The sequence below is a fragment of the Embiotoca jacksoni genome, unplaced genomic scaffold (genome assembly GCF_022577435.1).
Source record: "Embiotoca jacksoni isolate LCO1_2020_lvr unplaced genomic scaffold, fEmbJac1.0.p SCAF_64, whole genome shotgun sequence".
In the NCBI taxonomy this organism is placed as follows: Eukaryota; Metazoa; Chordata; class Actinopteri; family Embiotocidae; genus Embiotoca; species Embiotoca jacksoni.
This window is the reverse complement of record NW_027185419.1, coordinates 862,908-1,004,028: the sequence shown is the minus strand read 5'-3', so window position 1 is coordinate 1,004,028 and position 141,121 is coordinate 862,908. Positions and strand designations below refer to the sequence as shown.

Below are 141,121 nucleotides of genomic sequence, written 5' to 3'. Positions count from 1 at the left end.
CCACATCATCGGAGAACGTCTGATCGTCCCAAATTCATTCTGCAGCCGGAGTCATAAAAAACAAGGAAACCAGCAAAAGATGGTCTGACCCCACAGAGTCGTGATTTTAGCATAATGGAGTCAGTCTGGGTTACACGAGGAGACAGAAAACACTGGGACTGAAGATATGTGCCAAGTTCTGCAAGAAGTTCCAAAACCCAAGTCCAAAACCAGCTTCAAACCAAGTTTAAAACAAAGACTAAACTACATAAAAAAACAAGTCTAAAACAAGTTTAAATCCAGTGCAAAATAAAGTCTAAAACCAGTTCAAGACCAGTTTCTAACCAACCTCCAAACCAGTTCAAAAGCTATTCAAAACCATGTCTAAAACCAGTTCGAAATCCATCTAAAAACAAGTCCAAAACCAGTCTAAGACTACATTTAAAACCAAGTCAATAATCCATCTAAAAGTAGTCCAGAACCAGTATGAAATCAGGTCCAAAACCAGTTTAAAACAAAGTCTAAAACCAAGTCCCAAATCCAGTCCAAAAGCAATCCAAAAGCAGTTTAAACCCAGTGTAAAACTAACTCCAAAACCCAGTCCAAACCACTCCAACACCAGTTCCAAACCATGTCTAAAAACCAAGTCTAAAAATATTTCATTGTTCTGTGGAGTAATGAGAGACTATAATGAGGATGTTTCCAGGCAGCGGTAGGTGGTTAATGTGAGCAGCTGATCTTGGTTATACTTTGTACTTTTTAGAAGCTCAGCGTAGAAACGATGCATCACATTTCACAAGCTGGTCGTGTTATTTATAACAAGGCAGTAAATAAAGCTGTAATATGGTAGTGAAGTGCATTTATCTGTGGAAAGCAGAGGAAATAAAACCTCAGATAATAACACAGGTGAAACTTTACACCCTGCAGCCGCTTGGCAGAGGTCACATGAGGCTTTCTGCACCTACAAATTACTGAGTGCTCAGTGAAGAATAGACCCGTTAATCTCAAGGGCTTCGACTTCTGCAGAAAAACAAATGGGAGTCTGGAACAGAAACCGTTTGACTCCTTATTTGAGGCGAAACGTGCAGCCAGCTGGTCCACAGGTTCGGCTGAAAGTATGGCTCACGTGGCCCGACGCAGTCTCGCTGGATATATAACATGAGGTTTTGGACACTCGCAGCTGTGGCAGGCGTCCAGCTCGTCCCCAGGAAACCCCACATCCTGCTGTTGACATAAGGCCATTTATCGTTGTGGGCCGCGCAGACATTGAGGGTGAGGCAAGTGCAGATAAACTGAAATGAATGAAAAACGATCAGACGGAGATGATGACTTTTACAGCCCTGCACCGTGTATATGTGTTCAATTCTCACATGTAACACGGTGAACCAACGAAACACCACAAAACTTCACAGATCCCTGTTTTTATAAGCTGCACATTTGAAGTTGTTGTTTTGGATTATAAAAACAAAGTTTGTTAAAAGGGAATAACACTTAAATTTGTGTTATTCAAGATGCTTTGTCCAAAACCAGTCCAAAGCCAGTCTAAAACCAGCCTAAAACCAGTCTAAAACCAGTCCAAAACTATTCCAAAACCACTCTAAAACCAGCCTAAAACCACTTTAAAACAAGCCTAAAACCAGCCTAAAACCAGTCCAAAACTACTCTAAAACCACTCTAAAACAAGCCTAAAGCCAGTCTAAAACAAGCCTAAAACCAGCCTAAAACCAGTCCAAAACCACTCTAAAACCAGCCTAAAACCACTCTAAAACAAGCCTAAAACCAGCCTAAAACCAGTCCAAAACTACTCTAAAACCAGCCTAAAACCAGTCCAAAACTACTCTAAAACCACTCTAAAACAAGCCTAAAACCAGTCTAAAACCAGTCCAATACTCTAAAACCACTTTAAAACAAGCCTAAAACCAGTCTAAAACCAGCCTAAAACCAGTCCAAAACCAGTCCAAATCCACTCTAAAACCAGCCTAAAACCAGTCCAAAACTACTCTAAAACCAGTCTAAAACCAGCCTAAAACTAGTCTCAAACCAGCTAAAACCAGTTCAGAACCAGCCTAAAGCCAGTCCAAAACTACTCTAAAACCAGCCTAAAACTAGTCTAAAACCAGCCTAAAACCAGTCTAAAATCAGCTTAAAGCCAGTCCAAAACTAGTCTAAAACTGAGTCTAAAACAGTTTTATATTTTACACATGAACCCAGTGGTGGAAAACTGATATTTTCTCTTTCTGCTGCTGATTTTCCTTTAAAGGCGAACAGGATCGAAGCTGCAACTTTTTAAAAGTGAAATATTGCCACTAAACATCTACACGTCCAGAACTGCACTCGAATCCACACAAACGCTGCATCATCTCCTTCCTCAGGCTCACTGAAGCTGTCGGAGCTGTCGGTCGGGAGAATATCGCCACCAAGTGGAAGATGTTGGTATTACAGCCTGAAAACTAATATAAGCGTTTAGAATGTTTTCAAACAATGAATAAAACTGGAAAGAACATTTTTAACTGTTATTCTGTGGTGGAAATTGAAAATTAAATTTGTTATATTGTTTATTGCTCGTTGTTATAACTTTGCATTCCTTTCTAATTGTTTTGCATCTCTGTCGTCTGTTCATTTCTTGACATTTCTTGATGATCACTTGCTGTAAAATAAAGTTATTATCTAAAGTCTTTTACTTGTTCTGCTTTGAAATGAGTGAAAGGTCACAGTCTCCACTGAAAATACACAACACAACACAACACACACACACACACACACACACACACACACACACACACACACACACACACACACACACACAAACACAAATCGTCAGCAGACGTCCGTCACCACGGCAGCTTTTATTCTGACGGACAGTTTATCAGGTGTAACTGAAGTGTGTCTCTTTATGTGTGTAAATACTGTGTTTACTATCCTACAAATAAACAAACAAACAAGCCAACATGTGAAGAACAACGAGTCTCCAGGAGAAACCTGAAAAGACAAAAGAACACAATAACTGTCTTTGTTGACATTATTCATCAGAACAAAAGCTTTTTGAGTGAAAGATGGCATATTTGTTTTGTACTTTATCTTTTTATTAACAGAATATAATAATGTTTTCAAACTGTAGAATAAAGTGTCATTTTTTGATGTTTTGTACGTTTATACATATACATATATATATATACACATTTTTACTTGTTATTTCAATTGAATTTGAAGTCAAAATGGTGGAAATGATGAAATACAAACTCTTCTGTGGTGGAATTTCCCTTTAACACGAGCACGTTGGGGGAAACTGGCGGCTGCTTCATGCCAACATACCTGACTGACTCACTGCGCCCGTCGGTGCTGAAGTGGCGGACTCTAGAGGACAACAAACATTACTGTCAGCATCGCAGCCGTTAGCTTCTTAGCTTTCTAGCCTCTGAAAGGCTAACAGCTCTTAATGCAGACTAGAAGCCCCGCCCCCCACCCGTCACCCGTCACCCGTCACACTCACCCGACATCCTGGCCAGCTCCACGCTGTAGTCGGAGAACTCGTGCCGTTTGGTCACGGAGCACACGTGAGTCCCGAAGTCCTCCGGCCGGACCCGCTGGACGGTGAGCGCGATGCTGCCGGGCCGGTAGCCGATGGCGTAGCCAGCGCTGCAGTTCTGGAAGTTCTTATGTTTGATGTAGTGACACAGCAGCTGGTGGCGAGGACTCCGCCACTGCACGGACAGCTGGGACACGTTCGTCCCGTCCTCATAGTGGTACGAACATGGCAGAGTGATGCGCTCACCGGGCCGGCAGAGCACCGTCACGGTGGCGCCTGGAGGCACAAGAGTTCAAAACGCAGAGCTTTTTTTTTTTAGCCCCTTTTAGCTCATTGTTTTTGCTCCAGTCTCAAACACCTGGTTTCTACCAAACAGCTTCAGACTCGAGGCGATAGACGAGCTTTTATTCAAACTACGCTACCTCACCGTTCTACTTTTAAAGCACTAACATCCTCCTTTATGCAGACGATACTCTGATATACGTACGGCTGAAACCCGACACCGACTCTTCTTGAAAATCTCTTTTTTTCGAAGTATTAACGATATAAACAGCACAGCATCGTCCTTGTAACGAGCCAAACACGGGCTAAGTTTACGCCCACAATATCACTAATGCACAGTTATACTCAGCATCATAACATAAATACTGTATTCATGTTATTTAATCGATTTATGAGCACGTTTGTTTGTTTTTTCAGCTCAGTTTGAGAGTCTCTGCTGTGTTTCTGTCCTCTGATCTCTGTGTGTTTAATAAAAGGGGGCGGAGCTCTTGACTACAAGCCTTGCTGGTTTCATTGTTATATAAATGGAGCTCTGTGGGAAAGAGGGACTGGTCGCCATAAACAGTAGAGAATTTCAATAAAATGACTAATTGGGAGAGAAGATCAGAGCTGAGCAGGATTAAAAAAAGACCTCGTTGGCAGTTTAAAGTTTGAAGTTCAAATTTACAGCCTGAATTTCATTTTATAGTTTATAGTTTGAACCTGGACAACTCAAAATCTTCCTCCTCTACATCCGAGATATTTCACAACAACCATATGCAGGACTTTCAGGGAAATATTGTGTAATTTACAGCTAAATAGCAGCTAATGAGGACAGTTTTTTTGGGGGGGGGGAATTAGCTGCTGAATACCAAACAGCTACATGTTGATTCATTAAATAACATCCGTGTTGTTCAACTTACCGTCTCCGACCAAGTGTGACAGAACCAGTCCGAGGTAGAGAGCAGCCGTCGAGTGTTCGAGAGGTGTCGTCCACATTTGGCGACGGATCGACGCGACAGGTTTCGGATACTTTTAAGAAATCTTTTCTGAAAACATGGAAGAAGCCGAAGCTCGGAGATCAGAAGCGACACCCGGCTGCTATCGCTTCTGTTTTCACGGTCGGGTCGAGTTACAAGCCTCCAGAGGGACTGAATCTGAGGTCCAGAACAGCTGCCTGTAATGTGAAACTGCTGAATCAGACAGAAAAAAGCCTGTTGATGTTTCTACAAGAATAAAAATCTGTTATTAACAGACTTGGAGGAAAAGTCGGCTCTTTGTTCATCCAGTGAGTTATAGCAGGAAGAAAAAAAACGGACTTTATATACACCACAAGATGGCCGACACAATTCCAATTATCCAATGAGAAGAGGACAAAGGCGGAGCTCAGTTGCACCTGAAACTTTCAGAATAAAAGTGCACAACACATGAACATTAAAAAACAGCACGAAGTCTCCAAAATACTATGAAGCTATTTTTTTTTATTTGTCTTTTAAATGCAGTTTAAGGAGCAACTTTCTCAACTACAATGAAAAATTAAGTTTGTGAGTAAAAATATGTGAACTTATTTAAATCTTTTTCTGCCAGCGCAGTCTTTTTTTAAGATGCCATAACGACAGAATTTGCTCAAAGTGGAATTAAAAAAATATTTTGGGATTTCTATGAAGCAGGCTTTAGTTTTGTTTTTACATGGAAACAAACTGTAGGTGCAGCCATCCACACACCAGGGGGCGCTGCAGGGAAAAGTTACACCTGAAGGGTTAAAGATGTGTTTCTTTTTTTTCTGCCTTATCTTATTATATTCTGAATTTCGAGGATTTTCTCGTAAACATGAGATAAAATTTGGAGAAACATTTGAATATAATCCGACTTTTCATTTGCATAATTTCATCAGTGATTGAATTATTTATTTATACATTTTTTTTGCAGTATTCATGCATGAATGACAAATAAAAACCAGTAAAACCACAGACATCAGTTTTAATGACCATCAGAGTCAGAGTTTAGACAAACAGAAAAAAAAGGTTGTTTTAAGCTAAATTTCATAATTACTGACAAAATGAATCACATCACACTGTGCACAAAAAGAAGAACACACGCTGTACACTGTCACAGTCCTGAGGATTATTTACACACACACACACACACACACACACACACACACACACACACACACACACACACACACACACACACACCTTAAATACTGAACACTCTTGTACTTATAATACTTTACACAGAACCCTGCATTCATGTACAAACTCTTATAAACAAACTAAGATTTAAAATCCAAACTGACCGAGAAAATAATTAAATTTAGTGTTTTAATGATTTGTGTTGAAGACAGTCGACCTCCTGTAACAAACACTCCAACAAACACCGTGATTTTCACATTAAGATTTTTTTCTCTTAGATGATAGTCTTCCTTTCTCCACCAGGGGGAGCCACTAAAGAATTTAAAGTTTAATGTGAATGAATCAGTGATCACAAACTGAAGGCGAATATTGATTAATATAATAAGTGTATTGCTGCACAAACGTACAACAATGAAAGTATTAAGGCAACATGAAGGAAAAAAAAGAGGATTCATGAAAAAAAAGATTCACTTTTAAAAATATAGTAAAAATGTTGCGAAAAAAGTCGAAACATTGAGAAAAAAGTTAAAATGTTGCAAAATAATTTTAAATCATATTTACAGAATAAAATTACATTTCAAGATTAAATCAAATTATGATTTGAGCAATCGTACTTCAGAAACGGTTTTAGCAACGAGGAAACGATGTCTCTTTTAGCACATAAACACAGTTCGGTAATACGTTTTCAGGACTTTGAAGAGATTGTGCAGAAAGTTGCGTCTGTTCAGAAGGAGAAAACCACGTGAACTCGGAGGGAAGTGGCCAGATTCGTTCAGACCAAAATAGCCGGAAATGGACAGATGGAAGCGTAACCATGGTAACACCCGCATCTGGTTAACACTTGTGTCTAAAGACACAATAAGGCGACTGATCGAGTTGTTTGATCGTGAAGGTGTGAAGCTCAGAGATCCAAACGCGCTTTCCTTTGCTTTTCAACATTTTGACTTTATTCTCGTAATTTTTTACTTCTTTGTTGAAATGCAAAATAATAAAAAAAAAAAAAAAACCCGTCTTCCTCTAATTGTTTTGTCTCGATGTGGTCCGAATCCTCCATCGTACAAACTGGTGGCATCAAAGTTCAAACGAGACATTTAGTCAAAGTTAAAGGACGATTCTGCTTTATTTCCCCTTTAAACGTTTCTATTGTGTCTCTGTGGGTCAGGCTGAGTTTGACCTTTGACCTCGTAGAGATTCGTGGGGAATACACGAGGCTGAAATGAAATAATGAAAAAATTACGAGCAGACCTCAAGTAAAAAATAAGTTAAGAAGACATTTGGAATAAGATTAAGATAACTGTTCCTTCACGAGGCTGAAAGTTTTCATATTTCCACATCTATAAAAATAAAATGAACGTTTGTACTTTAATCGTGACGACTGATGCGTGTCGACTCTCGGGGTGAAATAAAGGTTATACATCTTTACGTTGTGCCGCGTGTCGGCGTGTTTCCGGCGTTAAGGCCTGTCGGTCCCGGACCGAAGCCGCCGGCGTGTCCGTCTACGTCTCGGCTCACTTCCTGTTTGTGTTTTTTGTGCCCAAAAGCAGAACCTGAAATCCTGCAGCTGTGAAGTACAAAAATGATGTCGAGCACACAACCAACGAGACACATTAACTACCACTGTGCAAATACGTGTCATATTTTACAGTTTGTCAGTTCTTCCTTCCTGATGTGGGCCATCGTGATGTTGATGATGATGATGATGATGATGGAGGTGACGAAGGCCGTGGTTACTGGATTCCTCTGAACAAACACATCGCAAACACCATGGCGAAGAGCTGGAGGGAGAGCGAGACACACGGAGGTCAGGCAGGTGTTGAAGACTCACAAATACATCACAACCTTTTTATGAATAAATCATTTCCTTTTCCAAAAGTATTTTTATAAAGCATCTGCTCACAGTTTCTATCAAACAAATGGGAGGACATTTGTCGGATGATTTTCAGCAGTGAATTAATTAACCATTGGTGCTCGAGTGGCCTGTCAATCAAACAGACACGCCCCCAAAAACAGGTCTTCTTGAATCTTCTTTTCTAATGAATGAGGGATTATTTTCAGATGGACCTCCAGAAAACTAATAAGAAGGAGTGACTTTAGCTAACAACACCGAGATAACTGATGGACACATTTTATTCACTTTGGATTTGATGAGAGAAGTTGAATGGGAGTCTATGGAGCCGGAGGCTTTTTGGAGCCGACCTCTAGTGGCACTCGCTGGTATTGCAGCTTAAGACACTTCTGGATCAGAACCATTTTACAGACCTGAAGCTACGAACTCTTTAATATTCAGTCTATTTTCTAACCCAAAACAACACCAAAGCATGTAATACGACGATCAGTCTGTGACAAACAAACAGTACGTACTTCGATGGTGAGCACCACGATAGCCAGAGCGCCTGCTGTATAGATGTAAGTCTCAAAGTACTCCACCATCGCTGAGTAACAGCCCTGCAGACACAACACACACACACAAAGAGTTTTTAAGTCCTTTAACACAGTACTGTTAAGGAAGTCTTTAATTAAGAGAATCACTACTATGACTCATCAGTTATTGATATCATAACTATTAATTAACTAAATAAAAGAAATGCTGTTCAGCACAATAGGATCCTTGTTTATTATTGTCTCATTTATTATTTCTTTGTTTTTAGACACTTTTACTTGTTATTTTTAATCTACTTTAGAAATGTCGCTGTACTTCTGACCTGCAGTGATTTTGAAGTTGCATGTTAAGAATGTCCTACAAATAAAAACCGTGAGAGACTTTTAATTATTACAGATGGGTAAAAATATATGAATATTCATTTAAATATAAACAAAAGTCTATCAGTCTATGCGTATATTAAGGCCTAATATCTGGTATATGTTGATCGTTAGTCTTTATTTCCCCTGTTTTTATCGGCGCCTGGTCGTAACGCGTCACTCCCGCCAGAAGGTGAAAGAAGGCCGAAAAACACTTTGGATAATAGTCGAATAGGTCCAGGAGATTATCGAAGAATATTTTTGCTTGAAATCTCTGTTTATTCTTTAGTTTTTATCCAGTAGATGAAACTATAAGCAACACTTTGTTTACTTCTGTTTTCTGTTGGAGTAAAGCTGAACCTGTGTGTGTTTTGTGAATGTTTCTTTATGACGGTGAAAACGCTGCCTACATGTCAACATCCAACACTTTTCATTCTGTTTTCACGTCGTCACGCTGAAACTTTCCCTCAAAGCTTTTCTGTGTCTCGTCTTTCAGTCGTTGAACCTGAAGGGCAGTAAACTGTGTTTCCTCTGTTGACCTTGTTGTGTCGGAAGGCCACGCTGCCGCTCACGCACTGCTCCACGCCGACGTCTCCGGGGTAACTGTTCCTCTGGCAACAGGCCTCGGGGACCATCTTACTGGGGCTGAGGAGCCTGAACAGGCTCTCCTCGAAGTCCTCGGGCCCGCTCACGCCGCAGCAGTCGAACTGCAGGAGCAGAGTGGCGGTTAATGATGTTTATAAGGTGGCAAAGAAAGCGAGAGGAGGAGCGGTGATTGGAGAATGGACGCCTCACCGTGGTCATGATGGCGTTCCACGTGGAGGTAAAGACGTCGGTGTTATTGCGACCTTGGTAGTGACGTTTCAGCTCCCTGGTGAAGTACTCTCTGGTTAACTGAACGGAGACACAAACACAGTCCAGGTCAGAAGTCCAGGAACTGTTAGCTGCCAAATCTGCCTCTTTAACCCAAAGTCCAAAACTAGTCTAAAACCAACTGTGAAACCAGTCCAAAACCAGATTAAAACCAAGTCCAAATTCAGTCCCAAACCAAGTTCAAAACCAGTTCTCAACCAAGTCCGAAACTAGTACAAAACCAACTGCAAAACCAGTCTAAAAACAACTGCAAATACAGTCTAAAACCAGTTTAAAACCAAGTCCAAATTCAGTCCTAAACCAAGTTTAAAACCAGTCTAAAATCACATCCAAAACCAGTTGTCCACCAAGTGCAAATTAAGTCCTAAACCAAGTTCAAATCCAATTCAAAACAAGACCAAAACCAACTGCAACACTATTCAAAATCAAATCCAAAAACCAGGACAGCAAAATCTAAAGAAAACTGTGACAAGTTCTCCTGCAAAGTAAATGGAAGAACTGTTCAGGTGCACTGAGGCGGACTGAAGCTGTTCTAACAATAAAATGTGCTCACAACAAATATTAATCTGGTTTGTCTTTGTTTCCTGTTTACTGCACGTTGGATTAACTGATGATTGAAAACTATTCATGGCTGAAGAAGGAGATGTTATATAAAGAAATTCAACAAGTTAATATGTGGAAATAAGACATCAGAGACAAACTACCATTAAAGCAGAGTATTTCTGTCTGTAGTGGACTTCTTACAGAGGGAAACGGTTAGAAATGAAACTGAAAATAGAGACTGAACACATTAATTGGCAGCTTTTGCGCTGACTAACTCTTTGCTTCGTTACCTCACTTGTCTGAACTGATCCGGGGACGGTACTCACATGCTCCCTGAAGAGGAAAGCCAGGATGGCAGCTGCCAGCTCCGCCAGGAAGATGAAGAGGATGAGCATGAAGAACTGAGACAAAAGCAGATGTGACGTCGTTACGCGGCGAGCCGAGACTCCGCACGGGAACATCGCTCTGCAGCGACTCTGAACAAACGAGTCTGCACGTACGACGTGTTCAGGGCATCAGATTTGGTCGAGTTCAATAACATCAGTCTAAAATTTCACATAATTATTATTCTCCAAGTCTGAGTTTCTGAGTCTCAAAGTTGCTCAATCGGCCTCACAGCTGTGGAGCTTTTACTGATTTGTATTCTCAAGAAATCGCTTAAGGCTAAAAGGTTTGATTCATTTTCAAATGTCAAACATACATAAAAGCAAAAAAATAAACCAAAATATCACGTTTATGTCTGCTTAGCAGCAGTGAAACCTGCACATCAGCCCGAGTGTGATTTGTTTCTGTTACATTCATCTCCTCTAGATGGCGCACTCGTATTGTTTCACCCTGGTCTTATATAACATACAAACAAGAGGTCAGTTTCTCCTCCAAACTGGAGTTTCATCACTTTCACTGGCTGATTTACAAATCTTAACACATAAATATATTCAACTGTTTTCATTTAAAACTTTTTTTTTTTTTTTTTTTTTTTAACAATAATTAAATAATATTTTCTGTTTCTGGTCAATTTCTAAAATGAAATTTTTTAAAACTTCAGATTCAACTGTGGAACTCAATATAACACGCATACTGTCACATATACAGTATATGTACAGTAGATAAAGGAAAATATGTTCTTTTTTGCATCAATCTGCATTAAATAGTCCATAAATTTAAAGGGAAAATATGCTCAAATGTATTAAAAACCCCAAAACTGAAATTGCTCAGTAAGAAAAGTATTCAAACTCTCTAATGTGGCACGAGACGGTATAATAACAAACAAGCCCAGTGTTTTTAGCCTGTATGTTTACATTTTGGAAATAAAAAGAAAGTACTGAGCACAAGTGGCAATCAGTGATGAAGACACTTTGAACTACCATCACCGTCTTCATATTTTGGAGCCAGAAGTGACCATATTTGGGCGAGCTGGGGGAGGAGTGAGCGGTGGATCTGACTGGATCTGATTGGGAATCTGAGGACATGACGTCCCTCCCATCTATAGAGGAACCTGACTGTCAATCAAACAGAAACCCCACCCTCAACAAACCACTTTTTGAGGCCTAACATCTAACTAATGATGGGATCATATGGAATTTTTAATTGGAGCCTTTTTTGGAGCCAGCCCCTAGTGTCCCTTAGTGGTATTGCAGTTTAAGGCACCTCTGCATTGGCTTCACTTTTTAGACCCGGAAGCTACGTCCACTTTTGTGTACAGGCTGTGACTGAGTAGGAAGAAAGTTAACCACGTGCAACTTAAAAAGAAGTGGAGTGAGCATAGAGCCCTGCGGTACACCGTTTCTGACGGGCACCATCAGAAAAGTAACTTTTACTATGAAACGAAGGAGTAATTACAGCAACAACAAAAAAAATCGGTTCTTTGTGTCCTGACTTGATTGGACTCACAAAGAGCAGCAGACATTTGTTCTCCCGGATCGCTCCGCAGCAGCCCAGGAAGCCGAGCAGGAACAACATGCCTCCCAAGGCCAGGATGACGTAGACCCCGGTGAACAGCAGGGGGTTGACCGCCACGATCTCCCTGAAGCCCATCGGGTCCACCAGCACCCAAACGCCGACACCCAGCAGAAGGGAGCCACCCAGCTGTGAATAATGTAAAATTTCACCAGATTGTTTTCTGCTCTCCTTTAATTTCAGAGAAAAGTGCCAAAACTCACAAAGATGAAGAAGTTGAAGATGAACATCAGGTACTTCATGCAGCTGAGGCAGTCGCCCTCCATGGCTGAGCCTCTCGCTGAAACCTCCCCCTGCCCCTGAACACACACACACACACACACACACACACACACACACACACACAAACAAACACATGTTGATTAAAAACAGAAAAACACTTGTTTAAAGTCATATTTTAAGAGCTGTGACATCCAAAAGACTCAAAACAAGGACCTAAGTTACAATAACAAGTTATTTATTTTGATAACAGTTTCTATTGTTCCATTTTTATATGTTAGGAGGGAGCCGTCTTTACAAATCCTACAAATAATTTAGGGTTACGAGACTTCTTCCCTTTTAAAATAGACATCGATTAAAGTCACTCTTTGCTTGTTATAATGATCATTTCTCTGCTGACACCACCGCCTCCTCCGGCACCGCACTTGATCTGAAGTACGACTGAAGGAGCGAAGCAACTTTAATTAGCACATTTGTGATGTATTTTTGTTGCACGTCTCGATATTAACACCCTAAATCCTAAAAAACATCAGTCACTAACAGCTCCACAACTGTGAGGTCCAACTGAAACACCTCGGGCTCGATGTGGTTGTTTCAGTGGACGTCTCTTTGTTTACACCTGATATTATCACGTGTTCACGTGAGTCTTGAGTGACAGCTGGTAATCGGAGCTGTCTTCCTCTCTTTATATGCAAACGAACATGTAACATATCGTAAATATACAAATATACAGCGACGTGCACAGAGAACCAATAACCTTCACAGGTAAGTATTGCAAGTTGGATTTGTCAATCAACATCAGCAGCAGCAGCTGGCACTGCTTGAAGAGTGGCCATGATTCTGTAGTGGAAATCAATGCATCGGCTCAGGAACACTCGGCTGTAAAGTGTTGAAATCACAAATGTTCTTGTACCAGCGGTCACGTTAACGTTTGGAACTCAGTGATGATGTTGATCAAGGGACGACATTTTGGAATACTTTCTCACGAAGGTTTTAGCTTTTCTGGACTGTGCGGGTCACAGTGCTGTGCACTGTTCCCGCGCAACAGGGACAGTCTCTGAATCTCTGAAAAATTCAAGATTTTTACATCAAAACTGTAAAAACAGCCTTAATAAGAATGACTGTTGTCATTAAACCTGATCTAAAAACTCTCAGCTGCAACTTCAGTTCAGTCACAGAAGAAACATCAGCAGGTTGCATTTTAATAACAGTTCCAGGACTATGAATCATAATTTCATTCAACAAATGAACCGTGCATTGTTCGTTTAAAGCGTGCCCAGATATTTAAAAAACGCAGACTGTCCTTTTGGCAGCTCGTTTGCATTCAGACACTGAAGACTCGGTTCACGGCGCTCCGACTGGAATCGCGCTGATACGAGCAAACACGACGAGCTGGACGGAGGAAACGCACGATGACACATCGGGCAGCCGCGACACCGACAGCGTGTCCCTGCAGGACAGCATGACACGCGGAGGAGACGCTAGCTGGTGGCGAGGACATGTTGATGTAAGTGAGGCCGTCGGTGGGGGTGTGAAGAGGACCAACTGTGCACTTATGGTCCCTGATGGTGTTTACCAGTCGAAGCTGACGTATCGCCACCTGTCACATCGGAGGGGACGGCGAGCAGCTCCGTCTAATAACTCCATCAAATCATCACATTGGTGCGCGTTCCTGGTTAGACAACAACAACAACAACAACAACAACAACTGTGTTCATGCGTGTTGGAGATCATCCAAAGTGTTTATCAGCGCTCGTCTCTACCACAGTTTTCTGTTTTCATTCAAGAAGACAGATTTCAGACGGGAAAAAGTGTTTTAACTTTACAAACCAATAAAAGTTTGTCTGATGTGTTTTTGTGCGTTGACGTGTAGCTGAGTCGGGACTTTCACACTTTAATGGCACCAACCGAACTTCTTCGATACAAACTGATATTGAAAAATGTAATTTGGTACCAAATTGTTGTTTTTTTACACTTTTTGTTTGAAAATGCAGAACTTTTTCTCTGTTTACACGGTAATAAATCTCAGTTTAAATGAGCCACAGCATTCATCATTCGTGGGATTTATTTGGAAGGACCGCCCACAGATAAAATCACCGTCTCAGCTTGAATAAATCTGACATTAAAACACCTTATTTGTCTTTTTTTTAAACAAATTTTTGTCTGAAGCGGATCATCTGAACACAGTTGTTCTAAAGAGCACGAACAAAACGTATTCTGTTTGATGTATTTTGTTCTTTTATTCACTTTAATTGGTCTTTTTACATAATAAATCAAATTAGATTTTACATTTCAGACTTTGAATGTTTTTATTCCAAACGCACAATTTAAACAAATAAAGTGTGAGGTAAATGTAATGTCAACAAAAAAAAAGGAAAAGAAATGTGTGGAAGCTGAGGTTTAATTGACAGATTTGCTGAATGCCAGTAATTCCTGCTTATTTACGGTCCCGCTCATCGACAGACTCTCGGCTGTGTAAATGTGTTTTTACGGCTAATTCAACGTCTCCGTGTGGAGCTTTTGCTTTAATGAAGCCAATTAAACCCGGGGGTTTGTCACTGCTGGTGCACTCTGGGTAATTGCGGGCTCTTTGGTTGAGGTCAGGGTTAATAAAATAAGGCAAATTGTCTGTCATGTGACGTCCGTACAATTACAGACGAATTCCAATTCCAGACAGGTGTGTGATTATGAAATGAACAAAAAGAAAAACACATTTACAGACGGCGGTTTTAGGAACGAAGAAAAAAATGTAACAGTGAGCTTTGTGGCGACGTTAGAGGAAACATAATTGTACGCCGCAATCAAATAAACTGCAGCCGTAATTACAAAGATGGAAAGTCAGAAAACAGATGTCTTGAATAAAAAACAGTCATGAATCCTAAATAGCAAAAACAGCTGCTGTGATTACAAGTAATCATGAATTAATCAAGTTAGTATTATTACATGATTACGATTGCATTTCCAATACAGAAATCAGCTGTAAATAAATTACCAGCAGCTGCTGTTTAAATGAGAAAAGTGCTTTTTCGCACTTCAACCGCTAACCTGTGAAAACACGTGAAGAGCCGAGTGCTCTTAACGGGGATCAAAACCAAAAAGGGGAAACATTTTCGTTTGATGGAAACAGTCTGGATGAATCAAAATGTAATGATGTTGTTTTGGATTCAAACTGAAAACATAACAGTCTTTCCAGAAAAAAAAAAAAATGCAAAAATTAACGCAAATTTAAGCAATTTTCTCAACATTTGCGGAAGTTTGCAATCTTGCAAAACATGCTTCCCAACAACAAACGTAGAAACTGTCCCTTTTAACTCAGGTTGAAGTGTTTGGACACCTGGACGGCGAATAAACGGCCACCTTAATTGGCTAGTCAAAGGATTTTGTTTTTGGCATCTGGCTGGTTATGACACAAAGCCGCTGGTCCTTTTGTCCCTGTGCCTTGAAATTTGTGGGTGTACCAGACACAAACGCACAAACGCAGTCCCACTGAGCAGCTGAGCTCCTTTTCAAAAATAGGTCTGGGGACAGCTGGCTGATTTCACGCAGCTCCACAGAGAATGGCCACAAATGATTCCCTCTCTGCTCTGCAGTCATGGAGAATCACTCCGCTCAGATTCAGTAATCCTGCAGCCTGCTTCTCCCAGCGGGACGACGCGGCAGGTGCTTCAGGTGTTTGATCAACTCGCACTTGGACTGCAAAAGCAAAAAAAAAAAAAAGGCTCAATGCTGGTTCAGAGACTGGAGAGTGACAGGAGAGCAAAGAGGAAGTATTTAAAGCATTTACTCAGCTACAGAGAAAAGCATCGATGTAAAAATAAATTGTAAAAGTAGTTTAAGTATCTAATGCCAGACAATTAAAAGACTATTTCTGTATAGGAGTTGTGAGGTTAGACAGTGCCGCGCTGAAGCTTTCAGGTACTTTGATGTTCAGATTTTTCTGCATCGTCATCATGACGAGTTTGATCGTCTCAGATTTATTCTGGAGTGGCTTTACATGAAGACGAAGAAGATGCTGAGACGGCCTAAATCCAAAGATCGGTGACAGGTTCCTAAAGATGCTAAAAACCAGACTATAGCTGGGCTAAACCAAGTCAGAAACCGAGTCAGAAACCGAGTCAGAAACCGAGTCTGAAACCGAGTCTGAAACCGAGTCAGAAACCAAATCTGAAACCAAGTCTGAAACCGAGTCTGAAACCGAGTCAGAAACCGAGTCTGAAACCAAGTCAGAAACCGAGTCAGAAACCGAGTCAGAAACCGAGTCTGAAACCGAGTCAGAAACCAAGTCTGAAACCAAGTCTGAAACCAAATCTGAAACCAAGTCTGAAACCAAGTCTGAAACCAAGTCCAAATCCAAACCCAAAACTAGTCAAAAACCAGTTGTAATTGAAATCTGTCACTGGTGGTTTTACTCCCAGTTTGGTTCTTCTTTATTGAAAAAGGAACCAGGGACTAAACTTCCACTTTGGGTTGGACTTTTTCCTAAAAGTTTAGTGAGGCGACAAAAAACATTTAATAATATAAAGTCTGCTAAAATTCCTCAGATTTACTTTTGTAAAATCTGATGTTTGCCTGGGCCCACTATAAAAACAGCCATGATTCTTGAATGGAAATCACTGCATGGGCTCAGGAACACTCGGCTGTAAGCCAGCGTGTTGAAGATTTTCTGTTCTCCAAAATCTGCTGACGTTTCAGGTGAAATCACAAATGTTCTTGTACCAGCGGTCACGTCAACGTCGTGGAACTCTGATGATGTCGATGAAGAGACGACACTTTAAATATTTCCTCACGAAGGTCGTTGCTTTTCTGTTGCTGCGCTCCTTTCGTTACAGAACAGGAACCTCTGAACCTTTTGATCGCACTTCATACACAAAAAGGCATCAATAAATAATTGAATAGAGAATATTCAGGGCTCGACTTTCATCTCCGTCTACACTGACTGAATCATTTATCCTCCAAGTTGGTTCACGAGGTACTTCAGCAAAACGAATTAACAGGTCTTATTGCGAAGTAATTTGCTGAAGACGTGTGAGAAATACTCGTCGGAGACAAGAGAGACGTCTCAGACGAAGAAAGCTTCAGGCGAGTGTTTTAAAAGAGGAATTTATAACCACTCAACACACTGAGTCGTTCTCTCATGACGACCGGTCACATGAACAGCTTCTGCCTTTGAGGGACTCATAACAGTAAATGGCGCCTGGCAGAGGAGACATCGGATGATCTGCTTTCACACGCTTTGACTCTGGAAAAGGCCGCGAGATGCATCGCAAGTCAAGTATGTGTGAAGAATACATAGAAGTGAGTCCAGATTGGCTCTGAATGCTAAACAGACGTGGAAGTACGGAGGCGGCGAAGCACGACGCAACGAAGCTCTCGCAGGGTCACCGGCAGGTTTTCTTTTTGGTTTGATTAGCCCCAAAAAAATCATCAAGCCGCTTCCAGCGAGGAGCTCAAAGCGTCTGGGTTCATTTAGCTTCGCTTCTTCACTCGTTATCAGAGAGACGTAGACGTCATCGCCACGGTAGCAACTTTTTACAGTCAGTGTTGAAAACCATGGAGAGTGAAAAAAACAAACGATACTACAGACTACTGCTCTGAAAGTGAATCATAACAAATGTGGAGAATCTGATGAAAATGTACTTTCTCTCGAAATTGTAAAAATTAGGGGTCGTTTTATTGTAGCCCGAGAAAACTTTGTCTATTTTTTAGAGAGAACCGGCTCCAACAGAGATCTTGTTCGTAGCCCGACTTGTCGTCTAGTTGAACCTGCAGGAGTTCATGAAGCGTCTTGTAAGAGCTTTTTGAATTATTGGTATTAACAAATGTCGTGGCTCTGAGAAGCTTCTGTGTTTGGTTATATTTTCTGTGTTTGGTTCTCAGTTTGCTTGTGTTTTGTCTGTTTTCATGTCTCCTCTGGGCCCCTTGATGGCCTTATAATCATATTTTATTTGGACCGATATGGGTTTCTGGTTGAGTTTTGACCTGGTTTCAGCACCAGGAGCTGTCCACTATCTGACCTGTTTAAACAGTGTCGGTTCGTAGCCTCTCTCCGAGGGAGGTATTGATTATTGGAGGCTAAAATTGAGGTCATGTTTCTACTGTTACACCATCAGTAACAAAGCTTTGATGTAACCTAAACATTACGATCCATACTCCGTTGGGTTTTCATGAAATATTTGGACAAAAGTTAATCAATCATGTGTTGTGTAAAATAAAAAAATTATTAATGTTTAAATTGTTCCGTAGCATCCTGATTTATTTCGTCATAGTTGAACTGAGTTGAAAGTGATGTAATGGCGCCGACCAGCCCCACAAGGACAAGTTGTACCCTGAAATAGAGAGCAAAATGTAGAGAATTGAATAATTCATCTCATTCCTAAAATACTGCCGGAGTCAGTATCGGCAAACATGTCGTGTTTTAGTCGGCGCTGTGGGTTCGGCTTTTCCAGCCCGTCGGTTCGGAGCCGTGATGAACGGTGACGTGAGGAGGGAAAAGGCGAGGGAGGCTTTAAAAGAATAATGTCGCTTTAATTGTTGTTGATTTAGAATAATAAAAAAAAGAGGCGGGTCGTGACAGCGAGGGAATATTTGGGTTTAAATATTTATCGAGCGTTAATGAAGGGCGGGAACGATGACGGGGAGCGAGCGGAGCTGCAGCGTGAAGACGACTGAACAGTCCAGCTCACCATCTGCTGCCGACCGCAACACGCTCGTGTGTGTGTGTGTGTGTGTGTGTGTGTGTGTGTGTGTGTGTGTGTGTGTGTGTGTGTGTGTGTGTGAACGCCGACGTCGTAAAACTCAATGAAACTTTTTTCTTCGTCGATTATTGTAAAACTGCACAAACGAACACGTTTCTGTTGAAGTGAAAGAAGCTGAAAAACCATCCGACGGGTGTAAATAAGCTGAATCAGCGTGACCTCTGAGAGGATTTACATTCATCACTCCGTCTGGTCCGTCTGAACGATGTAAAGCAGACCGAAGCAATTATCTGCACAATGAAGAAAGAAGCACTAAAAAAAACCCACGTATATCACACAGAAGTCTTCAGTAGAGAAAGTAGACGTCCCCAAAAAGCTACAAAGAATTCATGTTCAACAATAGAAAATGTCAAAAGTACGTCGACCGGACTGTTCAGGTGACGTCTGATGATCTTTGCAGAAGTTCACCAGTTGGTACGACTGAATTAATGTCGCTCATGAACTCAGATTCTTAAATGAATCCTTAAAATGTTCAGTTTGACTGAAAGAAAACAGAAAATAGACGTAATTCTTACAGTAACAGTTAAGAAATAATCTCTTCTTTTATTCCTGCCTGCTGTGTTTCCCATTAACACGTCTGTTGTGTCTCTTTTGGGTCGGGCGACCTTTGCACTCCGTCGTGGAGATCGAGGAAACGAGGAGTCGCGCAAATCAACATATATTGGGACAAAAAGCTCAAGAGTTTTACATGAATCGTTAAACAATTTTCAGTCTGACTGAAAGGAAACACAGAAACACAGAAATTCGCCACCTAGAACCGACATCATGGATCCAACAACCGGAGTTTCCTGCCAGCTGACCGAATTAATTGCACGTTCATGGAAGCAGGTTTTTTTGGGCGAATTGTGAAATCACCGATTCACCGAACGCGTCTTTGGACTCCGGAGTACCCGAAGGGTCCCAGCCGAGGTTCCAACCACTGCACCAGCGTTTCCAATATTTACCAATTGCGGCCGTAGTTTTACAAACATGATTATCGTTGTTGGTGAATACCCGAGTATCCTGAACTTTACATCCTGGTTTCCGGGTTAAAGACGAGGTGCGAGGCAGCACCGTCCAACAGCAGCTGTTCTTTGGCCAACGACCACGACCCGACCGCCCGGATGGACAAAAAACTGAAACTGAAAGTTGAGCCAAAAAAAGGACAGAAAGCATCGTACCATCTGTACCTGTTTAATGGCTCCTGGTTCGGACGTAGCGGCGGGACGACGGCAGCCTTCAGCTTTCAGCCTCTGAACTCCTGCTGCTTCACATCCGCTGTAGACGAGAGGAGCAAGTACGTTGTTATCATCAAATATCAGAGGAACAGACGGAGCAGGATGAAGCAGAAACCTTCATGAGATGGATAGGTTGCGGGATTAATAAAGTTAATTTTATTAGTTATTTTAACTTATCTCATTAACTGGATACTAACAGTCCTGGGCAAATTAGTGAATGCTAATATGCTAACATTAGCATTTAGCTCAAAGCAAAAGCTGTTTCTTTTTTCTTTTTTTTTCTGTTCTGTTAGTCTCGTTAAACTAAAAATATCCTTTTCAAACTCAAGTTACACAAAAGAAAACGATGCCTTCTGCACATCAATCGACACGATTGATGTTCCTCCGGTTTATTCGGTGACTTCAACGAGGAGACTGACTCATGTGTTGTCGTGATTCACGCTTTCATGAGTCACATTGTCGGGTTTTTTGTTGTTTTTGAATACGTGATTCAAAACTATAAAAAAAACAAAAAAACAACACAACTTGTAATGAAGTTAACACATAAAAGCATGACGGAGCAGCCGAGTGAACTATTACTCAGCGGATGACTTCTGACACCATCTGTATCAGCTGCCGTCACTGGACAGGATTTCAAAATAAAAGCCTCGTGAGAGAACGCGCAATAATTTATTAGTTAGTCGAACGACTGAAAACTAATCTGCATCAGTTTTGCAGGACTTTTCAAATATTGTTTCTATACATTTAATATTTTTCAGAGGTTTTTGGACAAAATAAGACATTTTGAGACGTCATCTTGGACGTGTTTTTTTTTTTTACCATTTTCTAATGTTTTATTGACCAAATTGACTAATTATAAAAATAATCAGCAGGTTCATTAAAAAAAATCAAAAATAATCATTAGTTTAAACCCGGCACCACAAAATCAAATCCGTCTTCTGCTCCTCAGCTCTGACACACTTGTTTTTTTAAATTTTCACCGTGAGATCTTCAATATGCAGAAAGTCCCCGAGGAGCAGAAACACCGGAAAATCAGAGCACGAAGAGCATGAAAGTGTGATCGCGGTGAAATGTCTCTGCGGTATGTTTTGAGCAGGATATCACGTTCCCGTCCTTCGACCGGCCGCAGGTCTTCTGCCGGCAGCTGCGCCGGTGATGCGGACCTTTAATGAAAGAAACGGAGGACACATGACTCACGGATGTGGGGGACGATTCAGACGTGTTGACAGCAGCGCTGCCCACACAGCGACGAGCCTCCGCCGCTCACTTCTTATCTCCTCCGAGTGGAAATCACATGTACGTTCAAGATGAGAGGCGCACGGAGGCGAATCCTTCGGGAGCTCCTCGTTTCAGGGAAAAGAAGTGTTCTGGAGTGTTTAGTGATGCAGAGTTCAGGTTCGTTTAAAGCACTTAAACTCTCTAAAGTCAACTTGATTTCAATTGGAAAGAGACGAATTGATCCGTCCGGTGTTTCACTGAAATATTTACTCCTTTCAAAGCAGATTTTGTGTTGAACAAATGACAGAAATCCTCTTCCTGGATTCCTCCAGTTTTCCTCTGTGACGGTTCAGTCTCGATATTTTGGGACGTGGAGGAAACTTTACGGATCAGAAGCTGCAGCGTGACGTTCACGGCATCAGGATTCATCCTCCGGGGACCAAGAACGCATCATATTTCATAGTACTCCATTCAATAGATGTGCTGATATTGTTGCCATCTCTTAAAACTGAAAAATATATGATTGATTTGTCATGTTTAAAAAGATAAGAGGTCCAGACTCCATATATATTCACGCTGTGAAATGAAGTCCGGTTATGAACTTCTAGAAACAACCTACCAGTGTAGTTTTTCTCACTTTGCTTCAACCTGCTTCGTCTGCAGCAACTCAACAATTGAACAACTTTTCTAAACTCCCAGAATATCTCGAACGTCATCAGCAAACACGCCTGAAACTTTCAACTGTTTGAACATTGTTTGTGAGGAAGAAGAAGTAGAAGAAGGAAAAAGAAAGAGGAACTCCACCACTAGAAGCTTTTATCAGACCGCTTTAAAACCCTGAAGAGATTTCCTCCCAACAGTTCTGAGCTGTCAGCCGGTAAAATAAATAAAAAAACTTTAAGAGATGAAAGTAAAAGCGTCGTGCACTGGAGGTAGACATGTAATCCTCCAGAGACCCAATTACACCCCCACCCCCACCCCCACCACCGAGAGGTTGGACGGGTGCGGTGGGCGGGTAGATAGCGAGGCGTCCGCTCGCTTCTCTGTTTATAAAGTGAAATCAATACAGCAGGTGTGACCAGAAGACCGTCTTTTTTTTAAGACCTTTAACGTCGAACCCCTCCATGCAGATTAATCGGCTCCACACGGGACCACACAGGCAGCAGATTCCTCTCGCTGTAATTGCCTCGCTCCGTGAAAGTAACCGTGGTTACAGCCGAGGCCATCTGGTTCAGGTTTGGGAGGATAAACTCGTCCGCTGGTTTCTCTCAGACTCTGAATTATCGGCTCCCGTGTTGCTTTGCTCTGGTGATTCAACCACTGTGTTGCAGCTGCACTTCTCTTTTTTTTTTTTTACTTTATAAACCGCAGTGACTGAATTGCCGAAGCATCCGACTGTGGCAGACCGACCTGAACGCCACCACTTAAAAGTAAAAAATGTCTGATTACGCAGCAATTTTTTTTTTATTCGGACTTAAATCGGCCTCCAAGTTTTACAGATTCACATCTGAACCTTGTCAAGTCTGTTTTTATATCCTGTGATTGCCAATTATGAAACTTAACAGTCTAACGACGGCAAATATACAGCTTCATATTTGTTGGGAACTGTTTGATTATTATTTAAAGGTAAGAATTGTACATGATTTTAGAACATTTGAATAGTCTTTAAGATATATAAAAAAAAAAAAATCGGTTAGTATACGTGACTCGTTCTTCCCAAGCGGCAACCAACAGTGACGTCACCCGTTGGTTTGGGAACGGCGGTTCCGAAGCTTCAGTTTGGATTTTGGCCGTTGCCATCTTGTTATTTTGGAGCAGGAAGTGACCATATTTGGACGAGCTGGGGGAGGAGCCAATAGTGGGTCTGACTGATCTGATTGGAAACCCGGTGACACTACGCCGGGCCCACCGATAGCTGTAACCTGACTGCACCATAGGCCTGTCAATCAAACAGACACGCCCCCAAAAACTGCTGGAGACATTTTATTCACTGTATTTGATGAGAGAAGTTGAATGGGAGTCTATGGAGCCGGAGGCTTTTTGGAGCCGACCTCTTGTGGCACTCGCTGGTATTGCAGCTTAACACACTTCTGCATCGGCTTCATTTTTCAGACCCAGAAGCTACGAACACTTTTATAAACAATCAATGGTTCTTCATTATTTCCCCAGTTTTTACCGGCGCCTGGTTGTAATGCGTTACTCCCGTCAGAAGCTGGCGGTAATGCACCTTTAAGCTGTTTGCTAGCCGTTATTAAATAACATAAAGAGAAGAAGAACACCTTTGCAGGTAAAACTGTGTGTCGCTGTGAGATTAGACTTCACGGTGTGCAAAGCAGAAACGTGCAACGACAACTGAGACCGTGAAAAAGTTCTGTGTGAAGTTCATTCAAAACAAAAAGTCTGCAGGTGAAGCGAGCAGATCATCAGTCTACCACAGCTGCGCACCGCCTGCAGAGTGAAGCACCGAGCACAGTCCGTTGATCCCAACGTTTATAGTCGAATAGTTCTGAGCGGTTATCAAGTAGTGTTTTTGCTTGAAATGCCCATCTCTAATCGCAACATTTCATCTTCTCCTTTTCTTATTAAATATTCATCATCTTCTGACTTTGAAAATTCAAAAACTCTTGACCCGTCCCGATAACATTTGGTCCCTTTTTTGCTAAAATAAGTCTAAAAGCTTGGAAGTGATCCAACAAGTACCAACAAGTGTGTGTGTGTGTGTGTGTGTGTGTGTGTGTAGGGGGGGTGGGGTGGGGGGGTTCAGGGAAGAGTCTGCCTGGTGCTACTGGGATGAAAGTTTCTGTTGCATCAGATTTGTCAGAGTTGCTGTTCAGAGTTTTTAGAGCCGGTTATTTACTCTTCAATATCAGCTTTTATTCGTTGTTCATTTTTAACCTCGCAGCTTTAAAAGAGAGTTGAGACGCTTTCAAATAGTTTACGTAGTGATTTCGTTTGGGATTGAAGTTCTGTTTTGATTCTTGCTTCCCAATCGCTCTCCTGGAAGTTCAGCTCGTCTCTGGGGGGCCGTCGAGGCGAACCACGTCTCCATCTGTCCCCTCCTTTCATGTGTGACACCGAGGCTCCGGGTCTATTTGTGGATGACAGCAGGAGCCACGGCGGCCCGACAAAAGGACCGCCGAGCCTCGGGGCGTCTCGTGGGGGGAGTAAACCGAAGGAAGACCGCCGCTGGTCGGACTGAGGTCGACCGCCGACGAATAGAGACCTGCGGTCCTTTGGACCCGAGACATCTGGTGTCCTCTGGAGGAAATCAGGCTGTCTGGACTCCAGTGGTGGCGATTTATTCTTTCTTTAACAAACTGGGTCAAAGCAGAAGGAACTGAAGGAGTTTGTTTTGTTTTAGTGGTGAAATTATGAGTCAGTTATTCAATTAGTCGACTTAAAGTGCTTTAACTGGTGATTATTTTCTTACCAGTTAATCTACTGGTTGTTTTCTTCATCTGTAAAATGTCAAATATTGTGGAAAATGTCAGTCAGAAACTCTGACGTTAGATAACGGGGAAACAGTTCAAGTTTTTGGGCCTTTTGATCGTCCTAATTGTAGCTAATTAGTATTCTGATGATCAACTGGTTGATTAATTGACAGAAAATAATCTAACAACAATTATTAAGATAATATTGAAAGAAATAAGTCAAAACAAAAACATGTTCTGGGTGCAGCTTTTTCTAAATGTGTGGATTTGCTGGTTTTCTCCGCTTCATGTCATTAAAAATTTTATATTTTTAGGTTTTTGACTGTTGAAAAAAATAAGAATTAAAAAACGACTATTTTCTGACGTTTTTTGGTCCAAATGATTTATGGACTCAATAAATTATTTTTAATGTGAAATTTTAGTACAAAATATTTGTTGCCCAATTTATCTTATCATGCTAATGGTGCTAAAATAATTGGTTGATTTTCCCTTTAAAGATTAATTTTCAATTAATCTACTGATTTTCAAAATAAATGATGAAGGTCGGTCCAGAAGAGGCAATAAAATTGTTGTTTTCACAATTTATACAGTTTTATTTCTCCCTTTCAGTTTTTTTTTTAATCTCATCTTAATCTCTTTTTAATAAATCATGTTTTTGAGCATTTTCCGTTTTCCACAGATAAAAACACATGAACATGAAGCTGCTTGTGACCCGTCGTCACAGCTTCCGTCGAAGGTGTTAAGTATGTTAAAGTAAGAGTTACGGGAGCTTTTCGTGCGCTAATGAGACACGCAAACGACCGAGTGATAACGATTCAATCTGACAAAGAGGGAAGAGGGTCACATCCGTGTTATCTGCCAAATTAAATTAACAGCTCTTAACGCAACCTGTTCTCCCCCAACACACATAATGCTAATAATGCTAATGCCCGGCTGCTCCTTCAAAGGACTCCAGTTTTAACTAGATTGAATTCAGTCAAACTGAATTAAATAGCAGATGGTTGAGCGCCGCCCTCCGGAGAGCGACCCCATTCATGAACTCTGCTCTTTACCAACTGGGGGGAGAGGAGGGAGAACCTTTCTTTCATTAGAAATCAACATTTTTGAGTTGTTGACGTCACTTTAATGGATTAAAATCTAAATTTGTTAAATATAAAAATATAAATAATTGTCAAAACCACAAATGGACCTCAAAGAGGGGACGGTTGGGACGTTTCTTTATGGCAACTCTGATTCGGAGCCCAGATTTGTTCAGGTGGTAAATATGATGCCAGTCTGACCTTTTTCTTCGTGCACATGGTGCGATGTAACATGCGAAACCGACGTGTAGAAAATGCAAAGCAAACTTCGCCGGTCTGGCAGCTGAAACTCGTGGACGGAGAAACAGAACGATGGAATGGTCGCTTCATGAGTCGCACAGTTTCACCAGGTGTGAAAAGTTGCACCACAACCAGCAGCCAAATGTTCGTCTGGCTACGAAACTGGCCGCCATAGCAGGTTATCAACTCTTATTTGATTTTACTCTAAAAATATAGCTGGACAATAAATTTGTCTCTGACACATGGAAAAGGAAAACACTCTGAAATGTCTCTAAACTTTAAAGTTAAAAGTTGTAACTTGATTGATGACATGATAAACGCTTCAATATTTAAAATATGTGCAATTTTAATATTTTGTATATCATTTAGAACACTTGTACTTGTAGCTCGTGAGAATTTGCAGGGATTTTTTTTTTTTGTCATAAAAGACAATGAAATGATGTTCTTAGAGTTTGGGACAAAGGAGTCTGAAGAACGGGTGGGAACATTTAATCTCAGATTTGAAATGTGTACATGTTTGTTTTGTTGTTTTGCATATTATATTAACAGAAGCTGGATGTTAAGACTGGGAAAAAATTCAGATAAATGCAAAAAAAACAACAGATGGAATATACAGCTAAAAATGAAAGAAAAATAAAATGAAAAACATCGCAGTTGAACGAAACCTGAAAAAAAACAAAATCACGTAATTTATTTTTCTCTTTGAGGTTATACGTGTACTTCCCGATCTCGTGAACGTAATATGTCAAGAACGCCATGAAGACATTTCTTCAAACTTCGCACAAACATTTACTTGGTTCCAAGGATGAACTGAATACAATTTTGGTGGTCAAAAGCTAAAGGTCAAGGTCACTGTGATCTTTACTCAAATCATTCTCGTGAACATGATATACTCAGGAACGCCTCGAGGGAATTCCTTCAAATTTGGCACAAATGTTCACTTGGACTCTACGATGAACTGATTTGGTGGTAAAAGGTCAAAGTTCAAGGTCACTGTGACCTCACGTCTTTCCCATTCTTGTGAAGGCAATATCTCTGGAACGCACTGAGGGACTTTCTTCTAATTTGGCACAAACGTTCACTTGGACTGAAAGATGAACTGACTGGAATTTGCTGATCAAAGGTCAAAGGTCACTATGACCTAACAAAAACTCAAATAATTCGCCAGCTAATTATGGCAACATTTCACAAAGGTTTCTAATCCGTTCAAATGATGAAGTGATGACATTCAATATCCAAAAGGTCAAAGGTCAACCACCCAGAGACATCACAACGTTCTGTAAATTCGTTCCGTTTATTAATTTAACACAATATCTCAGGACCAGAAGGGCAGACAGTGACTATAGTTCACATGTGGTCAGATACTGAATTGGTGACACGAATCTTTGGTCTCCACCTTGAAACTGTGCCGGTTGTTTAGATCTTCTGTGCAGTTGGATTAAAGATGGTGTGAAGCATCAATGTTTTAAAATCTGTAGCTTCGATATTTGAAGCATCGTCTACTGTCAGTCAGATCTTGATGTTAATTAAAATGTCAGTGGTTTGTGGAGGGATAAAACCACCAGGCGATAATTATAGTTCATGTTGTTTTGTGTCCCTTTAAGGGTCCTTTAGTGTCTTAATTTAGTCAAACTGTATTTATCAGAGAATCATTTTGTCATATTCACATACTCAGACTTCTGTTAAGCATTCACTGGTTTAAAAATTAAACTATAGTGGTAGTAAGAGTGGTAGTACGGTTACCAAGCAACATGCTATGGCTTGGTCTCTGATTTTCTGCTGGTGCCTTTTTCTTGGTTGTGCACTCTGGTTGCGTTTAATATATCCAATCCAGTCAGTCCTGCTAAATCCTCGCAGCTTTGTTCTGTTCTCCATCATGTTCACTGAAGACAAAGCATCCACGTGTCTTTTTTTCTCTCTGCACCAGCTCTTTACATGTGACTGCTTCTGTTTTTATCCAACAGAAGGACGACTTTTTGTCCTTCACACTTGAGTTACATCGATTAAAACTACGTAGGAGTGAGCATGCTAACCACATCTGTGTCAACATAAACAAAGATTGCAAAGTTACAGAGAAGCCGCAGCAGCAGCAGCAGCAGAGCATTATGGGCCGGCTCATCCCCCCGTGAAACATATCGACGTGAGGAGAACTTGTCGGTTAGAAAGACACGATGCTGATAAATCATTTTATTTAATTAACTATCCCCCCGTGGGGCCGCTCAGTAATTTGGACCATCCTCCTATACATTTTATAAAACCAGCACAGACGGTTCGATATCTACCACCCTGCAGTGATGCTGCATCCTGCTCTGATTTAAAGCACTATCAAACTGAATGTTGTCTTTTCAAAATAAATGTTGTTTTGCGTCTAGAAATATTAGAAATCCTTGTGAGAAAAACCTTTACGTAAAGCAAATCTGCTGAATATACTCAGTAATCAGCAGGTTTGGATGCTAATGACATCGACCAACTAGCATCCCAACAGGTTTTAAAAAGATTTTCGTGATTAAAAGTTGTGTTACCATGTTTCTTTTACATATATACAGTATAAATCTAAATTTAAAGTCTAAATTACTTGAAATGAATCTTGCCACACAACGTTGACACAGATATCAATACATGTGTGAAGAACTTATATTGGTTGATAAAAATCAATATAATCCATTTAAAAATCCGATGAAATATGATCAGATGAATCCCACAGCATCTCCTCTTACATAAAACTACATCCAATAACAGCAGATTAATTGTGTTTCTGCTCAAACACATTAAATCATACCTTAAATGATTTTATATTAACAAAAACACAATTAAACCGAACAATTTAAAAACAAATAGAGGGTTGATATGAGTACTTTAAAAAAATTAAATCAGCATTTTTTTTTTTGTTAATTTTTTTTAAGTACTCATATCAACGAGGTTGTTTTAATATTATATTTTCCCAGATTTTGTCAATAATTGAACAAATGTGTCCAAAAGTCAGCACTAAACTAAGTTAAATAGGATCTACAATCGTGGCTGAAATCAATAAATTAATCTTCACACAGCTTTAATAACACACCTTCTGCAGGCTAATATTAAAGGCTGCTGCGGGGACAAACGGCTCACTTACCGAGCTCGTGCGTCCAAAAAAAACGTGTCTTCAAAACGTTGGACTCCGGAAAAACGTAAAACATCCGACTAACTCCTGGAAGCCGCATTAAGGCGTCCTCCTGCTCAGGCAGCGGGCGGACGGTGCTCCCTGCGCGGCGTGGACAGCCGTTAATGACCCGCTGTCAAGACACACACACACACACACACACACACACACACACACACACACACACACACACACACACACAGAGGAGGATATACAACCACTTCCGTCTGACGATTTCAGAATAAGAGCACAACCGGAAACGGCGTCCCGCCCAAAAATATGTCAGCTGGCAGATTCTGGGAGAGGAGAACAAACAAAAAAACGGCATATTCACTGTAATTTTTTTATAAAGAGGACTGTATTTCATGAGTTTAAACATTTAACAGTTAACTATATATAAAAAAAAAAATAAGCAGCTTCCAGTAATACACACTCGAAACCAAAAGGGAAATGTGGTTTAAAACCATAAAATACATATAAACATGGACGTTGACTCTGGGTCTGAAATATGAAAACCAATGCAGAAGTGCCTTAAAGATTAATACCACTGAGGGCCACTAGGGGCTGGCTAAAAAAAACAACAACATCTGGCTCCAATAGACTACCATTCAAAAAGTCAAGTCAACTTTATTTATAAAGCACCTTTTGTGCAAAGTTACAGTGCATCAAGGAGCATCACAATACAACATTCAACAATTTTTAGAGCAGATAAAAGAAGGAAAAAAAAGTGACATAGAATAAGTGACATGGCAGAGAAGGCAATATTTAAAATAATATAAAATATCTATCAAATAAAATCCGAATATGTCTTCGTCTTCACCCGAAACAAAAAGAACATCGACTTTTTTCATTGAAAATACAAAAACAATAAATGTAATGATGGTGTCGTTGGGTAAATTCCCTCTTTGAGCCCGTTAATCGTGGTTCTGTGATGTTTACAGAATCAGGTGGAAACAGGTGCTGCAGGAGGAGGTTTTATGGACCGAACTGTTTCAGAGCTGCTTCATGAGAGCCTCTAATGATGAAGTCGGAGGAGGTCACCTTGCCCGGAGGCAGCGGCCTGTCAGCTTCATGTGCAGCAGTCAATTAAAGCGCAGCGGAGTGGAGAGGAGAGGCTCTTTCTTATCTCTGGCCTCATTTTGTATTCTGTTGTTTCCCTCGTGCAGCGCGTGAGTGACGGCTTCCCACATTCAGCTCGCTGCCGACGAGCAGCGGAAAAACTGGGAAGAAATTCTTGAGAGTTTACTTTGTGGTTTCAGAGTTTCTGGTATTAAATGATCATCTCAGGGTTTTTATTTAATTAATTTTTTTAAAGGTGTTTCCACTTGTTTTGAAATAGACCTTTTTTCTTTGCCGTGACAGTTGAACCAGCTTCATTCAGTTACATGAACCTTTGAAAGGTTTGGAAACTGTTTCTCTTCACAGACCTTTTTAATAAGACACAAAAGACATGTTTTTTTTTATTATTGCTGCTGTGGTGTCGGTATCTTAAACGGTTTCAACTATTTGACCCGTGATTTAAAATCATCCAGCAGCAGCGGCGTGTTGACTCTTGTTCGGAGGTTAACTGGCTGATGACCTCGTGCTCTGATTTATCCTCCCGTCCCACACAGGAACCAAAGAAGAAACTGTGACTGATCCACCTCCAGTGTTTCATGCTCAGATTCTCGTGTTCATCTCTGCAGACTGCTGTTTTTCTTTTTCTTTGTGTGGACGATCCAACCCACGTCGTCGTCCTCGGTGAACACCTTCGTCGCCCTCCGCTGAGCTCGACGAATGCTGATGAAGACCTCGGCGCTCGCCGCCCTCTCCGTGGGTGGTCGCTCACGTTTAGAGTTTTTCCTGAAAGCCTCTCTTCACTCCTGCCTGGCTGCAGATTAACAGCAGAGGCACCGTGCAGCGAGGCTGGGAGGGGGATTTTTTTTGTTGTTTTAATAATGCAGCGGGCTTCCTGCTCTCACGGTGGGTGAGAAAGCCGGTCATAGGAGGAGGGGAGCCACAAAAACATCACGGGGATTCATCACAGCTCAGAGTGATGGCCCTTTCAGCTTCTGAATTGTCTGCAAAAAAAAAAAAAACTCCCGCAAATTAATCGCTATAATTAACGCAAATTCAAGCAAACTCTGCAGTATTTGCGGAAACTTGCAATTTTTTTTTTTTATTCCCGCGATTTTTCCGCAAAAAATATCATCAACTGAAGCTGTGCTGAAACTATTGATGGCGTAAAGTAAGTCTTTTCAATTAAAACTCACTTTATTAGCAAGAATAACCCGGTCCATAATAGTTTTGTAAATCTCACCACGGACAAGCCCCCAATAAAACTTCCATCCTGCAAAGCAACCTTTGATCGTTATGGCCTTTTAATATTAGCGCTAATCTAACAGCTCTCCTTGGACTCAAACCACCACAGGCCTCTTAAACTATCAAACTAAGTGATGTTTTCTTAATGTTTCCCCTTAAATGTCGAATTGGAAGCCAACTTCAGCGTCCCGGAGGTCGAGGGTGAAGGAAAAACCGGAGCCACGATGGGCGTCCTCTTCACGTTAAACTTCACATCTGAACAGCATTTGGCTGTTAAAGGTGTAAGTTTGATTTACAGAAGAAGCACGAAGCTTCTCCTCGGACATCTGCCTGCATGCAGACGACTTCCACCCCACTGGCATCACCTGACGTCCCGTTTGACAGCTTGTCTGTCTCCGGTCCAATTGAGATTCTCGCCGTGCCTCGTCCTCCCTGAAGAAAGACGTTGCGGAGACACGAATAATAAAAAGGCCTCCCTCTTGTGTCGTGGGTTGGAGCGGAGAGAGGAGCAGCGAGCTGTGAGTGAAGTCGGAGCGTCCCCGTCCATTACCCCGGCTCGTTCCCCCTGTCACTCGTGATGGGCACAGCGATGCTCGCCGCGGGCGTCTGATGTACGAACCCCGACAGGCCTCCAGAGGAGCTTGCGAGCGTGAAGGACTCAGGGAGATAGCGAGGTCGTCTTGCGGAGCCTCTGCTCAGGCAGGGGGTAGATTTATGTCTCGGCGTGTTGCGACGGACGGCTGGAAACATCGCACTCGATTTGATATGAAAAAAAGGCTGTTTACAGGCCGAACTCGTCAGTGTTGTGCTGCAGAAAAGAACTTTTTTTTTTTTTTAAAGGATCATTCCGGTTTATTTCAGCCTGCTGTGTGTCTGCTTCCAAAAAACAGATTTTTACATAAGTCATTTTAAACATTTGTTTTGAGACTGACTGAGAAAAAAACATTTAAAAAGTGTTCGTAGCTTCCAGCTAATGAGGCCGATGCAGAAGTGTCTTAAGCTGCAATACCAGCGAGTGCCACTAGAGGTCGGCTCCAAAAAGCCTCCGGCTCCATAGACTCCCATTCAACTTCTCTCATCAAATCCAAAGTGAATAAAATGTGTCCATCAGTTATCTCGGTGTTGTTAGCTAAAGTCACTCCTTCTTATTAGTTTCCTGGAGGTCCATCTGAAAATAATCCCTCATTCATTAGAAAAGAAGATTCAAGAAGACCTGTTTTTGGGGGCGTGTCTGTTTGATTGACAGATCTGTGGTGCAGTCAGGTTACAGCTATCGGTGGGCAGGACGTAGTATCGTCAGGTTTCCAATCAGATCGGTCAGATCGATCGCTGGCTCCTCCCCCAGCTCGTCCAAATATGGTCACTTCCTGTGTATATAGCAGAGTGTGCTACACACACACACACACACACACACACACACACACACACACACACACACATACACACATATAGGCAACTGAATATACACACAGACTTAAAACAACTGCCAGCTGTGGCATAAAGTATAGAATAAGCAACATAAACCCTCCTCAATGATTATTATGTTCAATAATTCACTTTATTCAATTTGATTGAGAGCTAAAACTCTAGTTAACTAACAGATAACAATGCTAACAACCCTCAGACGCTTCAGAAGGTCCCAGGAGAACTCGGTGTTGACAGTCTGACTCTAGGGACAAATTCACGGTGACACAATCACCGCCGACACAAAACACAAAAATCAGATGTTTCTCGGAGCCCCCGCTGCTTTAAAAACAGATGCGATTCTGTGGCGGAAATCACTGCATGGCCTCAGGAACACTATAAGCAGGTGTGTTAATTTAAACGGTCATTTTGAAGTAAAAACAAAAAGCACAATTAAAACACAAACATTAGCCTCTGAATTGTTGATCAAATGAGGTTTTATGGTTGTTCGACATCAACAACTCTCCAGCAGAGTGAACCGTGATACTGAGGAGGAGGAGGAGGAAGAGGAAGAGGAGGAGGAGGAGGAGGAGGAGAAGGAAGACTCCTGGGTTAGAATAACAAACCCGCTGCCTGCTGTTGGTTCGGACACCAGGGAGACGCTGCGGGCATCTACAGCTTCGTCCATAACTCCAGGTGAAGGAGCTCCGCTGCTCCGCGGTTCAGGCAGGAGGAACCAGGAGCCGCTGGTTCAGTGTCGAGCTGAAAAAACCCAACGGACTCACACAAAAAAAAAAAAAAAATGACTCATGCAGCATTTCAAGGAGCACTCTATCCAAACACAGCCTACATCAGCAGCAGCCTCGGGTCGCTGAGTGTTTCTCTAAAGCCTGCATCAACCTCTTCACAAATTTCCATCCAAAATACTCAAACTATTCTTCTGCAGGTGAAGAGAGACGAAATCATATCCTAAAGTCACAGCAAGTCTCTGATTATTTACACAATCATACACGTTTCTTTTTATGTTTTCAGTTTTATTTTTTACTGAGAGAAGAAGGTTAAATAAGCCTTAAATATTGAAGCAGATCATTTGTAAAACAAGAATTCACACCCTGGTGTTGCTTCAGATCTGCATGTTGCTGCAAAGAAGCTACAGATTAAAAGGTGGAAGTTGACACACAGAGAAGATCTCAACAATCAGCATAAGGTGGACGCCTGAGATTAGTGTCACACATTCAGGATCTGACCACAAAATATGGTCACAATCTGCCCCTCTGTTCTTATGGTGCTCACTAAAGGACAGAAAAAGGTTTTCTGCAGATCATTATGATGTCACAGTGACCTTTAACCTTTTGTAAATAAAATGTAGCCAGTTCATCGCTTGCCAGATATTTGTATGAATTTTTTATAATATGAAGTAAATTAACTCTGATTTATGGCCACAAAAGTGTTTTGATAAGTTCATAGTGATCCTTTAACCTATGGCTATCAAAATAGAAGCACTTCCTCATTGAGTCTAAGTGAATATTTGTACCAAATTTAAGGAAATTCCCTCGAGGCGTTCCTGAGATATTGCGTTCAAAAGAATGGGATGGACTGAAGATCTAATAACTAATGGGAATGAGCGGCGACCCGTTATGAACCGGTGTTTTAAAAGCCTCCAGTCGGGCATTTTTCCCCGAGGCCATCTTGGTTTGTTTTGGAGCAGGAAGTGACCATATTTGGATGAGCTGGAGCAGTAACAAGGGGGGGATCCGACCGAGAACCTGAGGACGCTATGCCCCGCCCACCTCAGCATTTGTTTCTCTGCAGAACGAGGCCATTTTCAGAAAACTGATGTGTACAGAAGCCCATTAGTACCACAATTCACTTAATTTTTGTACGATTCGCTTTAAAAAACACTACTTTTACAGAAAACCCAAAACCACTGCTCTCTATGGCAAATCTAGTGAGGTACAGCAAAATCCCCCTTTTTACGGCATGAGAGCGTAAAAAGTAGTGTTGTAATGTAAAAAGCGGCATTATTGACAAGACAAAGCATCATAATTAGCGGTGTTTAACTGTATTCAATAGAATGGTATTTTATGGCTTTTTAACAACATTAAAAAGGAATGTTTTGACTATATTTTTTAAAACAAAAGCGTTATGTTTCATTTGAATTGTGGCACTAATGGCCTTCCATACTTGTGAGACTTCCGTCTTACTTAGGAGGAAATAAATGGCGGGTTTTGGGACTTATGGGATGTATTCAAGATAACATGACATGAGATTCATCAGAGGGAGTCTTGACCTCTTTCACACCCCCCACGCCTCCCCCCCCCCACACACACACACACACATACACACACATCAGTAATGACTTCCTCTCTGTGCGTTCAACGCCCCTCATTGTGAGGTGAAATTACATTATGCTTTACATGGCAGCTGATGACCTCACAGGTCTGGATTGTGTACGTCTTGCCTGTTTCCTGTCAGCTGCCATTTTCTCACATGTCTGTGGTGTGTTTTTCGGACCGTGAGCTGCACACACTCATCTCACTTTATTCAATCGTTTCCTGTTGATGTATATGAACGTTGATGCAGAGACCGGAGGACGGGATACTAAAGGAGAGTCTGCTTCTCCTTCGATGTGGCCAGACACACATTTATTCAAGTTTTAAAATGGTGCCCTGTCAGCATCTTTCCAAATCCAACCCGTACCAGAATTTACCCTCAGTTTGACCCTGACAGAGGTTTCACTGATCCAGATGTTCTGGAAGAGTTCTGGAGAGGTAATCTTTGAAATGCTCTCCACAGCATCAGGTGTCTTTCAAAATAAATGAAAAAAACACCTCTACCTGTAGTAGGTTGTAATATTAATACCTGCACGACTCTTGTGGTGGCTCCGCCCACAATCTCCAAGCTGCAATCTCTCAGGCTCGAAAACAATCAGATGAAAACTTCAGAGCAGAAAATACATTTTATCATTTATTTTATTCATTTACATGTGGAGCTCCTTTCCTTGGTACAACTTCTGATGGTTTTTGTTGTTGTTGTTTATTGATATTTATTGTTGGCTGTTCTTAAGTGTTGTTTACTGTTGTCAAAGGATGTTTGCTGTTGTTTTTGTTTGTTGGTATTATGGCTGTTGATGATGGTTGTTTGTTGTTGTTTGTTGTTATTCTTGTTTTATGTTGTTAGTTGCTGTTTTTGATCTTTTTTGCACTTGTTGTTTGCTGGTGTTTGTTGACAAAATGAATTTCACTTATGTGTTTATAACTACATTATAATGTGTTAAAAAAAAAAACGTGTTAATACTCAGATCATTAATGCTTAAAGTCTGTGAAATCACACAGAAGCACTAAATAAGGTTTCTGAGCACAGCGACGTCGCCCTCTGGTGGTCAGAGCAGAAACTACAGGATGTGTGTAGCTGCAGCTTTGTGTTATTGTTCTGCTTCTATTCATGTATTTATTTATCAATCTGACAAAATAATCAACACCTCGAGATTAATTTTGTAAAAGTCACATGAACTTCATCTTTTGTTTAAAAGTGTATTATCACGTTATTTCTTCATTAAGTCAAATACAAATACTTTACATGGTCTGTAGGTTGATTTAGTGGAGGTCTTTTAACATTACGTTTTTATCCACTTTTTCACTAACTAATTTATTATTTCCACATACAGTCATGCATGGCCATAGATTTCACAACTAGAACAAACTCTCTCTGCTGTAACGGGATGGAGATGCATCCACTCTTATCCCTCCTCAAATAGTCTGCTGCTTCTCATCCAGTCTCATGCTTGAAAAGATCTGCCAGGACCAACGGGATAAACTAAAGTCTGGTCCGACTTATCCGAGAGGACGGGAAGCTGCAACTGCTGCCAAGATTTCAGTGTTTGAGATTATAACAAAAGTAAAACAACTTTTTTTTTAAATTTCTAAATCTAATAGACGGTATGAGTGTGTGTGAAAGACAGGAGGGCTCTTATTTTGAGACCAGAACTTTTAAATTGAAACAGATACATGAAGTTGTGGCACTCAGTCAACCAACGGTGACTTCAGCCATTTATTTCCCATTAACTCAAGTTTGTAGAAAGAGACAATTCGGTTGTATTAAGTGATTGAATATTTGATGTAGGCATGTTTGGGAGGACGAATCACTCAGTTATTTACTTAAATGAGCTGCCGATAGAGAAAAGCAGCTGGTGGAAACGGGAACCCGGTTGGTGTTAGATTAGATCAACCAGACGGAAGCACACGCTGAACTCTGATTGGTTGTTTCACTGTCAATCAACTGGTCCGTAACCTTAATCCTCCCACAGCGTAATAACCAATAACAACAGATCTCGCCCGCTGATCCAATCTAGCACCAACTAAAAAAAAACAACTGCTTGTGAGAATTGCATGTGCACAAAAAAAAATTAAAAAAAAATCACAGTATACCAAGAGATAAAATGTAGAAGTGCCGATAGAGCATGGCGGTGAGTACCGGCCGAGTTCGAAAGCTGGATTTTATTGTGTTTACGTGGCACAACAAATTCAGTTAGTAAGATATCGGTGAAACAGGGGGGAAAAAAAAGAACAGTAAACTAGCTTTGTCTTATTTGCTTGTTTGCTAAATGATCATTTTTATTGAATACTTTATAAGTGGTTTTGAAAATCAGATATACATTTTAATTCAGTTTTGACCAAATGTGTTTTTGACTTCATGAGCTACAAATCTGGGCTTCAAGCTGGCTCAACCACAAAAAACAATGTGTGATGTCATACCTCGCCAAGTCCATCAGCGTGAGCAAAAACCGAAACAATTGAGCTCAAAGATGCTAAAACGCTCATCGAAAAACAAAAACGTTTGTACTGGAATTTTCTTAAAGGTTGAAATGTTCGAAGCAGTAATTGATGAGACGCACACAAACTACTGTAATCAGTTTATTGGCCAAATGAAACAGAATGAATGTTGTGAGTACACGCGTACGTACGACTCCAGCTAGCTGCAACACCAGAAGTCCATCTAGTTCTAAACAGATGAACCCTTCTTCTCTAAGACACCATTATGGGGTTAATGGAATGGTTTTCATACAGACTGTATATAAAAAGAAAACAGGACGCTATAAAAACCACATCTTGGCTCAAAGTTAAAATTGTACAGAAATGAGTTTTTCCCAAGATGCAACTCCCCAAAATATATTTATTTTTCTTGCTCCAAAATACTCTGTCGCGTAAATTTTTTACCTTTTCACACAATCCAACAATGTTAAAAAGAAACAACTCACTCCTCAAACTCTTCTGGGTTAAACTGGGTTGTATGCTTAAAGCTGAAAAAAAAAAAAAAAAGTCTTATATTTGCTTGTCAAAAGACAATTGTAAACTGGGAGCGATACTTTTAGAAAACAAGTATCTCTTTAGTACCTCATTATTTCTTATTATTTCCAGAATGATGAACAGAAATTAAGAAAACATAAAAAAAAAAATACGACATTTAATAATTCAAGGAGAGACCAGCTGCTTAAAGAAAACACTGGCAATAATATTTTTTGGATTCACACAAATAATCACTAAAATTATATACAAAGTACTTTAAGACATTTCACAATTACTTGAAACACTGGTGTATAAAAATCAAAAAATCAAACATTATCCACCAGGTGGACTTTCCAGTTTCCAGATCTGTTGTCTTGCAGAATCTCCCAAACTTAGCTTTGCTTTATGTCTTTATAGACAAATAGGATTTATTTTCAGATTTTAAAGGGAAAATAAAAGCATGCAGTGGTAATTTGACGTTATGGATACCAGCGATAATGAGAGCTCACCCGTCATTTTGTTTTGTACCAACACATTTCTCCGCGAGATTCCTTTTAAATTCAATTCGTTTTCAGCATTGCTGTCTGATCCGAAGTTCAAAAGTAAAAAAGTTTCTAAAGTGCTCAAAGGAAACTGGGTCGAGAAAGAAAGAATAAAAAAGCTTCAGAGGAAACAAAAATACAAAGATAAAAAAATGCACATTAATTTTTTTGAACACAATTTCACCAAATATAGGCTGGAAAAAAACGCTTTAACTTTCTGTGTTTCTTCAATTCAACAACATTAACCTCCTGTGAGCTTCAGTACTTTGGCACTTTGGTGTAATCCTCCGTGTGGATGTTCCTGCACAGGCAGATGGACAGGATCATCCCCAGGAGCTGCCGAACACGCACAAAAAAAACACAACTGATCAATTATTTTATATCCTTAAAAACATCTTTTTAAAATGACACTGATGCTAAATGTGGTGTTCCTCAGGGAAGTGTTCTCGGTCCTGTTCTCTTGTCGTCATACATGCTGGGCAACGTCGTCAATCACCAAATTGTTTGCAAGTTTGCAGACGACACACCTTTATATCCTCCTTCTTTAAGTCTTTACTAATCCGCTGCTATACACCGGCTACCTTTATTACTAATCATTTATTTCAACATCCTTTTACTTATCTTTACATAACCTGCACTTTCCAATATCAACTCGTGCTTTTCATTTTGCGTTCGATGTCAGATCTTCTACGGCCTCTCTTTTAAGACATTTCGAACGTTTGCTTTTCTTTCTTTCTTTTTTTTTTAATTACATCAAATTGCAGCGTCGTCTTCTACGATTCAAAAAGTTTGTGCCACCAACTGTTTATCTCAATGAACCAACTCTTTGTATAACGATAGTGGACTGAGACCGGCGTTAATTTGGGTTTTCATTTGCAGGTTCTCTTAAAATTTTAAATCTTTGGACGGACGCCCACCGCGTGACGTGTTTACGAGCGTTGATTGCTGCCGTACCTCAATCAGAGCCACTCCGAGGCAGATTCCCAGGACGACCCAGATGTTGGAGAGGAGCCAGCTCTCCACGCTAGCAGAACATCCCTGATTAAACAAAAAAAAACACACACAAGTAGATCAATCACAGAAAAAAGAACCCAGCCGAGAGACAGAAAGCAGGCGAGACGAGCTAGAAAAAACAAACGGCGATTACCACGTCGTATACGGGCCAGTCGGGCGTCTGAGCCTCGCAGAAGCCGCTGTCGGAGACGTTTTCGGCGCTGAGCGAGATGTTCTGGCAGGAGCAGGGAAACAGCAGCTGGGAGCTGTTGACGATGACCATGTTACCGCTCCAGTCCAGACGGCCGGTCCAGCCGCAACACTCCATCTGCAGACGGACGGAGATTCAGAGATTTAGTCGCTGGCAGCCGGAGAATGTTTGACAAGGAATGAACACGCCTTGACAAACCTTACGGGTTCGGTCCTGAAATATTGGACGTCTACAGCAACACAAACAATCGGCTTTTTTTGGCTTCAAAATGAGCAACTTTCACCGGCTAAAGGAACATTTAGTCTCGTTTCTAGTTGGGGAGTTTTGGCAGTTTTGTAGTACTGAAGAAGATTTTGATGGATGGGTTTTGTATTTGTGCTGATAAGATAAAGACAGTGTGCATTTTGACCCAATAAGAGGAGCTTTAAAGGAGCTCCAACCCACCTTCCTCTGGGTGAAGTCCCAGGCCTGCTCCGTGGTCGAGTTGTTCCCGGGGTAGTTGTCCAGCACCTTGGAGACGATCTTGGACGTCTCTTCATTTAACTGAAACACAGCAGGTTTTTTGGGGGGTTGATGAAAACACGTGTTGTGATGCACGTAGCGACTCAACAAGGTGAATGAAATATTTCAGGGACTAACGATTAAATAAAGATTTATATTCGTTTGAGTGTCATAATTTAATCTAATTTATCTGATCTTATTTTAGTATAGATAGATACACGGCTAAAACGTCGCTGAGAAAAAGTCTTCTAAGATGTTGTTGAGGAAAACCGGACTAAAATTTGGCTAAAATGTCGTCAACGAAAACTCGGCTATAATGACGTTAACAAAAACTCGGCTAAAATGTCGTAAACTGAAACTCGGCTAAAATGTCGATAACGAAAACTCCGCTATAATGTCGTTAATAAAAACTCAACTAAAATGTCACATTTTTCTTGATTAAAATGGACAAAAATAAAACGACAAACATTTGACGAAAATCTAAAACATTTTCATAAGAAAATGAAAGTAAATCTACATCTGGGGCCAAAATAAACAAAAGGTTTCAGATCCATGTTTACCTCACATTCCTGAATAATCACGAGACACGAGTGCATAAAGTTTGGGAGGCAGATCCATGAAATCTTTTTGGTTTATTCAGGAGCATCAAGTCGACTCCATCAGAAGCCAAAAACAACACCTGGATAGGCTGAATTGATCCAAACCACGGCAGACCAGATGCTGGATATCTTTCCCTCCAAGAGGCTTTAGACCTGAGTGTTGAACCGAAGTTTGGCAGAAAGCACAGTGGCTGCAAAGAGCTTCCAACAAATGTTCACATCCAATAAACAGAGATCTGTTACTCAGAAGTACCGGCTTCCTCTTCGTAGCATTTTTCTTTTCAACCGAGATACTTCACGCAAAGACGTGCAGCTGAATCAGCAAGGACACGTGAACTCAAACTCTCGGTTGTCCAAGTCTGAGACGGTCGAAACACTCGAAGCGCTGTCTGTTTTTTTTCTTTCTTTTTACCGACCAAATCAGGATTTGCAGCAACGACTTACACGAATGGCAAGAAACAGGCAGCCTTTGAAAGGAATCGGTTTTCTGCATTTAATGGTTGTAAATGTGACCTGATCAGAACAAAAATGAGATTCATTTTTTCTTCAAATTTTAACACCAATATTTTGACTTTTTCATGCATTTTTACTGGAAAAAAAACAAACTGCTTGCAACTTTGCTTTGGACCCCGATCAGTGCGGCCTTACTTAACATTTATTTGTTGTTGTTGTTGTTGTTGTGAAGCACTTTGTTTGGGGAAAAGTTCTGTATTAAATAAACTTTCATCAAACCTTTTTTGACAACAACAACAACCGCAAACAGGTTTTCCCAGTAGTTTCAGAGTTTTGGGCCGTTCTTCGTCTCCGAGTTCATTCCTCAGCATCTTATTAAGGTTCAGGCATGAAAAACTACAATTTTAAACTGAAAGTTCAAGATTTGATCTTAATCAATGTATTTAAACTAGAAAAACTTGTGAGAAAAGTTTTTTTCAACTTGAATATAATTTTGATTCAATTCTGAAAATATTTTGTATAAAAAAAAAATTTAGTTTCAATTTTCATTTTCTTGTGAATTTTGAAATTGTAGCACTTATTTTTTCAGCTGTAGATTTTATGCTTTTAGATCCAGATCTTATTTCTTTACAGTTTCAGATCTTTTTTTCACTTTCAAATCTGTTTTTGACCTTCAGATCGCAGCAAAACAAGACTTTTGGCCGATCTGGTTTCCAAGTGTTTTAGCCAAACGGATAGTTTTCAACTTTTGTTTCTTGGCTGCATGGAAAGGTAAACGTTAAAGGAACATATGAACTCAAATTAGGGTCAATAAGATTTGTATTCGTAAAAAAAAATGGCATCTTTTAAAATATGTGAAATATGATATTATTTAGAACAGAATTTGAGAAAAATGAAATCTTTTGTGTGCATAAAAGAGGTCGTCGATTATTTCAAATTGGAGCAAAAACAAAAGTGTTTATATTTTTGTTGGATGTAATTTTAGTTTTTATTTCCAAAAATATTAACAAAATGACAAAGGAAATATTTTTACAGCAGAAAACAGAATATTTAATTAAGCAGTGTAAGTGTTTTTATTGTTTTATTTAAGCCTTCTTAAATTATTATAACTTATTACTTGAATTTAGCATTTTAGTCGCTCCGACTGTTTTTATGGGTTTTAAATTGTGTTAAATTCTTTTCACCCTCATCCTGAGATTCGTATATTTTTTAACTGAACCATGAAAAATTATTGTTTCAATGGAAGAGTATCCCGTTTCATACATATCTGACATTTTATAAAACAGAGATGGAAAATTGGGGGAGAATTAAGTGTGCGCTGACGGTATACGTTTATTGACAAACTTAGAGAGGTTTAACTTTTCGAAATAAACTTTAAAAAAAACCACAACATTCACCAACTGAAAAAAATAAAACATACAGTGAAAAGTATTCTTTAAAAAAGAAGCTGCTTCAGTCAGTTTTCTGCAAATTGTTTTTTGTTTTTAAAAAAGCTCGGCCTGAACACCAGAGGGCGCCGCAACACAAAACGCCTTCATGTTCCTCTTCAGTTTGTTGGTATTAAACTCACCTCATCAGACATCGAGCTCTCAGTTAAAGTGCTATTCAGCAAGTGTTGTGATGCATTGTGGGTCTGAACACCAACCAATCACAAGATGACGGTTTATTGTACGAATAATTCAGAATAAAATCACGTCCTGTCAACGTTTGACTTCTGGGTAAGAAAAGGAGAAACTCACCATGTCCTTCTGGAAGTAGATCAGGGCGCCAGCCACGATCTGAGCGATGAGGATCAGCAGGAGGCAGGTGAAGTACTGAGGAAGAGGAGGCGGAGGGAGGAAGGAGTAAGACACAAACTCAAAAACACCTGCAGATCCAGATGTGGCTGCAGCCGTGACTGTTAAATCTGTTAAGATATTTTAAACCCTCTGCAGGTTTTTCACTTTTGTTTGTTGACTCAAACCAAAAGACATCAAACGCGGCCGCACAGCTTGTTGATGATGGAAAATGTTGTAAATCCAAAGCCAGTTTTATTTTCTGTTTATAATATCTCATGGTAGAACACATATTCAAACCACGCCAGGCATTGCATCATTTAAGTGGAATTTAAATATTTATTTTATACAGTATTCAGTGGTTTCCAATGCATTGTTAAAACATGGAAACCTCTCGTAGCAGCAAATTCAACAAATCCAGATCTTTTCAAACCTTGTTGGTCCGTCGCTGATCTGATCTGGACTTTAAAAAGTCGCCTGAAAAACCTTCATCGTCACGTGTAACACGCAGACCGTCACTCACCAGGCCGAGCAGACAGCGGATCTCGTAAATGGCCCCCAAGCAGCCGAGGAAGCCCATGAGCATGGAGAAAGCTCCGACGCCGATCAGGATGTAGCAGGCTGCCTTCACGGCCGTGGAGTTACCTGAGGAGACGCAGCGAAGAGCCGAAGGTTAGAAACAACACGGCAGCGATTACTGTCGGTGTGCAGAGTACATGTTACCGTCCCAAACCATAAAACTGTTTATAAAAGAGTTCGTAGCTTCAGGTCTGTAAAATGGTTCTGATCCAGAAGTGTCTTCAGCTGCAATACCAGCGAGTGCCACTAGAGGTCGGCTCCAAAAAGCCTCCGGCTCCATAGACTCCCATTCAACTTCTCTCATCAAATCCAAAGTGAATAAAATGTGTCCATCAGTTATCTCGGTGTTGTTAGCTAAAGTCACTCCTTCTTATTAGTTTTCTGGAGGTCCATCTGAAAATAATCCCTCATTCATTAGAAAAGAAGATTCAAGAAGACCTGTTTTTGGGGGCGTGTCTGTTTGATTGACAGGCCTGTGGTGCAGTCAGGTTACAGCTATCGGTGGGCGGGACGTTGTATCGTCAGGTTTCCAATCAGATCAATCAGATCCACTGCTGGCTCCTCCCCCAGCTCGTCCAAATATGGTCACTTCCTGCTTCAAACCGCTCTGAACTATCAAGATGGTGACGGACAGAATCTGAACTGGAGGATTCGTAACGTTCGTAACATCCCGTCCAAAAGTCTCGAGAGCACCAGTGACATAAACAGAAATCTACTTTTTAACATATTAAGTGTTAATTATGTGCTAAAGTCTACGTTTGGCTCGCTGCTGTGATTTCATCTCAACTTTAATCCCTTTAAAATGTTTTTTTTAGTCTGAAAAAACAAACGAGAGAATCTGAACCATCAGTTTTATGTTTTACTGTCACAGTCCGGTGAAACACAGAAATGTACACAGAGCAGGAAATGAAAACTGGTTTTACACATGTAGACGTGTGCAGTAACAAGCAGCTGAAACACCAGCTGGTGAATCATAACAGACGATGTTCATTGTGTGTAAACTTCAGACTCAGATTTATTTTTAGTTTCCAAATGTCCGGATTTGTCAGGTCTGTTTAAAACCACAGCGCCCCCTGCTGGGTGGACGCCGCCGTCTACGGCTCGTTAACGTGAAATAAAGTTGCTCTTCGACCAAAACTAAAAGTCCATGTCACTCAAATTCAGTTGTCAGAATAATTAACAGCTTATAAGCTACTAATGTGGTAAAAATAGAAGTTTGTGAGACTTGCTGTTGTTTCGTAATCAATAAAAGTATCTTTCAAAACTGCCTTTTGTTTTTATTACTACAGAGTATATAATGTCCTGCTTTTTACAAGAGATTAATTAAGTAATTTATGTCCACAAATGTATTAGTACAAGTGTTCAGTGAGTTTAAACGAGTTATTAGGCATTAAATAAAATCAGGTCCCAGACAGCGAACGTGAGAGGAGGAAGGTTAAAGGTGAGTTTTATCTGAGAGGGACGACATCAGACCACTAAAAGCAAAAAGATAAAAACCCCGAGGTCTTGTTTTTGCTCTCGTTGTGACTCGACGCTCTCTTTGTGAAAAAGCCCCGATGGCAGCAGTGTGATTTCATCTCTCGCATGTTTGCACCAGGCAGCTCATTGATTCGGTCGTCCACATCATCAGCCCGGTTCAGAGAAAAAAAAAACGTTCCACCGAGCATCAATACGTCTCATTTATGTCGCGGACACAAAGCTAAACTGTCCCGCTGCGCTTCGACCCGCCGCCGTGCGGTCTGGCGTCGCATGACCGCATCCTCCCGTCCGAGCCCGATGAAGTCCACTGGAAGCCACGCTGTCCGTCCTCGGGCCGGGCCGGGCCGCCGACGCATCGCGGCGCTCGGCGAGTGTGAGTGTGTGTGTGTGTGTGTGTGTGTGTGTGTGTGTGATGAGTAAGGCGGTGAGCGCACTGGGCTGATGTGATGCATGCTGATGCCGGACGGAGCAGAAAGAGCCCAGTGTCTGACGGGAGGACACCTGCCGGGCGGACAAACGTCCTCAGTGACGCTCTCGCTGCTCCGTTACAACTCGCTCAGTGTCCGTCTCTATAAGTCTGCAGTCGAGCCTTCTGCAGACGTCTTCTGAGCCTTTTCTGTCTCGCGGACACTTCGTCCTTTCTTACCCTCGCCGGGATCAACTGCGTCTACGAGGCCTCTTCCAGTTAAACTCGTGACCTTTAAAGAGCCTTTTTTTTTTAACGCCTGAATGAACTTCACGACGAGCTCGGTCCGACGCTTAGCCTCCAAACAGACCTTTTAGTCTCATTTTTGGTATTATGATTTTTATACCCAACCTAAGATGTCTAAAAAGAAATCACCTCTCAGTTTTGATCAAATAGTTGGTGTGACTGTAGAACCTATAAACTTTTAGACCTTTTATAGAATTATGAAACACATAAAACCAGAAAGCAAACTTTAAAAACAGATTCAGCTTTTTGTTATAAAGCTGATTAAACACAGTTAAGTTATCTTTTAGCAGGACTACTTTATTTGATGCTACTTTTTCCTCCACTAGGATTAACTATAATGCTACTTTCTTAGTTATTTGCGTTTAAAAAAGTAAATAAGGCGACGGAGCATCAAAATTTAGTTTTCATACTTCAGAAACAGAGAAGTAATGGCTAAATTAGCTTTCACTAAAGCTAACCAGACTGATTACGAGTGTTTTTTTAACCACAAGATGTCAAAAAAGTCTGATTGTACTCAACAAAAGTGTTTTACTTGTGTTTGTAGGTCAGTAAATGGACAAACTCCGTCCTGCTGGGGATGAGTCATCATATTCAAACAGTCATTAAAATTTTTTTATCTAATAGCATATACGAATATCGTTCTTCCCTATTTTCCCTGTTTTTACCACCAGCTAGCTGTAATGTGTTACTCCCATCAGAAGGTGGCGGTAATGCAGATAAATGGCAGTTAATAATCCAATAATAGTTGAATAGTTCTCAGCGATTAAAGGGTGTTTCCACTTGAAATGCCCATCCTTAATCTCCACTTGACTTTTGCCAACAACCCTGACTCATCTACAAGTTTATCATATTTCAACACGTCAAACGAAAGAGTAATAAAATCTTGGAGAGGTGCCACCTGTTTCTTCTTCTTCTGAGAACATACATACATACATATACTTGGGGGGAAAAAGGAGGTTTTTATCCCATCTTCAATGAAAGCAACACACGCACAGAAAACTGACTTCATCCCACTCACAGCTGCATTTTTAAAAAAAAACAAATATAATTCAGTCCCCTCCAGGATTTTGCTGAGTTTTGTCGTGATGATTGTGTCAAATAATGTTTGATTTGGGGGCGGATCTTCTCCAAAAACTTGGTGAAATCGTGGGAATTTGAAAAATATCACAGGTCAAGGTTTTTCAAAACACTACCCGATGAAGGAATAAATATGGAATCACTTCTTTTGATACTTAATCACGCTGCACATCACAGAAATATTCTAGTTCTAATCTTGAATTTATTTCATTTATTCAACTGAAAGGAAAAACGACATTAAAGGCGATCGGCGAACTCACTCAGGACGACGATGAAGCTCTGATTGTCCAGGAGGAGCCACAGTCCAAAGCCCATGATGACGCCCCCCAACAGCTGGAGGATCAGCAAACAAGACAAATCAGAAAAGAAACGTGGGCTTTAAAACATAATACGATTGCTCAGAGATGTGGCAGCTGCTAAAACACCACTGAAATTTCAAGATTTTTTTAATACCAAAATAACGAATTGATCATATAAATGTAATTAAATACAAACTAATTTATTTGAGAAAAAAAAAAAAAACCTGCAGAAATCTCATAAAAAGCTGCGGCATCGTTTTTAATAACATGGCTCAACAAAGAATTTTCTAATTTTGACTTGAAAGCCTGGAAAAGATGGAACCAGGACGACGTATGTTTATTTATTTATTTTCCAGTAATTTATGATTCGTGTTGTCGACATTAACGGTCTGAAGATTTGACCGACACACAGTTACACACACAACATAATAAAATAATGTGTTCGATTTGAGGCACAATCACAGAGGTTGTAAGAAGCTCTTAACCTCAGATTATAGATTTTTCATTTTCGCAGACGGAGAGAGAGGAAAACGAGAAAGTGAGTATCGCCGTGGTAACTAGGCCACAAACACTTCATCTGCACTGTAATTAAGACTCACAGAGACAAGAACCAGAACATGAATGAACAGTTGAAATCGTCTTCTGCCAAGCTGTCGGCCGACTGCAGCAGCAAAAGCAATTACAGGGAGAAAAAATTTAAAAAAATAATTTGTGGTAGTTTCGGAGAATTAAAACGCATCAGTGAAGCTCCAATTTCCAATAATAATAACAGAGAGATGAAGAGAATGTGTTCTAGAAGTAAGAAAACCTCATTCAGAAAAATGTTTTATATGTTTTGATAGGAAAACTACTTCCTCGTTGCTTTTTTCGAGATTTCTTTTTTTAGCTGCCTCGATAAACAGCATATATAATAATCCCTGGACATTTTGGGGGTTAATACCATGTGGACATAACAGCAGAGGTAATATCAGTTGTAATTCCGACTGAGAAAGACCTTTTTTTTTTTTTTTTTTTCCTGAAAGCTCTGATTCAGACGACGTAAAAACTACGGAAGTTTAAAGACAGCTAAAGTCTGTCGTTAAAGCTGATAAACATTGAGATGTTAAAGGTATAAAGCTGTAACGAAGAAGCACACATTCAAGTGATAGATGTATAAAGATGTCCGACATGACAGCCCACCACAAGTAGCGCCAAAAATGTCTTGAATACCCCCTGGTGGCTGGTTGCAGTATAGGCGCAGGTTTAAGTGCTGCTGGAACGACGCTACGACACTTTTTCTTTCCAAGTGACAAAACAAAATGTTCGCAGTTGTGTTGATACACTCCCATTTACACTGTTGATACAAACACTTCCTGTATGCACTTCAAATTAAAAGCCCTCTAACATTCTGGCAGACAGAAACTCTTCATTTTCTAACCGGGCTTTTATTCTGAAACATTTACAGGAACGTGTTGCGACTGAAATCCGACAATAACAGTTTAAATGAGTGATCCAGAGCAACTGTTGAAAACAACAGGATTATATTGTTTACTTTGAGTGAAAGCGATATTGATTCACTCATCTAAAGTGTTCCTGTCTGATATTAGTCAAAACACCTTCCTTTGAATGTTTCACAATAAAAGCCTCTTTCAGAAATAAAGCATTTCTCTCTTGCCAAAATGCTCAAGGGGCTTTTAATTTGAAGTGGCTACAGGAAGTGGTTGTATCAACAGTCTAATATTGTAACCTTAACAGGGCAAACAGGAGCGGATCAAAAGAAAATTGCGAACACTTTATTTCCTCACTTGGAGAGAAAAAAGGGGGCGGAGCTTCATGCCGATGCTCCGGTAGCTATACACTGATGGTTACGCCAAAAAAAGATCAAGAATCACCAGTGAAGGTAAAATACTCACAAAGAAGATGAGGTTGAAGAGGAACAGGAAGTACTTGCTCGCGGTCAGGCAGCCTTTCCCCATGATGCTTTATATCTGCAAACAGGAAGGAGACACACGAGGAAGTTAAATAAACGAGCGGCCCAGCGGACGTTCAGGTTGGAAAACAGTTGCAGTTATCTTTTTTTCACGGCTTTTGGTTTAATTGTAACAGATCTGCTCGGAGGGAAACGAAGTTGATGTGAACAAGTGGCGACAGATGCTGGAAGAACCCTCAGACCTCCGTCGCTAAGCTGATGATCACCATCAGGAACGGCGGGGGGGGGGGGGGGATCTCCAGGATTACACCCGCAAAACCAGTACGGCCGCAATCTGTGAGCTGGAGGACGGGGGGGACAAACTCCTGCTGTCTTCAAACCACCATCTCCAACAGTCAGACGATTTCTCGCGTCCAACATCACGCATTTATCCGATATCCGTCACCGATATCTCCGGCTTCACAAGCAAACCAGGATTTTCTGCATCTTGTCGAAACAACATGCCGTTTTTCAAAGATCTGAGATGTTCATGTAGTTTTGAAGATTATCTGCAGATTGTAAGATATTTATTTTAGACGTAGAAAAGCCACATTTACTGTTTAAAATTACATAATTGTGGAAAGATCTCAGGTCTCTACAGAAAATAAAAGGATTATATGATATTAAAACAGTCATGGCATCAGATTATAAATTTTGCATTACGTATATTTTCATTTTTATTGTCACTTTATCTGATTATGTTGTCGGAAATGGCTGTGCTTTGCTGCGAGTGTCTTGCTTTCATAAGCAAGTGATAAATAAACAATGTTAACACATTGCAGGAATATACTCTGTTATATTGAATTCAAATGTTCATACATTTTATGGTCAGAGGTGTTAAAAAGAAATAAAGTTGACCTTAATATCTCTAAACATCCTTATAATGGTTTTATATTCATGCTTTTTTTAATATGTATTTGAGTTATATTCTTATTTTGTCAAAAACTATTGTTTTATTTTATTAATTCATGGACCCTGTTCGGTACGTGTTTTGGTGTTTATTCCCCTATTTATTTGTTTTTAATCAATCACTACCAGATAAAGAACCTCGTATCGATCAGGCATTTTGTATGCTCTTTAAAATATTTTGAAATTTTCAAACAATACAGGAACTTTTTCCAACTCAGCCAAGCAGAAAAACTTTCCGTGCATATTTTTGAGCATTTCCACACAAAACAAAAAATCATCCAAAAAAAGTTGGATGGAAACGCACCTGATGGGGAAAATCATTTTAAAAGATAATCTATGTGGATCCCTTTCACAGTTTTGTTTTTGTACTTCCTGTTTTAGGATACGAATGGATATGAAATTACTTATGCTCGTATTTTGTTACATACTACGTTGAAGTACGCATTTGGACATTTCTCTTTCTCTTTTTTTAAAAAGCTACAAAATTTGCCCCCAAAAATATACACAAGTGAAACAACCCAACCAGCTATTTTTCTTAGTTTATATCACAAATAATTATCTTAAGAATATGAATTATTAAAATCGATAAACAACTGATTAAAAATGTGGTCTCTCTTTATATCTTCAGTTCATGGCGTGTTTATTTATAATCACAAGAAGTGAAAATAGGAATTTAACACACTTTAAAAAAAAAAATGATTCCCAGACATCTCAGCTCCATCTTCTTTTGATTTAAATCGTCTCTTTGAAAACGGAACTGACTGGATGACTCTACCCACAAATAACTAATAACTCCTGTGTGATGGCTTACAGTATGTTTATGGAAAGTCCAAATCGGCCTCAATGCACAACTCCTCCTCCTCCTCCTTCTCCTCCTCCTTCTCCTCCTTCTCCTCCTCCTCTTCCTCCTCTTCCTCCTCACATTAATGGCCCTGACTATGAAAATCTGGGTGAAATATGGGAGTTCAGCTCGATGTTCCCTCCTGGCAGTGAAGCCCCGTAGCCGACCCACTTTTCCCATGACTGTAAAATGGGTTACTGTTACTCGGCGGCCTGTGCCAGTTTTTGTAGGGGGGGCGGGGGGGGGGCACCTGCAGGGATGGCACAGGGAGGAGAAATGTGCAATGGGAAAGACATTTTTGGCAAGCCGGCGCAAGCAAAGCCAGATGGGAGGTATTATGAGCTTTAACGAAGACCAGGTCGAAGTTTTACAAAGACGTGTTTCTGCAAAGACTCTAAAAACGTCCCGTTTTGCAAAGACGTTGGGGGACGAATTTTGCCGTGACACTTCCAGGAAACACTCTGGAATAACATCTATCATGTTTTAAATACACATAATTCGTATTTATAAGACATTTTCTTTTCAAGATCACCCGACTGGTCCCTTAAATGACACAACGGTGCCTTCAAGGCTTCACTGTGGCTCTAAATTCTGCGACTGAAGCTCGTAAAACATGACAAAGCATTTATGTACTTGTGGTTGACGCAAAAAAATAAAAGACGGTCCCTGAAACAAAGGCCTTTTTAAATTTAGAAGTGCCACGGAGCCACTCTGTGCTGCAGCTGCTGGACGAAAAGCAGAAGAAGAAGAAGAAGAAGTCCTTGTTGGGAATTTACTCTACATGAGATTTAAATGTAATTATTAGCCAGAAGTTGGTGAAAAAAAATTCTGAAAATAAAACCAGAAACCAGAAGATGCTATTCAAAGCAGCTGCTGTTTACACACACACACACACACACACACACACACACACACACACACACACACACAAACAAACTGATGTCTTTGCAAAAACTGTGCAACCAGAACCGACAGAAACACGCGATCTCCCCGTTTGTTCCCAGAGTTCCTACGTCGTCTGCAGCTCGTTACGAAGGCAGTAAACATCATGAAATGTGATTTAAAACCATCTTGGAAGCGCTGCAGGTCGAGCTGAAGTCCCGGCAGTTTTAGTTATTTAGTCCGTCTGTTAGAGTCAAGAGTTATTTTATTAGTAACTTCTAACCAGTTGTAGTTCGGTTGGTACAGTTATGGCACTTCGTCAGTTATTTGGTAATTTAGGTAAAGCTGCAGTAAGTTATAGTCAGAGTTAGTTTGTTCGTAATTTAAGCGAGTCAGCTATAGCTAGTTGTAGATGCTTTGTGAATCATAGTTATAGTCAGAACAGTAAAATGTATTGTTAGTTATTGCAACAGTTAGTGTGTTTGTTAGTCGTTTAGTTACGAAGTAAGTTATAGTAAATTAATAAAGTAACTACCTAACCTAACCTAACCTAGTCCGAGTTAGTTTGGTAGTTATTTAGCCAATCAGTTAGTTATAGTCAGAGTTGTTGTTAGTTATAAGTAGCTAAAAGTAAGTAATAGTTTCTTAGTTATGGCGAGTTAGCCTTTGTTTATTCAGGAATGTTTGTCTGAAATCGGGGTCTTGTCTGGGATGCATCCTGATCACAAACTAAACCTTCTCAACGGGCTCTTTTAGTTGTTAAGGAGCTGCTTATTCTCTCTCTCCATGTACTCCTTCACTCGGTGCAGGAGCTCGCTGACCTCAGGTTCGCTTTAAAACCATCCACCTGTTTGTGTACTGTAGTTACATATTAGCGAGCTAAACTGTTATTGTAAGAAAGCTGCTGAAGGTGGAGTGAGACGAGTCCAAAGGAAACCCAGATGGATTACTATCAGCCCAGCAGAGAGGACATGCTACATGTGGCTGAGTGGAAACGAGGGCATCTTAAACGGGACCAAAGTGTTGCTCTGATGACACCAAACACGAGAGTAAATTACCACTTTGACGACAAGCTGCAGGAAGTTGGAGGCCGGGCCGCCGACCGGGCCGAGACGAGCCCATAACAACCACCCGGAGTGCTTCACCCTGTCGTTTCACCGTGTACGCTGACAGATCCGTCACATAACTACTGTTTAGGAGGAATTTATGGCACGACTTCGACAGAGCTGCACAGAGACGAGGAGAGAAGTCGCTTATATGAACAGAAACAACGAATATCAGTCTTCATATAACTGTCCGATGGGTTTTAAAAATTCCTTCCCGAGTTCGGTCACGAGATTCTTCGGCACAGCGTTGATGCCGACGTGCGTCAGAATCGTGTTAGCGTTTCAGTCGATGACCAGGGACGACTTTCTAGATGATCAAAAGATAGAATTCAAACGTTGTCGCTGAGTGGCGACTAGCAGTGATGTCACCCGTCGGTTTGTGAACGTTATGAAGCCTCCAGTTCACATCTTTGCTAGTTTGGAGCAGGAAGTGACCATATTTGGACAAGCTGGGGGAGGAGCCAGCGGTGGATCAGACTGATCTGATTGGAAACCTGACGATACTATGTCCCGCCCACCGATAGCTGTAACCTGACTGCACCACAGGCCTGTCAATCAAACAGACACGCCCCCAAAAACAGGTCTTCTTGAATCTTCTTTTCTAATGAATGAGGGATTATTTTCAGATGGACCTCCAGAAAACTAATAAGAAGGAGTGACTTTAGCTAACAACACCGAGAGAACTGATGGACACATTTTATTCACTTTGGATTTGATGAGAGAAGTTGAATGGGAGTCTATGGAGCCGGAGGCTTTTTGGAGCCGACCTCTAGTGGCACTCGCTGGTATTGCAGCTGAAGACACTTCTTTAAAGGAGGAAACACCTCAAACTGAACTCAAAAGACGGAGATCCAAAATCTGTACACAGAATTCAAAGTAAGGGCGTTTTCGTTTTTCCAAGTTCAAATAAAAGGATATACTTGGATTTACATTCGTTTGATTGAGTTATTACTGTTGGTTTAGCCACACCAGAAACACAATCCACAAACTGGGGATATAAAAAAAAGAAAGTCTTCTTCGGTTTCATTCTGAGCTGTAACTCATAAATAAGTGTGCTGGTTCCTCCTTGATTTTATTACTCCTCCTCCTCCTCCTCCTTCTGAAGCCTCTGGTTGTACCAGGCACAACAACACAGCTGAGCGTCGCTGAATGACGCAACGACACTCAGTGAAAATGATAAGAGCAGGTTTCTGTTTTGAGCTCACGGATCAGTTTGTATTTAAAGAGTCTGACATGACGGCGATGTGGAAACAGGTCCAAACTTTCATTTTAATTCCAGCTCCTTATACAGAGAAATAAGATTTGAATAGAGCGTCACAGTCACCAAATGAAAACGGAAACTCAAAAACTCAGTATTTACTTTCTAGAGCCTCGAATCTGATGACTGAGCGTTTTTTAATGACAAAGTCCCGGCAGTTCTTCAGAAAGGACATTTTAGAGTCTCCAAGTGGAAACCAAAAGACGGCCAGTTTTGTCTTTGAGATTCTTCCAAACTGTGAAAAGCGCTTCCTCACACTGAAGCTGAAAACAACAGTTTGTCTTTGCTGGCAGTTGTTGGTTTTTTTTCCTCTGACAGCGTCCATCATTCAGTGTTTGGCAGCAGAACTTCAACTCCACGTTGCTTTTTTTCTTCTTCTTTTCTCTCCATCAGAAACGAGCACGACGACGACAACAACAACAACAACAATCAGCTCTGTTGTTTCACTCCTCCCTCGCTGTTCTTTCCATAAACAGCTCGAAAATCTATTTGTAGCCGGAAATTTAAATCTCATATTAGGACGACGAGGGGACGAACAAAGACGCCATTTGTTTTATCGTTTAAAGCCTCATGTCAACCGAACGCCGTCGTCCTGAAGAGACACTTCAACTTCTGGGGAAGTTTACAGTTTTACTTTCTTGGCAAAAGTGAGATGGAAATATCGATACTATCTTCAACTGAACATTTTTTATAAGTAAAGTATTTCTGATAACGACGCGTTAAGTGTCCTGAGATGACTTAAATTGGTATTTGCTGCTATTTAAATAAAATTGAATTGAAATCATTAGCCTTAGAAGGCTAGTTGCTCACCAAAGAATGCTAATGGATAACCTGAACATGGTGGCGACTGGCCTCCGACTACCAGCCTCCGACTACCAGCCTCCGACTACCAGCCTCCGACTACCAGCCTCCGACTACTAGCCTCCGACTACTAGCCTCCGACTACCAGCCTCCGACTACTAGCCTCCGACTACTAGCCTAGAATTGCTAGTGACTACACGAGGGGATGCAAGACTAAACTTACAGCTGGTTCTCGTCCTCTTCCCACCTGACTTCAACCCCACCAACACTTCTTTCACTAACCCCCCCCCGCCCCCCACCTCCTCAGGGTCCCACCGAAACAATGGCAGCTTTCAGACACAATTTTCCCCTCGACAACAAAAGGGGGGAAACTCGACACACGGCGTTCAGCTCAGTTCTGACATTTCCTCACCACAATAATAAAAACCAGCCGTTGAGGACGCCCTCTTCTCACCGTGACACCTTGTTTTTCAGAGACACTCGACACCTGCCGACGTAAAGCCGATCCCGGGAGTCAGGAGCAGCTCCACCCCAAAAAACACCACCCGCTGCTAAATCAACGCCATTTTCTCAATTTGACAAATAAATCTTTCTGTGAAACGTTGGAAAATAGTTTAATTTCATTTTCTTGGTTTTTGTGACTCAGTTTCTGATCATAAAAAGCAACAAATTCTCCAATCTGAGAGGCTGGAAGCTGAAAATTCATGTCATTTTTTGCTTAAAACGTGATTTAAACTACTAATTTGTTATCAAAATAATAGCATTTTATAACAATGAATTCATCAATTAATCATGTAATTGTTTCAGTCCTCAGTCTAGATATTGATGACACAGATGTTGTACTTAACCTCAGCAATATTTTGAGGTACTTTTCTCGTGTATTTCTATTTGCTGCTTCTAGTTTTCACGGCATTTATTTGACACCTTAAATTACTTTATTTTCTAAAAACTAAGAATCATTTATGTAATAAGGCCGATGCTCTTACAAAAGAACAGTAAAATAATCAAATGTTTCAGAAATACATTTTTCACTTTTCGTTGAAGTCCACCAGTTTTGATTTATCCTTTGATTAATTGATCCATTGATTTATATTTTGATCAAAATAATTTTAAAATACCATGAAATTTCTTGTTTTTGTCCCACGGTTTAAAACCAAAACAGCTTCCTGTGAAGTGAAACAATGACTTTGCACAACTCATTGTCCACCAGAACAAAAAGAGGTGCCGCCCCAACCTGTCGCCCCCGGTTACTGAATCCCACCCTCCATCTTTAATCCGCCGTCAGGTAAAAAAAACAGTCCGGGCCTCCCAGAACAACTTGATTCCCATTCAGCCTGAAGAGGAGTGGGTTTCCATGGCGACGCTGCAGCGGTGGAGGTGTGGTGTGGGAAAACCGAGCCGCTCGGATATCTTGCTTGTTTAGACTCGGACGCTGTAAACAGAGGAAAAAAAAAAAAGAAGAAGAGGGATCTCTGCTTTGTTTCCGTTGTTCCTCCGACATTCAAATGCATCGCTGAGGTTTCCCAGAATTCACCTGTTCATGCCGTTTTCTGCCGAGTCATGACGACTCTGCTGCTGTTCACAGTTCAGTTGGTGAAACCAGTGTTTTACTCACAAACATATGTACATAAAGTAACTGGTTCTGTTTATGGTCCGGACTTTCGATTTAGACTTGTTCTGTTTCTTTAAATAATCAGAGGCCGAGTCCATGATGTTGAGATCAGGACTCTGGTTTTGGACTTGGCTCCACACCTGTTGGTGGACTTGGCTCCACACCTGGTGGTGGACTTGGTTCCACACCTGGTGGTGGACTTGGCTCCACACTTGGTGGTGGACTTGGTTCCACACCTGGTGGTGGACTTGGTTCCACACCTGGTGGTGGACTTGGCTCCACACCTGGTGGTGGACTTGGTTCCACACCTGGTGGTGGACTTGGTTCCGGACAGTTAGAAAAAAAATATCGCAAACTTATCTTAAAAAATTGAAAAAATCAGCAAGTTCATCAGATTTTATATTTTAAATTTGCCAGAAATAAAGAAAAGCAGCGACCTGTCTCGTTCGTCAGTTGAGGAACAGAAAAATGTGATTGAGTGTTTCAAACCTAGATCCAGCCCATAATTACCCTCCGGGCTAAATTCCAGCAAATAGGGCGAACCGGTTGTGGGCGTCGGCTTCGAACTCGGCTCGACAGCGAAGGCGTCCAGAATGCAGCCCAACCGGTCGAGAGCTCCTGTGTGAGGGTCGTCCAGACGTTTACCGGCGTCTCGGGTCCGACCCTCCGGTACTCGGCTACCGGGCGTAAGGAAACGTAATTAAGGTCACGGATGGAGTGCAGCTCAACTGATTTACAGCCTCGCGTCGAGGAAACGATGTGAGGCTGAAATATCGGCCGAGCATCGACGCTCAACGCTGACCCGCATTTATCATCCATAGTGCAGAACCGGTAAACTCGTAAACACCGACGACGTCGATGTTAAAAGGACGTTATGTAAGTTGGACTAAACAGTTTTGACATTTCAGACGTGGGTCAGCTCTGGATTCAGTTTAGACCCCCGATTGATTGATCGACTCATCCGTCAGGAAAAGAAATATGGTCAGCTCTTTATTTCAAGCTCCACCGACCGGAGGATCTGCAGCTTTTTTGTTTTTGTTTATTCTCACTAACTCTGAATAAAACGAGACATTTATGAAACTGTTTTTCTATGTTTTCTAACTTGTTATAAAGACAGAAGCAGAGCTGCATTAATAAAAATTTGAAATTCAATTAGGTCATTTTTGAATAAAAACAGATCATAAAAATGCTGAAAAAAAAGACCCCAAAAGTTCTGAAGGAAACTTTTATTTTCTCCTGAGTTTGACCTTTCAAAATGATTACAAAACTACCTGATCGCAAATATTTGAGCTGGCTGACATAATTAATTTTTTTACAACATAATTCAGAGAAACCCCAAAACTCAAATATTGCCACAGAAGCCAGGAGGAAAAAACTCCTTTAACCTCCAACAGAAGGAAAAACTCTCTTTTAACAGAAGAAACCTCCAACAGAAGGAAAAACTCTCTTTTAACAGAAGAAACCTCCAACAAACGGAAAAACTCTCTTTTAACAGAAGAAACCTCCAACAGAAGGAAAAACTCTCTTTTAACATGAAGAATCCTCCAACAGAAGGAAAAACTCTCTTTTAACAGAAGAAACCTCCAACAGAAGGAAAAGCTCTCTTTTAACATGAAGAAACCTCCAACAGATGGAAAAACTCTCTTTTAACAGAAGAAACCTCCAACAGAAGGAAAAACTCTCTTTTAACAGAAGAAACCTCCAACAGAAGGAAAAACTCTCTTTTAACATGAAGAAACCTCCAACAGACGATAAAACTCTCTTTTAACAGAAGAAACCTCCAACAGAAGGAAAAACTCTCTTTTAACATGAAGAAACCTCCAACAGATGGAAAAACTCTCTTTTAACAGAATAAACCTCCAACAGAAGGAAAAACTCTCTTTTAACAGAAGAAACCTCCAACAGAAGGAAAAACTCTCTTTTAACAGGAAGGTACAGGAACACTGTCTCTCTGAAAATGACGACATCATCGAGTGTCGTGTTTACAAGTGACGCCAGAAATCCGATCTGAGCGTCCAGACTGAGCATCTGTAGAAATCTGACTGGAGTCACATTTCAAACTTCCTCCAGATGCACAAAAAAAAAAATAAAAAAAAAAAATCACAATTCATGTTTTGTTATTTTACCATCCAGACTTTCAAATAAATCCTCAGGATCCAATCTGGATACGACAACAGAGAAGAAATGTGTTCAAATCTAAATTAAACTAAAACAAAGCAAATGTTACAAAATTTTAGCCAACGGAAAAAAAGTTTGGAAATAACAACAATAAACACAAAAAAACAAACCATGTGACGAAGTTTAAAATGTTATAAACACAGAAAACAAGTAAAACATTGACCAAAACAGAAAGTCAATAAAATCTTGTGAAACACAACAAAACAACGAGGTGACGAACCGAAGCTCGCTGGAATCAACAGGTGATATTCAATAATTCAACCAAAACACATCTCAGTGAGAATCTACCGACACCAGCATCACGGGTTTAGTTTCAAAGCCAAAACGCCGGCAAATAAACATCTCATCTCGATCATAAGGTGTCTTATCAAACTATATTAAACAAATATGTGAAATTAGAAATTTAGAACAGAAGAAAATACAACTGGAGATCTGAACAAAATAAATAAATTGCAATCCAAACTGAAACTTCTTTTGTAGTGTGTCAGCTGCAAGACAATATTTATAAAAAAATAAATTAAAAAAAATCAGATTTCAACCCTGTTGGATCAGCCTGGCTCGTTAAAGGACACCTCCTCACTAATTACCTCGATTGCTTCTGAATTGTTTTGTACAAGTGTGGACAAGAAACGCGACAACCAGGATATCCAAAACTGTAGACATTTACAATTTAACTTTTAGTAGATTTAATTGTGCATTCAACACCCATTTACGTCACTGCGTTTAATGGTAAATGTGCCTTTTTTGTGTGTGTCTTACTTAAGTCATTAAATAGTTTGAAAAAAAAAAAAAAAAAAAAAGCAGAAATGTATTTGTCTAAAAGTAGTTTCACACTCCTGAAGCTTTAAATAGGTTGAGCAGGAAACAAATACTGACTATGACAAAGCTGAGACAAAGTCCAGCAGTTTTTAAATCAAATTTGCCTCCAGTTTCTGTTCGAACCAAAGTCCATTCAGTAAACCAGCTGTTTTAACCAGATCTCTGATAATTGTTCAATAACGTTTACAGCAGGTGAAGTTATCAGTTATTCACGTTTTTATTACCTTATATTTCGCTTCTGGGAGTTTTTTGAATCTATAAAACACGACTGAGGTGTCAGTTCTTCAGTTTTCAGCTCAGTTGTAACAGCAACGTGTATGTTCAGTAACAAGTGGTCCGATAAATAAATCCTCCACACAGGCGCCACATCAGCGGCTCCTTCACGTCAACTGCGGCCAAAAAAAACGTGCAGAAACGCGGCCGATTTCACAAAAGACGACGAACCCGGAGTCTGATCAGAGATCAATCTGAACCCGATCACCCGGCAAGCCGCGCACGCCTCGTGCTCACAAAACCCAGAGTTAGAGAACCAGCTTCGGTTCAGAGGCATTGATTTTCCCCTCAGCGCGAGCTGCGGGTTTTTTTTACTCACGTGTTGTTCTGCGTTCAAACTGCGGAGAAATAGTGCGGGGGTTCCCGTGCGGGGCTCCTGTGCTGCTCGGTGAGCTCTGCTGCTGCTGCGCGGACTGACTGACCTCCTCGACGGGGACAACAAAGCGGCAGCAGCGGGGCAGCAGACTGAAGGGGAAGGACCGAGCGGCGGCGGGGAATCCTCCGGTCCCCACCGTGTGGCGGAGCGGGGAATGAACCGCCTCGGTTAACCCCTCCATCCCCGCTGCGCTGTTTACACACAGACGGAGGAGGAGGAGGAGGAGGAGGATTAATGAATTAATTTGTCGTCATCGTTTATACTTAATGCTTTATTTATATTTGGGGTTTTGTATTAAGACTACTTTTATATTCGTTCAATCTTTTTAAAGTGAAGAATTCTTAACTTTATTTTGAAAGGTACCCTACTATATAAACAAAGATTTTATATTTAGCCTACATTTTATTATTTGTAGTAGTATTAATTGGATAACTAATAGTATTTTTTAGTTTTGATTAAATTAATTCACCTTCTTTATTATTTTGACTTTCAGATTGTATTTCTATTTTCAATGCAAAACACGTTGTAACTTTATTTTGAAAGGCACTATATTAAAAAAAAATATTATAAGATTTATAGTGTAGTCTTATTAACAGGATAACTGGTCTGATAGTATTTGTTGTATGAATGAAATTATTTTACTTGGTTTCATCTTTAATGTTTTGGATTGTATTTAATGTAGGCCATTTTATTACAGTACATTTAATGTAAAGCAACTTGTAACTTTATTTTGAAAGGTATGCTACTAAGCACTAAACAAAGATTTTATTTTGACATTTAATCATTATTATTAGTAGTAGTAGTTTATTTTAGCTTGTTTTTACTTTTTAATGTAAAGAACTTTGTAACTTTATTTTGAAAAAGTATTATAGTAATCAAAGATTTTATATTTACATTTTATTTGTAGAAATAGTAGTAGGATAGTTGACAGTATTTGTATTGATGAAGTTATTTTACTTTGGTTAATATTTAGTGTTTTGGATTATATTTGTATTTTTTAGATCAACGCACTATAATATTTTGGCTTTATTGTAAAAGTTTGCCTTTTATCTCACTGACATTTTTATTATTTTGACCTTTCAGTCTTATAATTTTGATTTAAAATCATGACTTCTTTTATTTTGTATTGTTTTGTTTATTGGCGCAAACAGGCTTCCATACATACTTTTTTTAAATCTAAAAATGTTCCTTTTTTTTATCAAAAAAATGTTTTCAGTTTTAATAATGACTAACTTTTTATCTAAAAAAAATACTACTTTTTATTTCAAATGATTGAATTTCCAACTTATATCTTTAATTTTATGTAAAAATGTTCCGGGCAGAAATGACCTCCATATATACAGAATATATATATATGTATATATATATACATATATATATATATATATATATATATTTATTTATTTTTTACATTGAATATATTCAGTTATGTGCTTACAGTGTTGATATTCCGGCTCCAGCTGGGTGCTGACGGGCCACTCCGGGTGGTGGTGGTGGTGGTGGTGGTGGAGGGTGAGGTGGGGGTGGGGGTGAGGTCAGGGCCAGTCTGAAAGGAGGTACAATGCTCCTCCTCAGACCGCAGCACATGCAGTCCGTCAGCTCTGAACATGAAGCTGCGTTCACGGGCTGTAAATAAAGAGTGTCATTCTGCAGCCTGACGTCATCGCCGTGGAGACGCGGCGTCCAACAGAGCGTCCTGTCAGCCTGTTGGACGTCAGCGTCACACCCGGAGAGTGACGTCCGTCCCCGGACTTCTCTCACCTGGTTCCGAGGAGCAGCCGAGGGACGCCGAGGAGCTGAAGGCTGACCTCACGGCGGGCCGCGGGCCGCGGGCGGGTCACGTCCCACCGGAGAGGCTGAGTCATCGTTTTACCGACACGAGACAAGACCTTCATTAATGTGACTTTTTAGTTTCAACTTTCTATCTCATAATGTTGAACTTTTATCTAAATGTTTTGATCTTTTATCTCAAAAATTCAACTTTTTATGTCATTAATGAAATTTGTATCGTAGTTTCAACTTTATCTCAGTTCAGAGCTTTTATCTAAAAATGTCAGTTTTCTCTCAAAATTCAGACCTTTCATAACATAATTTAAACTTTTAATATCATTAATGAACTTTTTATCTCCTCATAGGAAGACGTTACTGTCTGAGGAATAAGAAAGTTTAATCAGATTAAATCTACTTTTCAGTGACGCATCAGAACCTAAAAAAAAAATAAAAAAGCGACATGTTGGTTTCAACATTGATTGGTATTTTACCTTTTTATTATCTTATAAAGTAAATCCATGAAATGATTGTCAAAAACAAACACACAAGCTGCAGCTGTAAAGAAGTGTTCACGTCTTGTGTCCGGGAGGAGAAACACACATTTCAACAAACATCCATCAGACCGAAGAAAATCAAGGCACTTTTTTTTTTTTACCCCGTATTTAAATAGGTTTATGATTCAGACCGAACTCCTTCTTAAAGAGTTTAATGTTCAGTTTGTGTTGATTTCTACAAAGTGCTTCCATTATTTCAGAGGTTTTAATCTGGATGTTTCTGATAAACTGACAACTTAGTTGTTGAAATTAAACTCCACGATTGGTTTAAAATCGACTCCGACAAGAAACAAAACAAGTTTAGTGCGAAATAAAAAAAATAATAAAAGATTTGAACTTGAAAAAATGCAAAAAACGATTACAGGCACAGGAAACGAAGCTCGGGATGCAGCCCGCAGTATCCATGGCAACATCTCAATCCCTCGATTCTTGTAACCGGTCGGCGGGTGCTAGATCGGATCAGCGGGAGGGATTTCAACTGAACTTCCGCTGAAGTCGGATTTCAGACTTCAGTCGACTTCTGTCCAAAAATAAAAGAACAAATTAAAACTCCGAACAAACCACGAAGCCCCGATGAAAAAATAAATCATAAAACCATTTTATTAAAAAAAAAAAATCGAGTGAGCGTTCTTTCGCAGGTTCGCGATCGACCTCAAAAATAAAGTGCGAGATGTGTGAAAAGTCCTGATGGCAGCGTGAAGGTGGAGCTCAGGGCTCGTTGAGCGGAGCGGACGCCATCTTCTTCAGGACGCAGGACTGGAGCTGAGGGAGGAGGCTGATCTTCATCAGCCTGCTGCTGGAGTACTTGGTCTTCACGGCCTGTGGAGAAGAATAACAATAAGAATAATAACGATAATTATAATAATAATAATGATAATAATAATAATAACGATGATAATAATAATAATAATAATAATGATGATAATAATAATGATGATAATAATAATAATAATAATGATGATAATAATAATGATGATAATAATAATTATAATAATAATGATGATAATAATAATAAATGATAATTATAATAATAATAATGATAATAATAATGATGATAATAATAATTATAATAATGATGATAATAATAATGATGATAATAATAACGATGATAATAATAATAATGATGATAATAATAATAATAATAATGATGATAATAATGATGATAATAATAATAATGATGATAATTATAATGATGATAATAATAATAACGATGATAATAATAATAATGATGATAATAATAATGATGATAATAATAATAATAATAATGATGATAATAATAATGATGATAATAATAATAATGATGATAATAATTATAATAATAATAATAATAATGATAATAATAATGATGATGATGATAATAATAATAATGATGATGATAATAATGATAATAATGATGATAATAATAATAATAATAATAATGATGATAATAATAATGATGATAATAATAATAATGATGATGATAATAATTATAATAATAATAATAATAATAATGATAATAATAATGATAATAATGATAATAATGATGATAATAATAATAATAATAATAATAATAATAATAATAATGATGATAATAATAATAATACTTCAGGTTTAGTTTGAGCCGATACGCTGCGAGGATTGTTTTTCTAAATGACGCCTCACCAGGAACTTGCTCGTCCCCTCGTTCACCGCCACCACGTTCTTGGCGATGCGCTGCATGACGGGCTTCAGGCGGTCCTCGTCGTACGTGGAGTAGTGACGCTGCGCCGCCGACTGACGGGCGAAAGGAGATCGGTGAGAAGAGCGAGCGGCGGATCGACTCGTCGGAATAAATAAATGCGAGGCGTTAACGAACGGACCCACGGCAGCCCGTCCAGCAGCAGCTGGGAGAGACACAGCGAGGCGGCGGCCAGCTCGGAGGGCCGGTAGTGGACCAGCTGGTAGTCCAGCAGGGTCAGCTCCAGCAGGTACTTGGCCAGCGTGTGGCGCTCTACGTCAGACTGACACCACAACAAACACGTCAACAAACACGTCAACGCACCGACGGAGGAGAACTTCCCGCTGCCGGCGCCGAAGGAACGAAACCAGGAAACTAAAACGCTCCTTTAAAACGACTCGACGTCGTCGTTTCATCTCGTTCGTTCTGATTTCAGTATTTTGACTTCAGCTCGTAACTTTTACTTCGTATCTCGGTTTCAACCTCGCGTCCTCATTTGGACCTTTTTACTCACGGAGCGACATCGTCACGGCGATACTCACGTCGGCCACCTTGGAGCAGCGCCGCAGGAAGTGGAGCGGCAGCGGACGTCCCAGCTGGAAGTTGAGGCGCTTCAGAACCAGCTGCTCCATCTCCAGGATCTGCGGCTTGGTGAAGGCGTTGTCGGTGACGTAGGCGAAGTCTCCGACCTCGGGGGCGAACATCTCCTCGTACTTACAGGCCACCATCATGGCCGTCACGCCGACCAGCTGCAGCTTCCTGCGGGACACCGGCTGGACCTGCGACGGGCGGGAAGCCGTTTAGGGAGGTCGTTACTTCATTCATCCCCGAGGAGACATTTTTTCACTACAGCAGCATACAGAAGTCATACGATAATAATAGAACAATAGAAAAGCAATAACATGGCAGTAAAAGATATCAAATACAAATATTAAATGCACAGTATATACTGTGTATATATACACACAGTATACACAGTATATACTGTGTATATATACACAGTACGTTCGGCTCCACGTTTAGAAAACCGCCGGATAAACGGGACGTTTCTCCTCCGACGTTTCTAACTGGAGACGTTTGGACGAATAAAAGGATTTAAACCTTTTTTGGTGTTTTAGTTTCTCACACGAGGAAAATGTCGCTTTTGAGAAAACTGGAAGGAAAAGTGCCGATTTGGCTTCAATGTTTTTAAACCGCGTCACCGATCGATCCGTCGGGACCCGTTCCGACCGCTCCGTGTCGAATACGATCCGAGAGCGGAGCGGTCGCCGCGGTTACCTGCAGGAAGCGGTCCAGGACGGCCACGGTGAGGTACAGAGTCTCCTGCAGCAGCTGGAACCGGGAGTGGACCTGAACCAGCCAGTCCACCAGCAGAGAACGCATGCGCTCCGTGATCTCGTAGCCCTGCATGTAGTCGGCTCGCACCTCCTGCTGCACCTGAGGAGACGCAGGGGAGGTGATGGTGACACGGGGGGAGGGGGAGGAGGAAAACAAGGAGGAGAAGAAAGGAGGAGGAGAACGAGAAGGAGAAGGAGGAGGAAAAGGAAGGAGGAGAAGAAAGAGGAGGAGAAGGAGAAGAAGAAGAAGGAGGAGGAGGAAGAGAAGAAGGAGGAGGAGAAGAAGAAGGAGGAAGAGGAGGAGGAGGAGAACCTGCGACGACTGACCTCCAGGACGTGAAGATATTTGTAGATATCTTTGACGTATTGGGAGCAGAGCTGCGGCTGGTCGGCGTCCTGCTCGTCCACGTCCAGCACGTCCAGCAGCGTCTCGGAGAACGCCCGGCACAGCTCCTTCTCCTCCTCCTGCTCCTCCTTCACAGACGGCTCCTCTGAGACCGGAGGCGGAGCTTCTGCCGCCTGGACCGGGACGACCTCAGTCATAGGTTTAACTTTCTGGACACGCGACGGTTTGGACGTCGTTTTGGTCTTCTGAGGAAACACGTTCAGAAAAAAAGAAAATATCAGAAACAAAATGTTTCAAAATAAAAGTCCTGGTTTGGTCCCTCTGACCGATTTATTATTGTTGTTATTGTTGTTAGTATTATTGTCATTATTATTGTTATTATTATTAGTTAATAATAACAGCAATAACAATAATGATAACAATAACTATTATTAATTATTATTATTGTTATTATCATTATTATTGTTGTCATTATTATTATTATAGCTGCTTTCAACTACTTTATATCCAGTTCTTATTTTCCAGATATTTGGATGATTTATTGAAATGAAACAACGTGAGAAGTTTTGAGGGAAAAAATAAAATAAATCTCCGTTTCAGTAAATCTAGAATTTGACCTGAAGTCAGAAGACAAACAGGTCGGAAACCAGAGAGTCATTTATGAATCCCCCCCCCCCCTCCTCCTCCTCCTCCTCCTCCTCCTACCTTCGTGGTGCCTCCTGCTCCGGGACAGTTGTTGGTGATCTCTCCTCTCCTCCTCTCCTCCCCCCCCCCCTCCTCCTCCTCCTCCTCCTCCTCCTACCTTCGTGGTGCCTCCTGCTCCGGGACAGTTGTTGGTGATCTCTCCTCCTCTCCTCTCCCCCTCTCCTCCTCCCTCTCCTCCCTCCTCCTCTCCCCCTCCTCCTCCTCCTTTTACCTTCGTGGTGCCTCCTGCTCCGGGACAGTTGTTGGTGATCTCTCCTCCTCTCCTCTCCTCCCTCCACCTCCCCCCCCTCCTCCTCCCCCTCCTCCTCCTCCTCCTCCTCCTACCTTCGTGGTGCCTCCTGCTCCGGGACAGTTGTTGGTGATCTCTCCTCCTCTCCTCCCCCCCTCCTCCTCCTCCTCCTCCTCCTACCTTCGTGGTGCCTCCTGCTCCGGGACAGTTGTTGGTGATCTCTCCTCCTCTCCTCCCTCTCCTCCCCCCCTCCTCCTCCTCCTCCTCCTCCTACCTTCGTGGTGCCTCCTGCTCCGGGACAGTTGTTGGTGATCTCTCCTCCTCTCCTCCCTCCCCCCCTCCTCCTCCTCCTCCTACCTTCGTGGTGCCTCCTGCTCCGGGACAGTTGTTGGTGATCTCTCCTCCTCTCCTCCCTCCCCCCCTCCTCCTCCTCCTCCTCCTACCTTCGTGGTGCCTCCTGCTCCGGGACAGTTGTTGGTGATCTCTCCGAGAGCAGCTCTCCTCCTCTCCTCTCCTCTCCTCGGAGGCGCTGCGGCGGGTTTCCTCATCTTCAGCGGGTTCTCTGCGGCTGGAAGCTGCTCCATAAAAGAGGAGGACCCAGAATTTAAAACTCGGAGGAGAAGCTGGACAAACACGCTGCAGGTTTCTGACGTCATAAACCCACAAACTGCTAACGTAGAGCTAATGCTAGCTAACGGTGCTAACAGCGTCACTAAACGCAGCTAAAATAAAAGTTCACTCACCGCAGCACGAACTTCCAGCGACGACATGTTTAACTTCGACAGCAACGGAGACAAACCGACTTCAAACCAACTCAACGGGGTTCCGGTTCAGCACCGACCAGATTCCGTGAACACCGACTGTTAGCATCTAAACAAGGACACGAGCGGCTTTCAAATAGCGCTCCGCCCGATCTGATTGGATGGCACCTTGGGGCACGGACGCTTCTGATTGGCTGATATTCTGAGGGTCAAAGGTTGACGTCCAGTTACAGTTACATATGAAACCAACGTGTTTTCATTCGTTACCATGGCAACGCGAACTTAAACACGAAAAGGTCGTTTAAAGAACATTAAACGGATTAACCTGCACTTTAAACCCACATTTAGACTTCATAACAAGCTTCAGATCATTTTAGAAAGACGGGACTCTTAAAAATACCATTTATAAACACTTACATCAACTTTCCCTGAGATAACGTGTGAGAAATGCCCTTTAAATGTCTTTCTAATAAATACATCACAACTATTAAAGAGTGTTTTGTTTGATTCTCATTTGTAAAAGTAAATTTTATAAACTATTTTATAAAATTACTGAATGGGATTGGACATTTCGCCTTGAATATTACCAACCTGAGACGTTTTTTATTCCATGAATAAAGGTGATTTACACTTTTTAACGTGGACATTGTGTCCCACATCAGGAAGATTTGGCTTTTCTGAGATTTGGCACTAAAAGTCCTGATTTGCCTTGAATCTGTCTGATTATATACACTGTACATTTTTACATTTTATCCTATATTTTTATTGCTTTTATCCCATATCTTTCCACGCTGCTGTAATAAAAAAAAACATCCCCCTGTAAAGTCTGAAATGTAAAATAATGAACAGAAAACAATAAATGGTATCGTCCGCGTCTCCACGGCGATGATAACAATTTTTTTTTTTTTTTTTTTTTAAAGCAGCGCAGAACTTTGAAACAAGCTCAGGAAAACAAGAGTCACAAAGAAACTTTATATAGTTTTCAAGTATTCAAAACTGTTAAATAAGTACAAGATGTGTTCACATGATTTACATATCGGACAATATATGCACTGCCCATTTTTAATTCTCTTTACACGTTTTTCCCCACTACCCACGCAACACGCTAAAATGTCCGCAAAACTATTCACATTTGTTTAGATTTTTTTTTCACTTTTTTCACTTTTTTTTTTTTTCTGTTTTGAATCGACTGGAAATTGTGACAGCTGTCTATTTTTGGGACAAAGACCACACAGACGGTAACACCTGGAAGAGTTTACAAGTGTGGGATGGAGACGTCGGACGGGAGGAGGAGGAGGGGGGGGAGGGCGAGGAAGGCGGGGGGTCACAAGGGTGATTAGCTGCTGGTGATGTGAACAGTACGAATTAAACACAAGAAAAAAACAACAAAACAAAGAAAACGGGTTAAACATTCAGTCTGGAGAAGTGAAAGTAACGTACGGGAGGACCTGACGGGACTCCTCGGTGCGGTAAAATTTGGTCGGGAGGGTCTTTTAAGGCACCTGGTGCTGTCGGAAAATTTTACATAATCATAAAAATAAATTGGGGAGTGTGTGTGTGTGTGTGTGGGGTGTGTGTGTGTGTGTGTGTGTGTGTGTGGGGGGGGTGGGGGGGGGGGGGGGGGGCTGTTTGGGTCCAAACAAATAAAAGCAGATTCTGATTGTACTCGTTAGAAAAGGTTGAATTTTGACTTTATTGCTTCCAAAAATAAAATAAAAATTGGATTAATAAAGTGACGAAAAGAAAAAGAGCGTCATGAAGTCTCTCCGTACGTTACTTTACCGATAAAAAGAAAAAGAAAAGACAAGTCACACAGGTCGCCTTGTAAATATGCATCTGATTAAACCTCCATGTGCCATGTTGTCATTACGGAGTAGCTCCAGAAATGTAGACGAGGAAAAAAAACACGATTTGTTTTTAATTCGCTGACTGATTATAAAAAAAACAACTTGTGTGTTTTTTTTTTTTTTTAATTTTCCAGCAGTTAATGAAGCTTAATCAATGTATTTACAGACGTGAGGATTGAGTGCAGGGGGGGGGTTCCTGTTAAATAAAACTTGTGAACGTGTGAATAGCGTGAGAACCTCTGTGTAGTTTGTAGTGTCAACATAAAAAACCTCATGATCGGACAGGTCCAAAACCTCGCGGATGGACTCCACAGACACGACATGATTTTAAATAACGGTGAAGGTGACTCGCGTTAATGAGAACATGGCACCCGAACGCGACGTCGTCATAATGCCTCTGGACCGAACTGCTGCTCGACAAAACGTACAAAACTATGAGACGAGAAACAAAAAACAAAGATAAACAAAAACAAACAAATAAAAAAGTTCCGGTAAAAACCTGCCTATGAGACAGAGGGGATAAGTCACCATTACTGTACACTTTCTACAATATCCACGCCCGTTATGAACGTAACAAAGTGGATTCACCTAAAAAAAATAAAAAATAAAAAGGAATAGTTCAACTTAAAACAAATCCTCCGGTTTTTCACGACGTCGAAAAAAGGGAAACGAGAGGAGACTTCCTGCCGGGCGAGTAAACTTTTCATGATCGATGGAATTTCGTCTCAACGTGAACGACATTTAAAAAAGAAATAAAAAAATGATACGTTATTGATGAAGACAACTTGAAGTGAAGAACAGAGATTTGTTTTAGGTTAACAGCACCCTTTTTAGTAACGTTCATTCAGATTCTTTTTTTTTTTTTTTTCTTTTCTTTTTTTCATTTTTAAATTACTGTACTTCTTTTACATCAACACAACAGTTGATTGGTGGCTTGTCTTTTATTTACAAAGGAGGGGGGAGGGAGTGTTGTGGGGGAGGTGGTGGTGGGGAGGTCCACAGCTTATGCGTTGAGCCTCAGAGACTGATCCTCTCTCCTCCTGGAGGAGATATCGATGTCTATGGAGTCTTTGCCCACGATGAGTCGGAGCCGCTTCGCCGGAGGAAGTGGAATGAAATCGTCTTCGAACTCATTGTCGAAATAGTCGTCGTCGTCCTCGTCCTCGTCCTCGTCGTCCTCCCCTTCCTCATCGTCCTCGTCGTCCTCGTCGTCGTCCTCGTCGGACGAAGGCTCGGCCAGCACCTTTTGGGTCCGATGTCCGCCGTTCCGGGCCTCCAGACTCGGCCCCGTGTCCCCGTTGTAGGACATCTGGTCCCCCTTGGTCTGCGACGTCCTCCGCGCGTCGTCCTCCCTCTTCAGCTGGATCTTCAGCTTGGTGGCGTTGCCGTGGACGACGGGCGCGAAGCCATTGTTCAGCTTGGCGATGTAGGAGCCGCCCTTGTCCTTGTCGTGGTCCTTGCTGAACTTAATGCTGATCTTGCTGGAGGAGGCGGAGCTGACGGCGGCGGCGGCGAGGCTGGACGAGCCGACGGCGTCATTGCCGTCGTTGGTCTTGCTGCTGCTGCTGTCCCTCCGCCGGCGGAGCGTCAGCTTGGGGATGCCGGTGTTGTTCTCCAGGATGAGCTGCGCGTCGTACCGCGTGATCCGCCGCTTCTTCTTCACCTTGTCCTGCGACCGGCAGCCGCTCTTGCTTTTGTCCCGGCGCAGCGACTCGCCGCCGCCGTTGTAGTCCCGGTGCCGGTCGGTGAAGCTCAGCAGCATGTTGCCGCAGTCCGAGAAGCCGGCGGCGCGGCCGCCCGGCGTGAACGGCTCGCCGTACGAGTCCTCGCATTTAATCGTCCGCTCGGTCCGGAGCCGCGTCGGCCGTTTCCGCCGCGTGCGCGAGCTCCGCCGGCCGTAGCCGGCGTCCGGTGCCGGCGGCTCCAGCCCGACGCCGTGGTGGAGGTACTCCTCCATGTCGGCCGGCTCCGTCTTAATGACCACGCCGCCGGGCACCGGGCTCAGGCCGTCCATGGCGCTGGGCTCCAGCTTGACGCCGGCCGCCGTTTCCTGGGCTTTAACGAGGGTCCTCGTGGACCTGCGAGTTCTGTACGTCGAACACCGGCTGCCGTCGTCGCCGCTCTGCGCGGACGGCGGGTTGCCGTTCTCCTTGGCGGCGTGCCGGGTGAGGCAGCCCCGCTGGCCCGGGCCCGGCGGCGCCGCCTCCTGCCCGTCCTTCTCCTTCTTGACGGTGACGCCTTTACACAGCGACACCTTCGAGTCCCTGAGACCCAGCTGGCAAGTCTCTCCTTTGGCCAACGCCTTGGGCTCCGCCGCCCGCCGCCGACTCCGCAACTGGACTTTACTTAGTGAAGGCTTGGATTGGGTTCTTAGTCTCTTTGGTACCCTGTTATTGTTTACGCGACCTTGCTTCGAACATGAGGTAGTGAGGGCTCGCGACAAAGTCTGTCTGGTTTGAGTCCTGTTTTTATACTTCAGGCCAGATGATGATGATGATGATGATGATGTTCTTTTTCTGGCAGCTGGAGGTGAAAACGGGAAAAAAACAACAACAACAAAAAACACATTTTCAGGGAAGAAGACATTAAAGGTTTAAAGGTATCGAAATATTGCCGTGCTACGATATTTGTGTATCGATCTACAAACTGCAACAGTAAAACGTGGGATGGTTTTTTTTTTTCTTCCGGGGAACCTGAACCCGTCGGCGAACTCTTACATTGATGTGTTTTTGGCATTTCCTGAGAGTCTACGTCGGTGTGGGAGCCGACCGAGTGACTGTCCGAGCTCCGGTTTCCTTCCCCGAGCTTCTTCAGCCGGTTCAGACGCTTGTCCGTCTCCCGCAACCCGTACTTGCTGTTGATTACCGGCACCTCGACTGGCAGTCCAGCTTTTGATTTGAAAGCACCAGTACCCCGTCTGCGTCAACAACAACAACAAAAAGAAAGACATCAAATATGTTAATGACTCCTTCCTCTGTTTATTCGAGAGAGGAAATGAAAAGAACTATTTGTTATTGTTTGTAAAGAAAAAAAAAAAAAAAAAAAAGTTTTTTGGTGTAAACAGGAAGTTATCCACTTCTTCGTGTGTTAATCAGCATCAGTTTTTATTAAAGCAGACCACTTTGATTTCAACATTCAACCCTAGTTTATTTAAAATAACCACGTGGTCACGTGAGCTTCCTTTAAAATCACCGTTTGGTTCCTCGGGACGAGATGAAACCGAATCAAACCAACAAATTTTATTCAAGTTATTATTTCTGTCTTGAGCATAAAATCAATAATGGGGGAAAAACAAACATTTATTTTGTGTTGTCTTAATAATTAATATATATATATATATATTTTTTTTCATTTTTCGGATTCTCAATTCAAGCACACTAAAACGTTTCGTTTGTGGTTATCGAACACGTCTCGGGACAGCTAGCACGCTGATCGCATTTCGAACACCTTCCGCGTGTATTCGCAGCTTCCTCGTTAGCGTCTCGTGTCTTTTATCAACCAACCTTTCGCACGTATAGCATTCACAAAACTCATTGTTTTCCCCGAAAAATCCGTCCCCGTAGTAGCAGGAGATTTCCTCTCCGGGTTCGATGTCCCGCAGCACCTTCACGCAGGCGGTGTCGCGTCCCGTCGACACGAACTGGACACGCGAAATTTAAGAAAAAGTGTCAATTAGTTCAGAGGTTTTTTTTGTTTTGTTTTTTAAACATTTCTGAGTAACGGGGTCTTTTGAAGCGGTCCTACCTTGCAGTTTGGTCGACAATCTGGGGAAAAAAAGAAGAAGAAGAAGAAGAAAAATAAAGGACATTTTGAATTTGTATCGTTTTGAATAATAACAAATGTGAGATTGAGGCGTTTTATTATACGTGTTGCCAATGAGGATCAATACCGTGGTTGATGAATGCAGCTGGCCCGAGCCACAGCTGCGCACAGTTCTTGCGGGTGGAGTACATAACACTGAAGTCATTCTCCCCGTGCCGCAGCAGCAGGTTCTCCTCGCTCTCCGAGAGCTCGGCGATGCATCCCACCAAGTACTCGATCTTGTCGTTTCTTTTCCTGCAACATTAAAAAAAAAAAAAAAAAAAAAAGTCACATTTTTTGGTGTTTTTTTTTTTTTACTGCCGAAGTTAAACAGGATTTGATGCGACTTTATTTATTTTTCCTCGAGAGTGTACGAGAAGGTTTTTGTTACTTTGGGTTTCGTTGGTTGATAAATTCCCACCGAGATGAGACTTTAACGACAACTCACAACTCACCTCTGGCCAAACCCACCACACAACAACACCGTCGCACTGCTGCTTGTTTGTTTGATTCATTGCATTGTTTTATTTAATATTAGTCTATTTTCACTTGTATATAATGTGCTTTGCTTAAAAAAAAAAAGTTTTATATTTAATATTTTTTACTCCCTCTATTTTTTATTTGTCATTTCTACGTCTTTGCCCTCTACATGCTGCTGTAACGTCAAAATGTCCCTTTGAGGGATTAATAAAGTATCTATCTATCGATCTCTATCTAAATTGGGAGAAGTTTAAAAGCGTATCGAGTGATTTCAGGATGTTTTCTCACCATTCCTTCGTTGCCACGATTTTCGCTCCGTTCTGCTCCGACGAATATCGGTTACAAGGAAGGATCTCGAAGCCGCTGTCCGTGGCGAACATCCGCAGATAAACAAACACCTGCGTGAAAAACACACCGGAGTTAAGTGGCGTGATCGGCCGGTTCGCTGCGGCGAGAGAAACAACATGGCCGATCTACGTCAGCGTGTTTTACATGCTGCTTGAAGAGCTTCTCCTGAGCCTTCGTCTTGTGGAGGAAAAGGTTGCGGGCCCAGTCGCCCGTCGTCAGCGCTCGGAAAGCTTTCTCCAGGTTGTCGTGTTTCTTGAAGCGCTCGATGATCTCCTTCAGCTCCTCCTGCCTTCCCTTGATTGGTCGAAACCTGTCGGGGACGAATTCAGCAACGCAAAATGTGAAAAAAAATCAGAGCGCCGACGCGGCGTAATCTTTTGTCTGCTGGACTTCGTCTGCCGACCTGGTGTTCATTTTGTGAGTTTGAAAGCCCAGATACGGATCCAGGATGAGGCTCGTGGTCAGATCGTCGTTCTCGCACAGCTCCTTCGCAGTCATCCCCGAGGACGGCACGTAGCGCCTCTCGGCCTCCAGGGTGGCCGCGGTGAACCCTGTAAAACCCACACAGAGGAGAGAGAGGAGAACCGGTGTTAGTACCCGCCGACCGGAGGAGAGGGAGGGGGGGGGGACGTTCCCGGCGGCGGCGACCGCGTCGAACTCACTGCGGCTACATCGTCGGTTTCCGGCGTGGCTCTTGTTGTGGCGCAGGGAGGCGCGTTGAGGGTGCTGAGAGCGCGTCTGGCTCACAGGCTGCTCGCCGGTCAACTTGTTTCCGTGTCGTCTGCCATTTAATACCATGTTCTTGGATTCGCCCAGCCACTTCATGCCCACAAGCCCCCTGGTCCAGTTGCATTTAGTCTCCGAGATGAAGGAACACTCTCGAGTGGGGAAGACCTGGGGGTCCAGAGTTTGAAACCTGGAGGAGGCGGAGCAGAAGAACAACAACACATGTGTTAAAACTTCTGGGGCGATTAATCAAATAACTGATGAATATAATAATGATTTTAATGAGCAAACGGGGGGGAAAAAAGGCTGTTTTTAACTTCTGTAATGTAAATATTTCACTTTAAGGTAGAGGAACATCTTTCTATAAAACTTTTCTCATTGAATTTGGACCATTTGTTCACTCTTTCTATGACTCTTTGGCTGGGATCAACCACATGACACCTCCCCAGCATCAATACGTAACTGGCACAGTTACACAAACGTGTCTCTGCAGGACTCTTTTAATTATATTTGTACAGCATTTAGGAATCTAGAGCTGCTGTTATTAATCAATTAGCCAATCAAAACCCAAAATGTACAGCCAGCTATTTTAATTTCAAGTGAAAAATGTCAAACAAGTTGCTGGTTTTAGCTTCTCAAACGGGACTGCTTTTCTTTAGGGTCGTTTTCACAACTTCATATATATACAACAGACTAAACGAATAATCGAAAATAACAGAGGAGATAGAGAACTAGGACGAAGCTGTGAGGTCCTATTTGGTACCGATCGGACCCATTGATCCACCCGGTGGATTCATATTTAGAACCAACTACCGGCAGCAGCATCAGTGAGTTCAACCCAGCGGTGACAGGTGTTGTTTACAACTGAGGTCGGCTCAAGATGTATAAAAAGGTGCTCAGCCAGCAAAATGCTCCTGCAGCGCCGCTTAGTGGTAACCCCGGGTACTGCACCGGCTTTTAACTGTCAAGCAGGCAACACGGGGACGTCTTCGGCTGCTCTTGTCAACACCGGGTCTCGCTATAAAAAGAGCCGTTTTCTTTCCCCCCATTTATTGATCCTGTAAACAGACGTGGAAAAAGGCGTTCGTGCGTAAACGTCGTGACGTCACCGCGGCTCACACGAATAACTTTTTGCACGAACACACATCAAATTGCACTGTTTACATTGTCTGTCAGCTTCAAACAGATGCACACGAGAGAAGAGGGAAAATAATCAAAGAAAAAGAAAAAGAAAGCGTCGCATCGTGTCCGCTGGTGAGCCCGATGCGTTCAAAGACAGAAAGATGTCTTTCCGCTGAGAAGCTCAACAACATATACTTATATAAATATATGTCAAATAAATAAAACGCACACAGCAATCCCGCACGGGGGAGAGCAAAACTAAGTAAATAAAAAGGGGCTGTGAACCCCGGAAGGCCGAGACGTGCAGCCGAGGTTTTGTTTGCTAACAATCTCGCCACCCGGTTCGCGTCGTTAGCATCGTTAGCTCCCTGCGCTAACGATGCTAACGACGCGAACCGGGGCGACGAGTTGAGCTTCAGAAACACTCAAATCAACACAAAAGACCGACTGGAGAGTGTTACAGGGATGATGGAGGAGGTGGAGGAGGTGAAGGAGGTGGAGGAGGAGGTGGAGGAGGTGGAGGGTATTTAACGAACACCATAATATGACCGAGCCTCCACGACGCTTCTTTCTTTTCTTCTTTCCTTTTTTTTTTTTTTTGTCCTCCACATTGTGTAAACACACACAAGCTGCTAAACGTTCACCAAAACAACAAACAAACAAACAAACAAACAAACAAACAAACAACCAAACAAACAAACAACCTTCCGCTGTGAGCGAGTCCGACGGGACGTTTCACGACGTTTCAGTTCGGTGTGAAGCTAGCTAGCATCGAGCTTCCCTTACAGCTAACGTTAGCTTCGGGCTCAGCAGACATTATTGATGTTGATGTTTATATTGATGTTGATGTTGATGTTTATATTGATGTTTATTTAAACACATCCATCCAGCCCTGTCCTGCTCACTGAACGTTAACACCCATGAAAACAAAGTGCTCGTTGTAGCCGCTAACGCTTACCAGTAACCCGACAGCGGCTAACGCAGGCTAACGTCCGCTGCTCCGGCGGCTCGACGTGAAGCTCGCTGCCTTTTACGGGATAAAACGACCCGTCGTCTCCGAGGCGGGTTAAGAAGCTCCGTCCGTAATGTGACCGTCGGTACGTTTACGGTGACCCGCTACCGGAGCCGGTGAACGAGAAGGAGCGGCCCGCGGCGGGCGCGTGTTGTCATCCCGACGGCTAACGGCTGAACGAGCTGGACGTCTCGCGCTGCTTCGCTCGCGACGCGTCAGATGTCCTCGAGCCGGACACGAGCACCGGGACACTCACCGGGGACAACCAGCACCGGGACACCGGAGGATCACGTTTGGCCACCGAGCACCGAAAACGACAATAATCACAGGAAACACATTTTTTTTTTTTTTTTTTTTTTTTTTTTTTTTTTTTTTTTTTAGACCTCAACATTAAAATTCAAGATGGCGGCGTCGGCAGCACGGAGCGAGCCGGACAGAGGAAGGCGCAGCACGGCCTCATCCGAGAGAAAGTAGACCCTCCGACACAGAAAGACAAGAAACACCGGCTCACACAGCCTCGAGGAAGTGGACACAAGTCAAAGCTTTCTTTCAACAAATAAATAATTATATAGCATGTTAGTTTTGTGGCAGTAATTGTCGGATGTACATAAAACAAAGTAGTGCTGCATAAACAAACCTCTTTATGCTTCCCTAAAGGACTCCAGCTGGGCGGTGGGCAGACCCGACCCGGTTCCTGCTGTGAAGAACTCCGTACCAGAACCAGGAAGAACCTTCTTTTACTGCTCTTAATGGCGTTTTAATCACACGCCACCTGATAACGGGCCGGTGAAGGGTTCTCTAAATAGGCGTTTCCTCATTTGTTTTCCATCACGAACAGACCACCTTTTACTTGGAAAGCTGTTTTCCAATTGTTATTATTATTATTATTATTATTGTTATTATTTACCCTTGAATATGAACTCAACCGCATTCACTAGTTGTAGTTTTCAAGAATGAGTGCCTCGGTTTATGATTTATTGAAGTGAGATAACACGAAATATGATGTCATACCATATACCATGTTAACATTAAAAACAAATACAGCAAATAATGTACTGTACTGATAACGCTCTAAACCGTTTGACGTCAGATGGCCTCTAAACCTCATTGCTGGTGCCTGTTGAAGGTTTTCTTCCTGTTAAAAGTGAGGTGGGTTTTTTTCTGCTGGCTGTTTGGAGGTTTTCAACCTGTTAAAAGTTCAATTTTGTCCTGCCCGTTGTTGAAGGTTGTTGTCCTTCCTGCTGTCAAAGGTTTTGTCCCTGTTAAAAGGAAGTTTTCTTTCCACATGTCACTTGTTTTCTTCCTGTTAAAAGTTATTTTTTTTCTGCTTGCTGTTGGAAGTTTTCTACCCATTTCAAGGTTTTCTTCCTGCTCGCTGTCAAAGAGTTTTCTATCTGTTAAAAGGGAGTTTTTCCTGCCCACTGTTGTAGGTTTCCTACTGTTGAAAGAGGGGTTTTTTTCTGCCCTTTTTTGGAGGTTTTACCCTTTAAAAGGGTGTTTGTCCTTCCTGCTGTCAAAGGTATTACACATGACAGAGGTTCTCTTCCTGTTAAAAGGGAGTTTTTCCTGCCCGCTGTTGGAGGTTCTCTTCCTGTTAAAAGGGAGTTTTTCCTCCCTCGTCTTGAAGGTTTTTTGTTCCTTTTAAACGTTTTTTTCTTCCTGCCCTCTTGGAGGTTTTTCTTCCTTCCTTTCAGTTTATAAGATGTAATCAGAGATGCATTTCTGAAAGCACTCTGAAAATCAGGAAATGGCCCAGAGTTGCCCTGATCTGCCTGATCCCCTAGGAAGATAAAATAATAAACTAATTATATAAATGACGGAAGGAAAAATAAATAAATAGACAGCCTCTCTACTGAACAGAACATTATTGATATATCTTCCTCTTTTGGGCATTTCCACTTGCTCTGTGTTTTACAATGAAAGACTATTTTACAGTTTCAAAATAAAAGCGGTTCAATGGATGAGCCAGTGATTATATCAGTGAGGATCTCTGTTTTTACTTCACTGGTGTTTGTTTTTTAAACTGTTTGTTTGATTAGAAATGTTATTTGATTATAATTATGAATTACAAATTTCTGTTTTGAGTTTATTTTGCCCTTTTATGTACTTTCAAACCTCATTTTGCATAATAATTTAGATGTTTTTTTTAAAACTCGGTTGTATTAATATCCACGTTGTAATATAATAATATATAAACCTGCATAATAATTTGGATTACATTGTGTAGTATTGCAGGGGATCTTCTGATTTCTGTGTCTGTGCTTACAAAGACACCGATGACCCAGACAGCTCTATACAGCATTAGTATTAATATTTCAGTATATTTCAGTATTCATTATTCAATATTGCTGACTTCCCTGCAGGAAACATTATTGTTTTCTTTACAGGGAGGTTCGTGACTCCTGTGGTAAGCAAATGTTGGTTGTTCCTATAGTAACAGAGTGCGGTACAGCGCATATTATGAATATGATTATGGTCATATTCCTCCCTGAAGGCAACAGCAGCAGAGAGAGGCCTCAATGCCGCTTACAGCTGCACTAATCAATATTTATATATTGTCACTGGGGGGAAAAAGCTACGTGAAATGTATTAAGTGCTGTAAGAATACAGTCTGGCTTTTTAGGTTATTAACACACCATTATAAATATTATACAAATAAACAGTGCAGTGATTCCAGCTGGTTAATGCTGAAGATAAATTAGATATAAACATATAGAAAGTTTGTGAAGCCCTAAAAATTTTTACATCCAGTGAATTAGATAATTATTTGATCTCTTGCCGATTTTGTAAGTTTGCCCACTGACAAAGAAATGAACGGTCTATAATTGTAATGGAGGTTTATTTTAACAGAGAGATAAAATATAAAAACAAAATCCAGAAAATCACATAATGTAAAAGTTATAAATTGTTTTGTGTGAAATAAGTATTTATGTGATTTTCTGGATTTTGTTTTTATATTTTGTCTCTCTGTTAAAATAAACCTCCATTACAATTATAGACCGTTCATTTCTTTGTCAGTGGGCAAACTTACAAAATCGGCAAGAGATCAAATAATTATTTTCTTCACTGTATTCCAGCAAAAAATGATGGAAAACCTTTAAAAAAAAAAAGAATTAAAAAAAAAAGAATTCACACAAGTCCTAAAAGTAGATTAAGACAATTTATGGCATTCAGTAACAACCACAACACATATTCAATAAATAAACTAAGCTGCAAACAAGTCAACCATAAGTTTAAAATAAAATGTGGACACAATTTGATCTTTCATTTCCTCCCTGAATGGAACCAAAGCTGTAAGATTAAAAAACAACAACTTTTTTTTTAAAACTTTTTAACAATTAACTGAAAACAAAACAGTAATTTCATAAAAGGAGGAAAACCCTTGTTCCATTAATCTGATCTGACATTTGTGGGTGTTACGTTTACAGGTGAACACAGAGAAAAAGAGGCAAACAGAAAGAAGCCCGAGGGAAAAAAACTTTGCTTTCCTGGAGCGCTGCCCAGAAAACAGCTCCAGAAGTTTGAACTCGGTGGGCGTCGGTGTGTCGGTGTGTCGGTGCAGTGGTTCACTCTGCAGAGCAGGTTTTTGCCGTGGGCCGCATTGTGAGGAGGCCAGCTGCCATGGAAACCACCTAAATAACCCCCACCCCCACCCTCACCTGCCCACCCCAACGAAACCCTGACCTTGCCCACTCTGACTGTAATGAAGCTGTCAGCTGAGCTGGAAGTCTGCCCAATCAGGGATTTAATATTCATCACACTGCACATAGTTAGAATATAATTAGAATATCATTAATGTTACAGTATGTGTTGGAAGTACTTTACCCACAGGGGGACCAGCAAATACACATTAATCTATAGAGGTTTTCATACTACCAGCAAATTAAAACTAACAAAAATTGCCCTAAAACCCAAATCTTTAAAAACATATCTTAAATTATGATTTATTTATTTTTTTACAACAGCTGGTTACTGCAGGTTTTTACAAAATGTTATTCAAACAGCTAAAAATGCAAAAAATTTGAAGCTTAAAATTAAAGTTTTTTTGGGGGGGGGGGGAATGACCATAATTAAAGTGTCAACCAAAGTACTGGTTACTGGTATACAGTAAATAATAATAAAGTAAATAAATTACAGACCATAAATAACATTCAGAATAATAAGAAGGGGGAGAAAAAGAGAAAAAACAAGTTCTGTGTCTAATATTAAACAACAACAGAGTTCATGTAAAATACAAAACTAGAAAAACAACAATGCTACAAGAAGCTGACAGACAAACAAACAAAACAATCCCCATCGTTAAGTTTCGAGTTCACCCGTGAGAAATGCTCATAAAATAGCTCAAAGAAATAAGTCATAACAGAAACACCCTGAAATATTCTGCAATACAGTGTGTTTTGTTTTATTTCCTGTTTTCTGAAATTCCATTTTTAATCTCAATTTGAAGATATATAATTTGTTTTGATGGGATAATGTCTGGCGTGTCATGATTTTAATCGTATATCTCTTTGTTGTTTATCGTTTTATTCGTTTCATTCGCTTGTTACGTTGCAGCAGGAAATACGTCACGCACACGTCACGAGGTCGGAGTGCATATCGCTGACGTAGGAGGGCTCGTGGTGGGTTGGAAGGTTCGCGGGAAACGTTCCCAAAACAAATCGGTTCAGATGGCCACGCGACCGACTTGAGGCGACCAGACTGTCGATAAAGATTCACGTTGTTCGATAAAGATTCACGTTGTTCGATAAAGATTCACGTTGTTCGATAAAGATTCACGTTGTTCGATAAAGATTCACGTTGTTCCTTTGAACGCGGCTGATTTTAACGGACGCGCGTGAACACCGGAACCGAACGAGCTCGAACGTTAGCTAGCCGCTCCGAGTAGCTCCAGGCTAACACAAAGCCGCGGACGGGCGCTTCATCGGTTAGCTTTAGCATCACCCCCCCCCCCCCCCCCCCTCCACCGGAGGATCTGACCGGTGATAACGCGCCGCGAACCGGGTCGGAGGACCGGCAGTGAACCGCGAGCGAAGATGGCGGAGAGGCCGGAAGACCTGAACCTCCCCAACGCGGTGATCACCCGCATCATCAAGGAGGCGGTGAGCGCGAGCTCGGAACCGGAACCGGAGAGTGTTTTCAGAACCGGGGAGTGTTTTTAGAACCGGAGAGTGTTTTCAGAACCGGGGAGTGTTTTTAGAACCGGAGAGTGTTTTCAGAACCGGGGAGTGTTTTTAGAACCGGAGAGTGTTTTTAGAACCGGAGTGTGTTTTCAGAACCGGAGAGTGTTTTTAGAACCGGAGAGTGTTTTTAGAACCGGAGTGTGTTTTCAGAACCGGAGTGTGTTTTCAGAACCGGAGAGTGTTTTTAGAACCGGAGAGTGTTTTTAGAACCGGAGTGTGTTTTCAGAACCGGAGAGTGTTTTCAGAACCGGAGAGTGTTTTTAGAACCGGAGAGTGTTTTCAGAACCGGGGAGAACCGGAGAGTGTGTTTTCAGAACCGGGGAGTGTTTTCAGAACCGGGGAGTGTTTTCAGAACCGGAGAGTGTGTTTTCAGAACCGGGGAGTGTTTTTAGAACCGGAGAGTGTTTTCAGAACCGGGGAGAACCGGAGAGTGTGTTTTCAGAACCGGGGAGTGTTTTCAGAACCGGGGAGAACCGGAGAGAACCGGAGAGTGTGTTTTCAGAACCGGGGAGTGTTTTCAGAACCGGGGAGTGTTTTCAGAACCGGAGAGTGTTTTCAGAACCGGAGTGTGTTTTCAGAACCGGGGAATGTTTTCAGAACCGGAGTGTTTTTAGAACCGGAGAGTGTTTTCAGAACCGGGGAGTGTGTTTTCAGAACCGGGGAGTGTTTTTAGAACAGGAGAGTGTTTTCAGAACCGGAGATTGTTTTTAGAACCGGAGAGTGTTTTCAGAACCGGGAGTGTTTTCAGAACCGGGGAGTGTGTTTTCAGAACCGGGGAGTGTGTTTTCAGAACCGGGGAGTGTGTTTTCAGAACCGGGGAGTGTTTTCAGAACCGGAGAGTGTTTTCAGAACCGGGGAGTGTTTTCAGAACCGGAGAGTGTTTTCAGAACCGGAGAGTGTTTTTAGAACCGGGGAATGTTTTCAGAACCGGGGAATGTTTTCAGAACCGGAGTGTTTTTAGAACCGGAGAGTGTTTTCAGAACCGGGGAGAACCGGAGAGTGTTTTCAGAACCGGAGTGTGTTTTCAGAACCGGAGAGTGTTTTTAGAACCGGGAGTGTTTTCAGAACTGGGGAGTGTTTTCAGAACCGGGGAGTGTTTTCAGAACCGGAGAGTGTTTTTAGAACCGGGGAATGTTTTCAGAACCGGAGTGTTTTTAGAACCGGGGAGTGTGTTTTCAGAACCGGGGAGTGTGTTTTCAGAACCGGGGAGTGTTTTCAGAACAGGAGAGTGTTTTCAGAACCGGGGAGTGTGTTTTCAGAACCGGGGAGTGTTTTTAGAACCGGAGAGTGTTTTCAGAACCGGGGAGTGTGTTTTCAGAACCGGGGAGTGTTTTTAGAACAGGAGAGTGTTTTCAGAACCGGAGATTGTTTTTAGAACCGGAGAGTGTTTTCAGAACCGGGAGTGTTTTCAGAACCGGGGAGTGTGTTTTCAGAACGGGGGAGTGTTTTTAGAACCGGGGAGTGTTTTCAGAACCGGAGAGTGTGTTTTCAGAACCGGGGAGTGTTTTCAGAACCGGAGAGTGTTTTTAGAACCGGGGAATGTTTTCAGAACCGGAGTGTTTTTAGAACCGGAGAGTGTTTTCAGAACCGGGGAGAACCGGAGAGTGTTTTTAGAACCGGGGAGTGTTTTCAGAACCGGGGAGTGTTTTTAGAACAGGAGAGTGTTTTCAGAACCGGGGAGTGTGTTTTCAGAACCGGGGAGTGTTTTTAGAACCGGAGAGTGTTTTCAGAACCGGGGAGTGTGTTTTCAGAACCGGGGAGTGTTTTTAGAACAGGAGAGTGTTTTCAGAACCGGAGATTGTTTTTAGAACCGGAGAGTGTTTTCAGAACCGGGAGTGTTTTCAGAACCGGGGAGTGTGTTTTCAGAACCGGGGAGTGTGTTTTCAGAACGGGGGAGTGTTTTTAGAACCGGGGAGTGTTTTCAGAACCGGAGAGTGTGTTTTCAGAACCGGGGAGTGTTTTCAGAACCGGGGAGTGTTTTCAGAACCGGAGAGTGTTTTTAGAACCGGGGAATGTTTTCAGAACCGGAGTGTTTTTAGAACCGGAGAGTGTTTTCAGAACCGGGGAGAACCGGAGAGTGTTTTCAGAACCGGAGAGTGTTTTTAGAACCGGGGAGTGTTTTCAGAACCGGGGAGTGTTTTTAGAACAGGGGAGTGTTTTCAGAACAGGAGAGTGTTTTTAGAACAGGAGAGTGTTTTCAGAACCGGAGATTGTTTTTAGAACCGGAGAGTGTTTTCAGAACCGGAGAGTGTTTTCAGAACCGGAGATTGTTTTTAGAACCGGAGAGTGTTTTCAGAACCGGGGAGAACCGGAGAGTGTTTTCAGAACCGGGGAGAACCGGAGAGTGTTTTCAGAACCGGAGAGTGTTTTCAGAACCGGGAGTGTTTTCAGAACCGGGGAGAACCGGAGAGTGTTTTCAGAACCGGAGAGTGTTTTTAGAACCGGGGAGTGTTTTCAGAACCGGGGAGTGTTTTTAGAACAGGAGAGTGTTTTCAGAACCGGGGAGTGTTTTCAGAACAGGAGAGTGTTTTCAGAACCGGAGATTGTTTTTAGAACCGGAGAGTGTTTTCAGAACCGGAGAGTGTTTTCAGAACCGGAGATTGTTTTTAGAACCGGAGAGTGTTTTCAGAACCGGGGAGAACCGGAGAGTGTTTTCAGAACCGGAGAGTGTTTTCAGAACCGGGAGTGTTTTCAGAACCGGGGAGTGTTTTCAGAACCGGAGAATGTTTTCAGAACCGGACGGTCGTTTTCAGAACCGGGGAGTGTTTTCAGAACCGGAGAGTGTTTTCAGAACCGGACGGTCGTTTTCAGAACCGGGAGTGTTTTCAGAACCGGACGGTCGTTTTCAGAACCGGGAGTGTTTTCAGAACCAGGGAGTGTTTTCAGAACCGGACGGTCGTTTTCAGAACCGGAGAATGTTTTCAGAACCGGACGGTCGTTTTCAGAACCGGGGAGTGTTTTCAGAACCGGACGGTCGTTTTCAGAACTGGGGAATGTTTTCAGAACCGAGAGTGTTTTTAGAACCGGACGGTCGTTTTCAGAACCAGGGAGTGTTTTCAGAACCGGACGGTCGTTTTCAGAACCGGGGAGTGTTTTCAGAACCGGACGGTCGTTTTCAGAACCTGGGAGTGTTTTCAGAACCGGACGGTCGTTTTCAGAACTGGGGAATGTTTTCAGAACCGAGAGTGTTTTTAGAACCGGACGGTCGTTTTCAGACTCCTCAATATTCTCTGAATTTATTCCTTCAGATCTGTTTTTATTTGAGGTTTAATGAACATGAAAGCTGCTTCACAAGAACTAGTCAACAAATGCACCAATAATGAGAATGAACGCCGGCTGAATGAATTAAAATCGTTTAAAGTTCAGAAACCTTCAGATGTGTGAAGATCTGGTTAAAAGCGTGTTTGTTTGAAGTCTCGTCCTGTTTTTCTTCCACAGCTCCCAGATGGAGTCAACGTGTCCAAAGAAGCCCGGAGAGCCATTTCTCAGGCGGCCAGCGTGTTCGTGTTGTACGCGACCTCCTGGTAAGAACTAAAGAATAAAGAACTAAAGAATAAAGAACTAAAGAATAAAGAACTAAAGAATAAAGAATAAAGATAAAAGATAAAAGTTCAGACTCTTAAAACACGTTTCGTTCACACACTAAAACAAAATCCACGTTTTCCCGACGGGAGCGTTGGCCGACTCTTCTGTCCACGACTCCCTCCACTACGACGTTTTGTGTTTTCTTGTCGTCAGTGCGAATAACTTTGCCATGAAGGCCAAGAGGAAAACTCTGAACGCAGGAGACGTGCTGGCGGCGATGGAGGAGATGGAGTTCGAGCGCTTCCTGGAGCCGCTGCGAGACGCGCTGGAAGGTGAGCGACGTCTTTCTGAAGCACGCGAACCCACGAAACGGCTTCGGGGGTTTCCTCCGATCGGTTCGGAGACCGCGGCTAACTCCGGTTTACTTCGGCCGTTCGTGAAACTTCTGTGTCCTGTTGGAGGACCCCGTTGCCAAAAAAAAAAAAGGGAAAACTCAAGTAAACAAAACAGCAGACAAAGCTAACAACCTGCTAACAAACAGCTAGTTTAGCTAAAAACCAGCTGATCTCAAGTAAACAAACCTTCTTCGGTCTTGAAACAGACGAAGCCGAGAGAAGAATCTACGGAACAGATGAGTCATCAGCTTCACAGGGCGATGCGTTCAGGGTCGCCTCGTGAATAAACGACGGTTTTGTCTTTCCAGTGTACAAGAAGGGACAGAAGGGGAAGAAGGAGGTTTCGGAGCAGAAGCGCAAAGACAAAGAGAAGAAGAACGACTCGGAGAACGACAAGAGCAGAGAGGAAGAGGAGGAGGAGGAGGAGGAGCGCATGGAGGAGGAGCCGGAGGCGGAGAACGAGGCGGAGGAGGAGGAGGAGGAGGTGGAGAACTGAGGTACCGAGCGCACGGCCATCTTCCCTCTCGGGGTCGTCGCCCCCGGTGACGCGTTCAGGTGACGCTCGTTCACCTCGGGCCTCCTCGGGCCTCCTCGAGTCGGACGGTGAGGCGTTCGGTGGCGTCCGGTGCAGCTGCTGTCTTCCAGCCCGACAACACAAACACAAAAGCACAACAACACAAACACACGTCCTCCTCCGCGACCTTTATTTTATTTTTATTTTTTATAAACACAAACCTTTTTTTTCTTCTCAGCAGTAAACAATTTTCATAATACAACAAGCAAAAACATTTTAAAATCTCCTGTCTGATGAAATGTGACGTTACACATTAAATAAATAATGACCAAACGATTAATCGATCAGATTCATCAGAAAAAAGCACTGCAATCAAAAATAAAGTTTGTAAGTAAAAATATGTACTAAGAATAAAATTATTTTTGGATTTCAAACAATTTTGGTCGCAGATTTGAGGATTTTGCTTCTGAAACAAAAAAGTTTATATTCTAACTTAAACCAAAGAGGTCTGATTAAAAAAAAACTAAAATAAAACGTTTGGTTGTAAATCAAAAGGTTTCGACAGTCCAGTTGTGTTTACAAACCCACAAACAGAAATTCTCCTCTCATCCAATCAGTGTAGGCTCCGCCCACTGCAACCAAAAGTTTTGGACTCCCAGACTATTTAAAACTATTTAAAAGTGTTCGTAGCTTCTGGGTCTGAAAATAATGTCTTAAACTGCAATACCAGCGAGTGCCACTAGAGGTCGGCTCCAAAAAGCCTCCGGCTCCATAGACTCCCATTCAACTTCTCTCATCAAATCCAAAGTGAATAAAATGTGTCCATCAGTTATCTCGGTGTTGTTAGCTAAAGTCACTCCTTCTTATTAGTTTTCTGGAGGTCCATCTGAAAATAATCCCTCATTCATTAGAAAAGAAGATTCAAGAAGACCTGTTTTTGGGGGCGTGTCTGTTTGATTGACAGGCCTGTGGTGCAGTCAGGTTACAGCTATCGGTGGGCGGGACGTAGTATCGTCAGGTTTCCAATCAGATCGGTCAGATCCACCGCTGGCTCCTCCCCCAGCTCGTCCAAATATGGTCACTTCCTGCCAAGAAGGTCCGATTCACAATGAAGATGTTTTAAAGTCTGGTTTCATAATTTAAATTCTCAAATCTGTGACCAAAACACCCAAAAAACTGAGGGAGGTTTTTATGGGGGAAAGTCAAATAACTTCATTCTAGGTTTATATATATTTTTTTTTTTTACACACAAACTTGTATTTTTGAATGCAGTCCAAGAAATTTTGCTCTTCAAACTTGTCTTTTATACGAGCGTTAAAAAAAGAAAAGAAAGACACAAAGCTCCCTTTGTAGGTCGCTGTCCTTCAGTAGTTAAAAAAAAACAGCCTCACTCTGATCTGTGAAACATGTTTTTCTTTTTAAACTGAACAAAAGAAGGCAAATAAAAAAAAATTAAAAAAAAGTTGTCAGGAACGGGATTGAATTCAGGATTTAAATCCGAAAGCGTCCCGATCAAAGAAGATAAAAATGAACTTTGGTACAGAATCTGATGTTTGGTTTTTTTTCTAAACAGAAGCAGATATGAGGTTTTAGATGAAGAGTGATTGTAAAACTGTCGATGGATTTAAGTACTTCAGTAAAAAAACTAGTTGCACTAGTGAACGTACGTCAGCCTGTTTCTCATCTGCTGAGTTTTTCAACCATTTATACTTTTTTGTAGACTTGTATATGAACGGCTGAAATTTTTCAATAAATATTTTGTATAAAAGTTGAACCTGTAACGTTGTTGTTGTCGTGATTATCAGAAGAGACTCGACTCATCCAGAACCAGAATAATCCTGGTTTAATGTCAAGTTTTATGAGTTTAATTAATAAATCTGGTTATGTATGTCCATGTGTGATAAATATACATTATATATATTTATCACACATACATAACCAGATTTATGGTTATGTAAATATGTGTATATACAGTGGGGCAAAAAAGTATTTAGTCAGCCACCAATTGTGCAAGTTCTCCCACTTAAAAAGATGAGAGACGCCTGTAATTTTCATCATCGGTACACTTCAACTATGAGACTAAATGAGAAAAAAAGTTCCTGAAAATCACATTGTCTGATTTTTAAAGAATATATTTGCAAATTATGGTGGAAAATAAGTATTTGGTCAATAACAAAAGTTCATCTCAATACTTTGTTCTATACCCTTTGTTGGCAATGACAGAGGTCAAACGTTTTCTGGAAGTCTTCACAAGCTTTTCACACACTTGCTGGTATTTTGGCCCATTCCTCCATGCAGACCTCCTCTAGAGCAGTGATGTTTTGGGGCTTGTTGGACTCAGGCTCCTGCTAGTACAAAGCCAACATGTGTCAGCCTCCAGTCCTGTGTGTTCTTTAATGAGGCAACAGGAGAAGATGTCAGGCTCCAAGATATTTATTTAACAGCAGCAGAATAACCATTTTACAGAGCTCTGGGTCCAGACTATGTTTCCCTGACGGCAACAGAGTATGTGTCAGTTCATGAAGTCTGATCTCCTGACTCTCCCTGACCATCTTCTTATAGTCCAGACACCAAAAAGTCATGTGTGTTGATGTGTCCTTTGATGGTTGGTGGAGGTGGTGGTTGTCTTCCTTCACACCCTGGAGTCCTCCAGACAGTCTGTTCCTGTCTATGACTCAAAGAACAACAGTATGTGACCCCACAGGTTGGAGACCCCCTCCTGTGACCTTTTGGTTTGGCACAGCAGTATCACTCATTTACATACACACCCTTTCGTCTACACCTTCATTCACCACCACACCCTTTCGTCTACACCTTCATTCACCACCACACCCTTTCGTCTACACCTTCATTCACCACCACACCCTTTTGTCTACACCTTCATTCACAAACACAGCCTTTCGTCTACCCCTTAGGATTAATAGTTGATAATACGACCTATATATAATTAATATGATATGGCATACATATATGTTGTATTATTGTAAACATAACCCAGCACAGAATCGCACAGGCTGTTGCTGGGCAACACAGACTTTCAACTCCCTCCACAGATTTTCTATGGGGTTGAGATCTGGAGACTGGCTCGGCCACTCCAGGACCTTGAAATGCTTCTTACGAAGCCACTCCTTCGTTGCCCGGGCGGTGTGTTTGGGATCATTGTCATGCTGAAAGACCCAGCCACGTTTCATCTTCAATGCCCTTGCTGATGGAAGGAGGTTTTCACTCAAAATCTCACAATACATGGCCCCATTCATTCTTTCCTTTACACGGATCAGTCGTCCTGGTTCCCTTGCAGAAAAACAGCCCCAAAGCATGATGTTTCCACCCCCATGCTTCACAGTAGGTATGGTGTTCTTTGGATGCAACTTTGGACGAGTTGAGTTTTTACCAAAAAGTTCTATTTTGGTTTCATCTGACCATATGACATTCTCCCAATCCTCTTCTGGATCATCCAAATGCTCTCTAGCAAACTTCAGACGGGCCTGGACATGTACTGGCTGAAGCAGGGGGACACGTCTGGCACTGCAGGATTTGAGTCCCTGGCGGCGTAGTGTGTTACTGATGGTAGCCTTTGTTACTTTGGTCCCAGCTCTCTGCAGATCATTCACGAGGTCCCCCCGTGTGGTTCTGGGATTTTTGTTCACCGTTCTTGTGATCATTTTGGCCCCACGGGGTGAGATCTTGCGTGGAGCCCCAGATCGAGGGAGATTATCAGTGGTCTTGTATGTCTTCCATTTTCTAATAATTGCTCCCACAGTTGATTTCTTCACACCAAGCTGCTTACCTATTGCAGATTCAGTCTTCCCAGCCTGGTGCAGGTCTACAATTTTGTTTCTGGTGTCCTTTGACAGCTCTTTGGTCTTAGCCATAGTGGAGTTTGGAGTGTGACTGTTTGAGGTTGTGGACAGGTGTCTTTTATACTGATAACAAGTTCAAACAGGTGCCATTAATACAGGTAACGAGTGGAGGACAGAGGAGCCTCTTAAAGAAGAAGTTACAGGTCTGTGAGAGCCAGAAATCTTGCTTGTTTGTAGGTGACCAAATACTTATTTTACTGAGGAATTTACCAATTAATTCATTAAAAATCCTACAATGTGACTTCCTGGATTCTTTCCCCCCATTCTGTCTCTCATAGTTGAAGTGTACCTATGATGAAAATTACAGGCGTCTCTCATCTTTTTAAGTGGGAGAACTTGCACAATTGGTGGCTGACTAAATACTTTTTTGCTCCACTGTGTATATATATATATATATACTGTATATACACACACACACACGAGTATATATATACATATATAAAATATATACAAGTGATAAATCCTGGATCAGATGTTCACATGCAGAAATAACCTGCTTAATATTCAGGTTTATCAAAACCAGCTTTCTGAAATCAGGATGTTTTCACAAAAAAACAATATTTCATAAGACTATTTATGACAGAAAACAATTTTATATTTTTCTCTCAAAAGTATGAAGAAATTAAACTACATTTAGTTTTTCAGAATAATTAAAATTTGTGACATGAACCTAAAATAACCAAAAATAGACATTTTCTTAAAAACAAAAATGCTCAAATCCCATTTCAACTACAAATCTGTCAAACCCATTTTACAATGTCTTATTTTAAAATTTTGATAAACTCTTAATATACTAAAAGGGAAAATATTTTTTCCAATGAGCTGTTAAAAAAAGAAAAGTACAAACCAAAGTCAACTTCTTACCGATAATTACGACTTTGATGCCGACAATCGACTCTGAAACCGTCAGTTTCATTGAGGTTTCAGGTATTTTATTTGATTCAATTAAAAACAAAAATGAACCAACAAGTGTATTTGTTCTCGTCAACATTTTATTAGTGACATGTTTAGTCAGTGGGGCACTCCACTTTGCCGCTGTTGATGTCATCGATGACATCATGGGGGTGGCGGCCGTCGATGGTGCAGCCCACCGACTGAGCGGTTCCCAGGATCTCTTTGATGGTTCCTGAAGAGGGACATAAAACAAAGTTGCCGTTGAGCTCGTTGGTTAAAAAGTTGACGTTTAAAAAGAGTGACAGGATAAAAAAGGATGAGACAAATGAGACCGTTTCTTTATTCTAACCAGATTATCTAATTTGATGCGTCACTAAAACAAGCAGATGCAAAAGAGCTTGTTTTTTTTGTAGCTCTTCAAGTTCAGTTGCTTTCTCATGTCAGGAGTTACAAACTGTTATAAAGACCTGATGAGACTTGAAATTTTAAAAATAAAGTACAAAAATGTATTTAAATTTTTACAGCACACATTGAAGTAACTGATAATATTCCCAAAAAATAGTTCCATAAAAAGTTTAAAAAAAAGCTCCAAATTGTTTTCTTCCGGTTTGGTCTTTTTTTGTGTGACATTTTAAACCCTTTTGTTACTGGCTCACCAAACTCTGAAAATGTTTTATATTCTCTCCCCCAGTCGTTTGAAACTAATCTCGACGTCTTTAATTGGTTAGTTTGTTCCAGACTTTTCGGCACAGAGCTTTGCCCATCAGTTCTTGAGCAGCCCTGTTTCCTAAAGCCGGGTTGCTCTGAGCCTCCACTGGATTACGCTCCGTCACCGGGTCAGACGGGCGTAGTGGCGGGAGGCTGAGATATATAATATATATTAAAAAAAAAAGCAGCTACGAAACTATTCAAGCTGACTAACAGCTTTAAAAAAGGGAGGTTTTTGTGCCGGTTCCTACCGGAGAGTTCCCTGGCGATGGAGCGAGGCCTCATGACGCGAGCGACGCCGACGATCTCGTCGAAGGTCACGCTGCCGCTGTGCTTAACTGGAAGATAAAAAAAATAAAATAAAAAATAAAGAGGGTGAAATGCAGCCGATGAATCTCAAACCAGCTGTTATTAATAATTATTAAATAAAGAGTCACTCACTGTTCTTGACCTTCTTCCTGTCACGAGGAGGCTCCTTCAGAGCCTTGATGATCAGAGCGGAGGCCGAAGGAACCACCTCCACCTGGTAAACAAAAAACTGGATTGTTAGTCACTTTAATGCCAGTTGAATTTAATTTAATTTCAGAATGATTTTTGTTCCCAAATGTAGTTAAGTTTAGTTTGTAGAAAATGTAAATGCTAAAACAGACACTTGCTCATTAAGACTGGCGAGTTTGAGTTCCTGTGATATCAAAGCTTTGTTAAAGGGGGAGGGGCTTACTGCAGGTAACAAGTCTGTAGAATTTGGTTTTAATATTTCATCATATGATGAAGGTCACGTTGAAGTCCGATTTGTCACCTAAAAGGAAACACAACTCAAAAGCTCTGATCTGCTAATTTCTCCATTTTATTTTGTACCTCTTCAAGCTGGAAAAAGCATCTTAACACATTTTCTTATTCTTGAAACCTTCATTTTATGTGTAAAAAAAAAAAAAAAAGTAAACAAAAGGGACATTTTACTATTTTTTCCCCTCCACATCTCTATCACGAGATCCGAATTAAGATTTAAAACCCCTTCTGGTCCAGATTTCCCCTTAAAGTGTCCAATCAGAAGTAGACTTCAGCATGTGGTTCAGGTGTTCGGGTCCCGGAGGTACTTACAGCCGCCTGCCTGTTCTGGATGGTCAGCTTCACCGTGATCCTCAGGCCCTTCCAGTCTCCGGTTGCCTTGGCGATGTCGTCACCAACTTTCTTGGGAGACTGTCGAGAGAAGAGAACCTCAGCTACGAGAGCATCGCACCGCGTTCGTAACCAATGTCGGTTTTAAATAACCATAACGATAATAGTCCGTAGAAGCTCCCTAATAAAAACAGCGACGCGGTTTTAAAACCAACTCCGTTCAAACGTTTTATATTTGGGCCTTTTTCCAGTCGTTTGAAACTAATCTCGACGTCTTTAATTGGTTAGTTTGTTCCAGACTTTTCGGCACAGAGCTTTGCCCATCAGTTCTTGAGCAGCCCTGTTTCCTAAAGCCGGGTTGCTCTGAGCCTCCACTGGATTACGCTCCGTCACCGGGTCAGACGGGCGTAGTGGCGGGAGGCTACAACAGCACAGAAGGGCTTCGGGACACTCACCAAACCCAGAGGTCCGATTTTGGGGGCCAGAGCTGAGGTGGCTCCGACTTCTCCACCGGTGCACCTCATGTACACTGAAAGAGGAGGAGGAGGAGGAGGAGGAAGAGGAGGAGGAAGGATTTAATAAATAAAAAAGGCTTCATCGGTCTGCAGGCTCAGATTTAACACATTAACTCAATATATTAATGATCTCCCCAAAGGGAAAGGGTTGGTGCTGCAGCAGGTCACTTAAAAACAAACAAGGCAGATTTAAATACATAATTCACACAATTACAGTTAAAACTAGAATAAAATATAAAATCACACAAGGACTCAACTCAGGCATTTACAGAAACAAATGAGCAGTTTCATTCATGTTTTCTGGACATACAAACCTAAGATCTGGATTTTATTATTTAAATGTTCATGTTTTTACTGCAAAAAAAAACCCAACAACCAATAAATGCAGATAAACACCAAAACTAAAATTCACTTTTTACGAAGCTAAATGCTAAAAGCTAATGTTAGCACATTAGCACCAGATGCTAACTTCCTTCTCCCACGTGCAGCTCCAATCCGCCCCACACTAGTTTCAAATCTTTTCACCCTCGTCAAACAGTAAAGCTCACAAACACAGAACAAAGCACCGTCCTTCCGCTTTCTTCGCGACGTTTCGTGCCCCATATTTTACCGTATTGTGGTGGCCGTTCAGAGGCCTCGAGGCGCGGGAACAGAGCGCCTCCATCCCGGCTGAGAAAAACGCGTCTGCTGTTTATTACCCACGCGACACTGAACACATACCAATCTTAATCTCGTTGGGGTCGAATTTGGGAGGCATGTCGCTGCTGTGGAGGATGAGCTCGGCTCAGCCTGCTTGGTGAGGGTGTCGGATGAACCCGGACTCGGGACGACCGATTACTGTTGCACCTCCACCGATAAAGGAGAAAGAGAAAGAGACCGGGCGCGCGGCCGGGGCAGGTATTTATAGCTTCGACAAGTCGCGCGAGAGGTTAGGTTCCAAATCTCGTTTTGACGTTGAATTGAGGGCGGATGCTCCCCAAATATTCAACTTTTATTTTTAGGCAATAAATAATATAATAAAATAAGAACATAAATGATATAAAGAAAAATAAGATAAATGCATAAACAAATAATTTTACTTAATTAAAATATTTAATTTATTTTAGAATTTCATTAAATAAAGTACAAAAATGTAAATTAAATTAAATCAAATAAATTAACTTATAAAACAATAAATGAGAAAAAAAAATTAATGTGAATAAAATTTAAACAAATAATAAGATAAATTAAATTGAATCGATAAATATAATGATGAACTGTTCATTATTTTCTGATGTTTCATAAACTGAACAGTTAAGTGGCGATGAAGATCATTGTTGTGCTTGCTGCCTCATACGCTGGGGTGACACACAGAAAAACAAAATTCAAGTAGTATGAGAAAACAACAACAAAGGAGCTCAAAAACAAAACAAACAAAAAACAAAAGCAATGTTGTTTTTTAAAACAGGAAGTCCCTCTAAAAGCCCAGCGCTGAAGGAAAAGGAGGTTCCAAAATAATGTCAAATAAATCATCTTTTTAATGGTAATCCAACCTTAATTAAAGTGTATACATAAAGTGATAATACAGAGCTATGAATGAGAATAGAATCACACCAGAGGAACTTTATACATTGATATATGTTTTATTGATATTTCTTTGATGCAGCGTGTTGTGTTTGGTGGATTTTGAGGAGCTGAGAGTTTTGTCGGCGGAGGAAGGTTATTTTCTGACCCGGTTCGGTGACCTCAGACGAGGCCTGAGTGCTGCAGGTGGGCGCCGAGTGGACGCACCACCTCCTGCAGCAGGATGATGGGCCTGAGTGTCGCCGCAGCGTTCAAAAGCGTTACATCAGCGCCACGTGTGCTTCCAGGTTTCATCTCGACACGAGTTGCATGTAGAAAAACTGTATTTTTTTTGGAGTCCTGGAGGACTTTTTGACTCAGAGCCGCTCGACAGGAATAGAAACAGAACACAAGAGGGAGTAAGTGGGTGAGAAGCAGAGATCATCACTGTGTGTGTGTGTGTGTGTGTGTGTGTGTGTGTGTGTGTGTGTGTGTGTGTGTGTGTGCTGTTTAATATGCATCATGAAAATCTGGGACGATAGTCAGAAAACTCACAACTCGTCTTATGAAAGAGAAGCTTTATAGGAAATTCTCTGTGGATTTTAAATGACCTCTTCTGTGTCACAATGTTTTATTCTTTTAAGTCTTTTCTCTGTTTTATCCTTCATCTTCTTCATTGTCAAGTGGACTGCGAGTGAGGATGATGATGATGATGATGATAAACAGGCAGATAAATCAGTCCGACTCTGAGTGGACTGGTGGGGGAGTATCAGGCTGTTTTGTAACATAAACATGCTTTTCAATTTCAAAATAAAATCAAAGAGGAAGTGAGTTTTCATGCCTTTCTTTTTTTGTGCATGATTTGATTTATTTTGCACAAATTAAAAAAACACACAAGATTTTACTCAATAAAAATAAATCAGTGCGAAAAAACAAACACCCAGTGGGCTTATTTGAAGCCTCCACCTTGATAATGTTAAAACAATTTACAGTTTTAGAAAATACAAAGTTGACATCACAATATCACTACATAAAAATAATGCAAACAAATAACAACAGAATATAAGTCACAACAATCACAGCAAAAACAATAAAGTCAATATAAAAGCAAAAGGACATGAGTACATTTAATAGAGGAACAGCATGCGATGAAACAAACGGGCACTGAGTGTTTTCCGATCGATCGTATCGGTGGCGGGGATCGCCAACAGTTTATTTTTAGAGTCTCTGCATGTAAACGAGCTGCCTGGTAACATTAAAACTGAGTACAGTAATGTCACGTTACACCAACATGAGTCATGACGAGTCCGGTTTCATGCAGCTACATTTCCATCCTCTTGTTTTTCTGTGTGTGTGTGTGTGTGTGTGTGTGTGTGTGTGTGTGTGTGTGTGTGTGTGTGTGTGTGTGTTTACTGGTTTTACTCATGTTGTGGGGTCATAAATCTGTTTAAACAGTCACATTGTGGCGACTCGACTCATTGGACGGTAAAAAAAAAAACACCACGAGGTCAAACAGCAACTGTTGGTGTGAAGATTTGGGTTAAAGTGTCATTGAAGTGAAGGTGATGTCCCCAGAAGGGATTTAAACATGTGTGTGTGTGTGTGTGTGTGTGTGTGTGTGTGTGTGTGTGTGTGTGTGTGTGTGTGTGTGTGTGTGTGTGTGTGTGTGTGTATGTTTGTGTGTGTGTGTGTTATTTCTGTGTGCAGGTGGAGATAAAAGTGGCAGTTGTTGTTTCTGCATATAACAAAATGTGAGCCAAAATGCATAAAACAAACAAATCTTGGCCTTTCTATATTTGTGAGGACTCCAATCATCCGTTATCTACAACCAGGGTTAAACACAAGGAAAACCCACAAAACACATGGAGAACATACATGTAAACGCATGGAGAACATACATGTAAACACATGGAGAACATACATGTAAACACATGGAGAACATGCATGTAAACACATGGAGAACATGCATGTAAACACATGGAAAACATACATGTAAACACATGGAGAACATACACGTAAACGCATGGAGAAAATGCATGTAAACGCATGGAGAACATACACGTAAACGCATGGAGAACATGCATGTAAACGCATGGAGAACATGCATGTAAACACATGGAGAACATGCATGTAAACGCATGGAGAACATACACGTAAACGCATGGAGAACATACATGTAAACACATGGAGAACATGCATGTAAACGCATGGAGAACATACACGTAAACGCATGGAGAACATGCATGTAAACGCATGGAGAACATGCATGTAAACGCATGGAGAACATACACGTAAACGCATGGAGAACATGCATGTAAACGCATGAAGAACATACACGTAAACGCATGGAGAAATGCATGTAAACGCATGGAGAACATACATGTAAACACATGGAGAACATACACGTAAACGCATGGAGAACATGCATGTAAACGCATGGAGAACATACATGTAAACGCATGGAGAAATGCATGTAAACGCATGGAGAACATACATGTAAACACATGGAGAACATACACGTAAACGCATGGAGAACATGCATGTAAACGCATGGAGAACATACACGTAAACGCATGGAGAACATGCATGTAAACGCATGGAGAACATACACGTAAACGCATGGAGAAATGCATGTAAACGCATGGAGAACATACATGTAAACGCATGGAGAAATGCATGTAAACGCATGGAGAACATACATGTAAACGCATTTTATACATAAAAATGTACTTTAATATCAGAAAATAACCTTTTTAAAGCCTTATTGTGACCAGTCTGAGGGTCACCGGTGTAACAACCCTGCTGTTTAATCACCATCTTGATTTTAATTTGTAAATTAACGACGTCTCAAGTCTTTTAATTAAATTCGTGAAAACAAAAGTGTTGCATTTTTTATTTCTGTTAGATTTAATGAAGTCGTTTCTGCCAAACAGCAAAACAATAGTCAGAATAAAATGTCTGCTAAGAGGTGAAATACAGGTTAATTGAACTTTTAACAGGCACAGAAGCAGGAACTGTTACACGGTCAACTAAAGAGATTTCTGACACGGCGATGGATTTTAAACGACTTTAATCAAGACAACATCATGCGGCAAACGAAGTGAAGATTAAAGTTCTCACGGCAGCCGAAGGAGGTTTCGAAACGATCGACGAAGCTGTGATGTGGACTGAAACGATCGAGGAGCAGAAAGTACAAATGTTCTTCCCCTCTCATTTTAAATTCATCTGGAGGAGAGAAGCTGACGTACTTATGGCCCTGATTCCCCCGACGACAGCCGCACTCGAACAACAAAAATCAATGGAGGAAATTGTACAGAAGAGAAATTAGAGGAAGACGAAGGAGAGATGCTGATTAGAAAACACAAAGAAAAGGTCAAGAAGGAGACCGAGGAGGGGAAATCAGATTATCCCTTCCCCCCCGAGTTTAACAAGTCAGCTGTCCAACTCTGTGTGTGTGTGTGTGTGTATGTGTGTGTGTGTATGTGTGTGTGTGTATGTGTGTGTGTGTGTGTGTGTGTGTGTGTGTCCTCACTTCGGGATCGACCTTCTCATGTCTTTGAAACTTTAAAACTGCAGCCTTCGATCATTTCATCATGTGATGCACGGCGGCTCAGACAAAGCTCGTGTCACACACACACACACACACACACACACACACACACACACACACACACACACACACACACACACACACACACCAAATCATCACAGTGAATGTTATTTATCTGAGTGTCATCATACGTCATCTTAAAACCCGGGATCATGTCATCTTAATACATCCACGGTAACCACGGCAACTGTGCACAAGTGATGCACACGGAGAGCAGCAGGAAGCAATGACCTTCACGAGGGGGTATTCAGAGCGTCGTCTCTTCATCAACATCATCACTGAGTTCCACAACGTGACCGCTGGTAACGTGAACATTAGTGACGTCACCATGGAAACCTGAAACTGGAGCAGACAAACAGCAGATTTTGGGGAAACAGACAACCTCAACAAGTGTTCCTGAGCCCGTGCAGTGATTTCCATAAAGAATCGTGGTTGTTTTTATAGCGGTGTCGCCTGAGGATCCAGAAAAACATCAGATTTTGGGTCAAACTGTGTAAACGGTCAACAGAGACACTTGAAATGTTCAGAAAGTCTACGGGGATGAAACGACGAGCCGGGCGAGGTGTTCTGATGACATCACGTTTCAAGAGGGGCGGAGCTTCACCGTCCGAGACCGAAGAAGGATCGTCAGGTCAGGAGACACCAGGTGGGTTTTCTTTGCGTCACCGTGAATTGGTCCCCCAGAGTCAGACTGTCAACACAGAGTTCCACCGGGACCTTCTGAGGCGTCTGATGGTTGTAAGCGTTATTATCTGTTTGTTAACTTGAGTTTTGCTGTTCGTTTTTTTCTAAGCAGAATCAGCTGTTTGTTAGCTTTGTTAGCTCATTGCTAGTGTTTTTAGTTGGTCGTTAACTTGTTTTTAGCTGTAGTTTAGCTAAATTAGCTAAACTGTGGCGCCATGGCAACAGGGTTCAGAGTAACTCGATTAGAGTAGCTCCGTGGCAACGTTAGCAATATAATTACACTCAGAATTTTCACCATTGTTTACTTCGAGCCTGGACGATAGAGAGTTGCGTGAGTAGCTGATTGATATTGATTATGGGATGTATGGGACTGAGAAAACATGTGTCTTACACACCTTGCTCGTACAAAGAAAAACAACCCCCTCCACACCGGAGCTGTTCGTCGCGCTGCCTGCTTGTGTGTTTACGGGCGGTTAACGGTCAACGTTGACTCGCTCTCGCTCAGGAGGAAAACGACAACAAGATTCGCTGCCAGCTCATCAGAAAACAAAATCGTTTTGACTTTTTAAACCGGATTAAATATCTTCATCCTGCCCTCAAACTGTTTCTTATATTTCTGCCTGTTTGAGTCAAGTCGCCGCTCATCCTCTTCTTTTGTCAAGTTGTTTTAGATTTGTTTGGTTTTTGGGGATTTGACAATCCTTTTGTGAACACTGTAAGTTAGCCACAAATAAACATCCACATTTGTTTTATTTTAAATTGGTTGATCATAAAATCCACAATCGTCACTGTTACTGAGGCTTTCTTTCTGCATTAAGATGCCCGATAGACTATAGTGTTGTGATTTGCCGCTTTATAAATAAAATCTATTTGAATTGAATTGAATTGACTGCAGTGTGTCTGGAACTGAGCTCCCCTCTGTTATATTGTATTTTCTTCAACACACAACATCAGTGTTTGTTAAAGACAGAGACTCCAGGCTTCATTTCATATCGTTCAGTTATGAGAAGGTTTGTTAGCTGTGGTATAAAGTGTCACTGTTTCTTCCGTCACTGCTCTTGTACCAGGTGAAAAACAGAAAACCATCGTGTTCTGTTTGGTGTGCGGTGAATAAAAACCCGCCGGTCAGACTTTAAATGAGCTGCATTATTCTTTAAAACATTCTGTCCTTGTTCCCGTGTTTCTCCGAGCATGACTCAACGCCATTTATCTCTGACAGCTCTGGGAAATTTCAAATCTCTGCCGTCCCAGAAGATCACCTTTATCCCATCATGCATCTCTTCCCCACAGATAACCGTGTTGTCCAGTGTTGTGGTTCCTGACAGTAAAACTCTCATGGCCAACTAATGCCGTGAGCAAGGATTCTGTTTGTGATTTTCAGGACTGAATCAATGTTTTTTGTGCAGCAAAAAGCAACTGACTGCTTTCTTCTACTGATATGCAGTTTTTTAATCAGTTACCGCCACCCAAAGTGCAGTAAAGAGAAAAAAACAGACTCCTCAGCACACCTGAACCGTTTTTAAGATACTCGGCGGGTCGGTTGTTCAGCATTGTTCCTCCAATCCATAGTTTTGAATCCGAAAGCATCTATTGACTGCACGTGAAGTGCTTCAAACACAGTTAGGCATGTTAAACCAGATAAATCTGTTGGTTCTGGACAAAAAACCTTGAATAATAAAACCAAACCCACCTGGAGGATGTGAATTTGTTTACCGATGCCTTCTGCCTATCCAGGATCGGTCAAGGAGCTTGTAAACTGAGTCGGGGGTGAAGGGAGGAGGGGGGCAGCTCGTCGATAACTATAAAAGTACACCTGGCCTATATAATCCAATTCCTTTGTGATGGTTTCCTACGTGAACGCTCCACCGACTTCCTCTCTTTCCTCAATCCATTATGAGAAACAGGAGACTGAGGAGGGAAACAGGCGCAAACAAATCCTGAATGCTTAATGAGGCCGAAGCTCCCGCCGACATGTCGTATTAATGAAATACAGTTCGGCGGCATTTGGAGGCGAGGACGGCCTTTACAAGTAGACTTTGGGAGTCGCGATAAGGCTGGGATTTGAAGGCGGGAGTTAATTAACGAGCGTTCAAGAGAAGTGTTTGTGCTGAATCAAGGGGTGAGTTATCAGTTGCCCCGCTGCACGGGTCCCCCGGCGGATTGGACGCAAATTGAGAGAGCAGAGCAATTCCCCAGGAGTTTGGTTTAATTTCTTCTGTCGCAGAGATTCCGCTGAACCGTGTTAACCCGCAAGCACCATCAGGAAATTAAGTTACAAGAGAAGGCTTAGGGTTTCCGAACAGGATGAAAAGGAAAAGGGTGGCTGTAGTCTTTAATATTACAAAAATGTAAATGAGCTGCTCACAAAGAAAAAAGGGGGGAGTGGCGACTCGCAATGTTGATCCAGTTCCGGCAAGTCCTCCAACCTGAACGGACGTAAAGGTGGTTTGTCGTTGATTTTGCGCTCCCCAAAAAAAGAATCTTTGATAAATCATTGATGTTCAATCCAGCTACCTTGATGAGGAAACCGTAGCCTTTGGCCAAGAGTAGATGTCTTCAGGTGGTACCCAACCTTCACTGAGTGTTTTCAAGCCTTAACCAGCGACGATCTCCGGTTGGTTGGTCGGCAATGGCAGCCAGGTCACCTGCCCGTCTCCTGGCATCTCTTCCTCTCGGAGAAACTCGGTCTGCCTCCTCCACCGTCCCACAAGCTGCTTGGGAATTTTTTTTCTGCAGCGCTGCCAGCATGCTGATCTGGTTGGGAGAAAACTTGTCCAACCGAAGGACACAACATGGAGGCTATAAGCAGAGCTCCTTAATTTCCATTTCAAGCAACTTTACTTGCCTTTGGATAACTCCAATCTGTAACCTTTACAGACAACCGTACCTGCCAATCGAAGGGTTATCCAAAGGTCACTGGACCTACTTGAAATTCTTGAAAGACCTCTCATCTGAAAGGTTTCCTAGTGCCTGGAGGATCGTTAAAGTCACATGTTAGACGCACCTAGCAGAAGCTCGTCCAACCGAAGGACAGTACATCGAGGCTACAAGAGTAAAGTCGTTCATGCAGACTTTTACATCAATTTCAATTTTCAAGCAAGTCCAGTTGATATTTGGATAACTCCAATCTGTAATCTTCCCAGACGACCATACCATCACCTCGCCCTCCTGGACTAAACGGCTGTTACTTCCAGACCTTTTCTCTCATGGGTCTCTTCGTATGTCTTGTCAGCTCAACCACAATGAATTCCGGTCTTCGGTAGACCACGATACTTCGTCAACGAAGGGGTTGCGTGCGAGACCTCCAGGAACTGCGGGTTCCTTCCCACGTCGACCCTCCTCTTCCCAGGCAGATTTGGGTTTTGGTCTTTTGGTTGAGAAAAGGCCCGGCTCACGTAGAAGCTCCTTATCATGGCGCCGCCTACACCGTCTTTGAGTTGGAGATGTTTTGGTGTGTAAAGACATAATGAAACAGCGGGGGGTCAGGAGGTGTGTGCGCCGGCGCCCCCCTCAGGAGGTTAATCCGGCCATGCCCAGCAGCCTCATTGTGTCCCAGGACGTTTCTCTGGTTTCCTTTTCCTTCCTGCCTCCCTCCTGCTCGTGGATTATCATGTAATCCTTGATATTAATCAGCACAGCCTGCGAGGTCAAAGGTCATCCTATTACAATTCTCCGACATCGCTTCTCATCCCGGCGCGCAGATGGATTGGATTGAACTGGAGAGAGACGAAGGGCGACTTCATCTTCCTCCTCCAAGGTAGAAACGGTCGAGTACAGTTTTGAGGAGGTACTTTTACTGGAGTACTTCTTATTTATGCTATAAAATATAAACACAGGAACCCAAAACCTCAGATGAAGGTTTATTCTACAAACCAACCAACTCTAATTTTACCGTGACCACATGATAACAGCGTTTCACCTTCACAGCGGCTGATGTTCTGCTTATTAGATCTGGACGGAAACAACCACCTGCTTCTTGTAAAGCAGCAGAGCAAATCATCAATGACATAATCGTGTGTGTGTGTGTGTGTGTGTGTGTGTGTGTGTGTGTGTGTGTGTGTGTGTGTGTGTGTGTGTGTGTGTGTGTGTGACGCAGACGCGGACACACTGAGACAGTTTTATCTTCGGTCCGTTTTTATTAATCCTCCCCGTCTTTGGACATCATGCACAAACTTTGTCAATCAGGCTTTCGCTGCATTTAAACTGCTGCTCAGTCAAATCCAGTTTATGTTGAAGAATCATGATGGAGTGTAGACAAGCAGCTGTGCACTGTAAAAAAAAAGATGCAAAGTAGTTAAATCTGGTGAGATTTATGTGTTTTGTACAATTTATATGTAAACAAACAAAAAGTTTGAATATGTGTATATTTTTGAATGTACTCCATCTCGTTTAGGAGGAAGAAAATACAATTATTTTATGACCTTAGTTTTGTTCCTAACTATCAGTTACTTTGGAAAATAAAATGTAATTTTCAAAATGTATGATGGTAAAATATAAACTATCTCAACAACTGATAGATGGATTTCACATTAGGGCAAATTTATGGGAAAAAAATTAGAAGAGGAAGATCGTTTTTTATTTTGCATTTCAAGAATAAAGTTGAAAAATTTAGAATGAAGTCAAAGTATTGAGAATAAAATTCAAATATCGCAATGTCAATAATAAAGTCAAAATGTCGTAAATAAAGTTAAAAGGTTGAGAATAACTAAATGTTGAATATAAAATCAACACGTACAGAATACAGTAAATAAAATCGAAATATAGGCTACAGAATAAAGACTAAATATCGAGAACAAAGTCAAAATGTTGAAAATAAATTTGAAAAGTCTGGGGCACCACAAATCCATCAAAATAATGTTTATATATTTCATGTACGAACTGTTGGGGAAATAGATTTTGACACAACGCTGGACACAAACGGGTAAAACTGACATTAGCTCAAATAAACTAATATTTCTGATTCAGCCACATAACTTTACTTAAAAAAACGTTGGTTCCTTTGTCAAAAAAAGTTTTAAAAAATGTGTAACTTTTACTTGTATAAGTAATATTATTTCTACTAATTCTATCCCCGGGGTCACACAGTAGAAATAAAATATGTGTGTAAACATGACTAAATGTTAAAAACTCAGACAGAACCAGACTCAGAGGTCGGCGGCCATCTTTCCTTTGGAAGACAGGGAGAGCAGAGAAAGAAAGGAACAGCATAGAAAGACGACAACCAACCAACAGGTTTAGCTCTGAAATAAATACAGTGGAGTACCTCAGTCTGCTTTTTACAGTGTATTAGAAAAGAGATGGAGATGGGAGGGTGAGAAGAGGAGGAGGAGGAGGAGGAAGAGGAAGAGGAGGAGGAGGGAGGATGGTCCTGCTGTCAAACACCAGATGAAAATACAGCAGCAGGTTTCAGGAGGGCACCGCTGTTAGATAATCCCATTTTATCGTCTCCGTCGGATTGCTGGCGGCGGGGAGGGGGTGGTGGGGAGCGGGAGGGGGTCCAATGAGGAAAAAAACCGCAGCGACGAGCCGAGGACAGAGAAATCTTTTTTTTAATTTTTTTTTAAAATTTAAATTCCCTCCAACTCTGCTGGAGCTGCCGGAGAGGCGACGCGTGCCGTCCCCGGTGAAGCTGCACGGACGCACACCGAACCGGCAAAAAACTTCCCGAGTGGATTTTTATTTAAAATAAACTGCTGGAGCCGTAACAACACTGATCCTGCCGCTTCACGTGCAGCTTTATAATAATTAAAATCATTTACAATCATGCGGACGGTTTGGCTCCAGTCTTAATTGATCTTCATTTTACAGCAACAGCTGAGTGAGGATGAACGGGACGCATTAACGAGGTGAGCCAGCAACAACTTTCATGACTTTTATCGTATTTTATGACTTTTTGTTTCACACGCAACCACGACTGCAACTTTAAACCTGCTGTTTTGTATTTTTATACTTAATTCATCCTCTCATTTTGGAGTCCAATTCGTGCATTTTAATGCAAAGAACTAACGAGGGGAATTGCCTTGGTTCATAACTATTAATATGCCCATTAACTTAATATTAGAATGGCTTGAAACGTTTAAGGTTTCAGGTCATAAATGGTTCTTAAAAATTCAACAGTTTATGTCCAAAATATTTTCAATATTTCAGTAACTTAATTTGTGACAACTTCAGGTGTTTAATTAAGGATATATTGAGATTTTACAAAATAAAAGTTGCACTTAAACACTGCAAAACGTTAAAGTCCTGCATTCATAATTATATTTACATTATTAGAGGCAAAATGAAGTTTTAAAAAACTAGAAGTACTCTTTTTAAGAATACTGAATTATTACACTGATCCAGCAGTTTAACGGTGCAGCTGGCTGAGATGAAGCTAATTTGAAGTTGTTATGCTGTTTAATCTCCACCCTACTTATGAACAGATTAATGTGAGGAAACTGCAGCTCTTGGATGAATGTCAGAAAACTGCTAAAGTACAGTGAGATACGAGATGTTTACCAAATGCGTCAAATGTCTAAGAAACATGTCGTAAATAGCTTTCAGGTTGTGAAACTGCAGTGTTTTGTCAACAAGAGGTGATTAAACACGGAGTTGAAGGTGTTTTTTTCAATTATCGCAAATTTTGAAAGGTGAACAAGAATAATAGATTTTTTTTTTAAAGGAGTATTCAATAAAATGCTGTCCGATCCCAGTACATGCAGAACTGTAGTGGATCCAGGAACGAGCCCTGTGGGACTCCAACAGGAAAAACTGTCTTTTTATTCTAAAAACTGAATTTTTCTTTTTTTTTTCTTTTCCTGTCAGTCCATCCGTCATCTCCGTGGAGCCTCCACGTAATCTCCCGTCTCCCGGAAATACAAAAACCTCCTCCATCCCGCCGCCAGCATGCCCATCATCAGCAACGCTAACCACGACTTCAGCACCTACTCCGTCAGCAGCGACGACAGCAGCCTCGACCGCTTCTTCACCGAGATCCCGGAGACCGAGACGCTCAAGGGCGTCTACTTCCAGCGCGCCCGGCTGCTGCGCGACCCCAAGGCCTGGCGCGCGGTCGACCACACCCTGCAGGCGCTCGTCAACGTCGGCGGCAACCGCTACGCCTTCCCCTGGAGCACCCTGGAGCGGTTCCCCCAGAGTCGGCTGGGGCGCCTGCGCTTCTGCACCACCCCCGAGGAGATCGCGCGGCTCTGCGACGACTACGACGAGACGTGCAGGGAGTTCTTCTTCGACCGAAACCCCACGGCCTTCAGGGTCATCCTCAACTTCCTGGCGGCGGGGAAACTGCGCCTGCTCCGGGAGCTGTGCGCCGTTTCGCTGCACGACGAGCTCGACTACTGGGGGGTGGACCCGGGCCACATGGAGCGCTGCTGCCGCCGCCGCATGTTCACCCCGCGTGGACGAGTTGGCCGAGCGGGAGCGCAAGGAAGAAGAGTGGCGGAAGAAGAGGATGGTGGGGAAGAAGAGCGCCACGCAGCCCGAGAAGGGCGACCGCAGGCTGATCTGGGTGCTGCGGGAGGTGGTGGAAAACCCTCACTCGGGGTTGGCGGGCAAGATATTCGCCTGCCTCTCCATCATCATGGTGATGGTCACCGTCATCAGCCTGTGCATCAGCACCATGCCCGACCTCCGAGACGAGGAGACCAGGGTGCGTACAAAAGCCATCGAAAAGCCCCGTAACATCTTTTCGAATATATTTTAAACACGTGAAAGTTCATATCGTAGTACATCTGGAAAAAAAGGTTCTGTGGCTAAAATGGAGGCAGCATTGTTGTGCATCATTTCTGTTGCACCAGATCTCGTGGCCGTACTACGATGGATGCTGGTAAGACAGCAGTTTAGAAGAAGTTTAGAAAATATCCAGCAGGTGGCTGAGCGTGGAAAAATTGTTTACGACGACAACGACCGGTTTCTGCTGTGACTTTAACGACATCGTTGTGCTTCATTTCTGTTGCGTCAGATTTGGTGAAGTCGCAGTCGAGAGTTTTTTAGAGCAACTTCAACAACATCAGTGTCACTTACTCATCGTTACGAGGCCGTCATTGACTCTCTAATTTACAGTTCTGATGAGGCAGATGTTAAAACTTTTTGCTGGATTTTTTTTCAGATTTTAATTCGGCCCGGTGACGGAGGCACAAATGTATTTTAAAATTTTCCTAAAATTGTGTCTGATCCTTACAGACGTGAACATTTTGGCCTCATAGTTGTGGAGCTGTTTACTGATTAATTTATCAAAAACTAGCTTAAATTCAGCGAGATTTCCTATTAATCAAATCTTCGCAAGAAAATGATGATACAACCTTTTACACTGCAAAAATAAAATAATAAATTTTTTATGTGAACAACGTGCCAAATAACTGTCATTTTAAAGCGGTGTTGGTCAGGAATCACAGAGTGATAGTGTTTTTATTCACAGTGTTATTTCCACGCATGGGAAGGTGTTTTTAGCACACACAAAAAAAGAAAAGCACTCGGTATGATACCTGCCCGGCGCCCGGCAACCGACACCGGAGAGTGGATAATATGCAAATGAGGCTACAGATGAATGCCGTGCTGTGTGGGCTGGATGTGTAAAAACTCAACTCTTCACCAGCGTATTCATCACAAGGAACATGCTCATGTATTTAACTTTGTCATTGTTGTATATATCAAGGAAGTCGCCGTGCCACCCAGGTGGCCACATGAATAAATTAATGCACCTTTAAATATGTCAGAATTAGTCACATTTACGTGGATGTTTCAGTGGCGGTCTCTTTATGATGAACATGATTTGAATCAGGATTTTGTGGTGTCAAAACAATTACGTCATCACAACAGTTCAAACGATGCTATTGACAAAAAAATAGATGCGTGATTAAACATAAGAAAGATAGAAAATAATCTAAGGGTGCACGCAAGTAGAGTTTATCTTACCTTAACAATTAATTGATGTTTGTACAGCTTTTTAAAGAAAGTTGCTCAATCGGCAGTAAAATCACAACCAGGAGTAAAAGGAGAGCAAGTCATTAATGAAATCAAATGGAAAAAAATGTGCCTAAAACACATCCATTAGATCAGGAAATATGTGTCCAAGTAACTCGATTGATGGGAAAAACTCATAAAAACTCAGTTGGGACGTGCTTCTGATCAAGTGACATAACTTGGCATTAACGCTGCGTTCAAATGCGGTCGTATTCACCGTTTTACACAAGAAGATCCGTATGAACGGCGCCCTCTTGTGGTGTTCACGACGTCGGAACTCTAGATTTTCTACAAGCCTCGAGTTCACGAGTCGTGACGTTGTTTGCGTGACGTTTCCAGAAAGGTCAGAGGTCGTGGAAGTTCGTGTTTTGGTTGGATGTTAAGCTAATATATTGTAATTTTAGTCATGTAGAGTTTGTCTTCGTAACTTAGATAGCAGCCTATCGTCTGTGGGAAATGTTGATCTTCCCAACGGCCTCATCTTTTCCCCTCTGTCTTTGCATTCCCCTGTTAGCTTGCTAAATTGTTAGCCTCTGAGGCTTCTAGATGCCATCCATGTTGCCGTTGCCTAGCAATAGTGTTTTTAACGACTTAATCACTTGAACTTCGAGCATACAGGACTTCCCATGTTGGCACCATATACGGGCGTATATATATTCTGGCTGGGGTGATTTCCTGTAAAAAAAAATGTAAATAACTATATCGAGTGTCAACGAGCCATCGTTGAGTAAATGTGACCGTTTATTCCACCTCTGCTAGATAACCTTAGAAAAGAATTATCCACGCAAATGTGTCACACTGGCTTGTGTCCAGTGGAAGTAGTAGAAAACGTCAGACATCAGTGCGACTTGTAATTAAAGCAACACCAAAATGAAACGGTGCTATTACAATAATGAAGTGTTAAGATAAGAAAATAACACAACACAAACTGTTGAAAAAAAAATGCCGTACGTTTTCAACACGTTGGCGTGCAGAACGTTTCGTATTGAATTCACCATCGAATGCCTGGATAACAATCGACTTATCTTCAAGAGTAGTTTCTCTTCTGGTAACAGAGATTACAAACATTGATTTCAACCCTCAATCAGAAATAGCTGCCGTCTGCCTTTTTTTCTCGTTCGGAAAATGGGCTCATTTTGTGCACTTAGAAGAAGCCTGTGTTTTCCCAAGGTTGTCGTTTTCCTGTTCGTTTGTGTGATTATTATTTGCGCTGACTGTTTCTCATCACAAAGGTCTTGTTTTTTTTTTCTTTTATCGCTGGCTTAGAAAATCACACTGGAATGGAAATAGTATTTTTTATTTTTTTTTCACTTTACTGAACGTCTGCTTCACGTTTTTTAACCCATCAACACAAAAGAAATCAATATAAGTGCTCTGCAGCTTCTAAAGTTTTTTTCAATTTCTTACTTTGCACTAAGAAACGTGCCCGAAGTGATAATGTGTAAAAACTGGGCAGGTCTTGATAATTCAGCCGTGCGTGGAGGGAAGGTGACTTGCAACACAAGTGGAGGTTTTTCGAATTCGTTCGGTTTGCAACGCTTAAAGGTTCATCAGTCGTGCTACTGTCGATAGAAAGGTGTATTGATTTGCTGATTGATTTGTTCAAACGTGTACTTCATTACTTAAAAATTTAAATTTGGACTTACAAGAAAAAGATTTCGAGGTTTTTTTTTTTACGCATTTTTACTTCATTTAACTTTATTTAGCTTTATGAATCACAAGAAATCCATTATATCAGCTAGCTGGAGGATCCAAACAGACTTATTTAATACGACCGTTTAATTTTTAAGTCAATATTTGATACGCTAACGTACAACACATTTAAATACTCTCTTTAAGAATCATTTTGACGTACTTTTTATTTTCCATTTGCGCAACTTTATGACTCATATTTCAGAAGGAACCATTGTATTTTTTTATTTACTCCATTTATAAAAATGTTACAGCTTCACTGTGAAAATTAATAAAATTTAAAAAATGATGGTAATTTTGTGAGCTGCGTTACGAGCAGTGTTAATTCTGGTTTAATTTCAGAGTTTGTCTTTTGATGAAAAAGATGTTTTGTCAAATTTTCGCCATTCAATTTTTAATCGTTTTAGAATCTGAAGATATTTTAGTCTTTTTTTTACATTTTTAATTTACAGCTGTCGCCATCTTTCTGTACGGTTACCTTAGTTACAGGTGTTATTCTTGTCTGTTAGAAAAAGCTTAGCGTCCACGTCCTTCCTCAATAAATCCAGTTAGTGTTTTCAAACATTGAACAGAAAAAAATATTGGAATAAAAGAAAGGTTAACGTTACATCGACTTCACCGTGATGTTGGTCCATCGGTGCCTCTGAACGCCCGCCGACTTCTTGACAGGCTTCATTGCGATAAATGAAAAGTTTGGAGTCCGAGGTAACCGTGACGACGTCTGTCTTCCTCCCTCCGGTTTTCACGGGCTAACGGATGTTGTTCTGTCTGCAGGGCGAGTGCTCCCAGAAGTGTCGCAACATGTTCGTGGTGGAGTCCATCTGCGTGGCCTGGTTCACCCTGGAGTTCGCGCTGCGGTTCGTCAACGCCCAGAGCAAGCTGGCCTTCGCCCGCGGCCCGCTCAACATCATCGACGCCATCGCCATCCTGCCGTACTACGTGTCGCTGGCGGTGGACGTCGGGGACGAGTCGCAGGAGGACGTCGTCGTGGGCGCCGGCAGAGGCTACCTGGACAAGCTGAGTCTGATCCTGCGCCTGCTGCGCGCCCTGCGCATCCTCTACGTGATGCGGCTGGCTCGCCACTCGCTGGGCCTGCAGACGCTGGGTCTGACCATGCAGCGCAGCATGAGGGAGTTCGGCCTGCTGCTGCTGTTCGTCTGCGTCGCCGTCACCCTCTTCTCGCCGCTGGTCCACCTGGCGGAGAGCGAGCTGGCGCCGTTCGCCGCCACGCACCCGCACCACAGCTTCAGCAGCATCCCGGCCTCGTACTGGTGGGCCATCATCTCCATGACAACGGTGGGCTACGGCGACATGGTGCCGCGCAGCATCCCGGGACAGGTGGTGGCGCTGACCAGCATCCTGAGCGGCATCCTGATCATGGCGTTCCCGGCCACCTCCATCTTCCACACCTTCTCCCGCTCCTACCAGGAGCTCAAGCAGGAGTACGAGCGGCTGTGGAAGGCCGAGCGGGACGAGGAGGCGGCGGCCGAGTCGGAGGCGAGCTGGTGCAAGGCGGACGCGGCGCCGGACGAGTTCTCGCCCGACGACGACGGGCCGATCTCAGGCGAGACTCATCGGGCCACGCTTCCATCTACGGCTTTCTAACGGGGAAGTGAGCGATCAGACACTCACGACACTCCCCGTCCGTTGAAACGTATATTTACACTTCCAAACACTGTTACAAGATGGACGCCAGAGTAAAATTCATGTTCCACCTTATGGGTTCATGCTTTAAATGCTTCCGACAAAGTCTCTCTGCTACGTATCAGGTTTTATTTCGTTGTTTTTTTCCTATCTGAGAATTCTTCTTTACACTTTTACTGCAAACTGAAATGAAAATTTGAACTCTCCTCACTTTATGTCAGAAAATATAAACTATAATCTCACTGCGACTCGTGTCCAACTGTGTTTAAAGTGTACTGAAGTGAAAGCCAAACTATCTTGTTCTGGTGACGTCATTTACAACCGAAGTCTGCGCCGTCTGTGATGATGTGGTATCGAGGTCCCGCCTCCTGCCCCGTCCCCAAATGTTTAGCACCCCTTCAACTTCACGTAATCCCAGCCTGCGGTTTGTTTTTTGTTTTTTTGCACTTTGTACAATCAGTAAGTCGAAAAAACTTCAAAATTCACAATTTTTTTTAACGTCATCGTAGTTTGAAATTCTATTAAGCTGATTTCGAACCAGCCAGTTTGGTGTCGTTAACCGATAACAAATTACCGGAGTCAACTTGCTGCCAACTTGTTAACCTACGGATGTAAAGCCAAACACGGAAAAGACACTCGATTTTTAAAACTTTATTTCTGGCACTCTTGTTGTCTGCAAAGTTTCTCCTGAAAATATGAGAATTCAGGAATCTTCCCAGACCTGCCGTTAAAATAAAAGGGGAGCAACCGTGTATTTTTACACCCACACATATAGCACCATTCAAATTACCGTAGCTACCAAAATTCTTGTTATTGATTGTCCGGCAAACATAAATATAAAGACCGGAAATCACATTTCTTCCATTTAGTGTTTTTAACCAAATAACTAAACAACTTCACTTGTTTTTTCTTCCTGTTTGTTTTTCATCACACGTCTCATGAATGCGACAATTTCACGCTGCCGACTCTCAAATTTAATTTGGAGTTCCACTTTAAATTCACCATCAGCGCTCAAAGAGCCAAGTGACAGATCGTGGCGATGAAAACGTCATCGTGACGGATTACGCAGCACAAAACGAGTTGTCTCGTATCTGCAGGTGGATTTATTTTTTTTTTTTTTTCAGGGGAAATCGATGGATGCCTCGAAGGATAAGAAAGTCATTTAAAATAAAACAACCTGATTGGCGTCGGTATTGATGAGCACAGAAAAACAGTCGGGTCCTTTTACGTCAAGATAAATCTCATCCTCCACTCGAACGTCCTGTAGCTCCTCTTTTCTCTGTTCCAGGCATTTTTTAAATAAAATAACTCTTATACTGGTTTGCTTTTGTTTCTACTTGATATGGAAGATACTTTTTTTTGTTTTTATGAAGCTCCAAAGGGATTATATGATAGAAAATGAAGGTGAATGCCTTACCTTCTTCTTATATCAGGGATGGAAAATATCCTAAATTAATGGCTGAATTAAGTCACGGGAATTTTTAAAACGAGGATGTTTGGCTATTTTCAAAAGGTCGAACCCTGAAGCTACCTGATGGCTGGCTGCTGTATCGGTCATAAACCCCGCCCCCTCTCCATGTTCGCAGATAGGACGTATAAATATAAATAAAATCGTAATTTTAGTCGAGCTCAGTTTGTCAGATCTTTTTCTTTTACTGTGACGAAATGTTGTCACGTCAGTAGCTGCAGCGATTTCGCGCCTTCACGTGTTGGAAAACGTAACATAAAACATAGTCAATATAAATGCTGCTAATTGCCGGTTATAATGCGCACGGTCAATTATTTCATAACTCATTTAATTGGCTAATACTCAAATGTTTACGTCCGTGTTAGCTAGCTTGGAGTCTCCTTCTTCACGTTGCCGTATTTCTTGGCACATCACCGCCACCTGTAGGATCTGTGAAGTAGTTGGCGGGAAGACAAATAAAAAGGGAGCCAATTTCCTTTCAATTGACTATTTTATCGTCTAAAAAGTGACTCTACTGATTACAGCTTCTGCTAATTTCAGCCGTTAAAAATATTTGGCCCTCCGACAACAGCTTTAGATTTTCATCGTGTCGTTTGCGTCAAAACTTTGACATAATTAATAAAACATTTACTGTAGATTAAAAAATAAAATAAAAATGTAGGGCTGAATAAATATAACCTTAAAGATCACGAGGCCAATTAAACGATTCTGAAAGGAAGCAAAATGTCCAGTCAGTCAGACGGAAAACAAACATTTAATGATACACAAAAAAAAAAATCCGGTTGTCTGAAAAGCTGCAGGAGCTCGAACTTTTCGCCGTTCTCCACGTTTCCCTGAATCTCCACAACGGAGGTGGAAAAGTGTAAAGTTAGACATAAGTTGCCGTAACTCTGTTAACCAAAAAGGGCTTGTAGCATCTGGCGTCACAGTCCTATAATGTCTATCTGTCTGTCTGTCTGTCTGTGTATATATATATATATATATACGTATATATATATATATATATATATACGTATATATATATATATATATATACGTATATATATATATATATATATATGTATATATATATCATCTCCACTCTGAAAGGAATTAAAGGAAATAACACCCCAATAAACAACACTTAAAAAGCAGCATGCCAGCCTTTAGTTTCTTCGTCCAGAACGATGATCTTTTAACGCTGAACTGAACATTCATGAGTCGGTGTGCGTGGTCGTCAACCCTGATACATCCAAACACCGAAGCAAACTCTCCTCAAACCGACAGCTGTTGTTATCGTCAGTGTGTTTTTCGAGACGCAGATGGAGCGTTTTCAAAAAGCTCCTTTCTGTCTGGACCAGAACGTATTCAGACGCCATCGCTGCCACGATGGCTCCAATTCAAACCCGCAGACAATGGGAACGTTGTAAAAGTCCGACCGCCGCTTGTTCTCGTCCTCTCGTCACCTCGTCTCTTCCTGCTGTCCTCGGCGGACAAACCCAAATGTCAAGAAGCTCAAAAGAAAAGCGACGCGACTGACGTGTCCCTTCGTAACATCCTCGAAGGTTTGAAACCAGCTGTTATTGAAAGATTGGCACTTTCTTAACGTCTTCAGCTATAATAATAATGTTGATTTAAAAAAATAAAAAAACAAACTTTTTACTCAGATTCACTGATTGACAGGACTGTACGTTCATTTGTATTATCCTGGTTTTAGACATTCATGGACATAGATGCTCCCCAGATTATACTGATCAAAGGATCATAGTAATGAAGTAAAAAATCTTTGCGAATCGTAATAAAAAAAAAATCAATGAAAAACTATCAACTGTAAGTTCAATTGTTTGACTTACGACCTCAAAAATAAAGAACACAGAACACCAAATACAAAAATACAGTTTTTATTCAGACGTTGTCACTGATGAACACATGTTTGAAATATTGTCCTGTAATCCACATGAATACAGTAACGAACAGTAAAACTACCTGTTATTATCTTTGAATAAACTCTTAAATATTGTGGAATCAAGATGTTATTTAATTGACCAACAACCCAACTTTATCAGTTCAGGTTTTGCAAACAGTCATTTTGCATTCTGTCATTCAATTTTTTTTTTTTTTTTTCCATGTAATGATTATTTATGCAGAAAGGAACAACGTTTTCACAGTTTTAAAAATCTCTTTTCACACATTCAGAGTTTTCTCGAGGCGCCTTGTGATTTCTCATATTTTGCCAGCAGAGTTTCTGCCCGCTGCCATTTGGGATCGAGGCAAAACTTCTTTCCATTCTTAACTGTGACTCTGTAAGAAACACATATTGAACGTTGTCAAAATTTAAAAAAATAAAAAGACGAGAGCATTTCACACACTGTCACTGATGAAAAAAAAACAAAAAACAGTCTCAGTAAAAAGAAACATTCAGTTCCTGTTGATGAATTGAAGTATCAAAACAACTCCAAATGCACAATTACAAGTAAAGAAATCCAGCATTCAAAAACACCTTAATGTACTTAGAAGTGGGACAAATTTATATGTCTGTATAGTAAAAGTTAATTTTATATTGATGAACTTGCAGAAATTGATCCACCCAAAATTTTACTAAATTAAACTAAAGCTCTAATTTGTTTTGTTTTTCTTCGTGTTTGTTAGAAGTCGGGTTTTTAACGCATCATTCTTTAATATAATGGGATATTAATTGTCTGCTTGATATAATTTTTTTATCAGACATCTACGTGTTTTATTTTTCTGCCTTACACCTTTTGAAATCTAAAAGCTTGAAATCTGAAAATACTGCGTCCAAAAATTGCAAATTTTTGCTAAAAATAAAACTGTAAATAAGCGTCTCAATGACACCGATGTTATTAAATCTGTTTTAAAACCTTTGCAGCTGCAGCTGTACTAAATATGAAGCCGTTTTTAGTTCTTGTAAAGGAGAATTTTTACTTTGTGATACTCCCTCTTTTTTTCTTTTTTTTTTTAGGAAAATAAAGAAACTGATAAAAATATAAACTCTTTGCAGTGCACACAACACGTGGTGGATATGATATCATCACATATATACTCACATGACTGCCGCTGGCTTGCAGCCGCTCGGGGTCATCGCCACGTGCTTCACCCTGTTATGAGGTATCATTGTTTGGCTGTATCCTGTACAGCATCCCTCCATTAACATCATGCTCACGGCTTGCGGACCTGCGAACGCAAAAAAAACAAAAAACACCTGCCGGTTAAAAATAAACGCAGCAGAGACTCACGACTGTTAGAACAAAAATCGAGCAAGAGTTTACTCACTGGTGGAGGTTTGACGCAGGAAGCAGATGAAAGTCAGGAGGCCGAGAGTTGCCAGCGTCTTCATTGTCGGGTGTTCTTCGGTTTTCGGTTGAAGGACCTTTTACTCTGAAGAGACGATCTGCTTTGGTTCGAGCTTTGCGCTCCCATTTTATACAGAAGACGTCTCCACACATTCTCATTCACTCAGAGTTACATTCGAAGAAAACGCAGCCATTAGTTTCTCTTCTGCTTCCTCTCCTTCTCTTTTCTCACACCGATGACATTTCTGCACTACAGAGAAAAAAATGATAGTGCAAAAAAAAAAGTCGTTCGAAGAACAAACTTGGGGTTTTTTAAACTGCTGCTTGGAAAAGAAACTCAGTTCACTTCGTTTAATGGCTCCGAACCTTCGTCTTTGACCACTTTTAATTTGAATCAAACCAGTGAAATGTCCTCGTCTTTAACAACAAATCGTCAGAACACCTAAGATTGATTTAGAAAATTATAAAGTCATCAGTTTGCATCAGCAGAACTCGTCTTCTGTTTACACAATCAATCTGAAGTCACTCAACCTGCTCAGATTTAAAGCTAAGACTTGTAATGTAGTATCTACGTTTTTTATTTGGCATTATTAAAGCCGAGTTTTTGAAATACAAAACACGTGCATCAGTGTAAATGAGCTGTTTGTTCGGCATGATATAATTTACACTTCCTCGTTTGTTTCCACCAGCAAAAGCACAACAACGTTTCTGAGAACAACTTGTGGTCGTTTTCCACTCAGTCTTACGACACCATGTTTAGTAGAAGTAAAATAGAAGTAACAATAACCACTTCCTATTTTTTTTTTTAATCCCACTTTATTTTTGCTGTAATCCTCAGTATAGAAGTAACTTCATTAAATGTGGTAATATATTCATGATTTAGCATCGATCTGAATAAATAATATAAAAAACAATGTTAAAAACAGAAGAATTTATAAATTCAGTGTTTGGTTTTGTTCAGATGATCCAGTTGTTGTTGAATCCAGACAAGAAGAAAATGTTAGTGTTTGTGACATGAAGATCATCAGTGGAAAATCTCAGTGTCGAAAACAATAAGAAAGAGTTGTGGCCGAGTATACTTCCCTGAGGCACCCCAAGGCCGAGATGGAAAGATGCTGTAATTTACTTTAGTATTTCCAAATTCTGCCACTTTTCACTTCTTCTTTGCTACATTTCAAAGAGAAACAACATCCTAAAAATGACCTTTTCTCAATGGGACTTTTGCACTAACTGACATTTTTGTTTGTGAAATATTGCAAAGTAATAGTTTTACCTCTGTTTTTTTGGTGTTTTGCTACAAAAACATCTTGGTGAGGTTTAGTGATGATAAACCAAGTGGCAACGTCACCCTTTGGTTTGTGAACGGCTGTGATGAAGTTCGGAATTTTGCTGGCGCCATTTTGCTAGTACGGAGCATTTGGGAGCAGGAAGTGACCATATTTGGACGAGCTGGGGGAGGAGCCAGCGGTGGATCTGACTGATCTGATTGGAAACCTGACGATACTATGTTCCGCCCACCGATAGCTGAAACCCGACTGCACCACAGGCCTGTCAATCAAACAGACACGCCCCCAAAAACAGGTCTTCTTGAATCTTCTTTTCTAATGAATGAGGGATTATTTTCAGATGGACCTCCAGAAAACTAATAAGAAGGAGTGACTTTAGCTAACAACACCGAGATAACTGATGGACACATTTTATTGAATTTACTGAGAATTTTATGAGATGTTGAATGGGAGTCTGGAAATATAGGAAAGGAACTTCAGAGATTGGACTTCATTCTGAGGATAAGGAAGGATGTTTCTCTAAGCAGAAACAAGTTCCTGCTTCTTCCTCATTGGGGAAGTCATCTCTTCATTACCAAGTATGTAGCATGTTCACAGAAAGGCTGCAGAAGAGAGACGAGGAAGTGAAATTTGTTTTGATATTATTTTGTTACTTATTATAAATTATCTACTTTACCCTAATTAAAAGGCTTAAAGTAGCCTGGAAAAATCTTCTTTGTCCAACACTATCTACTGTAAAGTTACCAGCATTTGAATAAAATATAATTGTTGCACCAAATAAAGCTCGTCTCTTAAATTTAAGGGAATCCTTATATGTTTGGCCAATGAAGCCGAGTGACGGCAGACGATGCTTCAAAGCGGCAAATTCTAGATCACGAAGGCTTCACACACATCTTCAACCCAACAGAACAGAACATCTATATAAACAGCACAGTTTCAAGGTGGACACCCAAGATTAGTGCCACCGATTTCATAGCTGATCAAATGTGAAATGTGGCCACAGTCTCCCCTTCTTGTTCCTGAGACACGGCGCTGAATAATGGACGGAAAAAGGTTTTTACTTTGATGTGACCTCAACCTTTTGAATTTTAAATGTCATCACCTCATCATTTTATCCTGTCAGATATTTGTGAGAAATCTTGTGACACCTGTCATGATTATTGAGTTATGGCCACAAACCTGTTTTAAAAAAGATCGCAGTGACCTTTGACCAGCAAAATCGAATCAGTTCATCTTTCAGTCCAAGTCAATGTTCGTCCCAAATTTGAAGAAATTCCGTCAAGGCGCCCCAGAGATATCACATTCACAAAAATGGGAACCAACAAAATATAATCAGTTTATCTTCGGGAGCCAGTGGATGTTTTTGCCAAAGTTAAAGAAATTCCCTCAAGGTGTTCTTCAGATATTGTGTTCACAAGAACGACACGGAAAAATCAATAAAATCAGCTATAGCTATCTCCATCATGGAGGTGTAAGAAAAAAACCCACTATAAAGTGTTACTATGTCGAGATAAGACTTTTTATTATCTTATAAATGTAGTAGTAAAAAGTAGTTGTGCAATTAATTACACAGAATAAATAATAAAAATCAATAAATACTCATTATTACTTGCATGTAGAAACTATGTGAGGCAAAGTTATCTTAGAGAAAAACCTTAACATCCCACAATAAATTACAAATATTTAAAAAAGGAATTTACATAAAGAGCTGAGTTACTTAAACTGGGAGTGAATATAGAGATAAACATTTCTCGTGGTAATACCAAATAATGTTATACTAAGGTGAAACATGGTGACTAAAGATGGATAAATCTCCTTGGAATCATTGAATACACCATGACGTCAGGACATTTTATTATACGAATGACCGCATTCTCACTTCCTCAGTAAAATATGAAGTGCTTAGGTCCTCATTTAAGTGCATTACAGCAGACTGTTAGATGCAATTCCTTGAACTTAACCATAAACTTTTCACCCTGTTTTTGGTCTTAGTGGTTTTACCCAGAAATCCCAAACAGACGCAAACGCACGCAGAATTAAAAAGTCACCAATTAATGCTGTTTTCTACAGAAGCAGAAGAACGACAGCAGCACACTGTAAAACCTTTGATATTGCAACACTTTCACAAAACTCAATCAATCGATCGTTAGTTCCTGAGTAGCTCGATGTGTTTGTTCAGAGAAACATAAATTTTTGGTCAAATCATCAATTAGGGATGATTTCTAATGTACTCAGTACGATGTGCTGCTTTACTTAAAGATAACAAGGAGGGACTCCATGTTGGAAAAAGTAAATTAAACAACCACAAAGAGACACGAAACAACATCGGAGACACAAACCTAAAACAAAGAAACTCAAAATGACAACAAAGAAACTCAAATCTACAACAAAGAAACTCAAAACTACAACAAAGAAACTCAAAATGACAACAAAGAAACTCAAACCTACAACAAAGAAACTCAAATCTACAACAAAGAAACTCAAAACTACAACAAAGAAACTCAAAATGACAACAAAGAAACTCAAATCTACAACAAAGAAACTCAAACCTACAACAAAGAAACTCAAACCTACAACAAAGAAACTCAAACCTACAACAAAGAAACTCAAAACTACAACAAAGAAACTCAAACCTACAACAAAGAAACTCAAAATGACAACAAAGAAACTCAAATCTACAACAAAGAAACTCAAACCTACAACAAAGAAACTCAAGCCGACAACAAAGAAACTCAAAACGACAACAAAGAAACTCAAAACTACAACAAAGAAACTCAAACCTACAACAAAGAAACTCAAAATTACAACAAAGAAACTCAAAATTACAACAAAGAAACTCAAAACGACAACAAAGAAACTCAAAACTACAACAAAGAAAAAACCTACAACAAAGAAACTCAAACCTACAACAAAGAAACTCAAAACTACAACAAAGAAACTCAAAACTACAATAAAGAGACACGTCGTGTTTTTGAATTGTAGTAAGAGTACTTTCTTCCACCACTGGTGCCTTATTCGATTATTATTTATTTATTTGAGTTTCTGTATTTGAGTATTTAACTTGTGTTGCTGATGTCGTGTCATTTAAATTCAGGGCATGAACACAAACTCTGTTCCTCTTTCTTCTCATGGACCTCCATCATTGCTGTCTTTGAGCAACAGCTGATAAACACTTGAGGTTCACTATCACCCTCTAGTGGACAAAAGTATGTGGACACCTACAAATGTTGATTTCAATGTTCATTGATCTTCATTTATAAATATAAATCATTCATCAATTGTTTTCAGCTCCTCAGATCATTTTTAATTTGTTCACTGAACATGACTTTATATAGTAGAATATACCATATGAGCACAAAACCGAAAAACTATTAAGTAGGGTTTGAAATACAAAAAAATATTTAATTATACACTTAAAAATATAAACGCAACACTTTCATTTTTCACGAGTTGAAGTCAAAGAACTGCGACTTCTTTTATGCACACAAAAGGTATATTTTCTCTCACATTTGTTCAAATCTGTGTTAATGAGCACATTTTAGAGTCCTTTTATCGTGACTGGTCTGAGGACCACATGTCAATAATCAGGCTGTTCAATCAGCACCTTGACCAGCTGCACCTGTCAGGAGGACGGGTCATCTTCACACAGGTGAGGCGCTCGCTAATACAGAGTTTAACAATTTTGTGAAGCAAATTTAGGAGAAATAAACCTTTTAGTGAGCATGAAATAAGTCTGTTCTTGTTCCTGTGTTGTATGGTGGTGTTTTTAATGCCCCTTTATTCAGGCAGAACCTTTCGACTTGTGTTTGCGGTAGTCGATGAGGCGCCACGGTTTCACATCAGATGGCTGTTTTTACAGATAAATAAAAACTAGTCAATCTTATTTGTTGTTTTGCTTGATGGATGTTGACCTCAGGTCAACCGAAGAAAAAAAACAACAACAACCCAAATCTGATTTATAGAACTGAGTGTTAAAATGTGTCTTAAATAATTGATGTGATAGTTTGCCAAGTAGAAAGGTTAATTAGGTACATTCGTGCCAGTTTATTTGTATTTTAACTTGAATGAAGTGTTTTGAGTACAACACCGGTGAAAAGTAAGCGCTACGTAACTCACGATGCCGAATGTTTACTTACTCGTTCCGTCGAGGAATATTACATACAAATTATTTTTTTTAAAGCTGATTTTCCTTGTGGTGTTGTTCAAGTTTGCCACTTTTATCTGGTGTTCCTTTGATAAAATTGTTCTGAATTTCTTTAATGTTAAATTTTTTTCAATTGCTCAATTTGCTTTTTAATGGCAAAATTAGAGCCACAAAAAAAAAAAAAGATTTAAAAAAAAAAGTGCAACTATAAAGACAAAGTGTGAAGGGGGATGATTTTTTTTTTTTCCTGTAATATTTCCACTTTTTCTCTCATTGTTCCAAAAACATTTGCCGCTAGCATACGGCTTAAAAACGAAAATTGGTACCACTGCCGGTAGAAACCAGAAGTCAGCGAAAACGGCAGTTGATTGACAGCTCAGCCCTCAAAGTGAAAGCAATTTTTTTTTTTTTTTAAAACAACAAAACTATTTCATACTTAGTCTTTATATTTCCACAGATTTCTTGTTTTTATGACACTCCCACGACTCCATATTTTGCTTAAAAAAAAAAAATCTCCAGTCGCAGGTGATACCAAACTTACAAAATACAAAAATAAGCAAGTTGAATTTGTTTTAAATGTTTTTTATTGGTTAGGTCATCCAGCTACCTTACCTTCAAATATTTAAATTAAAATTCTTTTAAATATTTTTTGTCAAAGAAGAAAGCTCAACTAAAACCAAAACTTATTCACGCATATCATTTTAAAAGGTGGAAACAAACAACAACAAAATTCCTTCTAAAACAATCAAATCACAACATCCAACAGATATTCAATAATAATTGAACTATAACAACTGCTGCAACATGAACCAGAACAAACACACTGGTGCCGTCGGTACTTTCATCCAGTCGGGTGAGCAGTCGTCCGTCCTCCCGTCGCTTTTCCTGTCTCTGAATCTCTTTTCCCGCACCGTCTCCTGGGGGGAGGAGGAGGGAAGAGGGAGGGGGTGGTTGGGCTGTGATTGGATGTGGGTGGGGGGTGGGGGGTGGGGGGTGAGGGTTGGGGAGGAGGAGGGGTGGGGGGGGGGTCATCGCCAGGCCGCTCACGATTAACGGCCTCCCGGTTATTGAAACCCGAAGGTGTTCTCCCCGCTGTAGGCCACGTACAAAAAGCCGTCCTCGTCCTTCTCCTTCTCGTACAGCTGCCCCATCGTGATGCTGAAACGCAGACGGAGTCACTTTAACAAAATACAAACCGGAGGAGAACGTGAGTTTGTTTAAACTACTGTGATAGCGAATGTTATATTCTGATATCGTCAGACTGGTTATCTCATTTACATACGAACTACATTACTTTAAAAGTCTGTTTAATGAGACAGTTAAACTTGGAGCTGACATGATTGTTTTGGGCAACGTGTTAACTTATCGTAGTTGGCGTAGCGGCAATCGTTATTTTGTTTAAGCCGACGTCGATGCTAACGTTATCATCAGATAGCTTTGCCTCACGTACTGATGACGTACTTTTAATTAAAAAAAATCTGCACTTTGGACGTGAAGCTGCACACAAAAATAAAATCATCGTAATTATGCGTTGTAAACTTTACATTTAGCCTTCAACGAGCTACTCTTGAAGCTCTCTTACACTTGAACTACCTTTAAAATGGATATTTTATATTTGAACTCTATTTGTGTTTCATTTGATCTGTTTCTAATGCTTCTAATTTCTTTTCAGTATTTTTAAATGTTCCTTCATGTCTGTTTTAATGTCAAACACTGAATGTGATTCTCTTGCTGTGAAGCACTTTGAGCTGCATTTCTTATATGAAAGATGCCATACAAATAAAGGGTTTTATTATTATTACTATTATTATAATAAAGCTAAACCAACCTGGACTGAGGCACCGTCTTGTCCACGAACAGGAAGATGGCCTTCTCCGACGGCAGCTGGATGCGTTTCCTGATGATCCACATGAACTGAGCCACCGTGATGTCGGAGGGCACCAAGTACTTCCTCTTGTCGATGTCCACGATCTGCGATCCCGAAACCTTCTCCACGATCACCTGACGAAAAACACGGGTATCGTTTTAATTATAGCAATAATATATATTTTTTTAAATGGCACCCTCCAAAACCAGCCGTGACATCACACCGCGTTCACTCACCGGGACCCGATCAGGGTACTTGCAGCGGATTTTGGCTGATTCTATGGATCGATGTTCTGCGGGACACAAAAGAAAAACCAGTTATGTTAGTTAATCAGGTCGACGTTTGACGTGACAACAAGAAGTAGACCGAGTTGTTTTGTAATTAATAAGAATATTAATCGATTGGACTAAAACTATTTTTGATAGTTTGTTTATACGTGAGAATTTAAGTCTGTATGAAAACAAATACAGTTCAGGATTATTAACAAGTTATAAAATAGTACAAATATGTGAAATTGGAAGTTTAAAAGTTATTTTGTAATTAATAAAAGTATTTTCCAGAAACACGAGTTAATCAATTGAAGTAAACCGGTTTAAAACGATTTTGATAGTTCGTTCGGCCATTTTTAGAGCAAAAATGCCCACATTTGCTCCCTGCAGCGCCCCCTGGTGTCTGGAGGCCGGCGCTTACAGTTTGTTTACGTTTGAAAGAAGAAACCAAGAAAATAATTTGCGGTCAGAGGAACAAGACAAATTGTGTGTGTGTGTGTGTGTGTGTGTGTGTGTGTGTGTGTATATATATATATATATATATATATATATATATATATATATGTACACACACCAATAAAATGATTAAGGAAACACTGTCCAAAACTAAAATAATCTTCAGTTTAACAACAGTTCTTGTTTCCATGAGGAGTTACTTGATATTAAATAAAGGTTTGTTCAAAAAACAAAAAGCTGCTGCAGGCAGGAGTTCAGGAACACTTCCTGCTCTGACGGACGAGGATCAATATCTGTGTGAGATTCACAGGCTTCTGCTGTCGATTAACCAAAACTGCGACCGGCTGAACATCATCTTCTCGTTACTTAAGAAAACTCTGGAATTAAACGTCACCACATTAACTGTGCGGTAACGGATAAACTCCTGCTTTTGTCTGTATTCCTGCTGAGTCATTTATTTTACATTTCTGGAGATTAATTGTGCAAAAGTAGATAGATAGATTAGATAGATAGATAGATAGATAGATAACAGATAGATAGATAGATAGATAATGGATAGACAGATAGATAGACCGATCGATAGTTACTTTATTAATCCCACAAGGGGAAATTTATTTAGCTACAGCAGCATTATAGGTACAGGAAAGCAATAAAATAACAGTCAGAAATATTAAATATAAAAATACACAGTATATACAATAAAATAATTAAATTAAAACTAACTAAACAATAGTAAATAACAATGAATCATCCAGTTTTTTAACACTTCCATCAACAATTGTTTCCATTTAAAATACTGTGAATGAAAATGTCATTAAATTAAGACTGCTATTGCAAAATAGAGATCTAGCTGCTCATTAAAAGTCAACGTATTTGAGTTTTAAATTGGCTTCTTAAATTAAAATACTCCCAATTATTTGATACAAATCATTAAATTATTAAAAAGTGACCAAAACATTTGATAAATAACTAATTGCTCAATTAAAAGAAAAAAACCAAACATTTCCTGTGATGATTTGATGGCTTTATTTGTTTTGGACTGTTGGTGGTGTGAAGCAATTTTGCTTGTTTGTTTTCAGCTAAATAAGGAAATAATCAATAGATTAATCAATAATAAAGACAATCATCAACTGAAGTCTCGTAGTAGAACATCCGAGTTAGTGAACTGGGACACAGTAACTGCTTTTCACAGGAAGCGCTGGGGTTTATGGGTAATGTAGTCTAATAATAACACTGAGGTGAAGTTACTGTTTTGTTTTTTAAAAACTGATGTTTAAAAAGACTTTATTTCTCCACCGCAACATGTAAACCGTCTTAATAAATATTTAAAGTTGGCATTAAAACTTATTCAAGATTCTGCTGGATAAGATTGCTGGTTGTAATGCCAAGTCTTACCTGATGGGGGCAGTGTTTTTTTTTTTTTTTTTAAGTTACATTACCTAAACTAATACTGAGGATGCTTGTGTTTGGTTTATTGTCATGGTAACGTGGCGCTGCAGCACCTGGGTGTCGGGGCTTAGTGCAGAACAGCATTTTTCTTTGATGTTGGACGGTTTTGGCTGAAAACAATGAATGAATGAATGAATGAATGATGAACCAGAGGCTACTGATGATGATGATGATGATGAGTTTTAAAAGCCTTTTGTTTTTTAATCCGTGTTGGACTCGGGCCTCCAGGTTATAGTTTAAGTTTATAGGAAATAATAGAAGAACTTTGGCCACATAATCAGGTGCTTTGTTATCTACTGGTAAATGAAGATGTTTTGCTCATTTAAAAACAGCCACAGTGCTGCTTTGTTATGCAGCTGCTGACTGGGACTCCATGCAAATGTGAAGGGGCTGATAACCTCCCGACCCCCTCCTCCACCCCCACCAGGAGCCTGAAACCAGTTCATCCTGTGGTGGCAGCAGGGACAAAGAAACAAACAGCTTGTTGACATGCGGGGACATTCAATTGTCTTTTAAATGAGCTGGCATTCATATTCACAGCTGCTAACAACTCTAAGCTAAAGAAGCTAACGTGTGTTTGGCTTATTGTCATGGTAACGTGGTGCTGCAGCACCTGGGTGTCGGGGCTTAGTGCAGAACAGCATTTTTCTTTGATGTTGGATGTTTTTTGCTGAAAACCATGAATGAATGAATGATGAACCAGAGGCTACTGATGATGATGAGGAGGAGGAGGAGGAGGAGGAGTTAAGTTTTTTAGCCTCACAGATAAAGTTCAGTGGATCTTTGCAGCTTTGTGCAAAAACCACGAACAGGTAACTGATTACTGCTGCGACTGACTCCGGTTTGGCGTCACTCTGTATGTGAAATAAGACAGAAAAAAACATTAAATATGTCCGTGTGACCTGAATAATCTTCAGCCAATTATCACAAAAACAATCTAGTGAAGTCGATAAATAATTTTTTTTTATAAATGGCCAAAAAAAACATGTTTTAGTGTGTTTAATTACCTCATTGTGAAAAAGGTTAAAGCAACATGGGTTTCTTCTCCTGTTTTTGAATTACAGATTGAGTTATGTAAGAGGAAAAAACAAAACAAAAAAAAAACACATTTATTTATTATTTGAGGGTTAAAATGTTGATTTGTGTGACAATTAATCCAAAACTTGTTTACTTTGGTTTACTGGGACAAAAAAAAGCAGCAGATTTAAGAACTTGATGCCAATAAATTCTCAAGCAAATGTCTAAAAGAAAAATACTGACGTGATTAATCGGTTACCAAAATAGCTGCCGAATAACTTGATTGTTAACTTTTTTTTTGCCTTGTGAACTCAGGCCTTCAGGTTGTGGTTTAAGTTTAATGGTTTAATGACGTAATAATAACTTAAGTTTTAGTGTGTTTGTTTTACCTCACTGTGAAAGGTCAACAACATGGGGTTCATAATGTGTTTTTGAATTACAGATCGAGTCATGCAACATGTATTTGAGGACCACATGTGTTTTGTGATTTGTGTGACTATCAGTGATCAAAACAGCTGCAGATTAACTTGCCCTTTTGTTTTTTAATCCGTGTTGGACTCGGGCCTCCAGGTTATAGTTTAAGTTTATAGGAAGTAATAGAAGAACTTTGGCCACATAATCAGGTGCTTTGTTATCTACTGGTAAATGAAGATGTTTTGCTCATTTAAAAACAGCCACAGTGCTGCTTTGTTATGCAGCTGCTGACTGGGACTCCATGCAAATGTGAAGGGGCTGATAACCTCCCGACCCCCTCCTCCACCCCCACCAGGAGCCTGAAACCAGTTCATCCTGTGGTGGCAGCAGGGACAAAGAAACAAACGGCTTGTTGACATGCGGGGACATTCAATTGTCTTTTAAATGAGCTGGCATTCATATTCACAGCTGCTAACAACTCTAAGCTAAAGAAGCTAACGGAAGCCTGAAGGACCAGGCCAAGCTCCCGCGAGACAATATTTTATAGCAACAAAAAAACAAACATAAAACAACAAACTTAACCTCCCACGGGGGCCAAAAGTGAAAGAATTACACTCCAAAATGTAAACTGCGTCGACATGTTTTGGTTATTCCCCTCTTACCCAACGAGTGATCCTCTTTGAACATCCATTTCATGTTTGCCTTTTCCGGGCTGGTTCTTTTTTAGATTGTAAAAACACGTCCTCGCGGAGTTGATGTCAGATGTGTCTAATCTTTCTGTAAACTGCCTTTTTCTTTTAAATATCTATAACTCTTAAATCAGGTCGTATGTGGCACAGCAGCTCTCAACGCCGGAGAAAAACAACAAACAACAATCCTCTTCTTCACAATCAGCACAGCTGAGCACCTCCCCCCGACACCAATGACGTCACTGCAGTCCGTACCATTGCACCACGGAGGGGAGTAGGGGAGAGAGAGAGACGGGAAACTGCGGTATCCTCGGGTTTTATGGTTAAATAGTTTAAATTAAATACATTTACTGATTACATACAGCTTTTAAATTAAGTGCTATTTTTTTTATTTGAAGTATTTTAATGCGTTGCGTGTCACTTCGCAAAACTTTTCACCTCGTTCCCCCCTGGTCGCAACGTGTGATCAGCATCCGCTGCTGCTCCTCGCGAGAACATAAACATAACCAGCGCTTACGTACTGCGCATGCGCCTAGGGAAGTTGCCGTTTTAAATGGCAGCAGTATCGGGTTAAAAAGCCTATAATAATAATAAGGTGACTAAAACGGACGCAGGGTCGTTGTGCTTCATTTTCTGTTGTATCAAATTTGATAAAGTTGCAGTTGAGACTTATTTAGAAGAATTTCGAGCGTCACCGACTCGCCTGTAAAAAAAGTTGATTTTGATGCAACAAAGTGTGCAAAGAGTTGTGAATACTTTGCGAACAGACTATAATGGAGCCTTTTGTCTTAATCTGGCAGCATATACACAAGTAAAATTATGTTTTTGCATCTGATAAAAAAAAAAGAAATAGGCTCAAGTCATTGTTTTATGTAGTGTTTTATTTCATGTCTAAAAAAAAAATCACACATTTCTGCATTAGAGTGTCGTATATAGATGAGGAGATGAGGAAAAGGTCCTACTTCCTGCAGCCCGGTGTATTTTCCTCCGAAGGCTGAGCTCTGGTCTGGTTGTCGGGCGGCAGCGGCTTCCCTAGATGGTGTCCCGTGGTGATGCCGAAGGGCCGCGACCGTCGCTCCTCCTTCACCTCGGGGCGGAGCTGGAACCCCCCCTGAAAGCTGAGGTCGAAGAGCTCGCACGGGGCAAAGGTCAGCGGCTTTTCTGCCAGCAGTCCTCTGAGCCGGGCCCGCCACCCGTCGAGCATCGCGGCTCGCACGGCGGCGGGACAGTGAGACGGACTCCAGAAAATCTGAGGAGCTAGAACCTGAAATCCGCAGAAGTGCAGAGTCCCGTTCTGAAATAAAAAAAAAAAAATCAATAAAAGGAAAGAGAGGCAGGTTAACGACAACGTTTCAACGAATCCCGTCGGATCGTGTTTCCATCTGTCTGTTTCTCTCACCTGGAGCGGCCACAGCGAGACGTTGATGTCTCCGTTGATGCCATCGGGCTGAAACATCGTCTGCGCCGCTCCGGTAGTGAAGGACAACATCGCTTTCTTATCCTTCACGGAAACATACAAATACAGTAAGTACACATCTTAATGAGTGGAAACACCAGAATATAACACCTCGTACAGGTCATAGACAACAAGTCCCAAAACAAAGCTTAAATAGATCTAAAAACTGGAATGAAACCAAGTTTAACAAAACTTCCAAACCGGTCTGAAAACGACTTCAACATCAAGTTTGAGACACGCGGAGAGCACGTCTACAACGAGGCTAAAACTCCTCCAAAACATGCTTCAAATAATGTCTGAAAGCAGCTTAAAGAAAAGCTAAAACGAGGCTAAAACCTGTTTGTCTTCAAATCCCCCCAAAAACCAGACGAACACGTTCTGGTTGGTAAAACGGAGGTTTGTGTGATTCAGATGCTTTCGTGTCGCCTGCTGAGACGGACCTTGAAGATACCGTTGTTGTACATCCTCTTCAGGGAGAAAGCGAAACCCTGAGTCAGCACTCGGTCCATCCAGCCCTTCATGATGGCGGGAACGCTGAACCAGTACAAAGGAAACTGCCGAGAGAAAATACAAAACAACATTTTTGAATTGAAATACTTTTGATCCACATTTTGTGGCTTTGATGCATTTTGTCCAATTTTTATTTTCCTGTTGTTAATCCAGCTCAACGGCCAAAACTTTCAATCAGCTCAGCAAGTAAGTGATTTATTAGTGGATTTATTATAAAGTCGGTCCTTACAGACGTCAATCAGGGTTAAACCAAATTAAAGCCATGAGATTTATGTCGTGAAAATAATCTATTATTTTATTCAATTATTATTATTTCCTTTTTCTTTGAATTTACATGCTAGAAATCTGTTCACTTTGTTTTGTGTTATGTGCATATTTTTGCAGGTCTGGTAAGAACTACATCTAAACGAGTGAAGCTGCTTTTTTAATTTGTATAACCTGATAATTCTTATAATTTGCAAAAGCAAATACGCGTTGAAGGAAAACTTCGCTGTCCGTGGAACTTTAATTTCCCGCCAAAATCGAACAAACAAAACAAAAGACGTTTTCCGGGGAGAAACGTTGAAGTTTTGAAGATTACTGCGTCACCACGATATGTCGCGATTTCCTCGAGGAACCGAAAAAAGATGTCGCGTTCATGGATTTTTTTGGTGACAAAGTCTCGTAATATAATCGTATGGCGATGTGATTTTTTTTTGCGTGACCTCTGACCTGGAAGATGACGAGCTCCGCCTCCTCCACTTTGCGCTGCTCGGCGACGATGTCGTCGCCGAGGCGACCCTCCATCCAGGCGTGCATGGTCTCCTCGCCGTACTGGAAAAGCTCCGAGTTCTTCAGGTCACCTGGACGTGAAATAACTCGTCAGGTTTAAAACGAAGAGTTTTCTGTATTTCCTTCGTATCGAAAATAATCCCACGAATTGTAAATTAGTTCTTTTTTCGTGTTTGTCTGATTAAAAAGTGAGTTGATTTAGAAAACTACGTCAGCGTGAATCTTCTCCTTTAACCGAGTAGTTGGGTTAAAGTGAAAGAGACGCACAATCAACAAAACCACCACAAAGAATATAAATTCACACAAATAGATGGAAAAGAGTCGCAAAATAACAAAACAACTCAAAACAACAACAAAAAAGATATTTAAATTGAAGATAGATGCAAAACAGCAGTAAAAAGAGAAATAATCACAACAAAAACACCAGAAAAAGACACGAACAAAACCAGGAAGAGGTTGAGCGGTGTCACCGATGATGTCGTCCCGTGTGGCGTTGGCTCTGAAGTCCACGGCGTACAGGTCGGAGACGTGGACCCGGTAGCCGAGCTCCGTCAGCTCCTGAACCGCCACGTCTCGGACCGCCGCGTTGAACGAGCCCGGACTCTGGTGGGCGTACACGATCAGAACCGTCTTCTCAGCTGTCCAACACAAAAATACAAAAAGAAAAACAGAAAGAAAGGAGGAAACTAACTTAAAAAAAATAAAATCCAATTATAACCAGATGGACAAAAACAAACAAATCAAATAAAAAAAGAAAAAGTGTTTTGAATGAATGAAGTGATGCTTTTATGAACTGCATCAGCAGGTGGAGATCTGGATGGATGGAGGTTGAAACTTCTTAGTTTCCTCGTTACCTCGTAACGCAACCTGGTTGGATTAAAATTTAAATTCAGCTCTTCTGGTGGTTCCAGAATTTATTTTATTGTCCCCACAAAACAAATTTGGTTTTATTTGTGCAGCAAAAAAAAGTTAATGTTGTTATTATTATTATTAAAAACTGATGAAAGTGCTGATTCTGGCTGTGGTCTTTACAAATTGATACATTTATTAAAATGATGTGATTGTTTTTGTTTTTTTAGTTGTCATAAAATAACATGTAAATTATACACCTGCAGAAAATATGCACACAAACAGAGATTGAGTCATTGGTGTGAAGTATTTATCAACATTATCATTATGTTCACCCCCCCCCCCATTTAGCATTTATTAAACAAAAGTTAACATGTTCACAACATACAGTAATTAAGTCGTACGCAGATATTAGTTAATAAAGATAAGTTTTCAACAACTATAATTTTACTTGCAACTACTTTACAGTGTCATAAACCATTTAGTCATCATTTATTTTCAGCTCATAAACTCCAAATAGAGAAACAGTTAGAGCTATAAAATCAAAATGTTATTTATATATGCATTACAACTAGAATAGTTTTATTATCAACTAAAAATATTTGTTTTATAAAATTGTTACCAGAATGAAATTTTGTAAGAACTTGTTTAATTTTATTTAATTATATAAGTATTAATGTCCCATTTACACTTAAAAAATACCCCCCCCCCAAAAAAAAATTACATTTTTAAAATGTCTTTACCAACTTTGTGGAGGTAAAGTTGAAGGATCCTGAAACACAAGAGAATCTTTCCAGGTCTCCCTTCAGTCATTTGCAGATTTGTATCTTTTTGTTGTTGTTGTTGTTGTTGTTCAGCATTTTGTTTTTATGATTTCAACGTCATATGAAGACATTTTTAATAAAAATTAGAACCACATTTTTATTTCTTAATCAAAAATGTTAAATAGGGGCGTTAAAATAAAGTGTTGCCAAAATAACAGTTTTTCTTTAACAAAGCCATGAATCTGAGAATGTTCTCGGATAGATACACATTTACAATCCTGAGAATATAACATATACAACATTTAAAAGTAATATTAAAGAAGTCTTTATTTAATTAAATACATTTACATAAATCTCAACTTTGAGCTTTTAATTTGAACGTTTGAGGCTCCGGAAATGAACGAAAAGTCCGTCCAGGCTTTTTGAGTTGAGTGATTTCCAGATTTCCTGTCAGATTTCTAGGCGAAACGGGAGAAACAACCCCGGTGGGTGAGTCTTACCCATGCTGAGTCGGCTGGATCCGTCTGCGCCGCGGCGCCGGTGCCTCGCGCCTCTTATAGACACCGCGGCTTTCTTCGCGTGAGAAACATGGTTCGGTGGGATATCGGGGTTAGATATCAGGATAGAGCAAATATGTCTTGAGAGCCACAACTACACCAGGACGTGAAAAAAAAAGTCCGTAGGACCGGTTTGGGTCGGTGTTTTGAAGGGGGGGCGGGGGGGAGTGTCGGTGTGGATTCACTGGTGCAGGCGAATGAGATTGGTTTCATTTGGCCTGGAAAAGAATGTCACTTTCAAGGGATTATCCGATCCGACGGGGTCATGTGGCTTCATAAACGCTTTAATCCAACTTAATTTCACCTCGTTAGGAGAGAAGCGGAGGAACGCGTCGGTTTATGTCACCTGTCACCAGTTTCTTTTTTTTCTCCTCCAAACAGGCTTTCATGACTGACTGGGCGCGGTTTGAGTTTTGTCAGCGTGACAAGAAGCCTGGTGGAGAGAAACCTTTCACACAGTTCACCAGGACATATAATCAGCACACAAAAAAGAGGGAAGGGGGCGAGATGTTCCGAATTATAAGAAATCAAAATTTGAGTCTCTTTATTAGTATTTTTCTTGGGTTTTTATTCACCGGTGTAAAATCACAACATCCAAGGCAATTTTTTTCAAATTGACATACGAAAAACTTAAACTTTATTTTACTCCCACCAACAAAAAACCCAACATAATTTAAAGAATAAACAACAGCCTTGTTGAACCTGCTCTAAATATTCTAGCGTAACGCAACCAAATCTGATGCAACAGAGACGAAGCTGCATTCATGTCCGGCGTACTCTTCACTGTCTGACACGTTCAATGTCCTGAGACGTTCAATGTCCTGAGACGTTCATTGTCCTGAGACGTTCGATGTCTGACACGTTCAATGTCCTGAGACGTTCAATGTCCTGAGACGTTCACTGTCTGACACGTTCAATGTCCTGAGACGTTCAATGTCCTGAGACGTTCACTGTCTGACACGTTCAATGTCCTGAGATGTTCAATGTCCTGAGACGTTCAATGTCCTGAGATGTTCAATGTCCTGAGACATTCAATGTCCTGAGACGTTCACTGTCTGACACGTTCAATGTCCTGAGATGTTCAATGTCCTGAGACGTTCAATGTCCTGAGATGTTCAATGTCCTGAGACGTTCAATGTCCTGAGACGTTCACTGTCTGACACGTTCAATGTCCTGAGACATTCACTGTCTGACACATTCAATGTCCTGAGACGTTCAATGTCCTGAGATGTTCAATGTCCTGAGACGTTCAATGTCCTGAGACGTTCACTGTCTGACACGTTCAATGTCCTGAGACGTTCAATGTCCTGAGACGTTCACTGTCTGACACGTTCAATGTCCTGAGACGTTCACTGTCTGACACGTTCAATGTCCTGAGACGTTCGATGTCCTGAGACGTTCAATGTCCTGAGACGTTCACTGTCTGACACGTTCAATGTCCTGAGACGTTCACTGTCTGACACATTCAATGTCCTGAGACGTTCGATGTCCTGAGACGTTCAATGTCCTGAGACGTTCACTGTCTGACACGTTCAATGTCCTGAGACGTTCACTGTCTGACACGTTCAATGTCCTGAGACGTTCGATGTCCTGAGACGTTCAATGTCCTGAGACGTTCACTGTCTGACACATTCAATGTCCTGAGACGTTCGATGTCCTGAGACGTTCAATGTCCTGAGACGTTCACTGTCTGACATGTTCAATGTCCTGAGACGTTCACTGTCTGACACGTTCAATGTCCTGAGACGTTCACTGTCTGACACGTTCAATGTCCTGAGACGTTCGATGTCCTGAGACGTTCACTGTCTGACACATTCAATGTCCTGAGACGTTCACTGTCTGACACGTTCAATGTCCTGAGACGTTCACTGTCTGACATGTTCAATGTCCTGAGACGTTCACTGTCTGACACGTTCAATGTCCTGAGACGTTCACTGTCTGACACGTTCAATGTCCTGAGACGTTCAAAGTCCTGAGACGTTCACTGTCTGACATGTTCAATGTCCTGAGACGTTCACTGTCTGACACATTCAATGTCCTGAGACGTTCACTGTCTGACACGTTCAATGTCCTGAGACGTTCACTGTCTGACACGTTCAATGTCCTGAGACGTTCGATGTCCTGAGACGTTCAATGTCCTGAGACGTTCACTGTCTGACACGTTCAATGTCCTGAGACGTTCACTGTCTGACACGTTCAATGTCCTGAGACGTTCACTGTCTGACACGTCCAATGTCCTGAGACGTTCGATGTCCTGAGACGTTCAATGTCCTGAGACGTTCACTGTCTGACACGTTCAATGTCCTGAGACGTTCACTGTCTGACACGTCCAATGTCCTGAGACGTTCGATGTCCTGAGACGTTCAATGTCCTGAGACGTTCACTGTCTGACACATTCCTCACATGGCGGCGGGTTTAGTTCTTTTAAAAAAAACTCAGAGAGTTAAAAGGGTGAATTCATCCGGGACTGAATTTTTTTTAATCTTTATTTAAACTGCAGTCAAGTTTGTTTGTTAAATCAGATCTCGAGAGTCCAGATATTGGTAACCTAGCTTCACGGGTTGCTGTGGTAACGACGTACGTGTAGCCACGCCGGGCGACTCGACGATCCAACGCGGAAACCAAAGCGCCGGCCGACAATTTATTTGTACGTCCGTCTACGGACTTTTGTGCTCGTCGTCCTGCGTAGCGACAAAACGTCTCTGCTAGCTGAGCTAGCGGCAGCGTTCATTCTGCTCGGGCTCGACGTCGCATTTCGTGTTTCGAGCGACGCAGGAAGTCGAATCTGAGCCAGAAGATCGTCCAGACTTGAATCGCATTTCAAACCACCTCCGAATGTGTTTGCAAAATTCAGTTTCATGTGTTTTTTTTTTTTTTTTTTACAATCCAGACTTTCTAAAATCAGACCGGATGCAACCTGGATATGAAAAAAAAAGAAAAAGGATTTTGGCGTTCAGTCTGGAAAAAACCTTCAAAAGAGCTTTTTCTGAACGATGCAAGTTTGCAACTGTGTGAAGTCAATAAAAGAAAAAAGCTACTTATTAAGGTGTGTTGATTTATTTGTTTGTTTGTTTTGCAATCCCCCAATTCTTCTCCAAGTTTTTAAATTTTTTTTTTATTATTGTTGTGTATTTTGTCCTCGTGGGAGAAAATCGTGAGACGGCCACCTCCGATATCGTTATTTTAACGCTTTTCGCTCGCGATGAGCCTGAATCTGTTTTTGTTATGATCTTTCTGTCACGTCACAGAGAGAAAACGTCTCATTTCTGTTGCAGATAACCGAACAGAAACACAGCCGAACGTCTCCGAGACGCGTTCGCTCGCGGCGGATCACGTGAACCGGAGAATGCTGCCGTTCGGGTTGGACGGGCTGCGACGAGACACGGACGCCACCGACGTACGTCCTCCACCCGACTGAGCCGCCGCCCCGAGGGCGAACCCTCGTGCAAAGGAAACGGTTTTTTGGCTGCAGGTCAGACGGATCATTAAACTTTCTTTAAAAAAAGCTTTTTAATTAATTTATGCAAAAGTTGGGCCTCAAGCCTTCAATTCTTAACTGCAAATCTTGATGCGGCAGAAATGAAGCAGAACCTCTTCGGCCTCATCAAACGGAGACAGGTTGCTTTCTAATCAGCGATACAGCCCGGTCCTGGTACCGAGACCTCCGACGTGGTTCACGCACATTTAAAACCAACGAGGAAATCCAAAAGTCCAACTTTCGTTTCAGCCGATGTGATTTTGCGTTTCGTTGTCTTGCTTTCAAGACTTCAAATTTGGAGGTTTTTGGGCGTTTATTTTTTAGAGAAGTTCGATAGTTCCAGCTGCAGAGAGAGGAAAGTAAATCTGAAGACTTTTACGTGATAAAAGTGGATAAAATGGAGCGTTATCAATGGTTTTAAACTGTGATTAGTCCCAGTAACAGTTCGAACCTTTCTTGAGCCGCTGCTGTTCGTGTTGCAGTAAAATGGCTTCCAGTGAAAATCTGTTTGATGTGTTTTACATTTTGTGACCAAAACCTTTTTGCACGAACACAGTTGCACCAACTTTATCAGTCAGAGAAATATTTAAGCGTTCGCAACCCCCACAATGTGTTTTATACTCAAAGCGCATTTTGATTTTAACGGCGTTAAAGCGTCTGGAATCCAGCATGCTCAGTTTATCGTTAGCATGAGCCTCAGATAGCTCGATAAAACCGCACGGCTGTCGGAGATGAACTCACTTTTTTCTGCCCTTAATAATGGTTTGCTCTTTTTAAAAAGTTGGTTTTTTTGAATGTTTTGTTCAAATGGGGTCGTCCGTATGAACAGCGCCCTCTTATGGTCTTCACGATGTTGGAACTCAAAATCTTCTACAAGCCTCGAGTTCACGAGTAGTTACGTTGTTTGCTGACGTTTATGGAAAATTGCAGAGGCCGTGGAAATTTACTAATCTAAGAGTCCGAAACTAATACATCGTAATTTTAGTCACGTAGAGTTTGTCTTGTAATTTAGATGATAAGCCTACGTCTGAGGAAAACGATGATCTTCCCAACGGCCTCATCTTTTCTCTGTGTCTTTGCATTTCCTGCGTTACGTTATCTCCGTTAGCTTGCGAAATCCTCTGCGGCTTCCAGCCGGGTCCACGTTGCCTTAGTAACCGTGTTTTTACGACTTCCCATGTCGTAACTACGAGCTCACGAGTTTCCATTTGTACGCAGCAATTACAAACCCCATTAGCCTTTAGCTAATGTCTTGTTTAACTGTCGCAGGAAGTTGACCCACTTCTTCTCTCAGGTGTACGTACTTCTTCACTGATTATGTGCGGATGAATCTGTTTTCCGGAGCCTCCATGCGACTCCATGCCTTCCTGCTCAGGTCTGTTTTTCAGCGCGCCCCCGCCGGCCCAGCTGCTAATCCAGATGTGCAGCAGCCTGAGAGGAACGCTGGATGGATTAAGACGAATTTATCCCCGGGGACACAGCAGAAAGTCGGGTCCTGTCGTGTCCTCGGATCTCATTATTTCCCTCTAACATCGTTAGCCGGCATCACAGTCGGTGTGTTTTCCCGAACCTCCGTCACCTGTCGCAGCAAAAACAACTTCTCCGGCCCAAATTTCTGCCTGAATGCAACACAAAGTCAGTCGGAAATAACAAGTGAATGTCGCTAATTAGAAAAAAAAAAGACTCCCAAATGTCCACCATGGTGACATAGTTGTCCTGCTTTATTGCCTTCGCATTCTCATTTGTCTACCACACTTTCTTATGTCAGGTTTTTGTAAAAAAAGTACCTTTTTTTTTTTTTTTTAAAGGGAAAACCAGAATAAATTCTTATGCTGTAAAGGGTTTAAAAATTGTGTCACCAGATAGATGTGGTGAAAGCCTCAGTTCAGATGATTTACGTAGTTTTCTCTACAAATATAACAATTAAAGATCAAGAAGGTCTCATGGTTTTCAGAAAATTACCAGAAAAAGATGGAAAATTTTGGTATGTGAATTGGACCAATATAGTTTAGCACTTTCATTTGACAAATATGAACATTTTTAGAAAACACAAAATACACTATTAACAAGAATGTTTTGAAAGTCTTTAGGTGTATTCTGGTCAGGAAATTTTTTTTGTACATTTTTACCGCAGAAAGGAGTATTTTTTTTAATGTGGTGCGAATTATATTTTACATTATGACTATTGTGTTTAAAAAAAAATCTGAAGTGAGGGTAAGGTAAAGTATAGGGTAAAAACTATCTTCATTTACATTCTGCAAATGTACATCCACAATTGTTTTAAAAAGGTTTCTGGAGGCCATTTTTTGACCTCCTCACCTACCACAGTTCAAAATTACCTACATAAATAAACTGTCATGAAATCACAAAACACACGATGGGTACATAGCCCAAACGTACCCACTAGCAAGGGACCACATGACCACAACATAGGCCTTTGTACTGCCCAACGCAGCCCAAAAACAGGTGGGTATGTTGATGTCAACCAATATCATGGTAGCCTGAATGGTCCAAATGCCTCAAGATGTACAATATGGACATTTTAACGGGGTATTCTCTACATAACAACTACAGAGAAACAACAAAATGACAACAAAGGAATAAAACAATCACAAAGAAACACAATATGACCACAGGGAGACAGACAACCAACACAAGAAGACACAAGACAACTACAAAGAGAAAAAAAATGATCACAAATGATAAAACATTACCACAACTGCTGTCCTAAGAGGCTGCAGGACTTTCTGACTTGTTCTTGTTTGGACAACTCAAGGTTTCCGATACAGACAAGTGAGCTGTAACTTTGACACACAGCATCACCTGCTGGCCGCGAACTGGAATCTGCAGCAGTTGGAAACTTTATTGCCCTTCTTTAGAACATATGAGAAAGAAAAGGCATGAAGTTAATGAGATGTGATGGTGAGATATGAGTCTACAGAGAGTTAAAGATTGAGAGGTAAGAAGCCCAGTGTATAACAAGGTCCCCCGGCAGCCTCGGTCTATAACAGCAGAACAGCAGGATGGTTCAGGTTCACCTGAGGAGCTCCAACTATAAACTTTATCAAAAAGGACATATTTGAGTCGAACCTTAAAACTAGAGAGAGTTTCTGCTCCTGAACACAAACTAGGAGCCTGAAAACTGAAGCTCCGCCTCCCATTGTACTCTTGGAAACCCTGGGAACCACAACTAAACCAAGTCCACAACCGGGTTTAAAACCAAGTCCACAACCAAGTCCACAACCAGGTTTAAAACCAAGTCCACAACCAAGTCTAAAACCAAGTCCACAACCAGGTTTAAAACCAAGTCCACAACCAAGTCTAAAACCAAGTCCACAACCAGGTTTAAAACCAAGTCCACAACCAAGTCTAAAACCAAGTCCACAACCAGGTTTAAAACCAAGTCCACAACCAGGTCCAAAACCAGCCTCAAACCAATTTAAAAAAAACAGTCTAAAACCAGACTAAAACCAAGTCCACTACAAGGTTCAAAACGAAGTCCATAGCCATGTTTAAAACAATGTTGTCCAATACTAGGTTTTAAAAAACAGTCTAAACCAAGTCTGAAACCAGGCTCAAACAAGCCTTAGACCAAGTCAAGAACAGTCTAAAACTAAACTAAAATAACTCCATAACCAGGTCCATACCCAATCCAAAGCAGTCCAAAACGGGAGCCCTGTCCTCACCATCAGTCAGTCAGATTGACATTCGAAGAAAAAGGACACTGAGACGTAATCCACAGAAGAACATTTACCTGTTTTAACTCCTGAACGCCTCGGTAGTAGTTAACAATATAATTCAGTGGGAATCCAAAAATCTTTGAATTGATCACCAGAAAAAGAGTAAAGGTCAACATAAAAAACGGTGGGTGCACTCTCAGAAAAACAACAACGTTGCCTTGGAAACATTGTGAGGATTACATCAATCAGCTGTAGTATGTGACTTTTACTTTGTATTTTTATGGGTGATGATTCAGTGGGAACGACGCATGTGATTTTATTGATGTCAAAACAAATGATAACCAGGAGAGGCAAAACAGAGAAAAAATAAACTTTAGTGACCGCTAGACATAGCTGAGGCATGTCATTAGGTTGGGTTTCCGCCCAAGCAGGGCCCGGTTCAGATGAGATCACAGACGAGGGAGATGGGAAATTAAATGTTGACTCAACAATTGAACTCAGAAGGCTTGTTATGCATTGGGAAATTACAAAGTTCAAAAATAAGTCTGAAATCAGGTCTGAAACCAATGCAACACGAGTTCAAAATCTAGTCCAGGATAATAATGATAAT

At 41.2% G+C, this 141,121-nt stretch overlaps 10 protein-coding genes and 2 non-coding genes across 17 annotated transcripts; 2 read left to right on the top strand and 10 right to left on the bottom strand.

Moving 5' to 3' along the window:
• Positions 1 to 5,732: 5,732 nt before the first annotated feature.
• On the bottom strand, positions 5,733 to 29,512 carry LOC138213843 (tetraspanin-18B-like). Of its 3 annotated transcripts, none has more exons than XM_069175141.1 (9): positions 29,284 to 29,512; positions 20,147 to 20,243; positions 12,216 to 12,311; positions 11,947 to 12,141; positions 10,383 to 10,457; positions 9,436 to 9,534; positions 9,180 to 9,347; positions 8,263 to 8,346; positions 5,733 to 7,676 (listed from the first exon to the last, which is right to left on the bottom strand). In XM_069175141.1, exons 2-9 carry the CDS (start codon positions 20,147 to 20,149, stop codon positions 7,629 to 7,631), a joined length of 768 nt encoding a protein of 255 aa, XP_069031242.1. In that variant the 5' UTR covers positions 20,150 to 20,243; positions 29,284 to 29,512; the 3' UTR covers positions 5,733 to 7,628. The 3 variants fall into 3 exon arrangements, with proteins under 3 accessions (XP_069031242.1, XP_069031243.1, XP_069031244.1); XM_069175142.1 differs by having other exon boundaries at positions 20,156 to 20,243; positions 29,284 to 29,511; XM_069175143.1 differs by lacking the exon at positions 20,147 to 20,243 and having other exon boundaries at positions 29,284 to 29,511.
• An 8,403-nt stretch (positions 29,513 to 37,915) lies between these two features.
• LOC138213860 (CD82 antigen-like) lies at positions 37,916 to 60,639 on the bottom strand. 2 transcript variants are annotated; one of them, XM_069175174.1, is made up of 9 exons: positions 60,467 to 60,639; positions 49,413 to 49,487; positions 47,482 to 47,554; positions 43,898 to 44,019; positions 43,339 to 43,413; positions 40,491 to 40,589; positions 39,990 to 40,163; positions 39,797 to 39,880; positions 37,916 to 39,178 (listed from the first exon to the last, which is right to left on the bottom strand). In XM_069175174.1, the coding sequence occupies exons 2-9, from the start codon at positions 49,473 to 49,475 to the stop codon at positions 39,101 to 39,103; spliced, it is 768 nt and encodes a 255-aa protein (XP_069031275.1). In that variant the 5' UTR covers positions 49,476 to 49,487; positions 60,467 to 60,639; the 3' UTR covers positions 37,916 to 39,100. The 2 variants fall into 2 exon arrangements, with proteins under 2 accessions (XP_069031275.1, XP_069031276.1); XM_069175175.1 differs by lacking the exon at positions 60,467 to 60,639 and adding an exon at positions 60,099 to 60,120.
• Positions 60,640 to 62,766: 2,127 nt separating this feature from the next.
• LOC138213828 (G2/mitotic-specific cyclin-B2-like) lies at positions 62,767 to 68,794 on the bottom strand. Of its 2 annotated transcripts, none has more exons than XM_069175124.1 (8): positions 67,904 to 68,794; positions 67,604 to 67,735; positions 66,208 to 66,471; positions 65,822 to 65,980; positions 65,086 to 65,322; positions 64,686 to 64,826; positions 64,489 to 64,599; positions 62,767 to 63,666 (listed from the first exon to the last, which is right to left on the bottom strand). In XM_069175124.1, exons 1-8 carry the CDS (start codon positions 67,928 to 67,930, stop codon positions 63,556 to 63,558), a joined length of 1,182 nt encoding a protein of 393 aa, XP_069031225.1. In that variant the 5' UTR covers positions 67,931 to 68,794; the 3' UTR covers positions 62,767 to 63,555. The 2 variants fall into 2 exon arrangements, 1 of the variants encoding a protein (XP_069031225.1); XR_011179572.1 differs by having other exon boundaries at positions 63,576 to 63,666; positions 64,690 to 64,826.
• Positions 68,795 to 68,879: 85 nt separating this feature from the next.
• On the bottom strand, positions 68,880 to 77,964 carry kmt5b (lysine methyltransferase 5B). 2 transcript variants are annotated; one of them, XM_069175122.1, is made up of 10 exons: positions 77,514 to 77,964; positions 75,060 to 75,313; positions 74,801 to 74,957; positions 74,542 to 74,707; positions 74,338 to 74,447; positions 73,658 to 73,824; positions 73,513 to 73,532; positions 73,272 to 73,408; positions 72,486 to 72,685; positions 68,880 to 72,291 (listed from the first exon to the last, which is right to left on the bottom strand). In XM_069175122.1, exons 2-10 carry the CDS (start codon positions 75,220 to 75,222, stop codon positions 70,772 to 70,774), a joined length of 2,640 nt encoding a protein of 879 aa, XP_069031223.1. In that variant the 5' UTR covers positions 75,223 to 75,313; positions 77,514 to 77,964; the 3' UTR covers positions 68,880 to 70,771. The 2 variants fall into 2 exon arrangements, with proteins under 2 accessions (XP_069031223.1, XP_069031224.1); XM_069175123.1 differs by having other exon boundaries at positions 74,801 to 74,948; positions 77,514 to 77,963.
• A 3,888-nt stretch (positions 77,965 to 81,852) lies between these two features.
• pole3 (polymerase (DNA directed), epsilon 3 (p17 subunit)) lies at positions 81,853 to 88,645 on the top strand. Its single transcript, XM_069175185.1, has 4 exons — positions 81,853 to 82,356; positions 85,876 to 85,961; positions 86,176 to 86,294; positions 86,666 to 88,645. The coding sequence occupies exons 1-4, from the start codon at positions 82,291 to 82,293 to the stop codon at positions 86,851 to 86,853; spliced, it is 459 nt and encodes a 152-aa protein (XP_069031286.1). The 5' UTR covers positions 81,853 to 82,290; the 3' UTR covers positions 86,854 to 88,645.
• A 3,060-nt stretch (positions 88,646 to 91,705) lies between these two features.
• Positions 91,706 to 94,842, bottom strand: rpl12 (ribosomal protein L12). Its single transcript, XM_069175193.1, has 6 exons — positions 94,688 to 94,842; positions 93,908 to 93,981; positions 93,435 to 93,533; positions 92,775 to 92,856; positions 92,585 to 92,671; positions 91,706 to 91,857 (listed from the first exon to the last, which is right to left on the bottom strand). The coding sequence occupies exons 1-6, from the start codon at positions 94,722 to 94,724 to the stop codon at positions 91,739 to 91,741; spliced, it is 498 nt and encodes a 165-aa protein (XP_069031294.1). The 5' UTR covers positions 94,725 to 94,842; the 3' UTR covers positions 91,706 to 91,738.
• On the bottom strand, positions 92,353 to 92,483 carry LOC138213900 (small nucleolar RNA SNORA65). Its single transcript, XR_011179581.1, has one exon. It is a non-coding gene; the product is annotated as a small nucleolar RNA SNORA65 (small nucleolar RNA).
• Positions 93,740 to 93,870, bottom strand: LOC138213899 (small nucleolar RNA SNORA65). Its single transcript, XR_011179580.1, has one exon. It is a non-coding gene; the product is annotated as a small nucleolar RNA SNORA65 (small nucleolar RNA).
• Positions 94,843 to 105,296: 10,454 nt separating the features above from the next.
• On the top strand, positions 105,297 to 113,416 carry LOC138213857 (voltage-gated potassium channel regulatory subunit KCNG4-like). The gene is given in 4 exon segments (XM_069175170.1): positions 105,297 to 105,649; positions 106,608 to 107,189; positions 107,191 to 107,448; positions 111,228 to 113,416. Coding segments are annotated over 3 exon segments (1,590 nt in total). The 5' UTR covers positions 105,297 to 105,649; positions 106,608 to 106,688; the 3' UTR covers positions 112,059 to 113,416.
• Positions 113,417 to 115,703: 2,287 nt separating this feature from the next.
• LOC138213858 (C-C motif chemokine 26-like) lies at positions 115,704 to 116,967 on the bottom strand. The gene is made up of 3 exons (XM_069175171.1): positions 116,836 to 116,967; positions 116,610 to 116,736; positions 115,704 to 115,845 (listed from the first exon to the last, which is right to left on the bottom strand). Exons 1-3 carry the CDS (start codon positions 116,897 to 116,899, stop codon positions 115,737 to 115,739), a joined length of 300 nt encoding a protein of 99 aa, XP_069031272.1. The 5' UTR covers positions 116,900 to 116,967; the 3' UTR covers positions 115,704 to 115,736.
• A 6,297-nt stretch (positions 116,968 to 123,264) lies between these two features.
• LOC138213875 (gamma-aminobutyric acid receptor-associated protein-like 2) lies at positions 123,265 to 128,663 on the bottom strand. Its single transcript, XM_069175189.1, has 4 exons — positions 128,420 to 128,663; positions 124,389 to 124,444; positions 124,114 to 124,286; positions 123,265 to 123,443 (listed from the first exon to the last, which is right to left on the bottom strand). The coding sequence occupies exons 1-4, from the start codon at positions 128,451 to 128,453 to the stop codon at positions 123,350 to 123,352; spliced, it is 357 nt and encodes a 118-aa protein (XP_069031290.1). The 5' UTR covers positions 128,454 to 128,663; the 3' UTR covers positions 123,265 to 123,349.
• A 643-nt stretch (positions 128,664 to 129,306) lies between these two features.
• nqo1 (NAD(P)H dehydrogenase, quinone 1) lies at positions 129,307 to 133,448 on the bottom strand. The gene is made up of 6 exons (XM_069175131.1): positions 133,297 to 133,448; positions 131,654 to 131,821; positions 131,124 to 131,254; positions 130,343 to 130,456; positions 129,846 to 129,947; positions 129,307 to 129,740 (listed from the first exon to the last, which is right to left on the bottom strand). Exons 1-6 carry the CDS (start codon positions 133,298 to 133,300, stop codon positions 129,405 to 129,407), a joined length of 855 nt encoding a protein of 284 aa, XP_069031232.1. The 5' UTR covers positions 133,301 to 133,448; the 3' UTR covers positions 129,307 to 129,404.
• Between the last annotated feature and the right edge of the window lie 7,673 nt (positions 133,449 to 141,121).

Coding starts and splice junctions, on each gene's coding strand:
- nqo1 (XM_069175131.1), bottom strand. Junction 131,255..131,653: donor CACACGGGACGACATCATCG/GTGACACCGCTC, acceptor TTTCACGTCCAG/GTGACCTGAAGAACTCGGAG. Junction 129,741..129,845: donor TCTCGCTGTGGCCGCTCCAG/GTGAGAGAAACA, acceptor TTTTTATTTCAG/AACGGGACTCTGCACTTCTG.
- LOC138213828 (XM_069175124.1), bottom strand. CDS start 67,930: ATGTCGTCGCTGGAAGTTCGTGCTGCG. Junction 67,736..67,903: donor CGCTGGAAGTTCGTGCTGCG/GTGAGTGAACTT, acceptor TTTATGGAGCAG/CTTCCAGCCGCAGAGAACCC. Junction 64,827..65,085: donor GCTGCTCCAAGGTGGCCGAC/GTGAGTATCGCC, acceptor TTGTGGTGTCAG/TCTGACGTAGAGCGCCACAC.
- LOC138213860 (XM_069175174.1), bottom strand. CDS start 49,475: ATGGGGAAAGGCTGCCTGACCGCGAGCAAGTACTTCCTGTTCCTCTTC. Junction 47,555..49,412: donor TCTTCAACCTCATCTTCTTT/GTGAGTATTTTA, acceptor CTGATCCTCCAG/CTGTTGGGGGGCGTCATCAT. Junction 39,179..39,796: donor TCGGAGTGGCTCTGATTGAG/GTACGGCAGCAA, acceptor CGTGTTCGGCAG/CTCCTGGGGATGATCCTGTC.
- kmt5b (XM_069175122.1), bottom strand. CDS start 75,222: ATGAAGTGGCTGGGCGAATCCAAGAACATGGTATTAAATGGCAGACGA. Junction 74,448..74,541: donor AGAAGCTCTTCAAGCAGCAT/GTAAAACACGCT, acceptor TTTTTCACGCAG/GTGTTTGTTTATCTGCGGAT. Junction 72,292..72,485: donor AATGCCAAAAACACATCAAT/GTAAGAGTTCGC, acceptor TTTCACCTCCAG/CTGCCAGAAAAAGAACATCA.
- pole3 (XM_069175185.1), top strand. CDS start 82,291: ATGGCGGAGAGGCCGGAAGACCTGAACCTCCCCAACGCGGTGATCACC. Junction 85,962..86,175: donor GTGTTGTACGCGACCTCCTG/GTAAGAACTAAA, acceptor TCTTGTCGTCAG/TGCGAATAACTTTGCCATGA. Junction 86,295..86,665: donor GCTGCGAGACGCGCTGGAAG/GTGAGCGACGTC, acceptor TTGTCTTTCCAG/TGTACAAGAAGGGACAGAAG.
- LOC138213843 (XM_069175141.1), bottom strand. Junction 10,458..11,946: donor ACAAATGTCTGCTGCTCTTT/GTGAGTCCAATC, acceptor CTTTTGTCTCAG/TTCTTCATGCTCATCCTCTT. Junction 9,535..10,382: donor CTTTCCTCTTCAGGGAGCAT/GTGAGTACCGTC, acceptor GTCTCCGTTCAG/TTAACCAGAGAGTACTTCAC.
- LOC138213858 (XM_069175171.1), bottom strand. CDS start 116,899: ATGAAGACGCTGGCAACTCTCGGCCTCCTGACTTTCATCTGCTTCCTG. Junction 116,737..116,835: donor CCTGCGTCAAACCTCCACCA/GTGAGTAAACTC, acceptor TTGCGTTCGCAG/GTCCGCAAGCCGTGAGCATG. Junction 115,846..116,609: donor TGCAAGCCAGCGGCAGTCAT/GTGAGTATATAT, acceptor TGTTTCTTACAG/AGTCACAGTTAAGAATGGAA.
- LOC138213875 (XM_069175189.1), bottom strand. CDS start 128,453: ATGAAATGGATGTTCAAAGAGGATCACTCGTTGG. Junction 124,287..124,388: donor AGTACCCTGATCGGGTCCCG/GTGAGTGAACGC, acceptor GTTTTTCGTCAG/GTGATCGTGGAGAAGGTTTC. Junction 123,444..124,113: donor AAGACGGTGCCTCAGTCCAG/GTTGGTTTAGCT, acceptor TCTGCGTTTCAG/CATCACGATGGGGCAGCTGT.
- rpl12 (XM_069175193.1), bottom strand. CDS start 94,724: ATGCCTCCCAAATTCGACCCCAACGAGATTAAGATTG. Junction 93,982..94,687: donor CCCCAACGAGATTAAGATTG/GTATGTGTTCAG, acceptor CTCCTCTTTCAG/TGTACATGAGGTGCACCGGT. Junction 92,672..92,774: donor CAGGAAGAAGGTCAAGAACA/GTGAGTGACTCT, acceptor TTTATCTTCCAG/TTAAGCACAGCGGCAGCGTG.